This window comes from Oncorhynchus keta, chromosome 8, assembly GCF_023373465.1.
Source record: "Oncorhynchus keta strain PuntledgeMale-10-30-2019 chromosome 8, Oket_V2, whole genome shotgun sequence".
Taxonomy (NCBI): Eukaryota; Metazoa; Chordata; class Actinopteri; order Salmoniformes; family Salmonidae; genus Oncorhynchus; species Oncorhynchus keta.
In genome coordinates, this window is record NC_068428.1 from 7,550,784 (window position 1) to 7,694,962 (window position 144,179).

Consider the following 144,179-nt stretch of genomic DNA (forward strand, 5'->3'; position numbering starts at 1 on the left):
TGTGGGCACAATCAGAAAGTGGACAACAAGACAAAGGATGCATGATTGAGTAGCCTAAAGCTTAACAATTATTATAGTCATCATTCACCAACAAGATAGCACAAATAAAAAAGTTATTTTGAGCCGCAAATACTGTATCTCATCAGCTTTTTATAGCCTTTTACAGGCTAAAGAAGACTCACAGGCAACCAAGTAAGCAAAATTACATTGAAAATACATATTTTCCAGACGTTGAAGTTAGGTTCATTTTAGGTTCTGCATGAAAGGGGAAAATACGACTTTTCCGGATGTTTAAAATGTGTATTTTCTGTCTGTTAAAAATATATATTTTTTTCCGGACGTTGAAAATAAGTATTTTCCGGCTACTGAAATCAACGTAATTTCCTATTCTGAATGAAAGTTGAAATTATGTATTTTTCAGACTTTGAAAATATGAATTTCTGGACGGTGAAAATATGTATTTCCCGATGTTCAAATAAGTAATTTTTCAGTTCTGAATGAAAGTTTTTTTTACAGACGTTGAAAATACACTGGGGAGAACAAGTATTTGATACACTGCCGATTCTGCAGGTTTTCCTACTTACAAAGCATGTGGAGGTCTGTCATTTTTATCATAGGTACACTTCAACTGTGAGAGGTGGAATCTAAAACAAAAATCCAGAAAATCACATTGTATGATTTTTAAGTAATTCATTTGTGTAACGGCGTTCGTCTGTTGAAAGACATTCGGACCAAAATGCAGCATGGTGGTTACTCATGTTCTTTAATAAAATAGAACGATACATGAAATAACTAAGTAACAAAACAACAAACGGAACGCGAAAACCTATACAGCCTATCTAGTGAAAATAAACACAGAGACAGGAACAATCACCCACAAAATACACAGTGAAACCCAGGCTACCTAAATATGGTTCCCAATCAGAGACAACGAGAATCACCTGACTCTGATTGAGAACCGCCTCAGGCAGCCAAGCCTATGCGACACCCCTACTCAGCCGCAATCCCAATACCTACTAAACCCCAATACAAAAACACACCACAAAATAAACCCATGTCACACCCTGGCCTGACCAAATAAATAACCAAAACACAAAATACTAAGACCAAGGCGTGACCATTTGCATTTTATTGCATGACATAAGTATTTGATCACCTACCAACCAGTAAGAATTCCGGCTCTCACAGACCTGTTAGTTTTTCTTTAAGAAGCCCTCCTGTTCTCCACTCATTACCTGTATTAACTGCACCTGTTTGAACTCATTACCTGTATAAAAGACACCTGTCCACACACTCAATCAAACAGACTCCAACCTCTCCACAATGGCCAAGACCAGAGAGCTGTGTAAGGACATCAGGGATGAAATTGTAGACCTGCACAAGGCTGGGATGGGCTACAGGACAATAGGCAAGCAGCTTGGTGAGAAGGCAACAACTGTTGGCGCAATTATTAGAAAATGCAAGAAGTTCAAAATGACGGCCAATCACCCTCGGTCTGGGGCTCCATGCAATATCTCACCTCGTCAATGATCATGAGGAAGGTAAGGGATCAGCCCAGAACTACATGGCAGGACCTGGTCAATGACCTGAAGAGAGCTGGGACCACAGTCTCAAAGAAAACCATTAGTAACACACTACGCCGTCATGGATTAAAATCCTGCAGCGCAAGCAAGGTCCCCCTGCTCAAGCCAGCGCATGTCCAGGCCCGTCTGAAGTTTGCCAATGACCATCTGGATGATCCAGAGGAGGAATGGGAGGTCATGTGATCTGATGAGACAAAAATAGAGCTTTTTGGTCTAAACTCCACTCGCCGTGTTTGGAGGAAGAAGAAGGATGAGTAAAACCCCAAGAGCACCATCCCAACCGTGAAGCATGGAGGTGGAAACATCATTCTTTGGGGATGCTTTTCTGCAAAGGGGACAGGACGACTGCACCGTATTGAGGGGAGGATGGATGGGGCCATGTATCGTGAGATCGTGGCCAACAACCTCCTTCTCTCAGTAAGAGCATTGAAGATGGGTCGTGGCTAGGTCTTCCAGCATGACAATGACCCAAAACACACAGCCAGGGCAACTAAGGATTGGCTCCGTGAGAAGCATCTCAAGGTCCTGGAGTGGCCTAGCCAGTCTCCAGACCTGAACCCAATAGAAAATCTTTGGAGGGAGCTGAAAGTCCGTATTGCCCAGCGACAGCCCTGAAATCTGAAGGATCTGGAGAAGGTCTGTATGGAGGAGTGGGCAAAAATCCCTGCAGCAGTGTATGCAAACCTGGTCAAGAACTACAGGAAACGTATGATCTCTGTAATTGCAAACAAAGGTTTCTGTACCAAATATTAAATTCTGCTTTTCTGATGTATTAAATGCTTATGTCATGCAATAAAAGGCTAATTCATTACTTAAAAATCATACAATGTGATTTTCTGGATTACCGACCTCTACATGCTTTGTAAGTAGGAAAACCTACAAAATCAGCAGCGTTTGAAATACTTGTTCTCCCCACTGTACATATTTTTTGGTTATTGATTCTACACATGCATTCTCAATGAAGTAATATCAGTCCATGTACCACAGGTATGACAAAACATGTATTTGTACTGCTCTAATTATATTGGTAACCAGTTTATAACAACAATAAGGCACCTTGGGGGTTTGTGATATATGGCAAATATAGGCTGGTGTGGACCATACCAAATCTGAACCAAACATAGACGTCTATGATTGGTTCAGACGTCGAAATCAGGACTCCCAAAAAATACATCCAAAAGACATTGGGATTTGTCCGTGCTTTATGGTAGTCGACAGAGCTACACATGAGCGTTCCAAAACTATTGAAAGTTATAGCTGTGACGGTAAAATCAATCAATGAGATAAGAGGGGAGGAATTCCTGTCAATGAAAAAACTTTGCATTTACACCAAGATAATACTTGAGTCATGCTGAGCGGAGTTCAGGAGTTCAATAAGGTTACAGCGGTCGACACTTTAATATGATAGGCCACCAAATGAATGAGTGAATTCTACGCGGGGAGATTCTGTCAGGATTTGAAAAACAACTTTAATGTCGAATAATACGTTGAGTGACCACTGAAAATAAATTATTAACCCGTTTATACCGTCAAAACAGCGCATGTTCAGTGGAGCTGTCAGTTTTTATTGCTCATTCAACCAACCGGCAGCAAAATATTGAATTGTCTCGAGCGCTGGCCGCCCGTGTTTTAAAGGGCCACGTATTGACAAGTGTGTTGTCCGAACATTTCAGCTTGCCATCACATACCATTGACGAACCTGGATTCACTAAACAGTTATCATGTCGTCGGGAGCGGAGAAAAGGCTAGACAGCCGATGGAAAAAGTTGGAATTCATGATCAGAGACCCGAAGTCAGCGTTAAACTTGGATAGTTTACTGGTAAGGTTGTAACAATACGTATGTCAAAGAGAGTAGCTTGGCTTTTTGTGTGTACATTTAGCAGACGATCTTATCCTGAGCATTTTACAGTATCATACATTTGAGTATTGGTCCGCCATGGGAATCGAACCCCCAACCCTGGTGATTCAAGCTCATTGATCTACAAATTTAGCCACACGGGACCCTGATCAGAGTAATCATATTGCTAACTAGCTATAGAATGGACGTTTGATCAGATAACCTATGAGATGGTGATATTCACTTGTCAATTTTATTTAGGATATTCAGGGATTTAGAGATTAGGGGAGACTCGGGCTATACCGGAGATATAGGCTACTCAATATAGCCTATTCACGTCGCAGTTAGAGTGACTATTGCGCTGTTTGCTCCGGCTTGTTGGGAGACCAATGCGAATGTAAAATGAATATTGGGACACAGAGGTGACGCTTCATGATAATCATACATTGATTTAACGTGAGCATTTTTGTTCAATGAACAAATTACTTGCATGGACACGTGGTTTTGTTTCGGATTTTTTTTTGTTATTTTGACATTTCGCGATGTTAAACCAACCGAACCAAATGAAAAAAATACATTGCAAAAAATAGTCGAACTCAGATTCAAACTATAGCTAAAACTGTGTGTGAAAACGTCCAAAGAAAGGGAAGCGCTGCATTTTATCACGAGTAGGCTACCTCTATCGGCCACATCTGAGACACAGGTAAAGACAACTCAAAGAGTATTTGCTAAGTCACCATGTAGTAGGCTCAGGTGTTAGATAAGAGCACGAGCTGAGTAAACACCCATATTGGTCTCCCTGACAGTTAGCTACCATGGTCATGGCTAGAAGATATCCCAGCTTTTGTCAAATTAAGTCAAAAGTTTTTTTGTTTGTTGTCGCATTTGAGCTAATCCTAGCCTCAACCCTTTTCCTAACCATAACCGAATTATCCTAACCTGCTACATTAATTATCATAACCTGCTGCGTAAATTCTCCTAACCTGCTACAAAATGTAAAATCAGACTTTAATTTGACCAAAACTGGATCTGTGTAGCCATGACCAGCTACCTCTCCTCTGCTTGGACAAGCCCTGTGTGACCTGGCTGGCAGCCATCCAGGAATGCACTGCGGTATTATCTGAAAGCCACCTTGTGGGTGGAGCTCATTGAAACTACAGTATGTTACTAACAACTAACATGGCAGCACGTTGCTAGCTGATAAGTCAGGCGATAGGGGAGTCACTTGGTTTTTGTTCTAGCCTGTTATCAGTGCATTTCTTTGACTAAATCTCAGCACACACCCCTTAGCCCAGGGATCATCACCTAGATTTAGCCGGGACGATTTCGAGGGTCGGAACATAAATGCAAATTATTTATATATCATTTATATACACACATACATTACCAGTAAAACATTTGGACAGACCTACTCATTCAAGGGTTTTCTTTATTTTTACTATTTTCTAAACTCAGCAAAAAATGAGCCTTCCCTTTTTAAACCCTTTTCTTCATTGTAAAGGGTTTAAACACTGTTTCCCATGCGTGTTCAATGAACCATAAACAATTAATGAACATGAACCTGTGGAACGGTCATTAAGACACTAACAGCTTACAGACGGTAGACAATTAAGCTCACAGTTATGAAAACTTAGGTCACTAAAGAGGCCTTTCTACTGACTCTGAAATACACCAAAAGAAAGATGCCCAGGGCCCTGGTCATCTGCGTGAAGGTGCCTTAGGGATGCTGCAAGGAGGTATGAGGACTGCAGATGTGGCCAGGGCAATAAATTGCAATGTCCATACTGTGAGATGCCTAAGACAGCGCTACAAGGAGACTGGATGGACAGCTGATCGTCCTCGCAGTGGTAGACCACCTGTGACAACACCTGCACAGGATCGGTACATCCGAACATCACACCTGTGGGACAGGTACAGGTTGGCAACAACTACCGAGTTGCACCAGGAATGCGCAATCCCTCCATCAGTGCTCAGACTGTCCGCAATAGGCTGAGAGAGGCTGGACAGAGCTTGTAGGCCTGTTGTAAAGCAGGTCCTCACCAGACATCACTGACAACAACGTCGCCTATGGGCACAAACCCACCGTCTTTGGACTAGACAGGGCTGGCAAAAAGTGCTCTTCACTGACAAGTCGCAGTTTTGTCTCACCAGGGGCGATGGTCGTATTCACATTTATCGTCGTAGGAATGAGCGTTACACCGAGGCCTGTACTCTGGAGCGGGATCGATTTGGAGGTGGAGGGTCCATCATGGTCTGGGGCGGTGTGTCACAGCATCATCGGACTGAGCTTGTTGTCATTGCAGGCAATCTCAACGCTGTGCGTTACAGGGAAGACATCCTCCTCCCTCATGTAGTGCCCTTCCTGCGGGCTCATCCTGACATGACAATGCCACCAGCCATACTGCTCATTCTGTGCATGATTTTCCCGCAAGACAGAAATGTCAGTGTCAGCCATGGCCAGCGGAGTGCCCGCATCTTAATCCCATTGAGAACAGTCTGGGACCTGTTGGATCGGAGGATGATGGCCATTCCCCCCCAGAAATGTCCAGGAACTTGTAGGTGCCTTGGTGGAAGAGTGGGGCAACATCTCACAGCAAGAACAGGCAAATATGGTGCAGTCCATGAGGAGGAGATGCACTGCAGTACTTAATACATCTAGTGTACTTTTGTTTTTGCCCCCTTGTTCAGGGACACATTATTCCATTTCTGTTAGTCACATGTCTGTGAACCTTGTTCAGTTTATGTCTCAGTTGTTGACTCTCGTTATGTTCATACAAATATTTACACATGTTAAGTTTGCTGAAAATAAACGCAGTTGACAGTGAGAGGAAGTTTCTTTTTTTGCTGAGTTTACATTGTGGATTAATAGTGAATACATCAAAACTATGAAATAACACATGGAATCCTGTAGTAACCAAAAAAGTGTTGAACAACTATTTGAGATTCTTCAAAGTAGCCACCATTTGCCTTTGACGGCTTTGCACACTCTTGGCATTCTCTCAACCAGCTTCATGAGGTAGTCAACTGGAATATATTTCAATTAACAGGTGTGCCTTGTTAAAAGTTCATTTGTGGAATTTCTTTCCTTCAGTTGTGTTGTGACAAGGTAGGGGTGGTATAAAGAAAATAGCCCTATTTGGTAAAACTCCAAGTCCACCAAGATTGAACTCTTTGGCCTGAATGCCAAGTGTCACATCTGGAGGAAAACTGGCACAATCCCTACGGTGAAACATGGTGGTGGCAGCATCAGTGGCGGGGACCAGGAGACTAGTCAGTACCGAGGGAAAGATGAACGGAACAATGTACAGAGAGATCCTTGATGAAAACCTGCTCCTGAGCACTCAGGACCTCAGTTTGGGGCAAAGGCTCACTTTCCAACAAGACAACAACCCTAAGCCGACAGAAGAGAGGCTTCGGGACAAGTTTCTGAATTTCCTTGAGTGGTCCGGTCAGAGCCTGGACTTGAACCTGATTTCTATACTTTGCTCCAGTCATCTTACCCTGGATCCTGATTAGTAGGGATGGTGCCAGGTTTCCTCCAGATGTGACTCTTGGCATTCAGTCTCAAAAAGTCAAATTTTTGTTTCATCAGACCAGAAAATCTTTTTTCTCATGGTTTTTGAGTCTTTAGGTGCCTTTTGGCAATCTTCAAGGATGCTATCATGTGCCTGTTACAGAGGAGTGGCTTCCGTCTGTTCACTACCATAAAGGCCTGATTGGTGGAGGGATGCCGAGATGGTTGTCCTTCTGAAAAGTTCTCTCATCTCCACAGAGGAACTCTGGAGCTTTGTCAGTGACCATTGAGTTCTTGGTCACTTCCCTGACCAAGGCCCTTCTCTTTCGATTGCTCAGTTTGGCCGGGCGGCCAGCTCGAGGAAGACTCTTGGTGGTTCCAAACGTCTTCCATTTAAGAATGATGGGGGCCAATGTTTTTTTGGAGATCTTCAATGATGCAGACATTTTTTGGTACCCTTCCCCAGATCTGTACCTTGACACTGTCTAGTCTCTTTGGTCTACGGACGATTCCTTCGACCTCATGGCTTGTTTTGTGGTCTGATATGCACTGTCAACTGTGGGACCTTATATAGACAGGCGTATGCCTTTCCAAATCATGTCCAATCAATTGAATTTACCACAGGTGGAGTCTAATCAAGTCGAAGAAACATCTGAAGGATGATCAATAGAAACAGGATGCGCCTGTTTCCAGTGGACAGCTCAATATCGAGTCAGTGGACAGCTCAATATCGAGTCTCATAGCAAAGGGTCAGAATACTTACAGTTTAAGTCGGAAGTTTACATACACTTAGCCTGGAGTCATTAAAACTTGTTTTTCAACCACTCCACACATTTCTTGTTAACAAACTATAGTTTTGGCAGGTCAGTTAGTCTACTTTGTGCATGACACAAGTCATTTTTCCAACAATTGTTTACAGACAGATTATTTCACTTATAATTCACTGTATCCCAATTCCAATGGGTCAGAAGTTTACACTAAGTTGATTGTGCCTTTAAACAGCTTGGAAAATTCCAGAAAATTATGTCATGGCTTTAGAAGTTTCTGATAGGCTAATTGACATAAATATCCTAACCGACTTGCCAAAACTATAGTTTGTTTTACAATACATTTGTGGAGTGGTTGAAAAACGATTTTTAATGACTTCAACCTAAGTGTATGTAAACTTCCGACTTCAAATGTACATAAACAGTCAACATATTAATGATAACCTGGTATCATATCATCATTCTGAACAGTCGTAACCTCCTTGTATCTGCAAACACCCACGTCTTACTTATGATTTAGTACTACACAAATTGGTTTAATTATTTACTAGTTAATTAAATGGCAACATAGGATAAACATAAAGAGTGCTGCACCGGTTATTGACTGGAGACGTAATTTGCTGATGCTTGTGAAAGAAGAGATGGAGAGAGAGGGACAGAGACACTTAACATTGACACATTCAAAAACTACTCTCACCTACAGTAACCGTATACTTTGCACACAAACCACCGCCTGCTTTAAGAAATCATTAATGTATTTACGTGAAATACCTTGGTTCGCCGGGGGTCTCTTGGTGAACAGGGCAGCCTTGGAAAGGGGGTTGGGCCTTTTCGCAGCAAGCTTGTAAGACTCTGATTGTTCAAAAGGGTTCCAACAAGTCTTCTATTGTTGTCCTTCTTTGCAGTTGTCCGGTATCCAGTGACTTGTTGTCCTGAACAGAACTACAGAGTTGACTTCTCTTCCATTCGCTCTTGAAGAGGCTTCTTTGAAGATAGGCCAGACGGTCGTATCGATAGTTTGAGCAGAGTAACAGGATGGTCAAACTTAAAAACGCTTTCGAAGATACTTTACTTTCAGCCGTACCAGTGATTGTCCTTGGGGTGAGTTTATCGTCTCCACCTCATTTTGAGGTTCAAACCACCTGCAGCTTTATGCGTTTCTGGTCAATGTGTTTTTTTTTTTTAAACCCATCATTTATACCGTTTGCTCGAAAGGGGCAGTTCCGGTAGGCTGGCATGCTTCCTGACTTCACTCCAGGCAGTAACTACTCACTGTGCAATGTTAGGTAAACTACTTATCTCTTAATGCTTCTCAAATCACATCCCTCTCTTAACAAAAACACTTCAATAATTTTTCATATTATATGCACAATGCAGAGTATGGAAACTTCATATATGTTGTGGGTATACTTTCCAAGTTATAGTATTTCCTTCATAACATTTTTAAGGACATCACAATGACCATACCTCACATTCTAAGTTAGAAATATTGTTCCAGAATTGGATTGTGAATGTGTTAGTTTCAGCAAGAAAAAGTCTGTTGAAACAAAGCACATTCCTTTGGGTGAATCTTGAGTGCAGACCTGAAACTTTTCCCTTGATTTACAACAGGGCATGAGTTGTTAAAACCCCCCTAGTTCTTTCATTCCCCCTCTAAGATGAGAGGGGGTCTGATTGAAGTTATTAATTGCATATCTGATCTGACCTATTTGCATTATCGTGGACAATCATGACACAGCTGCCCGGGGCAGCTCTAGCAGGGAAGAAATTTAACAAACTGACTTGTTGGAAAGGTGGCATCCTATGACGGTGCCACTTTGAAAGTCACTGAGGTCTTCAGAAAGGCCATTCTACTGCCAATATTTGTCTCTGGAGATTGCATGGTTGTGTGCTCGATTCTATACACCTGTCAGCAATGAGTGTGGCTGAAATAGCCAAATCCACTCATTTGAAGTGGTGTCCACATACGTTTGTATATATAGTGTATCTCATAAGTATTCACACCCGTGAGAATACGTTGTAGAAGCAGTGATTACAGCCGCGAGTCTTTCTGGGTAGGTCTCTAAGTGCTTTTCACATCTGGATTGTGCAACACTTGCCCATTATTCTTTTCAAAATTCTTCAAGCTTTGTGAAGTTGGTTGTTGATCATTGCTAGACAAACATTTTCAGGTCTTGCCATAGATTCTCAAGAAGATTTAAGTCAAAACTATAACTCGGCCACCCAGGAACTTTTACTTGGTAAGCAACTGTATATTTGTGTATATTTGGCCTTGTGTTTTAGGTTATTGTTTTGCTGAAAGATGAATTAATCTCCCTGTGTCTGGTGGAAAGCAGACTGAACCAGGTTTTCCTCTGGGATTTTGCCTGTTCTTACATCCATTCCATTTCCCTCCAGTCCTTAACGATAGCAGGCATACCCAAACCATGATGCAGCCACCACTATTCTTGAAAATATGGAGAGTGGTACTCAGTAATGTGTTGTATTGGATTTGCCCCAAACATAACACTTTGTATTGAGGACAAAAAGTTAATTGTTCTGCAATGTTGGCAGTATTACTTTAGTGCCTTCTTGCAAACAGGATGCATGTTTTGGAATATTTTTTTTTATTGTGTAAAGGCTTCCTTCTATTCACTCTATTCAATCAATTAGGTTACTATTGTGGAGTAAGTACAATTTTGATCCATCCTCAGTTTTCTCATATCACAGCCATTAAACTGTGTAAGTGTTTTAAAGTCACCATTGGCCTCATTGTGAAATCCACGAGCGGTTTCCTTCCTCTCCGGCAATGGAGTTAGGAAGGACGCCTGTATCTTCTTTTTAGTGACAGAATGTGTATTATTATTTTCTTTAAACAATTCTGTGAGGGGTTCAGATCACAGACAGGCAATAATAAGACAAATAATGCTAATTGTTTTTATGTCTGTCCCAGCTCCCCTCTCCCTCCCCCTTCTCAGTAGATGTGACCCATTCCTATTCCCGAGATGTGAGGTGTGAATACTGTCTGAAGGCTTATTTGTTTTTTATACTTGTTTTATTTTTCTCAGAGAACTTGGGGGGGCCAAATAAAACCACTTGGCAAGCGGACCACCAGTTGGGGAAACATGCCTTAGCCTCAGGCAGTGGTCGTATGCCTGAATCTCTATGACGTTATCTGGATTTGGGGCACACCTAATGTGCTAAATGAAGCCCTTTAAAGAATACACATACAAATGTCTAGGTTGGATTGACAATCTTTTCTAGATGAGGTTGTACTTACTGTATGTACCCACTCTGCTCATTTAATCTCTTTCAATCCCTCCCCCATAACGCCCATGAGCGTATTTAACTGGTTTAGAATAAACAGATGATCTATGTATTTAGATTGTTGTAAGGCAGATTAGATCATTATGGGATTATAAAAGAAAGATTAGCTAGCAAACTCCATAGACATATTCTGAATCATATACTGTATTATGGGCGTGTATTTATCAAGCAGCTCAAAGTAGGATGGCTGATTTAGGATCAGTTTTGCCTTTTAGATCAAAATGATCAAGAATATATGGATGGGGGGACCTGATCCTAGATCAGCACTCTTACTCTGATACGCTTGATATATATGGCCCCTGACCTTACAGAGGGTCTACTCTTGGAGTGGTTGGTTGACGTTGGTTGAAAAAAGATTCAAGTTTCATTAGTCATATGTACAGGATACACATAGTATACACCGTTCAACGAAATGCTTAATTGCAGGTTCCTTCTCGCCAATGCAACAACAATAAGAAATTATAAACGATAAGAATAAAAACATAAAGTAAATGGCTCAGTAGAATAGAATAAACATTTTTGCATAATAAAATATTTACATGTGTTTTGGGGAAGGGGGGGATTTGTGCAAGTGTTTAAATTGTTCAGTATTGAGCAATCATAATAAGAGTCTGGTAGCAGCAGTTTAGGTATGTGTAGCATGAATGTATATGTGTATGTTTGTAGGTGTGTATGTCTTTGTGTGTGTACGTGAGTGAGTGCATGTGTGCTAAGGTGCAGAGAATCAGAGCAGGTAGTCAGTCCAGTTCAACTGTCTCTGAGCCTGTTGGTATCAGACCTCATGCTCCGATTTGGGTGGGATGCACAGTCCCAGTGATGTACTGGTCTGTGGTCATGGACAGAGCAATTCCTGTACCAGATCGTGATGCGACTGATCAGCACACTCTCGATCGTGCAGTGGTAGTATTTGGAGAAGACCCGGGGTGGCTTGTCAAATTTCTTCATCCACCTTAAGAAGTAGAGATGCTGTTGCGCCCTCTTGACAAGAGTGGTGGTGTTGAATTTTTTTATTTTATTTCACCTTTATTTAACCAGGTAGGCTACTTGAGAAAAAGTTCTCATTTGCAACTGCGACCTGGCCAAGATAAAGCATAACAGTTCGACCCATACAACAACACAGTTACAAATGGAATAAACAAACATCCAGTCAATAATACAGTAAAAAAAAGGAAAACAAAAACTCTATATACAGTGAGTGCAAATGAGGTAGGATACGGGAGTTAAGGCAATAAATAGGCCATGGTGGCGAAGTAATTACAATATAGCAATTAACCTGTCCAGGACTGGGGAACCCCGTTCCGCTAGCGGAACTCCTCTCCAACAGCCAATGAAATTGCAGGGCGCCAAATACAAATCAACAGAAATCTCATAAATCAAATTTCTCAAACATACAAGTATTAGGCACCATTTTAAAGATAAAATTCACCTTAATCCAGTCACAGTGTCTGATTTAAAAAATGCTTTACAGCGAAAGCTCCACAAACAATTATGTTAGGTCACCACCAACTCACAGAAAAACCAAGCCATTTTTCCAGCCATAGAGAGGAGTCGCAAAAAGAACAAATAGAGATAAAATGAATCACTAACCTTTGATGATCTTCATCAGATGACACTCATAGGACTTCATATTACACAATACATGTATGTTTTGTTCGGTAAAGTTCATATTTATTTCCAAAAATCTTATTTTACATTGGCGTGTTATGTTCAGTAGTTCCAAAACTTGCAGTGATATTGCAGAGCCACATGAATTCACAAAAATACTCATTATAAATGTTGATGAAAATTCAAGTGTTTTGCATGGAACTTTAGATACACTTCTCCTTAATGCAACCGCTGTGTCAGATTTTAAAAAAAACGTACGGAAAATGCATAATCTGAGTACGGCGCTCAGAGCCCAATCCAGCCAAAATAAATATCCGCCAATATACGCCAACAAATCCAAAATCGCATTCAGGTCCAGTTGGACGAAAAGTTCAAAAAGTTATATTACAGGTCGAAGAAACTTGTCAAACTAAGTATAGAATTAATCTTTAGGATGTTTCTATCATTAATGTTCCAACCAGAGAATTCCATTGTCTGTAGAATGGAACGAGAGATACCTCTCATGTGAAATGCGCATGACTGAGAACGAGGCTGCTGGCAGACCCCTTAGTCAAACAGCTGCCATCCGGCCCCCCTTCACAGGAGAAGCCTGAAACAACGTTCTAAAGATGGTTGATATCTAGTGGAAGCCTTAGGAAGTGCAACATTACCCATTTCCCACTGTGAATTCGATAGGGGCTGAGTTAAAAACTACAAACCTCAGATTTCCCACTCCCTGTTTGGATTTTTTTTCTCTGGTTTTTGCCTGCCATATGAGTTCTGTTATACTCACAGACATCATTCAAACAGTTTGAGCAACTTCCGATTGTTTTCTATCCAACACAACTAATAATATGCATATATTAGCATCTGGGACTGAGTAGGAGGCAGTTTACTCTGGGCACGCTATTCATCCAAAAGTGAAAATGCTGCCCCCTATCCCAAAGAAGTTATTAAACACTGGTTATGATATCATTTAGGACCTTGAGCGTGGCTGAGGTGCACCCATGACCAGCTCTGAAACCAGATTGCATAGCGGAGAAGATAAGGTGAGATTCTAAATGGTCGGTAATCTGTTTACTTGGCTTTCGAAGACCTTAGAAAGGCAGGGTAGGATAGATTTCGGTCTGTAGCAGTTTGGGTCTAGAGTGTCTCCCCTTTGAAGAAGGGGATGACTGCTGCAGCTTTCCAATCTTTTGGAATCTCAGACGATACGAAAGAGAGGTGGAACAGGCTAGTGATAGGGGTTGCAAATTAGATAATAGATAATTTTAGAAAGAGATTGTCTAGCTGATTTGTAGGGGTCCAGATTTTGCAGCTCTTTCAGAACATCAGCTATCTGGATTTGGGTGAAGGAGAAATCGGGGAGGCTTGGGCAAGTTGCTGTGTTGGAGTGCAAGGCTGTTTACCGGGGTAGGGGTAGCCAGGTGGACATCATGGCCAGCCGTAGAAAAATGCTTATTGAAATTCTCAATTACAGTGGATTTATCAGTGGTGACAGTGTTTCCTAGCCTCAGTGCAGTGGGCAGCTGGGAGGAGGTGCTCTTATTCTCCATGGAATTTACAGTGTCCCGGAACTTTTTTGAGTTTGCGCTACAGGATGCAATTTTCCTACCTGCCTGTGTATATTGGTTCCTAACTTCCCTGAATAGTTGCATATCACGGGGGCTATTCAATGCTAATTCAGAACGCCACAGAACGCCACAGGATGCATCCTGTTTGCAAGAAGGCACGAAAGTAATTCTGCAGAAAATGTGGCAAAGCAATTAACCTTTTGTCCTGAATACAGAAAGTTATATTTGGGGCAAATCCAATACAACACATTACCGAGTACCACTCCATATTTTCAAGCATAGTGGTGGGTGCATCATGTTATGGGTATGCTTGTAACGGTCAAAGACTGGGGAGTTTTTCAGGGTAAGAAATAAACTTAAAGCTTTCCACCAAACACTGGGAGATGAATTCACATTTCAGCAGGACAATAACCTAAAGCACGAGGTCAGATCTACACTGGAGTTGCTTACCAAGAAGACAGTGAATGTTCCTGAGTGGCTGAGTTAGAGATTTGACATAGATCTTCACGTAGATGTATGGCAAGACCTGAAAAATGGTTGTCTAGCTTTGATCAACAACCAATTTGACAGAGCTTGAAATATTTTGAAAATAATAACGAGTGAAAGTTGTCCAATCCAGGTGTGTAAATCTCTTAGACTTACCCGGGAAGACTCACAGCTTTAATTGCTGCCAAAAGAGTTCTACAAAGTACTTACTCAGGGTTGTGAATACCTATATAAATGAGATATTTCTGTATATATATACTTTGTCATTATGGGGTTTTGTGTGTAGATGGGTGAGAATGTCTTATTTTTAAATCCGGTTTGAATTCATGCTGTAACAACAAAATGTGTAAAAAGTCAAGGGGTATGAATACTTTCTGAAAACACTGTATGATATGAATACCATATATAATCTACACAATAATGGAAAGTTAACAGACAGTATATCAAAGGAAACTATTGAATGGATATGTCTACAAATCCTACATTTCACGGATTAAAATCGAGTTAAATCTCAATGGTCGAAAGTTGTGTCCTCCCCTCTCATCATCTCCTCCCCTGCGTTGATGTGAATCAAACTGGATTAGTAAAAGCAAATTCCAAGTAGGAATCTACTATTGCTTTCACCCATGCTGTAGGTTGCAATCAAACGACCAATGGCACAAGGGAGATAAGGAGAAGAATAACACATTAGGCTATTGAGACGCAGCCCATGGTACTCCGCGAAAATTGCAACTTGTCCAAAAGTACCTGCACAAGGGAATTATTAGGCAGGTTTCCATTGACACAGGTTTATTGCCCAAAAAATAATTTTGAAGGTACGCGAGAAACGTGATGTCAACACGTAACTATGAACCTCCACTCCACATTTAATTCTAAATACCAACTGCCTGCTATATAAAATGTTTCACTTAAAAAATAATATTTGCAGGATTCTTATCCTTTCAAGAATAACTAAATTGCCTCACCTTGCTTTCCTGGTTGGCTGGATGCAAGTTACACCGTCCAATTATTATCTATAGAAGTGCAAGTTTCACCATGGCACAGACTTTGCAGCGACATGTTGGCACATGAGAATGAATAGAATATGGCAAATATGAGTCAATTCTTGCATTCTATCCATGCTAGTTTTTGTGGGCAACCTGAGACGTAAAACAGGTAGGTGTCGCCAATGTATTAATGAGCAAATTTACTAAATGGGTAATGAAAACACTTCATTAGAGGAAGGCCCACAGAAACCCTCAGACTAAACCACTAGTGTGAGATTACTAGAGCTTGATCTGTCATTGATTCAACTATAAGCATTTTACTTTACACTATAGGCTAGTTGCTATCCCAGCTATGCTAAGCCACACCTATTCAACCATACCTAAATTAATAGACAGTTGTTATTTTACAATGATAATCTATTGTTATTCAGATACAGTGCCTTCAGAAAGGATTCATACACCTTGAATTATTTCACATTTTGTTGTGTTACAGCCGCTATTCAAAATGGAATCAATAAATGTCTTTCTCTCAGCCATCTACACAATACCCCATAATGACACAGTCAAATCATGTATTTAGAAAAGGTACAATTTATTGAAAATGAAATGCAGAAATATAGTATCTAATTTACATAAGTATTCACACCCCTGAGTCAATCACAGGAGGTTGGCGACACCTTAATTGGGAAGAATGGGCTCGTGGAGCGGAATCAGGGAAATGTTATCAAATACACCAAACACATGGCTTTCAAATGTTTGATGTCATTCCATTTGTGCGGTTCCAGTCATTATTATGAGCGGCCCTACCCACAACAGCCTCCACTGGTCAGTCAATACATGTTAGAATCAACTTTTGCAGCGATTACAATTGTTAATCTTTCTGGATAACTCTCTAAGAGCTTTGCACACCTGGATTGTACAATATTTGCACATTATTCTTTTAAAAATTCTTAAAGCTTTGTCATATTGGTTGTTATCATTGCAAGACAGCCATTTTCAAGTTTTGCCATCGGTTTTTAAGCCGATTTTAAGTCAAAACTGCAACTAGACCACTCAGGAACATTCAATGTAATTTTGGTAAGCAACTCCATTGTACATGTGGTTATTGTCCTGGTGAAAGGTGAATTTGTCTCCCAGTTTCTGTTGGAAAGCAGACTGAACCAGGTTTTCCTCTAGGATTTAGCCTGTGCTTAGATCCATTGCTATTATTTTTATCCAAAGAAATCCCTAGTCCTTGCCGATGACAGGCATACCCATAACATGATGCAGCCACCACAATGCTTTAAAATATTAGTAGTACTCCGTGATGTGTTGCGTTAGATTTGCCCCAAACATAAAGCCCAAAAATGTGTACTGTTAGGTTCTAAATTAACCAAGTAAAACTCACGGCTCAAACCAAGTTTATTCCCCCAAGGGTCGAACAGCTGCACAGAAAAAGACATGTTTCCACCAGTGGTACTGTAGTACATATATATATCCCAATTTGGGTGAAGTATCCTCCTTCCCTCTAAACATTACATCTTTATTGCTTGGAAATGAAGTGATGCGGGCAGTAAACTGTTCCTTTTCCCTCAATGTAAACTGACCTCCATTCCTCACTAATCCACATCTCTTCACCCTTATCAGTGACTGCAAACATGTCATGGCCTTTCCTTTCCTTTGGCCTTGTGCTTTAGGTTATTGTCCTGCTGAAAGGTGAATTCATCTCCCAGTGTCTGGTGGAAAGCTTTCAGTTTATTTTTTATCCTGAAAAACTCCCCAGTCTTTGACCGTTACAAGCATACCCATAACATGATGCACCCACCACTATGCTTGAAAATACGGAGTGGTACTCGGTAATGTGTTGTATTGGATTAACTTTTTGTATTCAGGACAAAAGGTTAATTGCTTTGCCACATTTTTTACAGTATTACTTTCGTGCATTCTTGTAAACAGGATGCATGTTTGGGAATATTTTTCTATTTTGTACAGGCATACTTCTTTTCACTCTGTCATTTAGGTTCGTATTGTGAAGTAACTGAAATGTTGTTGATCCATCCTCAGTTTTCTCCTATGACAGCATTCAACTTTGTAACTGTTTTAAAGTCACCATTTTCCTCATGGTGAAATCCTTGAGCAGTTTCCTTCCTCTCCGGCAACTGAGTTAGGAAGGACGTCTGTATCTTTGTGGTGAATGGGTGTATTGATGCACCATTCAAAGTGTAATTAATAACTTGTCTGCTTTTTTATTCTTTTTTCTCTCCCATCTACCAATAGGTTCCGTTCTTTGCGAGGCATTGGAAAATCTCCCTCGCCTCTATGGTTGAATCTGTGTTTGACATTCATTGCTCAACTGAGGGACCTTACATATACAGTGGGGCAAAAAAAGTATTTAGTCAGCCAGCAATTGTGCAAGTTCTCCCACTTAAAAAGATGAGAGAGGCCTGTAATTCTCATCATAGGTACACTTCAACTATGAGAGACAAAATTAGGGGAACAATCCAGAAAATCACATTGTAGGATTTTTTATTAATTTATTTGCAAATTATGGTGGAAAATAAGTATTGTTTTTAGTAGCCTAAAGTAAAATTAAAATGACGACTGTTTGAATGAATTAGGCCTTCTCAAAATAGCCTCCTTTCAGCACCCATGCACACTATCTCCGCAGCTGTGCTTCATAGTAATGTAAGTTATGTAAATTGCTCGAATGTGGCTTAATGTGAGGTTAATAACTCTGATAAATAGCTTCATTACTTTTTATTCAAATCAATTCTAGCAGTAGCAAGCTTACCTCCGGTCCTGCTTCTCATCTTCGTGCTCTCCCTCTCAAACTGAATAGGACATCAGTAGGCCACTTGCACAGTTCAGGGTTTCCGTTGGCAATTGCCTGCTGTCTTGTAGCTAATTTTGCCGTCTTTTGGCCAAAATCCATAAATAAAACTGTTGCCGGCCAAAATGACCTGGAGAAAAAAAAATCCATTGCAAAATAATGCTTTTTATTCATTGATGGAAATACCACTCGATGTAAACACATTTGACCATCATGTTGATTCGTCGATAGGTTAAATTGCATAATTTAAATTGGCCCGTGTATTTTTGTTAGTCATCATGTACAGTTGAAGTTGGAAGTTTACATACACTTAGGTTGAATTAATAAAACTCGTTTTTCAACCACCCCACACATTTCTCGTTAACAAACTATAGTTTTGTGCATGACTGTCACGGTCGTCCTCCTCTTCATCTGAAGAGGAGAGGCGAGATGGATCGGAGGACCAAAATGCGGCGTGGTATGTGTTCATCATTCATTTTAATAAAGAAAACACTGAACACTGAAACCCTATACAAAAACAGTAAACAAAATAACAACCGTGAAGCCAATGCGAGCTGCGCTGAAACAAGTCATCAACATAGACAATCACCCACAAACAAACAGTGCAACCCAGGCTACCTAAGTATGATTCTCAATCAGAGACAACTAATGACACCTGCCTCTGATTGAGAACCATACTAGGCCGAAACATACCAGCATCATGTTGTGGGGTGCTTTGCTGCAGGAGGGACTGGTGCACTTCACAAAATAGAAGGCATCATGAGGCAGGGAAATTATGTGGATATATTGAAGCAACATCTCAATACATCAGTCAGGAAGTTAAAGCTTGGTCGCAAATGGGTCTTCCAAATGGACAATGAACCCAAGCATACTTCCAAAATTGTGGCAAAATGACTTAAGAACAACAAAGTCAAGATATTGGAGTGGCCAGCACAAAACCCTGACCTCAGCCCTATAGAAGATTTGTGGGAAGAACTGAAAAAGTGTCTGTGAGCAAGGAGGCCTCCAAACCTGAATCAGTTACACCAGCTCTGTCAGGAGGAATGGGCCAAAATGCACTTATTGTGGGAAGCTTGTGGAAGGCTACCCCAAAACGTTTGACTCAAGTTAAACATTTTGAAGGCAATGCTACCAAATACTAATTGAGTGTATGTAAACTTCTGACCCACTGGGAATGTGATGAAAGAAATAAAAGCTCAAATTAATAATTCTCTCTACTATTATTCTGACATTTCACATTATTAAAATAAAGTGGTGATCCTAACTGACCTAAGACAGGGAATTTTTACTAGGAATAAATGTCAGGAATTGTAAAACTATGTTTAAATGTATTTGGCTTCTGACATCAACTGTATCTTATTTATAATAATAATAATAATAATATATGCCATTTAGCAGACGCTTTTATCCAAAGCGACTTACAGTCATGTGTGCATACATTCTACGTATGGGTGGTCCCGGGAATCGAACCCACTACCCTGGCGTTACAAGCGCCATGCTCTACCAACTGAGCTACAGAAGGACCACATGATTTACTTCAACAACAACCAGATAAAGAGGTACAGGAAAACTCCCTCTAAATAGTCTCTCCATGCTGTGAACGTGTGATAGTTGTGTTGTATAATACATTCTGTAGCTCAGTTGGTAGAGCATGGCGCTTGTAACGCCAGGGTAGTGGGTTCGATCCCCGGGACCACCCATACGTAGAATGTATGCACACATGACTGTAAGTCGCTTTGGATAAAAGCGTCTGCTAAATGGCATATATTTATTTATTTATTTATATTTATATGTGCTTTTATAAGCCCATTCATTGTGCAACACTTCTGAACTCAATTGCGTGTTAAAAATAGTTTTGGATCAAATCAAATTTTATTTGTCACATACACATGGTTAGCAGATGTTAATGTGAGTGTAGCGAAATGCTTGTGCTTCTAGTTCCGACAATGCAGTAATAACCAACAAGTAATCTAACTAACAATTCCAAAACTACTGTCTTATACACAGTGTAAGGGGATAAAGAATATGTACATAAGGATATATGAATGAGTGATGGTACAGGGCAGCATACAGTAGATGGTATCGAGTACAGTATATACATATGAGATGAGTATGTAGACAAAGTAAACAAAGTGGCATAGTTAAAGTGGCTAGTGATACATGTATTACATAAGGATGCAGTCGATGATATAGAGTACAGTATATACGTATGCATATGAGATGAATAATGTAGGGTAAGTAACATTATATAAGGTAGCATTGTTTAAAGTGGCTAGTGATATATTTACATAATTTCCCATCAATTCCCATTATTAAAGTGGCTGGAGTTGGGTCAGTGTCAATGTCAGTGTGTTGGCAGCAGCCACTCAATGTTAGTGGTGGCTGTTTAACAGTCTGATGGCCTTGGGATAGAAGCTGTTTTTCAGTCTCTCGGTCCCAGCTTTGATGCACCTGTACTGACCTCGCCTTCTGGATGATAGCGGGGTGAACAGGCAGTGGCTCGGGTGGTTGATGTCCTTGATGATCTTTATGGCCTTCCTGTAACATCGGGTGGTGTAGGTGTCCTGGAGGGCAGGTAGTTTGCCCCCGGGGATGCGTTGTGCAGACCTCACTACCCTCTGGAGAGCCTTACGGTTGAGGGCGGAGCAGTTGCCGTACCAGGCGGTGATACAGCCCGCCAGGATGCTCTCGATTGTGCATCTGTAGAAGTTTGTGAGTGCTTTTGGTGACAAGCCGAATTTCTTCAGCCTCCTGAGGTTGAAGAGGCGCTGCTGACGCTGTCTGTGTAAGTGGACCAATTCAGTTTGTCTGTGATGTGTATGCCGAGGAACTTAAAACTTGCTACCCTCTCCACTACTGTTCCATCAATGTGGATAGGGGGGTGTTCCCTCTGTTGTTTCCTGAAGTCCACAATTATCTCCTTAGTTTTGTTGACGTTGAGTGTGAGGTTATTTTCCTGACACCACACTCTGAGAGCCCTCACCTCCTCCCTGTAGGCCGTCTCATCGTTGTTGGTAATCAAGCCTACCACTGTTGTGTCGTCCGCAAACTTGATGATTGATTTGGAGGCGTGCGTGGCCACGCAGTCGTGGGTGAACAGGGAGTACAGGAGAGGGCTCAGAACGCACCCTTGTGGGGCCCCCGTGTTGAGGATCAGCGGGGAGGAGATGTTGTTGCCTACCCTCACCACCTGGGGGCGGCCCATCAGGAAGTCCAGTACCCAGTTGCACAGGGCGGGGTCGAGACCCAGGGTCTCGAGCTTGATTGAGCTTGGAGGGTACTATGGTGTTGAATGCCGAGCTGTAGTCGATGAACAGCATTCTCACATAGGTATTCCTCTTGTCCAGATGGGTTAGGGCAGTGTGCAGTGTGGTTGAGATTGCATCATCTGTGGACCTATTTGGGCGGTAAGCAAATTGGAGTGGGTCTAGGGTGTCAGGTAGGGTGGAGGTGATATGGTCCTTGACTCTAGTCTCTCAAAGCACTTCATGATGACGGAAGTGAGTGCTACGGGGCGGTAGTCGTTTAGCTCAGTTACCTTAGCTTTCTTGGGAACAGGAACAATGGTGGCCCTCTTGAAGCATGATTGAATATGTCCGTAAACACACCGGCCAGCTGGTCTGCGCATGCTCTGAGGGCGCGGCTGGGGATGCCGTCTGGGCCTGCAGCCTTGCGAGGGTTAACACGTTTAAATGTCTTACTCACCTTGGCTGCAGTGAAGGAGAGACCGCATGTTTTCGTTGCAGGCCGTGTCAGTGGCACTGTATTGTCCTCAAAGCGGGCAAAACAGTTATTTAGTCTGCCTGGGAGCAAGACATCCTGGTCCGTGACTGGGCTGGGTTTCTTCTTGTAGTCCGTGATTGACTGTAGACCCTGCCACATGCCTCTTGTGTCTGAGCCGCTGAATTGAGATTCTACTTTGTCTCTGTACTGACGCTTAGCTTGTTTAATAGCCTTGCGGAGGGAATATCTGCACTGTTTGTATTCGGTCATGTTACCAGACACCTTGCCCTGATTAAAAGCAGTGGTTCGCGCTTTCAGTTTCACGCGAATGCTGCCATCAATCCACGGTTTCTGGTTAGGGAATGTTTTTATCGTTGCTATGGGAACGGCATCTTCAACACACGTTCTAATGAACGGATCAACAAAATGGAGTCGTGGTCAGCTTTTCCGAAAGGGGGGCGGGGCAGGGCCTTATATGCGTCGCGGAAGTTAGAGTAACAATGATCCAAGGTTTTACCACCCCTGGTTGCGCAATCGATATGCTGATAAAATTTAGGGAGTCTTGTTTTCAGATTAGCTTTGTTAAAATCCCCAGCTACAATGAATGCAGCCTCCGGATAAATGGTTTCCAGTTTGCAAAGAGTTAAATAAAGTTCGTTCAGAGCCGTCGATGTGTCTGCTTGGGGGGGGGGGATATATACAGCTGTGATTATAATCGAAGAGAATTCTCTTGGTAGATAATGCGGTCTACATTTGATTTTGAGGAATTCTAAATCAGGTGAACAGAAGGATTTGAGTTCCTGTATGTTTCTTTCATCACACCATGTCTCGTTAGTCATGAGGCATACGCCCCCGCCACTCTTCTTACCAGAAAGATGTTTGTTTCTGTCGGCGCGATGCGTGGAGAAACCCGTTGGCTGCACCGCCCCGGATAGCGTCTCTCCAGTGAGCCATGTTTCCGTGAAGCAGAGAACGTTACAGTCTCTGATGTCCCTCTGGAATGCTACCCTTGCTCGGATTTCATCAACCTTGTTGTCAAGAGACTGGACATTGGCAAGAAGAATGCTAGGGAGTGGTGCACGATGTGCCCGTGTCCGGAGTCTGACCAGAAGACCGCTACGTTTCCCTCTTTTACGAAGTCGTTTTTGGGGTCGCTGCATGGAATCAATTCCGTTGACCTGTTTGTAAGGCAGAACACAGGATCCGCGTCGCGGAAAACATATTCTTGGTCGTACTGATGGTGAGTTGACGCTGATCTTATATTCAGTAGTTCTTCTCGACTGTATGTAATGAAACCTAAGATGACCTGGGGTACTAATGTAAGAAATAACACGTAAAAAAACAAAAAACTGCATAGTTTCCTAGGAATGCGAAGCGAGGCGGCCATCTCTGTCGGCGCCGGAAGTTACAAGAGTAAATAGAGCTACTATTGTTATTTCTCAACTTGTAACTGAAGTGTGCCTCCCATTCACAATTCAAATGCAGGCAACAGGCAAAATGATGGTCAAGAAATAAACCAAAACTTATTCCTCACAAGTGTAGCAGGTTGTGAACAACGTTTCCACTCCGAGAATGAGAACGGTGAATGACTGACTGTAATTAATAAATGCATTAACAGAAATTAATGTAACCAAATGATGGGGATTAACTGTACATTTACTACTGGTGACATATGTAACGGGGAATTGATCCCAAAAATAATCAAAGTGCAAACAATTCAAACAATGAAAGCTCAACAATTGGCAGGAGACAGCTTAGCCTTTCTGGAGAGAGACACATCTATATATTTTGCCACACACCCCTCCCCTTCTTGTCTCAACATTTTAAATGATACTCAAGACACATAATATTTTAGATGCTCTTCACTGACAGCCACAACTCAATAATCAGCTAGACCTATTGCCACGTGCGCTGCCCAAATTGTGGGCTTCCCAAGTATGCATAGGCCTACGAGCTTGTGACAACAATCTACATTTTTGTATTTTTTTTTATAAGCTAATGATCCTCGATTCTTCTGTGGCGAAGTCATGTTTTCTGGTGACTTGATTTTTTTCTGTTTAGACAGGAATATTTTTATAATTTTGGCAAATGTATTTCCATTTACCTCTCTATTGGCCATTTCTCTCTATTGTTTTTCATATAAACTTTCTTTCCTTGTCCAGAAGCCAAAGGCACAATCCTAGTCGTATTAGCAACCTATCCTAGTTGTTCCATCTGTAGATTCCCTCTCTTTCTAAATTTCTATCAGAGATTTGTATCTCTGTCACATATGGAACCGCTAACAGGTGCGCTGGTTAGAATGTTATTACACATTCCAAGCTTAATTGCCAATAAGGTTTTCCGCTAATTGCATTTTGTTGAATTTTTAAAAATGGCTTTTTATTGACTGCTTCATTACATGAGTTGCATTTTCCTTTAAGAATTAATTACCATAATCTAAATGTGAGTTCTGTCATTCAGGGCAACACGGTTGGAATCCCAATGGGTGCATAACCCATTTGGGCTTCCATCCACAGTGCCCAGAATGACCCAATGCATATGGGTTCGGTACATTTCTCAAATGTCATGTACATGTAAATCTTGCTGGTCACGTTGTCGTCGCCACATTTTCCCAATGGAAACCCGGGCACAGATATTGCATATTTTGGACAAACAAAAACATATTTTGGGAAAAAGACAGCAGTCATTAGTTAGGCAGCACAAAAGGGTTTACATCAGCAAGAGCAGGGTGGCCCGGGGCTCATGATTGGGAATGCCTATCTATTGCAGTGTGCAATGCAGTGTAGCCTAGTTTCATATAAACCATCCCAGCAGTGCAAAAACTTGGGAAGGAAGTACATTTAACCTTGCCCTGTGCTTCTCCAAGCATGCTCTTAGTTTAGCCTAGGCCTATAGCCTTTAGTATAGGCTTTGGATCATTTTATTGAGACCACACGAGGCACACTTGATATTGTGGACTCAGCAGAGAATCAGGGATGAGGGGCATCATCGGGAACACATCAAGGAGTTGTTCCACATGCCAAGGACACCTCCCTCCCCCTAGTTAGCACCAGTTGACCCCTAGATTGGGGGGGGAACACCCCTCCCCCTCCCCACATTCCTGGTTTGGCACTGACTACAGTGACATTTTTAGTTCCCCTGTCAAACCCCTCAGTCCTGATACCATGTACTGTGCTGAGGACACCAGGGTTGTTGTGTTCAATAATGCACACCGTAGTAAAATGTTTTACATCCGGTAGCGCTCGTGGGTGCCAGGCTGCCCATCATTATGCACACCTGTCACCATCGTTAAGTGCATCAGCGCCTCATTGGACTCACCTGGACTACATATCTGTCTGTTCCTCAGTTTCATCCCCGTGTCAGCATTAATGTCGTCATGTTTCCTTTGTCGAGACGCTGTCCGTGTTTTGTTTCATTTCTGTTATTTGTTAAATATTCACTCCCTGTACTTGCTTCTCATCTCTGAGCATCTGTCCTCACAGTGTGTGTTTGTGTGTGGTAGAGGTAAAGTATTTATAGATTACCCTCTCTCCATATACTATAAGCTTGGTGTGGTGGAGTGTAGACCATTTCTAGACAGCAGAGGTCTGCCTTATATCACTGTGACTTGTTTTAGAAGGATGATGTTGAGTGACCTTGACCAGGAGGCCATCCTTCTGGGAGGCCATCCCAGTCCCTGTACATCAGAGGCAGAGCTCTACAGTCGTAGCCAAAAGTTTTGAGAATGACACAAACATTGATTTTCACAAAGTCTACTGCCTCAGTTTGTATGATGGCAATTTGCGTATACTCCAGAATGTTATGAAGAGTGATCAGATGAATTGCAATTAATTGCAAAGTCCCTCTTTGCCATTCAAATGAACTGAATCCCCCCAAAACATTTCCACTACATTTCAGCCCTGCCACAAAAGGACCAACTGACATCATGTCAGTGATTCTCTCATTAACACAGGTGTGAGTGAGGAAGACAAGGCTGGAGATCACTCTGTCAAGCTGATTGAGTTCAAATAACAAACTGGAAGCTTCAAAAGGAGGGTGGTGCTTGGAATAATTTTTCTTCCTCTGTCAATCATGGTTACCTAAAAGGAAACACGTGCCGTCATCATTGCTTTGCACAAAAAGGGCTTCACAGGCAAGGATATTGCTGCCAGTAAGATTGCACCTAAATCAACCATTTATCGGATCATCAAGAACTTCAAGGAGAGCGGTTCAATTGTTGTGAAGAACGCTTCAGGGCGCCCAAAATTCCAGCAGACGCCAGGACTGTCTTCTAAAGTTGATTCAGCTTCAGGATCGGGACACCAGTACAGTGCTTGCTCAGGAAGGGCAGCAGGCAGGTGTGAGTGCATCTGCATGCACAGTGAGGCAAAGACTTTTGGAGGATGGCCTGGTGTCAAGAAGGGCAGCAAAGAAGCCACTTCTCTCCAGGAAAAACATCGGGAACAGACTGATATTCTGCAAAAGGTACAGGGATTGGACTGCTGAGGACTAGGGTAAAGTCATTTTCTCTGATGAGTCCCCTTTTGCGATTGTTTGGGGCACCCGGACAAAAGCTTGTCCGGAGAAGACAAGGTGAGCTCTAGCATCAGTCCTGTGTCATGCCAACAGTAAAGCATCCTGAGACCATTCGTGTGTAAGGTTGCTTCTCAGCCAAGGGAGTGGGCTCACTCACAATTTTGCCTAAGAACACAGTCATAAATAAAGAATGGTACCAACACATCCTCCGAGAGCAACTTCTCCCAACCATCCAGGAGCACCTTGCCATAAGGCAAAAGTGATAACTAAGTGGCTCGAGGAACAAAACATCGATAGTTTGGGTCCATGGCCAGGAAACTCCCCAGACCTTAATCCCATTGAGATCTTGTGGTCAATCTTCAAGAGGCGAGTGGACAAACAAAAACCTGCAAATTCTGACAAACTCCAAGCATTCATTATGCAAGAATGGGCTGCCATCAGTCAGGATGTGGCCCAGAAGTTAATTGCCAGCGTGCCAGGGCAGATTGCAGAGGTCTTAAAAATGAAGGATCAACACTGCAAATATTGACTCTTTGCATCAACTTCATGAACTTGTCAATAAAAGCCTTTGACACTTATGAAATGCTTGTAATTATACTTCAGTATTGTATAGTAACATCTGACCAAAATATCTAAAGACACTCTAGCAGCAAACTGTGTGAAAATTAATATTTGTGTCATTCTCAAAAATGTTGGCCACGACTGTACTAGTCATTGTGTCATATCCTTGTTATGCTGTCTATTAGCAGACTCATCTTCTCTCCCAGCTGTGTTGCATTTGGGAGAACACTGCTATGGAGGACAATAAGGGATGATGGAGGGTAAAGATATTGAGTTCATTAGCCTAGTAGTTTTGATTTTTAACCATTAATATTGGTACATTTTATTGTATAGTTTTATTGTTGGGTTGTTTGATGGAGATGAGACAGTAGAATACTACTTAGAATGCATGCCCAGTCCAATACAGTACATTGCTTAATTCTTAGTGCCTGTGTGGTTAAGTTAGTGGAACATAATCAGTTTTAGTTAAAAAGACTTCAAACTTAAAGGGATAGTTTAGCGATTTTACATTGTTGTCTTTACTATGGATTAAATTATATGACATGCTATTTTATCAAATCAACTCTCTGTAATTAATATTACCTGATTAAACTAATCATGTAAATGTAATTAACTAGGAGGTCGGGGCACCACGGAATAATGTTTATAGAGCTGTTGTCTTCCGAATAAACTCTTAAAGATCTGGTAATCTTTTATATCAATAGCAGTCAATTATTAATCGTCACTTTATTCAGTCTCATCTGAATGTCATAAAATTATTGGTTATCTTCACGAACCCTGGCTGACAAGTTAAATCAGCAATACAAAATTTGGTTTAATTATTTATTTTCTAAATACCTAAATATTCACACAGAATTACATATACACAGGATGGATCATACATTGATTACTAATTATGTCATAAAAGAAAACGTCCCTAGTGGATGGAACCGATATGACGGCTGGTTACACAAAGAAAGAGGGTTGTGTTTGAATGAAAGAGCGGGAAGACTGAGGAACAAAAGGTTTGGGTCTCTATTGGACCAAATGAAGCTATGTTATCGTGAATACAGAATCTTATGTATTCTTAATAACCACCCATTCAGAAAAGGAAAATGCAAGAAATATATTTACTCTGAGCTGCATTTCGATAGATTGGTGGAAGATGGAAGGCTGGGTTGCACAGCCTTGTCCTTTGAAGAATATTTTTGAGGGGATACGTTGTACTCTGCCGTCGTGTGGTAGAACAGACACGTTGTAGTACCCTGTCGTTCTGAAGAGATTGTCTGTCCTTTCCTAGGCCACGCACGTTTGCAGCTGTTGCTGATAACTCAACGTCTAGGATGTATCACTTCTTTAGTGAATAAGAGTTCAAAGTTCATACCAAATTGCCATACTCAGCTCGTGCAATATTCTGGCTGGTGAAGTCGAAATTCATCCTTCCAGCGTGGCGATCGTCACTTTCATGTTGAAATTAGCCTTTTTATACGTATGGACATCAGTCCTCACGTCATCGGGAACACAAGTGTAAATTATGTTAGGTTGTAGTCGTTCAACCATTCGCAACCAGAGCTCACGCTGGGGTTAGCTTAGTCTGCCGTGAATTGTGTCACTGGGGCTCTTATAGAAATGTAGAAAAGGGGTTGGTTCATAATTTCCATCCAATGCCTATTCACTTGGGCGTGGCCACTGAGTGAGCATATTTTACTTATGAAAACAATTCTCTAATTTAAAAAAACTAAAATGACATTTCATCGTTTCATAAATAATTTCATATTTAAACGTTTAAATTGCACAACAATCCAATGTGAATCCGATAACTAGAATGTGTAGACTTTCCAAGATACAGTTTATGTCGTCCTATCATCAGTAATAATGTCTCAGACGACAACTGATCTGATATCATATTCTTTAAGTACCAACGGATGATTTCAACTGGTTGGATTACCAAAATATTGTTCCGTTCCCAACGTTTTGATGTTACCATACTCTCTCTATGTTAACAAAGGGCTTTCCAAGAGTCCGTCCCTGTAGAGTATAGAGAGAAAAGGGGGAAAGGTATTTATGGGGGGTCATAAACCTCACCAACAGGGCAACGTCATGACAACATTTAGATCATCAGCTTTCAAGGTAAGTGAACTAATATCTAAATATGTAACATCGCCGAACTATCCGTATTCTTTTTTTTTTTTAGCAGGGGAACTGAATTCTTAGATTAATTGTATATAAGACATAAAACAATTTCAAACACAGTAAATGTATTACATGTATTTTTCTTCTTTTCCCAGGAGTCCATGAATGCCTTGGCCCTGGATCTGGACTACCCGGCACTACGAAAAAACAAAAATATAGACGCCTTCTTAAACCGATGTAAGAGCTTTCCTAATAGAATTGCTGTTGATAATAAGATTATCATGCATTGGATTATCTAGACTTCTTCCATATCAGACATAATGGAAGACAGGTTCCTGGTTGTTTTACTATAGACTTCTGATATTTGCACATTTGACACTGTTGTGAGTGTGTTTGTGCTTAACTGAAGCATGGACATTAAAAAAATGTTTTTTTTTTTTCAAATTAGGACAGGTAGATTGCATTGTTACAAAGTTAGTGCTCACTGTATTGCAGTGGAGGCTGGTGACTTTAACAATTGAGGAGGATGGGAGAACCACAGTATAGACATGAAACGCACATAGATGACAAAGAGTGTTAATAAAATTGTCAAAGAATGACAGGGGTTGAGGTGTTCATAGGCTTCAGTGCAGGACAGGCTCATCGTGGATGAATGGTGTAGGAGAAGAGCTCAACTCTTCCACTGAGGGCAGGACAGGATTTAACTGAGAAGACAAAAACAACAACAAAACAATACACTACACAGTTAGACAAAAGAGCTAAGAATGAGTTAGTCCAAGCAAGGAGTAAAATCATTGATGTGTAATAATGTGATTGTGTTTGTATGTGTGATTGACTCTACGTACAGTAATGAGAGAAAATGTATAGGGGTACTCACAGTGCTTGGAGAGGAAACATTCAACGTGCCAGTAGATGAGCGGGCACATGAGATGTGGCTTCAGTTCATGTCAGGAGAGAGATTACACAATGGTAGTGGAGTGGTCATCACCTCTTAATCAGGGAACAGGAGAGGACTTAGCTGTGAATACAAATAGCAGATACATTCCATTACAGCTGCGCCATCGTGCCATCGTAAGTTTGGGCAACAAGTTTCTCCATAAAGATGAACTCAGACATCTCAGAAATCAAAGTCAAACACCGACTGCACATTTCGTCCATTTGACACATCAAAGTAGCCCAAAAAACGTTCCTGAATGAATCCCTGAACAACCACATACCTGACGATAACTGACAACTGCAAGCAGACTGGTGGCACCATAATGTTTACCCCCACGGGGCCTGGAGTTTTTCCTTATATGATAACCTAACTAGGAAAACTCTGGAACCTATACAGTATGACAGCGATTAATCAGTTATGAAAATGATTTCTATGGGCTATGATGTGACCAGTTTTTCGTAATCAGGTCACATGGTTTAAAAAAAAATCCTGGTCCTGAGGGGGATGAAAACCCTGTCAATCTGCAACAACCTTATACAGTGCTTTGGAAAGTATTCAGACCCTTGAATATTTCCATATTTTGTGACTCTAAAATTGATTAAATAAAACAAATCCTCAGCAATCTACACACAATACCCCATAATGACAAAGTGAAAACAGGTTTTGGAATGTTTTACAAATGTATTAAAAATAATAAACAGAATACCTTATTCACATACATTACCCTTTGCTATGAAACTCGAAATTGAGCTCAGGTGCATCCTGTTTCCATTGATCATCCTTGAGATGTTTCTACAACTTGATTGGAGTCCACCTGTGGTAAATTCAATTGATAGGACATGATTTGGAAAGGCACCCACCTGTCTATATAAGGTCTCACAGTTGACAATGCATGTCAGACCAAAAATCAAGACATGAGTTCGAATGAATTGTTTGAAGAGTTCTGAGACAGGATTGTGTCGAGGCACAGATCTTGGGAAGGTTACCAAAAACTGTCTGCATCATTGAAGGTCCCCAAAAACACAATGGGCTCCATCATTCTTTAATGGAAGAATTTTGGAACCATCAATACTCTTCCTAGAGCTGGCCGCCCGGCTAAACTGAGCAATCGGGGGAGAAGGGCCTTGTTCAGGGAGGTGACCAAGAACCCGATGGACACTCTTGACAGAGCACTAGAGTTCCTCTGTGGAGATGGGAGAACCTTCCAGAAGGACAACCATCTCTGCAGCACTCCACCAATCAGGCCTTTATGTTAGAACGGCCAGAGAACCAGACGGAAGCCACTCCTCAGTAAAAGGCACATGACAGTGTCACACCCTGACCATAGTTTGCTTTGTATGTTTCTATGTTTTGGTTGGTAAAGGTGTGATCTGAGTGGGCATTCTATGTTGGATGTCTTGTTTGTCTATTTCTATGTCTGGCCTGATATGGTTCTCAATCAGAGGCAGGTGTTAGTCATTGTCTCTGATTGGGAACCATATTTAGGTAGCCTGGGTTTCACTGTGTGTTTGTGAGTGATTGTTTCCTGTCTCTGTGTTTTGCACTGTTTTAGGTTTTCTCACGTTTATTGTTTTTGTAGTGTTCGTGTTTATCTTTTGTTATTAAACATGAATCAAAGAAACCATGCTGCATTTTGGTCCGCCTCTACTTCACCTAAAGAAAACTGTTACAGACAGCCCGCTTTGAGTTTTCCAAAATGCACCTTAAGACTCTTAGACCACAAGAAGCAAGATTCTCTGGTCTGATGAAACTAAGATTAAACTATTTGGCCTGAATGCCAAGTGTAATTTCTTGTGGAAATCTGGCATCATCCTTATGGTGAAGCATGGTGGAAGCAGCATCATGCTGTGGGCATGTTTTTCAGCGGCAGGGACTGGGAAACTACTCAGAATTGAGGCAAAGAGCAAAGTACAGAGAGATCCTGAGAGATCAGACTGAGATGAAAATTCATTTTCCACCAGGACAATGAACCTAAACACACAGGCAAGACAAAGCAGGAGTGGCTTCGGGACAAGTCTCTGAATGTCCTTGAGTCGCCCAGCCAGAACTCGATGGAGCATCTCTACAGTAACCTGAAAATAGCTGTGCAGCAATGCTCCCAATCAAACCTGACAGCTTGAGAGGATCTGCAGAGAAGAATGGGAGAAACTCCCCAAATTAAGGTGTGCCAAGCTTGTGACTTCATACCCAATAAAACCCGATGCTGTAATCGCTGCCAAAGGTGCTTCAAAAATGTAGAGTAAAGGGTCTGAATACCTATGTAAATGTCATATTTCAGTTTCTTTTTAAATAAATTAGCAAACTTTTCTAAAATCCTGTTTTCGATTTCTCATTGTGGCGTATTGTGTGTAGATTGATGAGGGGTAAAAAAAACTATTTTAAAACATTTTAGAATAAGGCTGTAACTTAACAAAATGTGCAAAAAGTCAAGGGGTCTGAATACTTTCTGAAGGTACTGTACTTGTTAATATTCATTATATTTAGACTAGATTAAGAGGGGGGATTTCCTGTACTCCGACACAGAGACCACAACTGACAGTAGAACTCACAGGGCTGAGCTTCATGCATGTTTGCATCATGCAGGCCTATGCACCACTATTATGTTGATTTGATTCATTTCAGTTAATTACATTTACATTACATTTAAGTAATTTAGCAGACGCTCTTATCCAGAGCGACTTACAAATTGGTGCATTCACCTTATGACATCCAGTGGAACAGCCACTTTACAATAGTGCATCTAAATCTTTTAAGGGGGGTGAGAAGGATTACTTTATCCTATCCTAGTTATTCCTTAAAGAGGTGGGGTTTCAGGTGTCTCCGGAAGGTGGTGATTGACTCCGCTGTCCTGGCGTCGTGAGGGAGTTTGTTCCACCATTGGGGAGCCAGAGCAGCGAACAGTTTTGACTGGGCTGAGCGGGAACTGTACTTCCTCAGTGGTAGGGAGGCGAGCAGGCCAGAGGTGGATGAACGCAGTGCCCTTGTTTGGGTGTGTTAATCATTTTGGATTGAAAACGTGTAGGCAGCCTAGCTAGCCCAAGTTTGAATATAAGTCAAATTTGATCACATGGACTATAAATACTTAACGTTACCAATTTGTTTACCCTGACCAGATTGGCAGGGTGCATAGGCTGTTTGCAGCTGCTCCTATTAGTAGCCTACAGTTGATCAGACTGAAAAATCATCTCGTTTTCATCCCATAGAGCATGTCAGATCTCTGTTTAGGTGTAGCCTCGGAAAATGCAACATTTATGTAATTAGTTTTTACTTGTGTCTGTTGGGAGTGATTATGAGTTTTCACCTTTGCTAAATAAATACAGAAGGAAAGTGGAAAGCCTACTTGAGAGCGAAAAAATGTGCCAACCTCGTTTTAACCTCACTTGTAATGGATGATGAGATGGAAGCTATCAAATCATTCTTTGCTGATTTCGACATCCCAGAAAAGACAGTCAAAAGTTCCATGTTCAGCAAGAAAGCATCGTAACGTGCTATTACCTCTACAAGCTCCTTGTAGTTGCTCTTGTTAGTGGAACTTTCCCTCTCGTCGTGTCCTCTAAAAGACAATTCTTGTATGCCCAAAAATGCAGTGGTGTCCATGATTCACTTGACAACATCCCTGTTACTTCTTACTTGTTCGTTGTGTTGCACAGTTTGAATACGCAGAAGTTCGTCCACATGATCGTTGCGGCTTTTTCCCGGAAGCTTGTATCTGATATAGGCATTTATATGCTCCTTGCTTTTGTTATGCCATTTAACTGAATGATCAATGTTCTTCAGATCACTGTACCCCCTTTTGCCCATATCTTTCCAAAAATCAGGCAAGGCCACCAATACAGGGTGCTTGATGAAAGGCTCCCTGTTGATGAAAGGCTCCCAGCTAACTTTTGATACCAATCAATACGAACGCCCTCACCTTTTCATCCTTCTACATGAAACTGATCTCAGGCAGAGGTCAACCCTCGGTTTTAATTCACACATTTTCCATTTACTGAAAGGGGTTATTCAACAGAAAGTTCACAACATTTTCTGTAGCGTTGGCCATTCTGTCGGCGAAAACTGCATGCTTGCGCTGGTACTGACGACACCAAGGTAAATTGAAATAAATTGCATTAACTAGACACAAGAATGAAGTTCTTAAACCAAGAAAACTATTTATAATCTACCACCTCTGTCTCCTGTAATTTGAAAAAACTAATTTGAATGGAATAATATCCTTAAAATGCTCAACTATCACTTTCCACTCTTCATTTCTATCCAATAAGGTCACCAATTCACCAAGCTTCTCAACGCATAGAACTCCCCCCCCCCCTTTAATGCTCTGCGGTACAACCCCGATATAACACACTAGGTTGATTCTCTAATTCTATGATTGGATGGACAACATGTCACTTTATACTACAACTATTTTGATTGGTTGGAGGTCGTCCTCCGGGAGTGGTCATAATTACCATGTAGGTCTATGGAAGGGGGTGAGGCCAAGAGCCTCCTAGGTTTTGTATTGAAGTAAATGTAGCCAGAGGAAAACGGAAGCTAGCTGTCCTCCAGCTACACCATGGTGCTAGACCAGAGAGTGTTGCTGAAGTTACCATAGACCATTGCAAAACAGTGTATTTTAATCAATTATTTGGTGACATGAATATATTTAGTATAGTTGTATCTGAAAAGGATAACCTTTTCAATATTTTTATGAAATTTCATTGAGGATGGTCCTCCTCTGAGGAGCCTCCACTCCTATATACCATCTCAATCCCTTTATACCATTCCAATTCTAGGCTACGTTCAAAATCGCAGTCCATTGTCATCCTTAGTTACAGGTTTCTGTATTGACCCCTGCCTTGCAATATTTCACATTAGACCACTATATAATGTGGAAGGACCACCAGAGGGCAGGCTGGGCTCATGGATAGTAGCCCAACAAGGCATGGGAGACAAGGTAACCAGAGGCAATTAAGCACAGCTGACGGTACTAATGACATATTCTCCTTCCCCTATACGAGAGAGTATGGAACCAGCAGAGAGGGGGGAGGGAACTATCTCTGGGAGATGGCCACCGAGAGAGAGGAGCTGTCCATGGAGAACCACTAAGACGGTGACAATTTTTGTTGTAGTTTAAAGATAATCGTATTGTGTTCCTGTTTCATCTGGAGAATAAGATGTATGTTTTTCCTTAGGAGATTTTCTTTGATTATGTTGGAGTGTTTGTGTTGACCAAATGCCCTCAATAGAGAACTGTGTTCAATCAAGAAAACCTACTCCTGACTTGTTTATTCCACCTTCCCGCTTTAGAGTGATGCCCAATTACTTGGTCTGTTCTCAATAATAAGCATTATGAAACCAGTACCATATAATATCACCCTTACATGCTGACCAGACCTGTTGATAATGTCCACTCACACCAGACGCGATCAAGACACGCGGGTTGAAATATCAGGTTGAAAACCATGAAACATTTATGACAATTTAGCTAGCTAGTTTGCTGTTGCTAGCTAATTTGTCCTGGGATATGAACATTGGGTTGTTATTTTACCTGAAATGCACAAGGTCCTCTACTCTGACAATTCATCCACAGATAAAAGGGTAAACCAAGTTTGTTTCTAGTGATCTCTCGTCCTTCAGGCTTCTTCTTCTTTGCACTTTATATGGCGGTTGACAACCAACGTTAAGGTGCATTATCACTACAAACTGGACTGGAGTGTGGACCTCAGTTTCTTTCAATAACCCACGTGGGTATACACTCTTAAAAACCAATGAGGAGATGGCCCGTGGGTATATGCTCCTAAAAACCAATCTGGAGATGGCCCGTGGGTATATGCTCCTAAAAACCAATGAGGAGGTGGCCCATGGGTATATGCTCCTAAAAACCAATGAGGAGGTGGCCCGTGGGTATACGCTCATAAAAACCAATAAAAACCAAAACGCGACTCGAGAATTGTGGTCTGCATATTACTGTAGTAATACAACTCTGTTATTAGAGCAAGTTAATTTAAAGTGTTACTGACCTTATCTGTATCTTACCTATGGAGATGTACAGTATAGAGATCATTACTTTTAAATAACCTGTTTTTGCATGGACATTGCCATTAAGGGCTTCCTCCATTTCAAAGTAGTCAACTGGGTTAGGATTACAATGGGTTGGGAGCAATCAGATAGCATTGTCTTCTTCAAATTGGTTTGCCTAGTGTGGCTTAAAGCTAATGGCTTTAGTATGGTCGCAATAAATTAATGACACAAGATTTTGTTCACGCGTCTGGGACTGCAGGTGGCGGGCGGTAAGTCACCAATATTAGGCTTGACAATTTTTTTTTCAATGTACAACTTAAAATGCAGATAGCCTCAATGGTGCTGACCATGTTGTAACAGACAACATAATGGCACAGATGCAAAGTTGCGATCTCTGTACATCTCTATGATCTTACCTCGACATGTACAGTGCCTTCAGAAAGTATTCAGACCCCTTTACTTTTTTCACATTTTGTTACATTAGAACTTTATTCTAAAAATGATTTAAAAATCAGGGGAGAAGGCCCTTGGTCAGGGAGGTAACCAAGAACCCAATGGTCACTCTGACATAGCTCCAGAGTTCCTCTGTGGAGATGGGAGATTCTTCCACAAACATCTCTGCAGCACTCCACCAATCAGGCCATTATGGTAGAGTGGCCAGATGGAAGCTACTCTTCAGTAAAAGGCACTTGACAGCTTGCTTGGAGTTTTCCAAAAGGCACCTAAATACTCTCAGACCATGAAAAACAAGATTCTCTGGTCTGATGAAACCAAGATTGAACTCTCTGACCTGAATGCCAAGCGTCAAGTATGGAGGAAACATTGCATCAACCCTACGGTGAATCGTGGTGGTGGCAGCATCATTGCTTTGAGGATGTTTTTCAGGGAGACTAGTCGGGATCGAGGGAAAGATGGCCGGGGCTAAGTACAGAGAGATCCTTAATGAAAACCTGCTCCAGAGTGCTCAGGACCTCAGACTAGGGCGAAGTTTCACCTTCCAATGACAGGTGTAGACCTTACAGTGAAATGCTTACTTACGAGCCCTTAACCGACAGTGCAGTTTTAAAAAATATGGATAAGAATAAAAGATAAAAGTAACATGTAATTAAAGAGCAGCAGTAAAAAAATAACAATATATACAAGGGGTGCCGGTACAGAGTCAGTGTGCTGGGGCACCGGTTAGTTGAGGTAGTATGTACATGTAGGTAGAGTTAATTAAAGTGACTATGCATAGATGTCAACAGAGAGTGGCAGTGGTGTGGAGAGGGAGGGGGCGGGGTGCAATGCGAGTAGTCTGCGTAACCATTTGACTAGATGTTCAGGAGTCTTATGGCTTGGAGGTAGAAGTCTATTGGACCTAGTCTGGGCGATCCGGTAGCGCTTGCCGTGTGGTAACAGAGAGAACAGTCTATGACTAGGGTGGCTGGAGTATGACAATTTTTATGGCCTTCCGCTGAAACCACCTGGTATAGAGCTCCTGGATGGCAGGAAGCTTTGCAGGAAGCTTTACTGGGCCGTTCACACTTCCCTCTCTAGTACCTTGTGGTCGGAGGCCGAGCAGTTGCCATACCAGGCAGTGATGCAACCAGTCAGGATGCTCTCGATGGTGCAGCTATAGAACCTTTTGAGGATCTGAGGACCCATGCCAAATCTTTTCAGTCTCCTGAAGAGAAATAGGTTTTGTTGTGCCCACTTCACGACTGTCATGGTATGCTTGGACCATGTTAGTTTGTTGGTGGACACCAAGGAACTTGAAACTCTCAACCTGCTCCACTGCAGCCCTGTGGATGAGAATGGGGACGTGCTCAGTCCTCTTTTTCCTGTAGTCTACAATCATCTCCATTGACCTGCCTTTGCCTTAGAACACAACCTTATGCAATTGACCTCTGTTTTTGCTATAGTATCCCGTGTGACCTCTGACGTCTGTGTCTGTCCTGCAGATGAGAAGTCCATGGTTAAGATGCGTGACCTGCAGGTAAAGCTGGAGGACTTTGACAGGGTGAAGATGATCGGCAGAGGAGCCTATGGAGAGGTGCAACTGGTGAGGAACTCCCTCAGTGTGTGCACGCGGCAAAGATACATTGACATACAGTACATATTCTAAAATGGATTTTAATCTGTTTGTTTTTTTTCTCCCTCATCGATCTACACACAATACCTCCTAATGGCAAAGCAAAACCGGTTTTCAGAAATGTTTGCTAATTTATTAAAAATGACAAAATGAAATATCACATTTCCGTAAGTATTCAGACCCTTTACTCAGTACTTTTAAAGCACCTTTGGCAGCGATTGCAGCCTTGTGTCTTCTTGGGTATGACGCTACAAGCTTGGCACAACTCTACTTGGGGAGTTTTTCCCATTCTTCTCTGCATATGCACTCGAGCTCTGTCAAGATGGCTGGGGAGCGTTGCTGCACAGCTATTTTCAGGTCTCTCTAGAGACGTTCGATCAGGTTCAAGTGCAGGGTCTGGCTGGGCCACTCAAGGACATTCAGAGATTTGTCCCGAAGCCACCCCTGCGATGTCTTGGCTGTGTTCTTAGGGTCGTTGTCCTGTTGGAAGGTGAACCTTCGCCCCAGTCTTAGAACCTACACCAGAGTGGTCAGGATTTCACCTGTACTTTGTGCTGTTTATCTTGGCCTCGATCCTGACTAGTCTCCCATTACCTGCCGCTGAAAAACATCCCCACAGCATGATGCTGCCACCACCATGCTTCACCGTAGGGATGATGCCAGGTTTCCTCCAGATATGACACTTGGCATTCAGGCTAAAGAGTTCAATCTTAGTTTCATCAGACCAGAGAATCTTGTTTCTCATGGTATATGTGTTCTTAAGGCTTCCACCTGGCCACTCTACCATAACGGCCTGATTGGTGGAGTGCTGCAGAGATGGTTGTTCTTCTGGATGGTTCTCCCATCTCCACATAGGAACTCTGGAGCTCTGTCAGAGTGACCATCAGGTTCTTGGTCACCTCCCTGACCAATGCCCTTCTCCTCCAATTGCTCAGTGTGGCTGGGCGGCCAGCTCGAGGAAGAGTCTTGGTGGTTCCAAACTTCTTCCATTAAAGGTTGATGGAGGCCACTGTGTTCTTTGGGGACCTTCTATGATGCAGAAATGTTTTGGTATCCTTCCCCAGATCTGTGCACTGACACAATCCTGACTCCGAGCTCTATAGACAATTCCTTCAACCTCATGACTTGGTTTTTGCTCTGACATACACTGTCAATTGTGGGACCTTTATATAGACAGGTGTGTGCCTTTCCAAATCATGTCCAATCAATTGCATTTACCAGAGGTGGACTCCAATCAAGTTGTAGAAACATCTCAAGGATGGTCAATGGAAACAGGATGCACCTGAGGTCATTTTCGAGTCTCATAGCAAAGGGTCTGAATACTTATGTAAATAAGCAGTGGTGGAAAGAGTACTCAATTGTCATACTTGAGTAAAAGTAAAGATACCTTAATAGAAAATTACTCAAGTAAAAGTTAGTCACCCAGTAAAATACTCCTTGAGTAAAAGTCTAAAAGTATTTGTTTTTAAATATACTTAAGTATCAAAAGGAAATGGAATTGCTAAAATGTACTTAAGTATCAAAAGTAAAAGTATAAATAATTTCAAATTCCTTATATTATGCAAACCAGACTGCACCATTTACTTGTTATTTTTAATGCTGGATAGCCAGGGGAACTATCCAACACTCAGACATCATTTACAAATGAAGCATCAGAGGTTGTAGGGATGGCCAGGGATGTTCTCTTAATAAGTGCGTGAATTGGACCCTTTTCCTGTCAAAATGTAACTACTTTTGGTTGTCAAGGAAAATGTATGGAGAAAAAATACATTATTTTCTTTAGGAATGGAGTAGTAAAAGTTGGCAAAAATATAAATTGTAAAGTACATATACGTAAACAAAAACTACTTAAGTAGTACTTTAAAGTATTTTTACTTAGGTACTTTACACCACTGTCAATACGGTATTTCTGTTTCTTATTTTAAATACATTTGCAAATATTTCTAAAAACCTGTTTCCTCTTTGTCATTATGGGGTATTGTATGTAGATTGCTGAGGATGATTTTAAAAATTATATATATTTTAGAATAAGGCTGTAACGTATCAAAATGTGGAAAATGTCAAGGGGTCTGAATACTGTACAAACAGATTAAAATCATTTACATTTCTGCTTCTATGTAAGTGCTTGCGTGTGTCTACCTCTGCCTGTCTATAATGTACCTCTAGCTGTGTGCATCTGGCTTTCCTCTGTGTGTTTTGCTTCTTCTGTGTGCCTTGTAATCGAGACAGGTCCCGAGAGTGTGTGTGTGTGTGTATGTCTGAGAGATATTCATTCTGTGTTTGTGTTTTGAAGTGTTGTGTGAAGAGGAGGGGGCTTGGTGGTCTGTATGTGGTACACCACATTCATGTGCACCAGTGGCGTGCCGTGGGCCTGGGCCTTCAGTGAAGTCCTACACAGTCCCACCCGAATTAATCCACCTCTTATTACCATCATTATGATGCCATGGCTCTAGACACTATACATTTAGACAGAAACGCAGTATAACCAGGCATTGCGTCACCTTGAAATTGACATTTTTATTCAGAGAATTGCAGGGGAAGAGTACAATACCTTTTCATTGTGCAGATTCGTTGCCCTGCGCGCTTGTTCGTTGAGCTGTAGATCCACTCGGGTGTCCCCAAAAGTTTTCAAAAGCACCATTGCTTGTAAGTGCCCAGCCGTACTTTGGTGTCTCGTTGCTGCCTTGGTTAGACAACTCAGGTTTGCAAAGCCAGTGTGGCTCCAAACACCAAATCGATCACTTGCAAATAATAGGCATTCCCAGCAGTACAGTTTGCAGTGCTTCTCGGAGCCTGTGAGCCATTGATAGCACTCGTAGTTGGAACTTTGAAAGTGGCAAACGAACCCCTTGTGGCCTTGTGTTTTAGGTTATTGTCCTGCTGAAAGATGAATTCATCTTCCAGTGTCTGGTGGAAAGCAGACAACCAGATTTTCCTCTAGGAGTTTGCCTGTGTTTTGCGGGTTCTATTTAATGAAGCTGCCAATTGAGGACTTGTGAGGCATCTGTTTTTCAAACTAGACAAACCTCCCACTCCTCTTTCTATTCTGGTTAGAGACAGTTTGCGCTGTTCTGTGAAGGTAGTAGTACACAGCATTGTACGGAATCTCCAGTTTCTTGGCAATTTCTCACATGGAATAGACTTCATTTCTCAGAACAAGAATAGGCTGACGAGTTTCAGATGAAAAGTATTTGTTTCTGGCCATTTTGAGCCTGTAATCGAACCAACAAATGCTGATGCTCCAGATATTCAACTAGTCTAAAGAATGCCAGTTTTAATGCTTCTTTAATCAGTACAGCACTTTTCAGCTGTGCTAACATAATTGCAAAAGGGTTTTCTAATGATCAATTAGCCTTTTAAAATGATAAACTTGGATTAGCTAACACAATGTGCAATTGGAACATAGGCGTGATGGTTGCTAATATGGTTGCCTATGTAGATATTACATTAAACAAATCAGCCGTTTCCAGCTACAATAGCCGTTTACAACATTAACAATGTCTACACTGTATTTCTGCTCAATTTGATGATATTTTAATGGACAAAAAAAATACTTTTTCTTTAAAAAAACAAGGACATTTCTAAGTGACTCCAAACTATATCACAGTTAAATGTTATTTTGTTCACTTGTCACATCTGTGTTACGGAGTCTAGTTGATAGGCAACTGGATTCTGGTGCAACATGCAACGTAATGAGCTACTAAGACAAAATCAATCTGGCACCTGACACACATCTATTGCCCAGCGATACTAGATTAAAGCTCTACTCAGGAGGGCTAATGAGCTCTATGGGCACCTTTGAGACCGAATGTGTTATTCGGGGACGCAAACAAAAGCTGGAGTTTGAGATTGTAAAAACCAGTCAACATCCTCTCCTCTCAGGCTCTACATGCGAACGCCTGGGACTGATGCAGTTCATTGTACCAAATGACCTGCACATTGTGGATCATGTCCAGCATGGACCCCTGTCCAAAGAACAACTACTTAGCAGATATGACGATGTATTCAACATGCCCGTTGAATCTGTGCCTGGGAGGTACACTTTGAAGTGGATGAGAGCATCACTCCAGTCCAGTGTGCTCCTCGCAATGTGCCCATTGCAATGAAAGTGGCTGTGAAGGCCCAGCTGGACAAGTATGAGGCCGATGGCCACATGACATCTGTGACTGAACCAACTGACTGGATAAGCAATATGAAGCTCCTGGCACTGATGGAGCGCTGCCGATCAGTTAAGCTTCGCCTTGGCCTGAAGAAGCTGCAGTTCAAGGTGAAAGACGTCCACTTCCATGGCCACATTCTCTCAGCAAAGGCCTGAAGCCACCAAGGTGAATATCCTGGCCTTGGGAAGCTTATAGAGGACATCCTCTAGTGTCGGCATGATGTAGTGGGATCGTTTCAGTGCTTGGTTCAGATGCTTTGGGTCGATGCAGACCCTCAGCTTCTCTGTTTTTTTCACTATGACCATATTGCTTGTCCTCTATAAGCTTCTCAAGGCCAGGATATTCACCTTGGTGGATGCCCGAGATGCATTCCTTCAATGCAAAAGCAGCCTCATGACTACCTTCTGGACCCCCTGGGGTCGGAAACACTGGCTCAAGCTACCGTTTGGTGTCTCAGTGGCGCCTGAGATATACCAACGTAAGCAGCACGAGTTACTGGCTGGGCTCAAGGGCATTGAACCCATCGCAGATGATGTCCTGATCATAGGCTGTGGTGACACAGACGAAGAAGCAGTACGCGACCACGATGTGAAGCTCCTGGCACTGATGGAGCGCTGCCGATCAGTTAAGCTTCGCCTTGGCCTGAAGAAGCTGCAGTTCAAGGTGAAAGACGTCCACTTCCATGGCCACATTCTCTCGGCAAAAGGCCTGAAGCCGGACCCAGACAAGGTCAGAGCGATCCTCAACATGCCAAACCCGTCTGATGCAAAAGGAGTACAGCGTCTCATCGGCTTTGCAAACTATCTTGCAAAGTTCATGCCACACCTATCAGCAGTCTGTGAGCCTCTGCGCCGGTTGCTGGACAAAGACACACCATGGGACTGGCTACCCAAGCACGAGGCCGCAGTGCAGGAGATTAAATCTCTGGCTTCATCCATGCCAGTGTTGCGCTACTACGACGTCATGAAGCCTGTCACAATCCAGAGCGACTCCAGCCAAAGGGGACTTGGATGCTGCCTTATGCAGGAAGGCCAGCCCGTTGCGTTTGCCTCGAGAGCACTCACCCCATCGGACAAAACTATGCACAAATTGAGAAAGAGTGCCTCAGCATCGTCTTCTCCTGCCAGCGATTCCATCACTACTTATATGGGCGAGACCTGGTCATCGCTGCAACTGACCACAAACCACTCATTGCCATATTCAGTAAACCTCTCCTCAATGCGCCCAAGAGGCTTCAAAGCATGCTCCTGACTCTGCAAAACTACAGCCTGAAGGTCATTTACAAGCCAGGACCAGAGATGTACATCAGCGACACACTGAGCAGGGCAACAACACAATGTACAGGCAGAGGCACTGTCTATCAGTGGCAGGCCATCTGTTCGCTACAGCAGGAACAACAAGATGTTCAACAGATCAATCAGGCAGACTACTTAAACGTCACAGATCACCGCCTAGCCCAGATAAGGCAACACATTGACAAGGACGAATGCCTAAGTCCATGGCTCTCGCAGGTTGGCCATACCTGAAAGAGGAGACACCTTTCACATTGAGAGAATACTGGACCTTTCGAGATGAGATCAGCGTGCAAAATGGCATCTTGTTCAGAGGTCAGAAGGTCATTATTCCCAAATCACTACGTCCAGAGATGCTTACCCGCATACACTCCAGTCACGTTGGAGGTGATGCATGCTACCGCCAGGCTCGTGAAACATTATACTGGCCAAACATGCAAGCAGAAATTAAAGACTTTGTCAGCAACTGTACCACATGCAACGAGTACGCTCATGAACAGCAAAAGGAAATGATGTCACATGAACTGCCCACAAGGGCCTGGCAAATCGTCAGCATGGACTTATTCAGCCACAGACAAAAGGACTATCTTCTCATCGTTGATCACTACTCTGACTTTTGGGAAATTGAACTGCTCCCTGACTTGTCTGCAGAGACGGTCATAAAGAGCTGCAAGACGCAGTTTGCAAGGCAAGGTCAGCCTGACAAGTTAATCACGGACAATGGCCAACAATTCACTGCACAGTTCAAGCGTTTCGCCTCAGAATGGGAGTTTGACCACGTGACCTCCTCTCCAAGACACCCAAAAGCAAATGGCAAGGCAGAATCAACTGTCAAGATTGCAAAAAAAAGTTAAGCGGGGCCTTGCGCAACAGCAACGACCCATGGAAAGCGATCTTACAGTGGAGGAAGACACCCACTGAAAACATGGACAGCAGCCCAGCACAACGCGTTCTGTCTGAAGACTACCATCCCCGTAGCGAACAAGCTACTTGAGTCCTGCGTCATGGTTGGCGTCACGGACAAACTGCGTCACAGAAAGCAGCTCGCTAAGTGCTTCTACGACCGGACTGCTCGGGACCTACCAGAGCTGGAGGTGGGTGAAACGATAAGGATGAAACCGCTGCCGGGAGACCACACAGGACTTTGGAGGCTGGGCACATGCCTGCAGAGAGTTGCACCACGTTCTTACCTGGTGGATGTTGGTGGCTCCCTCTATCGTCGCAATGGGGATCTGCGCGTAGCAGAGCAGACAAACCAGAACACGCCATACACTCACCTAGATGAGCTGGATCACAGTCCAGGCCTAAGGGTAAGGGGTGCAGAATTGAGACATGGGCCAACTGAAGGTGAGGCTTCTACCCCACCAAGCTCTTCAGCTCGTGCCCCTAATCCTACCCCTGTCAGAGCCAATACTTACTCACGGGTGGGTCGGCTGTGCAAGCCACCGGACAGGCTTACTCTGTAAGCAAGGGACTGTTAACTTGCACTCGGTTAATTAAAATCTCTATTTGTTCTTAAATAATTAAATTGAAATTAAAAAAGGAAGATGACAACTGAAGTAAAAAAGATAATGTAATGCTTTTTCTATTGTTATGACCTGACTGTTAAGAATTTAATGTTATGCCTTTATGTTTGCACTTTCTATTGAAAAGGATGATGTTACGGAGTCTAGTTGATAGGTATACTAGCCAGACTGTTCCCCGGACTCCAGTTGTAGGGATTCGTACAATGCACAAACAAGGCTATTGAACCTGACATTGGTGTCTGTCGTTATTCCTTTATCTAACATATCATACTGAAACAATCTGTGCCTGTTGCATTTTCCCTGTTCTTGTGTCACTGATGCACTCGTGAGCTGGCTGCACACTGCTCGTTCTAAAAATATAACTTTTGGAAAATCAAAACAGTGGCAGCATGTGCAGCAATGGTGATTCTGTTTTTACATGCAAAAGTGAAATAGGTGTTTATGCTGTTCTTCAAAATGCACAGATCACGTTATCTATATTCCTAAACAAACAAATAATTCTGTCATGCTGTTTTTGTTGACAATATGTCAGACATAAATAAATCCCTAATCGCATGAAATAAATGATGATCTTCAGAAAGCAACAAAATAGCTAGGGCTTTACAGTGATGGTGAAATTTGGGTTAAAATCGTCCTATAGCTGACACAGGGTTGATGGAGTGACGTGTTTGTGTGTGTCATAACTCATGATGTAACTCGCCCCTCCAGGTCCGTCACAAGGCGTCTCAGAAGGTGTACGCCATGAAAAAGCTGAGCAAGTTTGAGATGATCAAGCGCTCGGACTCTGCCTTCTTCTGGGAGGAGAGAGACATCATGGCTTTCTCCAACAGCCCCTGGGTCATACAGGTGAAAGGGAGACAGAGTCACACATACACGCACACATAGGCCAACATGTGCACACCTTCACGCATCTACAGTTCACACACAGACCTACAGTCATCTCCAAAATGATTGGCACACTTGATACATAATACACTTGATACATAATGAGGTCCTTCTGTGGCTCAGTTGGTAGAGCATGGCGCTTGTAACGCCAGGGTAGTGGGTTCGATTCCCGGGACCACCCATACGTAGAATGTATGCACACATGACTGTAAGTCGCTTTGGATAAAAGCGTCAGCTAAATGGCATATATTATACAAATACCGAGCTATCCCCATAATCTCCAAAGTGTTCTCTTTCAATTGCTACCATAGTCATGCATATGTGTTTTTATATTTATTCTGTTATAAACGTTTCAATTTGTCTGTATCCATACAGGCCTTTTTCCACAAGTATAAAGGGTTAAGGAACTATTGTGGCCTTCCATGTAGGGCTGCATGATATGAGCCAAAAAAAGAATTGTGATTTTCATACCAAATATCGCGATTGTGATTTGACTTGAGATATAGATCCACACGCTTGGGTGAACTGTCGGAATCATAGAAATACAATTCTGTATATTAAGAAGCTAAGTGTAAATCGGCATCGTTCTTGTTTGTAACAATCTGTTTACTGCATTTGACCTAACATTACAGCATGAAAACTTCCAGTGAATCTAGCTGAGGAGGAACTGCACTGCTTAGTTGACAGGGGTGGGGCTTGGTGTGTGTTGGAAGCAGCCACAAGAGGAGAGAAGAAGAGAGACTATAAACAGAGTAAACTTTAATAACGGGCATTACACGTAGCTGAGTGGCTTTTCAAAATATTGCATGCGATATGGGTATTACACACGTCAATATTGGGATTTCGGTGTGAATTCAATTACTTGTGCAGCCCTACTTCCATGGCTTCCTGTTGCACTGGGGTATAAGAATGACTTTAACAAGCATGTAAAGTCATTTTGTTATCCATCACCAGGCAAAGAAATCACAAATGAAAAGCGACAAATGTTTGTTGACTTTCATAAATCGGGCAATGGGTAGAAAAATCTACCCATGGATCTAGTCACCGTATCTGCCGTCTGTAGTGTATACAGGCCTGTTTTTAACCTCCATTCCGGGGCCAGGTCTTTAATAACATGCACGATTTCTTCCGGCGTACGACCTCCAGATGGCAGAGACGGGTATTTTAGATCCGGCTTCGAATGACCAAACGTTGAAGGAATTTAATTCCTCTGTTTTAATTCCCATTCAAAATTAAACACTCTCTCAATTCATAAGGATTTGTATGACCCTTATTTTATAAGAATGGACAGAGCCCCGGTCTTAAAAGTCAAGGAACAGCCTTTAATTCAAGAGAGTACTGAGTTTATACACATTTTACCACAGGTTATAAACTGAAAATTACGTCAGCGTTTTCTAAATCTTCTTGACACTGGTAGAAAAGCCCTATAGTTCTCAAGCCTTCCCTCCTCGCCTAGAGCCAAGGTCAGTCAGTGTAGATAAGCATTCTAGACAGTCTGGAGATAGTCCGTCCCTGCCATCTGGAGATAGTTCATTAATTTTTACAAAAGAACAGACCGTCATTGTACTAAACTCCCGACTACATTCACTACATTATATTCAATAATGGGAGCAAGAGAGAAAATTCATACATGTACAGTACCATAATTGTATTCTGATTAGTACATCCTGATTGAAATGTATACATAATTAGTCATAGATAAAAATTCCCTTAACAACCATTTACCAATATTACGGCAACAGTTAAGAGGTTTAAAACCACTGCAACAGTGGTAAACTTGCCTGGTAGAGGACCCAGGTGAGCACGGCTGAGCACGGCTACACGAACACAATAATGCTTTGCAAGAAGAACGATTTCCCTAATCATCCTGTTGACATGGACACACACAACTTGGATAAATACTGAAAATCGTCAAAATAAATGTTCCACCACAATAACCATGTTGTTTTTGCTAAGACTTATTTGATTCTGAGATTGGACATAGAAGGTTTGTATGTGAAAACTATTTATAAAAGATGCGTACTTTACTTGCACATAATAGGAGGAGGCTTGCGATAACCGGTGTTGGCACGTGTACAGGTAAAATACACAGCTGGAATGCTGATTTAAGCTGTTTACATGTCCTAATCATTTGAAAGATTACTCAGAAATTCAGGTGTTTTATTCGGCGTATGCTTACTTCGATTATGATCAACATTTTGCACTGGTCTCCGGACAGATCCACATTGAAAACCAATACAATTTTTGTTTTTTTTAAGAGGGCAGTCCGTAAGTGCAGATCGAAGGATACCAGGGATATGTACAAATGTTGTATGGAGTAATGGTCTAAGATCCATCCCCATGTCTTCTTCAATCTCATAAAACATTATAGAAAAAGGCTAAGTGATGTTATCCTCATAAGGAGAGGTGCACAAAATATTTAAAAGTTATTTTTTAGTAATTTTTTTTCTCTCTGAACAATGGTATTAGTATAAAGTAATATAATTTCCCAATAAATGTTGCTCAGTATTTCTATTCATTTTATACAGGATACACACACACACACACACACTCCTCTCACTTTCTCTTAATGTGAATCGATCATTGTTGTGATATAAACTCAGGACCCAAAGATAATTCGTAAAAATCCAAATAACTTCACAGATCTTCATTGTAAAGGGTTTAAACATTGTTTCCCATGCTTGTTCAATGAACCATAAACAATTAATGAACATGCACCTGTTATGAAAACTTAGGACACTAAAGAGGCCTTTCTACTGACTCTGAAAACACCAAAAGAAAAATGCCCAGGGTCCCTGCTAATCTGCGTGAAGGTGCCTTAGGGATGCTGCAAGTAGGCATGAGGACTGCAGATGTGGCCAGGGCAATAAATTGCAATGCCCGTACTGTGAGACGCCTAAGACAGCGCTACAGGGAGACAGGACAGACAGCCGATTGTCCTCACAGTGGCAGACCACATGTAACAACACCTGCACAGGATCGGTACATCCGAACATCACACCTGTGGGACAGGTACAGGATGGCAACAGCAACTACCCGAGTTACACCAGGAACGCACAATCCCTCCATCAGTGCTCAGACTGTCCGCAAGAGGCTGGACTGAGGGCTTGTAGGCCTGTTGTTAGGCAGGTCCTCAACAACGTCGCCTATGGGCACAAACCACCGTCGCTGGTCCAGACAGGACTGGCAAAAGAAAAGTGCTCTTCACTTTTGTCTCACCAGGGATGATGGTCGGATTCGCGTTTATCGGAGGGTGAGGGCTAGGGCCATTCCCCCCCAGAGATGTCCGGGAACTTGCAGGTGCCTTGGTGGAAGAGTGGGGTAACATCTGACAACAAGAACTGGCAAATCTGGTGCAGGCCATGAGGAGGCGATGCACTGCAGTACTTAATGCAGCTGGTGGCCACACCAGATACTGACTGTTACTTTTGATTTTAACCACCCCCTCCTTTGTTCATTATTACATTTCTGTTCGTCACATGTCTGTGGAACTTGTTCAGTTTGTATCAGTTGTTGAATCTTATGTTCATAGAAATATTTACACATATTAAGTTTGCTGAAAATGAACACAGTTGACAGTAAGAAGACGTTTCTTTATTCCTGAGTTTACTATCCTATCCGCATGTTTTTCAGCTATGCTGTGCTTTCCAAGATGAACGCCACCTTTACATGGTTATGGAGTATATGCCCGGTGGAGACCTGGTCACCTTGACCATGAACTATGACATGCCAGAGAATTGGGCCCGATTCTACACTGCCGAGGTGGTGCTGGCTCTAGATACCATACACTCTATGGGTTTCATCCACCGTGACGTGAAACCAGACAACATACTGCTGGACCAAAATGGCCACCTCAAGCTGGCTGACTTCGGCACCTGCATGAAGATGGACTCGGTGAGTTTTGGTGGTGGAGATTGGAGAATAAATAAAAAATGTGCACCCCTTTTGGCTCCCCAGGACCAGGATTGAGAAGCACTGGGGAAGTGCTAGGGAAGTGCTTCCCAATCCTGGTCCTGGGGAGCAAAACGGGTGCACACTTTTGTTTTTGCCCTAGCACTTACACACTTGACTCAACAAATCAAGTCATCATCAAACTTTAATTTGAATCAGGTGTGTTAGTGCTAGTGCAAAAACAAAAATGTCCACCCCTTTGGGTCCCCAGGACCAGGATTGGGAAACACTAGTCTACGGCCTAGACTGGGCATTAAGGGTTTGCTGAGGGAGACTCCGTCCTCTCCCGTAAATTTGTCTTGTTATGGTCATTTTCTCTGAAATGGCAAACTCAAGCCCTAGACCAGAATTTTTTCTGCTTTTCTCTCTTGAGCTAAAATTCAGCAAATATTTTGGCAGCGAACTGTGTCTGGCTGAAATCTGCATTTGAGAGAACACCCTGTGGTCAGATTTTGAATACAATGTCAATTTCCCCAGACAAATTGCATCAGATTTAGTTACTGAATCATGTCTTACAAGCACAGGTGCAGTGTGGCAGAAAGCCGTTGGACAAAATGTTTGGGCTAGTTTCTCAGACGCTGATTAGGCCTAGTCCTGGACTAAATTCTCAATGGAGAATCACCAAAGGTGCTTTTTAGTTCAGGACTAGGCTTAACACTAGAACCGCTGGCCCTCGAGGACCCCCCTTTCAAACTAATGAGCAGTCTGACTGCAACATTCTATCAGTGTAATTAATACATTTAATGTATGCTATTGCAAAAGTAAATATTTGGTTGTATTTATGAAGTTCTTAGGTAACATAAAAAATATATATTTTTAAATAACACAATAGCATTTTCATTAGTTTATTTTACTGTAGGCTATATGTAAACACAAAACAATCAAGTGTTCAATCAATTTTATTCCTGGAGTGCCTTTGTTACAACTATGAAACAGAAAGCATATGTTGTAATGCGGTTAAAAGAAATCCCGCTATGCCCTCCGACGAACCATCAAACCGTGCTTCTACACCTGCATTGCTTGCTGTTTGGGGTTTTAGGCTGGGTTTCTGTACAGCACTTTGAGATATCAGCTGATGTACGAAGGGCTATATAAATAAATTTGATTTGATTTGATCAAACAGGCAAAGCGTCAATACATTACTAAGATCGAACTACAGGATTAATACACCGGCTCTGACGCTCGTCGGATGTGGCAGGGTTTGCAAACAATTACAGACTACAAAGGGAAGCACAGCCGAGAGCTGCCCAGTGACACGAGCCTACCAGACGAGCTAAACTATTCCCCCTCAGGAGACTGGAAAGATTTGGCATGGGTCTTCAGATCCTCAAAAGGTGCTACAGCTGCACTATCGAGAGCATCCTGACTGGTTGCATCACTGCCTGGTATGGCAACTGCTCGGTGCATTCGGCTCAGTGCATCACTGGGGCAAAGCTTCCTGTCATCCAGGACCTCTATACCAGGCGATGTCAGAGGAAGGCCCTAAAAATTGTCAGAGACTCCAGCAGCTCTCGGCTGTGCTTCCCTTTGTAGTCTGTAATGGTTTGCAAGCCCTGCCACATCCGAGGAGCGTCAGAGCCTGTGTATTAATCCTGTAGTTCGATCTTAGTCATGTATTGACCCTTTGCCGCAAGGCGGTGGCCCGTTCCTGTAGGTTCATGCTCTACAACATCCGCAGAGTACGACCCTGCCTCACACAGGAAGCGGCGCAGGTCCTAATCCAGGCACTTGTCATCTCCCGTCTGGATTACTGCAACTCGCTGTTGGCTGGGCTCCCTGCCTGTGCCATTAAACCCCTACAACTCATCCAGAACGCTGCAGCCCGTCTGGTGTTCAACCTTCCCAAGTTCTCTCACGTCACCCTGCTCCTCCGCTCTCTCCACTGGCTTCCAGTTGAAGCTCGCATCCGCTACAAGACCATGGTGCTTGCCTACGGAGCTGTGAGGGGAACGGCACCTCAGTACCTCCAGGCTCTGATCAGGCCCTACACCCAAACAAGGGCACTGCGTTCATCCACCTCTGGCCTGCTCGCCTCCCTACCACTGAGGAAGTACAGTTCCCGCTCAGCCCAGTCAAAACTGTTCGCTGCTCTGGCCCCCCAATGGTGGAACAAACTTCCCCACGACGCCAGGACAGCGGAGTCAATCACCACCTTCCAGAGACACCTGAAACCCCACCTCTTTAAGGAATACCTAGGATAGGATAAAGTAATCCTTCTCACCCCCCTAAAAGATTTAGATGCACTATTGTAAAGTGGCTGTTCCACTGGATGTCATAAGGTGAATGCACCAATTTGTAAGTCGCTCTGGATAAGAGCGTCTGCTAAATGACTTAAATGTAAATGTAATGTAAATGTAAATTACAACATATGCTTTCTGTTTCATAGTTGTAACAAAGGCACTCCAGGAATAAAATTGATTGAACACTTGATTTTTTTGTTTTTACGTAGTCATAGGCTGTTTTTTCTGCTACCCCAACGGCATGCAGTACCGGAGCGCCACGTCTATGTCCAAGATGCTTCTAAACAGCTTCTACCTCCACGCCATAAGACTCCTGAACATCTAATCAAATGGCTACCCAGACTATTTACATTCCCCCCTTTTACACCGTTGCTACTCTCTGTTGTTATCATCTATGCATATTCGCTTTAATAACTCCATGTACATATTACCTCAATTACCTCGACTAACTGGTGCCCCCACAACATTGACTCTGTACCGCTACCCCCCCCCCTGTATATAGTCTCGCTATTGTTATTTTACTGCTGCTCTTTAATTTTTGAAATTTTACATTTTTATTTAAACTGCATTGTTGTTTAGGGGCTTGTAAATAAGCATTTCACTGTAAGGTCTACAGCTGTTGAATTCGGCGCTTGTGACTAATAAAGTTTGATTTGGTAACGGCGTCTTTTTATGACATAAAATGTATATATAATACTCAACCACCAAAATGCACGGTCAGCAAGTTGCGCAGTCAAATTATGAAAAAAAAACATGCGCAAAGTGTGCCTGATGAATAATGAAAATCTGCACAAAAGTAATAATGTCATTATGAATGTCACGGTCTGACCATCGTTCGTATGCGTTTTCCTTGTTTTATTGTTGGTCAGGACGTGAGCTGGGTGGGCATTCTATGTTGTGTGTCTGGTTTATCTATTTCTATGTTTGGCCTGATATGGTTCTCAATCAGAGGCAGGTGTTAGTCATTGTCTCTGATTGGGAACCATATTTAGGTAGCCTGTTTTGCGTTGGGTTTTGTGGGTGATTGTCCTTAGTGTCCTTGTTCCTGTCTCTGTGTTAGTTTACACAAGTATAGGCTGTTTCGGTTTTTGTTACGTTTATTGTTTTGTAGTTTTGTATTTAGATTCGTGTTACGTTTGTTCATTAAACATGGATCGCAATCTACACGCTGCATTTTGGTCCGACTCTCCTTCACCACATGAGAACCGTTACAATGAATTTGTGTTGATATGACAGCAGTCAAAAATAGTCAATTGTCAGGCCGTCCATGTCACATGTCACATTAACAATGAAACAGCGAAAAACGAAAGTGCGTTGCTGATGTTGTTTTTTACTTGAGATGTAGTCTGCTCTCTCAGTGATGACATTTTGTGCTGATAATCGGCCCATAGCATTGTAACTGGCTTGTTTTCTCCTGCCTCACTGTTTAATTTGTTGGTGTCTCGGGCAACTGCTCAGTGCGCACCGTTCTGGCTTTTCTGCACTTAGGCCTCGGAGGGGTAGGTTTCAGGCAGAGGCTCAGAATCAGAAGAATAATCATCAGAAATGTCAATTCAATTCTTCCCCAACATCTGAATCATTTTCATTCAGATTTTTTAAATTATGTACGCTCTCAATTTGTACTCCAAGTAGGCCAGAGAAAACAGATAAGACTGCTTGGACTCCTGTTCTTTAACAGGTGATTACATAATTATCTACCATCTAGAATCCTTAGTTGCTAAATCCATTTTTGGAGTTATAAATTAGAGATATACAGTACCAGTCAAGAGATTGGACACACCTACTCATTCAAGGGTTTTTCTTAATTTTTTTACTATTTTCTACATTGTAGAATACTAGTGAAGACATGAACACTATGAAATAACATATGGAATCATGTACTTAAACAAAGGAAAATACATTTTAGATTCTTCAAAGTAGCTACTCTTTGCCTTGATGACAGCTTTTCACACTCTTGGCATTCCCTCAACCAGCTTCATGAGGTAGACACATGGAATGCATTTCAATTAACAGGTGTGCCTTATAAAAGTTAATTTGTGGAATTTCTTTCCCTCTTAATGCGTTCGAGCCAATCAGTTGTGTTGTGACAAGGTAGCGGTGGCATACAGAAGACAGCCCTATTTGGTAAAAGACGAAGTCCATATTATGGCAAGAACAGCTCAAACAAGCAAAGAGAAATGACAGTGCATTATTACTTTAAGACATGAAGGTTAGGTCAATACGGAACACTTCAAGAACTTTGGAAGTTTCTTCAAACCATCAAGCGCTATGATGAAACTGGCTCTCATAAGGATCACCACAGGAAAGGAAGACCCACAGTTACCTCTGCTGCAGAGGATAAGTTCATTTGAGAGTTACCATCCTCAGATTGCAGCCCAAATAAATGAGTTCAAGTAACAGGCACATCTCAACATCAACTGTTCAGAGGAGACTGAATCAGGCCGTCGTGGTCAAATTTCTGCAAAGATACCACTACTAAAGGAAACCAATAAGAAGAAGTGACTTGCTTGGGCCAAGAAACACGGGTAATGGACATTAGACCAGTGGAAATCTGTCCTTTGGCCATGAGTCCAAATTTGAGATGTTTGGTTCCAAACGCCGTGTCTTTGTGAAAAGCAGAATAGGATGATCTCTGCATGTGTGGGTCCCACCGTGAAGCATGGAGGAGGTGTGATGGTGCTTTGCTGGTGACACTGTCTGTGATTTATTTAGAATTCAAGGCACACTTAACCGGAATGGCTAACACAGCATTTTGCAGTGATACGCCATCCCATCTGGTTTACGCTTAGTGGGACTCTGATTTGTTTTTCAACAAGAGAATGACCTAAAACACGCTGTGTAAGGGCTATTTGACCAAGGATGGTGATGGAGTGCTTCATCAGATGACCTGGCATCCACAATCACCTGAACTCATCCCAATTGATATGGTTTGGGATGAGTTCAAAAGCAGCCAACAAGTGCTCAGCATATGTGGAAACACCTTCAAGTTCAAGTTGGAAAATCATTCCTCATGAAGCTGGTTGAGAGAATGCCAAGAATATGCAAAGTTGTCATCATGGCTATTATGAAGAATCAAAAATACATTTGTATTTGTTTAACGCTTTTTTGCTTGCTACATGATTCCATATGTGTTATTTCATAGTTTTGATGTCTTCACTATTATTCTACAATGTAGAGAATAGTAAAAATAAAGAAAAACCCTTGAATGAGTAGGTGTGTCCAAACTTTTGACTGGTACTGTATACCCATTGATTCTTGAAGAATATAACGTATAAATGCCTCGTGAGCTTAGTTCAACTTTTGTTATAAGGGCACAGGGTGAGACCCAGATGCAGACACAGGAGGCAGATGGTTCGAGTCTCTGATATGTATTATAATCCAAGGGGCAGGCAAGAGAATGGTTATGGACATGCAAAAACAACATAAACAAGGTCAGATTCCGGGAGGTACAGAGGGGCAGGCAGGCTCGAGGTCAGGGCAGGCAGTATGGTCAGGCAGGCTCGAGGTCAGGGCAGGCAGTATGGTCAGGCAGGCTCGAGGTCAGGGCAGGCAGTATGGTCAGGCAGGCTCGAGGTCAGGGCAGGCAGTATGGTCAGGCAGGCAGGTTCAGAGTCAAGGCAGGCAAGGGTCAAAACCAGGAGAACTAGCAAAAGAAATATAAGAAAAGCAGGAGATTTGTTTTTCAAGACGAACTGGCAACAGACAAACAGGGAACACCGGAATAAATACCCAGGGACTAATTGGGGGAAAGGGGTGACACCTGGAGGTGGGTGGAGACAATCACAAAGACAGGTGAAAGAGATCAGGGCGTAACAATTGTACCTCATCAGAACCCCAAATATAAGCTTGTTTGTAGACAGTATGAATGTAAACAAATACTGTATATCCTCAAAACATGGATGGTCAGTCCTTGCATCTATAGCTCTTTCTATGAACTTGAGAGTGGTTACATTTCTCCAGGCCCATCCCTCAAAGTTCTACCTAAAGTATAAAGAATTCTAACTCCAATTTGTGTTAGGCACACTGTCTCAATATCTTTCACTTAAGGTTACCTACTTTAACTAGGTCTCCGTCTCTGTCTGTCTGCCTGGCTCCCCACCTGCCTGTCTGCCTCCCCGCCTGCATCTTTGTCCATCTGTCTATCTGATTCCAGATGGGTATGGTCCACTGTGACACGGCGGTGGGGACTCCGGACTACATCTCCCCCGAGGTGCTCAATTCTCAGGGGGGCGACGGCTACTATGGCCGCGAGTGTGACTGGTGGTCTGTGGGGGTCTTCATCTTTGAGATGCTGGTCGGTGAGTGAGTTTTTCTCTGCCCCCATTCACTGATCCTGAATCAGAAAGGGGTTGAGGGTCTGAATCATGCAGACCATTTGCTTTAAAAATGTAATAAGCTTAGTTTTGTAATTTGATTTGGATTGACGTTAAGATACAATATCGAACATGATTTGGTTAACCATGCTTGGGTGATAAGTAACCTTTCCAGAGACCTCAAGACTTGGCTTTAGCTCAGTGGGCTAGACACAGGTTTGAACCCAGTTAGTCACACTACTAAGCTATTAGTGTGTATAGAAACCATCTTAACCTCCCCCTGTAAAGCGTAAATTAAAACCCAATCATTGTTACTTACATTTCACCTCTCTTTTTAGGTGACACCCCATTTTATGCCGAGTCACTAGTAGGAACGTACGGGAAGATCATGGATCACAAGAATAACCTTAACTTCCCAGACAATGTGCAGATGTCCAACGATGCCAAGGACCTCATCTGTGCCTTCCTGTCTGACAGGTATATGTGTGACCTCTGACCTACGAAACACAACCAATGACCTCTGTGATCCCTCGGCTCCTTCAAAGTGTGACCCCTCACTTTTCACACTTTCCCGTGGAGGCTATGTTACTGCCCTTTAAAAGCAGAGTGTAAACAAAAGCTAGATTTTCCTGTGTTTTATATACTGAACAAAAATATAAACGCAATATGTAAAGTGTTGGTCCCGTGTTTCATGACCTAAAATAAAAGTGCCCATAAATGTTCTATATGCACACAAAGCTTATTTATCTCAAATTTTGTGCACAAATTTGATTACATCCCTGTTACTGAGCATTTCTCCATTTTCAAGATAATCCATCCACCTGAAAGATGTAGCATATCAAAAAGTGTATTAATCAGCATGACCATTACAGTTGCACCTTGTGCTGGGGACAATAAAAGGCCACTAAAATGTAGTTTGTAGTTTTGTCACAACACAATGCCACGGATATCTCTGGGTTTGAGGGAGCGTGCAATTGGCATGCTGACTGTAGGAATGTCCTCCAGAGTTGTTGCCAGAGAATTTAATGTTGCTTTCTCTACCATAAGCCACCTCCAACGTCGTTTTAGAGAATTTGCCAGTACGTCTAACCAGCCACACAACCACGGATAACCATGACAGCCCAGGACCTCCACATCCGGCTTCTTCACATATCTGAGACCAGCTATCTGGACAGTTAATGAAACTGTTTGTTTGCAGAACCAAATAATTTTTGCACAAACCTGTCAGAAACCGTCATAGGGAAGCTCACTGCGTGCTCGTCATCCTCACCAGGGTCTTGACTTGACTGCAGTTCGACGGACAACAAACACAATTATGTTTTATCGATGGCAATTTGAATGCACAGAGATACCGTGACAAGATCCTGAGGCCCATTGTCATGCCATTCATCCGCCGCCATCACCTCATGTTTCAACATGATAATGCACAGCCCCATGTCGCAATGATCTGTACACAATTCCTGAAAACTGAAAATATGCCAGTACATCCATGGCCTGCATACTCACCAGACATGTCACCCATTGAACATGTTTGGGATGCTCTGAATCGATGTGTACGACAGCGTGTTCCAGTTCCCGCCAGCAACTTGAAGAGTGAGACAACATTCCACAGGCCGCAATCAACAGCCTGATCAACTCTATGCGGAGGTGATGTGTTGCGCTGCATGAGGCCAATGGTGGTCACACCAAATACTGACTAGTTTTCTGATGCATGCCCCTACCTTTCTTTTAAGGTATCTGTGACCAACAGAAGCATATCTGTATTCCCAGTCATGTGAAATCCATAGGTTAGGGCCTAATTTATTTATTTCAATTGACTGATTTCCTTACATGAACTGTAACTGTAAAATAAAAATAAATTGTTTCATGTTGCATTTATATTTCTGTTCAGTGTATATATTTACACACTATGAGGTTCATTTGATGATGATAATGCCTTTTAGTGTAAGAGCTGTTTGAAAAGACCACCCGTTTTGGTGAGAGGGAGTTTTGCTCTGCCTGGTGACATCACGCCTGCCTGGTGACAAATTAGCTGAAGGTAGACAGCATAGTGGGTCAATTTCCGCAAACAACTAAGAGCATTGAAGCGTAATGACCCAGGCCAGTCCCACCAGTCAGCCCCCAGGTGAAGCCCACTTCCTGTTGACATTAGCAGCCCTGCCCCCCCGGGGGCCACGTCAACAACTGGCCCTTTCTGCTGCCGTGCAACATCTGCTTTCTACTCCCCTTCCCCTCTGTTGATTTTCTTCTCTCACTTACTCCACTGTCATTCACACACACTCCCTACACAATGTCTCATGCACTCATTTATTCACGCTCAGCATGTTGTGTACTGACTCACTCACCAACTCACTCACTCTCGCCCTCTCATTCATCCATGACTTAATCCAGTCCCTCCCCATCTCCCTGTTTTGTCTCTCTCTCTGAGGGACAAGCTGTGTTTTTTTCCATGGTCTCTCATGCTTTCTAGTGGGACAGAAACACACCCCTCCCTTCTTCCCTTGCTCCCTCCCTTCCTCATGGCTGAGGCTGGAATGTCCCACACGTGGCAGCCCAAACTGCCGCACCCCTCCGGCCCTGCACCCTGTGGCAGGGAGAGAGGGAGGGAGGGTGAGAGAGGCAGTAATGTTGTTGACTTGTCTGGCCCAATTGCCTCACTACCCTATTGCCTCATTACCTGATTGTGCTCCTGTGTGGCTTTATCTATCTCCATATCAGCAACTTTCTGGACCTATCTTCTCTCAGTAGCACTACTCCTAATGGCTGCAGTTAGATTCTGGTTCTACTGAGTGCTGCAGTGGTCAGGAGGCAGTCTAGCCTGGTCAGTCAGTGGACTTCGGTCAGTGCCTTGAAGGCTAGCAGTCATTCCAGCTGTGTGGAGGAAAGTGGTGCTTTGCATTGTGTTCAGGTTGCGGTTGAGTTGCACGTTTGAGTGACTGACAACTCTTTGACCGCGCCGTCCCATTGGCTATGTACAGGGAGGTGCGTCTGGGGAGGAACGGCGTGGAGGAGATCAAGAGACACCCCTTCTTCAGGAATGACCAGTGGACCTTCCACACCATCCGACAGAGTAAGTGCGTGTGTGTGTGTGTGTTCAGTCATACATTTTGTGTGTGGGCATGCGTTCCAGTGCGCACCCTTGCGTGTATCCCTGTCTGTGTGTGCCTTTGTATCTGCCTATGTAACCCAACTTCCCATTTTCCTGATTATACACGACATACTACAGTTAATTCCCATGTATGGGGCCATGAAGCATAAGCCTCCTCTTTGCTCTTTTTGGTCTATCAGCAAAAATGTAGTGCTGATCTAGGATCAGGTATTTCCTGCTCTCCATGTCATCTTATTTATTGTGATCTAAAAGGTAAAACTGATCCTAAATCAGCACTCCTGCTCTTGATACATACAGTTATCAGAAGGCATAGCGTCATCTGTGTATCTGTTGGGGGGGGTATGCGAATTGGAGTGGGTCTAGGGTATCCGGGAGGATGCTGTTGATGTGAGCTATGACCAGCCTTCCAAAGCACTTCATGGCTACCGACGTGAGTGCCACGTCGGCATGTTACCTTCGCTTGATTGGGCACAGGGAATATGGTGGTCTGCTTGAAACAGGTATTACAGAATCGGTCAGGTAAAAAATGTCAGTAAAGACACTTGACAGTTGGTCCTTGTATGCTTTGAGTACATGTCCTGGTAATGTCCTGGTCTGGCCCAGCGGCTTTGTGAATGTTGACAGTTTAAAGGTCTCGTTCACATCGGCTACAGAGAGCATTATCACAGTCATCCAGAACAGCTGGTTCTGTCGTGCATGCTTCAGTGTTGCTTGCCTCAAAACGAGCACAAAAGGCATTTAGCTCGTCTGGTAGGCTCACGTCACTGGGCAGCTCGCGTCTGGATTTCCAATCTTAATACTGTATTCATGCTTTGCTTGTTTGATGGTTCGTCAGAGAGCATAGCGGGATTTGTTATAAGCGTCCTGATTAGTCACATGCTCCTTAAAAGCGGCAGCTCTAGCCTTTAGCTCGATGCGGATGTTGCCTGTAATCCACGGCTTCTGGTTGGGATATGTATGTACAGTCACTGTGGGGACAACGCCGTGGATACACTTATTGATGAAGCCAATGACTGAGGTGGTGTACTCCTCAATGCCTTCGGAATAATCCTGGAACATACTCCAGTCTGTGCTAGCAAAACAGTCCTGCAGTGTAGCATCCACGTGTAGTATCCACCTGACCACTTCCGTATTGAGCGAGTCACTGGTACTTCCTGATTTAGTTTTTGCTTGTAAGCAGGAATCAGGAGGATATAATTATGGTCAGATTTGCCAAATGGAGGGCGAGGGAGAGCTTTGTATGTATCTCTGTGTGTGGCGTCATGATGGTCTAGGATTTTTTTTCTCTGGTTGCACATGTGACAAATCTGGTAAAACTGATTTAAGTTTGCCTGCATTAAAGTCCTCGGCCACTAGGAGCGCTGATTTTGGATGAGCATTTTCTTGTTTGCTTATGGACTTATAGAGTTGGTTGAGTGTGGTCTTAGTGCCAGCATCGGTCTGTGGTGGTAAATAGACAGCTACAAATAATATATATGAGAAATCTCTTGGTAAATATTGTGGTCTACAGCTTATCATAAGGTACTCTACCTCAGGCGAGCAATACCTCGAGACTTCTTTAATATTAGACATCATGCACCAGCTGTTATTGACAAATAGACACACACCCCCACCCCTCGTTTTACCAGAGGTTGCATCTCTGTTCTGCCGGTGCATGGAAAATCCCGCGAGCTCTATTCTGTCCGTATCGTCGTTCAGCCACGTTTCGGAGAAATATAAGATATACAGTTTTTGATGTTCCGTTGCTAGGATAATCTTAATCATAGGTCATCAATTTAAATTTTCCAATGATTGTACATTAGCAAGAAGAACGGATAGCAGGGGGAGTTTACTCGCTCGCCTACGGATTATAGAAGGCTGCCCGATCCTGCGTCTTTTCTTCACTCAAAAGACGTGGATCTGGGCCTGTTCCAGTGAAAGGAGGATATCCTTCTCGTCAGACTCGTTAAAGGAAAAAGTTTCTTCCAGTCCGCGGTGAGTGATCCCTGTTCTCATGTCCAGAAGTTATTTTTGGTCATCAGAGACAGTAGCAGCAACATTATGTACACAATACGTTTTTTTAAAGTTATGCAAAAAAAACTAACAAAATGGCAGAATTGGTTGGGAGAATGGAAACTTCAGCCATGTTCTTCGGCTGATGCACCCTGTCCTATGATTGTATGATTGAGGGGAGGTGGAGTGAGGGAAAGGGTGGAGAGGGTGTCGGTAGCCACTCTGGGGGCGGGCTGGGTTGGATTGGGGTAATGAGAGGGGATGCCCCAGAACCGCTGCACCAGGCCCCAGATCAGATTTGAGGTACGGTCGCTCCCTCCTCTCTGCACTCTCACTGTGGCCACAGCTGCCTGTCATTAGCCTACCCGCTATCAGAGAGCATGCTGGGTAAGCAGCGCCGTAATTGGCCTCCGCAGAGCTAGAGCGGCATCTCTTTCTCCAGTCTCACCGCACAACTATTTTTTTTCTCTTTCTTTCGTTCCGTCTTTTATCACTCACTCTCTGTATCCATATATCTTTCTCCCCTGTCTTTCATCCATCTCATCTCTCCCTACTGAGGGTCTGTCTTAAACTTGGCTATCTTCGCCTGGAGCAAGAACCGATCCTGTTAAAGAAAGAGGATTCAACAAGGCGGCTTAGTTTCCTGCAGAGCAGGCTTACTTTTTCAGCTTTCGCCTCCTGGCCCTTATAATTTATTTCTGTCCGGCTCTGCAGCCGGGGGCCTTTAAAGGAGCAGCAAAAGAAGGAGTGTTAGTTATATCTCTCCTGGAGTGTGTTTAGGCTGCATGTGTGAAAGGCAACAGTGTGTGTTGGGACACAAAGCCGGTACTGTAGGGGGAGAGAGGAGTGGCGGGACTGGCGTCCGCACCACGCCAGCTCGGTCTCTTCTACCTCCTATGCCCAGTTTCATTTGGTGTGCTACACACACACACACACACACACACACACACACACACACACACACACATTCTATACACACTTAGAAAATAACAAACTATACTATGAAAATAACCACACACTGATTGAGAATCGGAGGAGCTGACAGTTAGCTCTGTGTTAGTATATCTTGATTGACACCAATTTTAGCACGGAGCTGAGTTGGTTGATTTTAGACATATTTGAATCAGCTATGTCTCCCTCTCTCTTCTCTACCCAAACCCACACTAATTCCACCCCTTTTATGTCCTCTCTCTCTCGCTCACACACACACTCTGCTTCTTTATGACTCTGTATCTCTCTCTCTCTCTCTCTCTCTCTCTCTCTCTCTCTCTCTCTCACTCTGCCTCTCTCCCTCTCTGCCCCCATCTCCCCCTCTCTGCTTCTCCCACTTCCTCTCTGCCTCCCTCTCGCTCTCCCTTCTTCAGCCGTGGCCCCAGTTGTACCAGAGCTGAGCAGTGACATAGACACCAGTAACTTTGACGAGATTAAGGATGACAAAGGCGACGTGGAGACCTTTCCCACACCAAGGGCCTTTGTGGGCAACCAGCTGCCATTCGTGGGCTTCACCTACTTCAAGGAAGACCAGTAAGACTAATTGGTTTCTATCTATTCTAAGACTTAAGATTAGTGTCTATACAGTGTCTGTGTACATTAATGTTAGTGTTATATTTAGCTTCAGCAAGCGTGCCAATTATCTAGGAATCTGTTTTGGTTTTCTAAATTTACATTGGAATGAGTCTCGCTGTATGTTTTTAAGGGTGTTTTTGTAAGACTCTGTACTGTGCAGAAAATGTGCTTAAGGTCATGTCTGTGCCTGCGGCTATAGAGAGAGGAAATGAAATAGGGAGAGAGTGAAAGAAAAAAGGTAGAGTTGTATGTTGAAATGTAACACTATTTTAAGCCAGTCGTACACGCTGCGTCTGCACTTTACACTGCCTCCTTGTTCCAATAGCCCTTTTAATGAAGCCACTAGGCTCATGATAAAAGTCTGTTCTTATGCTCACGATCATGATCATTGAATGTGAATTGTAGAGCTGGAGTCTGAGCTGGGTCTGTTCGGGATACGGGCTTGGGTACTCAGAGGGCGAGGAAGGTTGGCATGGCTGGCAGGGCACCTCAGGTAAAGCCAGTTTAAAGACCTATCTCCTCCCTCTCTCTTGCTTCTCCTTCTCTAATAGGCTGCTGAGAGGTGGGAATACAGGGATATCTGTGGAGGACTCTAAAGACTGTAAGGATAGCTCTGAGGAAAAAGAGGACAGCATCAAAGGAGAGGTAGGTTGTTGCATTGTTGCGTACAAACATGCATGCATTTGTGGGTTTGTTTGTTTTTTAAACAAAAAGGGAAAATGTGTGCTCAGAAGGGTTTGAGTACAAATTCAATATTGAAATGTTCGGTGCAACGTAGTAGCTCTCAAGACAGACCAATGGAATACAACACTCAGATAGACAGACATAAATCTCAGACAGACAGATTGAAAAGAACACTGAGACATACTGACTTCTCGGATGACTCAAATACAACCAAGTTCACTCTAGCCTTTTGGGGGCCCTAAGCGAGATTTGGTTGCCCCTCCCTACACTTTTTGCCATGGGGCAGAGAGACAATGTTGCAATTTTCCAACACATTTCATGCAATTCTACTCATTTGGCAATGGGGCAGAGATTTTTAAAAACAACAACATTTTTTACAGCTAATTCCCTGTAATTCTACTCATTTTGCCATGAGGTGGAGAGACATTTTTGCAGTTTTAAAGCTAATTACCTGCAATTCTACACATTTTGCTATGACTTATGCCATGTTAATAATATCTGAGTGAAAGTGTCTAACAAATCAATGGGGGACCCCTGGAGGTCAGGGCCGCTGGGCACGTGCCCTAAGTGACTTGTTGGTATTCGCCCATGCTTACTATAAGCTTAAATAGCTCGCGAGACTAACTTACCAATCAAAAAATAATTTGCTGACATGGCTAATTGAGTGACTGTCAGTGACTGACAAAAAAATAAAAATTCCTGAGGCACAACTAACTTCCACCTTGTGGGTCAAGCTTATCCCTGGAGCCGTTTCTGAGTTCACTAAACAGGTGCCTCACAAACCCAACAAAAATACAAGGCCTACTCTGATTAGATGATACTTTATGGCAAGTTATGAAGAAGAGATGCTGTTCTATAACAGTCTCTAAAATGTGCCCTAGATGTTATGTTTTGTCATTTAGAAGATGCTCTTATCCAGAGCGACTTAAAGTAGTAAGTGCATACATTTCATTCTTTTTTTTTTTCTTCTGGTCCCCCATGGGAATCGAATCCACAACCCTGGCGTTGCAAGCACCATGTTCTACCGACTGAGCCACACAGGACCATGTTGACAAACTAATCTATAAAGGACTGAGAAACAAAGTGACAATGAGTCTCAGGAAAGCCAAAGCCAATTTCTTTCTCAATATCATCAATGAAGCAAAAGGGAACAGCAACAAACTCACTGGGAAAGATCATGCTGAGTCTACAATTGAAAGTCAACGGCTTCAGGACAACCGCTCAGTCATCGCACCCACCTTTAATGACTAGTTCATTGACTCAGTCCTAGAGCTGGGCCAAAAGTTCACCCCAAGAGACCTGTCCATGATCCCCAGCAATGAAAGCCATACCGTTTTTTGTTGTTGTTGTCCACCAGTGAGGTAAAGGTCAAGAAAATCCTTTCCTTCTTCAAACTCTAAAGCAAAAGATGTGTTTCGTCTTGGAACTGTATTTCTAAAAAGTACAGTGACAGCCTAACCACCCTAAATACCCAGATAGTCAAGTTATCAATGCAAGAAAGTTAATTCCCAAAAGTATGGAAGACAGCCATCTTGAACCCCTGTACATACAGTGGAAGTCGAGAAGTTTACATACACCTTAGCCAAACACATTTAAACTCAGTTTTTCACAATTCCTGACATTTAATTATAGTACAATTCCCTGTCTTAGGTCAGTTAGGATAACCACTTTATTTTAAGAATGTGAAATGTCAGAATAATAGTAGAGAGAATGATTTATTTCAGCTTTTACTTCTTTCATCAGATTCCCAGTGGGTCAGAAGTTTACATACACTCCATTAGTATTTTTTGCATTGCCTTTAAATTCGTTAACTTGGGTCAAACATGTGGGTAGCCTTCCACAAGCTTCCCACAATAATTTGGGTGAATTTTTGCCCATTCCGCCTGGTGTAACTGAGTCAGATTTGTAGGCCTCCTTGCTTGCACACGCTTTTTCAGTTCTGCCCACAGATTGTCTATAGGATTGAGGTCAAGGCTTTGTGATGGCCACTCCAATACCTTGACTTTGTTGTCCTTAAGCCATTTTGCAACAACTTTGGAAGTATGCTTGGGGTCGTACATTTGGAAGACCCATTTGCGACCAAGCTTTAACTTCCTGAATGATGTCTTGAGATGTTGCTTCAATGCATCCACATATTTTTCCATTCCTCATGATGCCATCTATTTTGTTAAGTGCACCAGTCCCTCCTGTATCAAAGCACCCCCACAACATGATGCTGCCACCCCCGTGTTTCACGGTTGTGGTGGTGTTCTTCAGCTCGCAAGCCTCCCCTTTTTTCCTCCAAACATAACGATGGTCATTATGTTCAAACAGTTCTATTTTTTTCAGCATCTCCACAAGGTCCTTTGCTGTTCTTCTGGAATTGATTTGGACCTTTTGCATCAAAGTACGTTCTTCTCTAGGAGACAGAATGCGTCTCTTTCCTGAGCGGTATGACGGCTGCGTCATGTTGTTTATACTTGCATACTATTGTTTGTAGAGATGAACGTGGTACGTTCAGGCATTTGGAAATTGCTCCCAAGGATGAACCAGACTTGTGGAGGTCTACACTTTTTTTGATGAGGTCTTGGCTGATTTCTCTTGATTTTTCCATGATGTCAAGCAAAGAGGCACTGAGTTTCAATGTAGGCCTTGAAATACATCCACAGGTACACCTCCAATTGACTCAAAAGTTGTCAATTATCCTATCAGAATCTTCTAAAGCCATGACATAATTTCCTGGAATTTTCCAAGCTGTTTAAAGGCACAGTCAACTTCGTGTATGTAATCTTCTGACCCACTGGAATTGTGACACAGTGAATTATAAATGAAATAATCTGTCCGTAAACACTTTTTGGAAAAAATCCTTTGGCATGTGTAGCCGATGTGAAATGACTAGCTTGTTAGCGGTGGTGCGCACTAGTGAGGTTTCAATCGGTGACGTCACTTACTCTGAGACCTTGAAGTAGTGGTTCCCCTTGCTCAGCAAGGGCCGCGGCTTTTGTGGAGCGATGGGTGACGATGCTTCGTGGGTGACTGTTGTCTGTGTGCAGAGGGTCCCTGGTTCGCGCCCGGGTAGGGGCGAGGGGACGGATTAAAGTTATACTGTTACATTGATGCTGTTGACCCGGATCACTATTTGCTGCGGAAAGAGGAGGAGGTCAGAAGGGGGGTGAGTGTAGCCGATGTGAAATTGCTAGCTAGTTAGCGGTGGTGCACGCTAGTGGCGTTTCAATCGGTGACGTCACTTGCTCTGAGACCTTGAAGAAGTTGTTCCCCTCGCTCTGCAAGGGCCGCGGTTTTTGTGGAGCGATGGGTAACGATGCTTCGAGGGTGACTGTTTCGCACCCAGGTCGGGGTGAGGGGATGGACGTAAAGTCTATACTGTGCACACAGTAGATGTCTTAACCGACTTGCCAAAACTATAGTTTGTTAAAAATACAATTGTGGAGTGGTTGAAAAATGAGTTTTAATGACTCCAACCGAAGTGTATGTAAACTTCTGACTTCCGACTGTAAATCTGGAGACCAGCAGGAAGTGCGCAACAACCGGCCTATCAGTATAATCCCGTCATATCTAAGGTTGCTTAAAAAGTTGTAGGAACAGCTCACAGCACCACTGAATACAGGGCCGGTCCCTCTTGCAGTTTTGGTTTAAGGTGAACCACTCAGCATGTTGTTAACGTCAACCAAAACTCTCCAGTTTCAACCTCTCCCAAAATGCTATTGACTGTGGTTCAGCCTACATATCAATGATCTTCCTTCTGTATGCCAGGGAGTGGAGATCCAAATGTACATTGACAACACGGTCATCTACATCCATGGAAAGTGTGCTGAACAAGTGGCTGCCAAGTTAGCATCAGTTATGGAGAATGTTTCACAATGGTTCAATGACTCCTGTCTCACCCTAAATGTGGGGAAAACAGTGTCCATGTATTTATGTCAATCAAAAGCAGCAGGTCTACCCCGACATCCTCATACATGTCCAAAAAATCTAAACTGTTTCAGAATTCAATACCTTGGTATAATCCTAGAGCCCTCCCCCACCTTAAAAAAAACCACATAAAATAAATTACCCGCACAATCCAATATAGCCAAGCCAATTTCCTGTTCATCAGAAATGCTTTCTCCCATCGAGGCTTCCAGAATATTCTTGTATGCTTTGGTTTTCTCCCCATCTCTCCTACTGCATCACCAGCTGGTTACAAGCATGTGACACATCCCTGAAACCAGTGGTGTAAAGTACTTAAGTAAAAGTACATTTACATTTTTGAACTTTTAAAAGTATTTTTGAAGATTTTACTTCATTACATTCCTAAAAAAAAACATTGTACTTTTTACTCCATACATTTTGCCGGACACCCAAAAGTACTTATTACATTTTGAATCCTTAACAGGATGGGAAAATGGTCCAATGCACACACTTATCAAGATAATTCCCTACTGCCTCTGATCTGGCGGACTCCCTAAACACAAATGTTTCATTTGTAAATTATGTCTGAGTGTTGGAGATAGCCCCTGCCTATCCATACATCTAAAAAACAAGAAAATGGTGCCATCTGGTTTGCTTAATATAAGACATTTGAAATGATTTATACTTTTACTTTTGATACAGAAGTGTATTTTGACAATTACATGTACTTTTGATACTTAAGTGCATTTCACAAACTAAATCATTTTTTACTTTTACTCAAGTAATATTTTACTGGGTGACTTCACATACTTGAGTCTTGAGTTTTCTGTTAAGGTATCTTTACTTTTACTCAAGTATGACAATTGGCTACTTTTTACACCACTGCGTGAAACCTCTCAAATCACTCTACAAAGGAGTACTGAAAATATTGGACAAAAAAACACGTCACTACTACCACTGCAATATAATCACCAAGTTCAACTTGTTTTGTTTTTACAACGTAATTCTGTTCTCAGATATCAGCCTGGTTTACAAGATAACAATCTAACACTTCCACCCCCGAGGGTCTTTGTAAACCTCTGCTCCGATCAAAATAGCAGGGTAACAATAACCTCCACCATGGGGGACTGTAGCCTCCCCAAACGGTCCACCACCTTTCCACAATCAACCTTCTCATTCAAAGCAGCTAAGAAATGGAATGGTCTCCCCTCTGCTTTGAAAACATGTAATAATAATTGGGCAATGTACAATACTTCCTTTTTATTAATAGATATATTACCATTTATATCCAATAGCAATGTGTTTCTCTGTGCAATATTTTGACTTCTGTGTTGAAGCACCTCTATGTCCTGATTTCTGTGGGTTTTGTTTACTGTATGATGTAGAATTCACCTATGTCTAGATGTTTTAGGGACTACAGATAGAAATGAGCTATTAGCAAAATCTGGAGTCTTATTTTTTTGGTGTGCATTGTCCCTGCCAAATAAAAACATTATACCTTTTTTTAATTAAAATAATAAATATAACTCTCAGATAAACAAAATAGAACTTTCAGACAGAAGAAATAGAACTGTCATACAAAATACAACTATCAGAAGTAACAAATGGAACTCTCAGACAAAATTAAACTCCTACAGATAGACAAAATAGAACTCTCAGGCAGACAGACAAACTAGAACTCTCAGGGTACTCTCAGGGCTCACACACAACCCTCACGCAATGGTAAATAATAGTATGGTGGCACTATAGGTCCAGGGGTGTGTCAGAAATATTTTCACTGTGGGAATTATGGGCGCGAAAGGGCTGGTGGTGGCGCGAAAGGGCTGGGCTTTGATGAATAAATCAATTGGAGCCTTGACCCCTCACAGGCCCATCAGAACGTGTCCCATGGCTAAATATGTGGTTGGCTAAATAACATTGATGTGGTTGGGGGCCACAAACAAGCCTTAATTTTTAAACCAGCCTTAGTTATAACCTATAGTCCTAGAGTATGGGGAGACTATGGAGGGCTTGGTTTTTAGTCGTATGAAACAGAAAAGCAATTGTTACAGGAAAATAAGTTCTAAATACAAGGGTCACCAGCATCATCTCATCTCTCGTTTCACGATGGGCATATGGACATGGGTAGCCTACATGGAAGGGTTTTTACACACGTCCACAACAGGAGCTGGCTAAAATAATGTAGGCCTTCACAATGCAAAGAAAAAAAGGGGATGTCTGGCTCACTGTTTTGCTGCTCCCAAACTTGATCTTTTAATAAAGCTTTGGTGATTTAAGATGTATTTCAAAGCAGTCTCACAGGTCAAATCCTTTAGTGATAGACTTGGCTACTTGGTGAACGCATTGGGCAGGACAAAAGGGAGGCTATTTGCTTGGTTTTGACACCAAATTAAACCAAATGGGGAAAAAAAAAAACGTTTTTTTAAAATGTTTATTAATGCGAGTGTTACCAGCACAAAAATCACATCTCCTCTCTTGTTCCATGGGCATTAGGGCATTGTGCATCACAGGATAGGCTGCGCTTCGTCTCACAAAATCCATGCCGTTACCAACCTCGTTACCGCCAAGACCTTCTTTTCATTGTTCAGAAATGGTCCGTTTTTTCTTTCTTCAGAATAGAGACTATCTGACAGACAGACCTGAACTCTAATACAGACTAAATATAATTATATCTGACAGACATATTGACACTTGAGTGTGCATCTGGTGAGCTCCATGTTAGTGTGTACTTGTTAACTCTCCTCCACTACTCTTTTATTCCTGATCAGCTACAAAATAAACTCCATTGTCTGGAGGAGCAGCTCAACCATGAGATGCAGGCCAAAGACGACCTCGAGCACAAGTGCAAGTATGGCTCACCTCAGAACACACACACAAGCACACACGCCACACACACACACACTCACACATGCTCTTCTCTCCCCAGGACTACCACTAGCCGTCTAGAGAAGCTGGTCAAAGAGATCGACGAGGAGGTGAGACTAGCGATGTTCAATAGAGTTATTAATGGTCAGTAATGTTTTGACTATGCACATCACGCATGAACCCTTCGCTGTCCCTGTAGATGAACAGCAGGCAGAGAGTGGAGTCATCGCTGAGGCAGCTGGAGAGAGAGAGGGCCCTGCTGCAGCACCAGAGTGCTGAGAACCTCCGCAAGGTGGAGATGGAGGCAGGCAGGAAACGCAGCCTCGAGAATGAGCGTAAGCTAAGCCCAGTATACTGATTATAATTTGTAATTAGCTTATAATGCATTGAAAGACTTGTCATAAGCATTGGCTCTTGTTTTATTATCACAGTGATCCTGACTGTTACTTGCATTTGTGTAATTTTAACATTGCTTATAACAAATCAATACATTTTATCTGTTGGCTTTAATGCCAGGCACCACAACCTAATATTGTTTTTCTTTTTAAAATCATATCACAATACATTTTTACCAGTTAAATGTAGACACAAATATAATACTTTTTATGTACAATATGCAAATTATGTGATATCTTATTAAATATGCACATATTTACATATCACACATACATTTTTCTGGACACTGGATGAAGTCAGCCAAAATATTTTGGTTTCATTTTGTTTAGACACTCCAGGACTAGATTCATTCAGAAGAGATTATGGATAAATACTTTTATCCATCTTTCCATCTGTAAAATTCTAAAGCCATTTTTGGCAAATTGTTCCAAGGAAATGTGGCAACATATCAACAATTCCCTCTGAGTAAATCTGGAGAATATATCTAAGGATAACTAGACAAACTGTGGTGACTGTAGATTATTCTGAAACGGAGAAAAATGTGTTGGCATGTGGGAAGTCTGATTTGCGAGAAATCGAATTTAGCCTATCAATCGCCAAATGCCTATTCACCATCTCTTCAAAGTAAGTTACTTCATAGTCCAGTTTCTAACATTCTCTATGAAATGGGCTTGACAATAGTGTGTGATTAAATGTAGTGAGCTTTTAAATGATAGATGTATGTCCAGGTAAAAGTTGTTACAATTCATGAAATGTTGATTACGGTGGTTTGATAAACTAATATGCATTTATATTATGTTTGTTTACTTTTTGAAGGTACTCATTAAAGGACCAAAATACCCAAAACATCTCAAAATTCATTAGTAACATTAGATGCAAAACTTACATTTTAGCCTGTGGTGCCTAGCCATTAAAGATATTTTTTGTTTTGTTTCGTTCCGCAGTTCTGACCAGCAAAATAAAGTTCTGGACCGATTCGAACCCTAAAAAAGTACCGGTTTATATTGTTCTTTTCTCTTAGGTTTTTAAACTGTGTAATCAACCTCTCTTTTTTTTTACATTTAGCTAATGAAATTACTTCACCAATCAGTGCAGATAGAGCAGGCAAGCTAGTTGTTTACATGTGTGACGGACAGACGAGTGGAGCCTATGGCGCAAGATGTGACTGAAATGTAACTATGCTTAAAGTAACCTTAACTAGCATTAAAAAGTGAATCCCCCCCGGTGCACATTTAGTTTTTTGCCCTGGCACTACACAGCTGATTCAAATAACCAACTCATCACCAAGCTTTGATTATTTTAATCCCATTCCATCACCATGTCTAGTAAACGGACTGCGGGACCAGCTTGAAGAGCTGAAGAGGAGGAACCAGAACTCTCAGCTCTCCAACGAGAAGAACATCCAGCTGCAGAGACAGGTGAGGGAGAGCAAGCTTGTATGCATGTGTTCCTTTGAATAAGTATGCTTCACTATCTTGTGATTTTTCAGATCACAGAAATGTGTTTTTTGCTTTCTTAACCCAACCTCTAGAGACACACACACACACAAACTCCATGAGGCTTGGGTGCCTTACTCAAGGGCACAACTGACAAGAGATGGCTTCTAAAATACCAAGAATATATGATAGCTGACCAGGAATGGACTGACTACTTTCACTTAATTGAATAAAAAAATGAAGAAATTAACATCATACAAATTGCATTGAAAATAGCATAAGAAAACACTTCAGCTTTTTTAAATTTATTTCGCGATTGGGAAACTATTGATAAAAATGTATCGTTATAAATGATACTTTAAAAACATTTAAGAACTACAGAGTTATTGTACAGTCGGACAGCAGCGGTAGAGTGGCATTTCTCAGGCGGTTCCTTCTCTCCCTCTATATCTCTCAGCTGGAGGAGGCGACAGCGGAGCTGGCTGAGGAGCAGGAGGCGGCGGGGCGGCTGCGGAGGAGCCAGTCAGAGGCCCAGAAGCAGGCCCAGGCCCTGGAGTTCAACCTCAGGGAGCTGGTGGACAACTGCACCCAGCTGGAAAACGCCAAGATGGGCCTGGAGCAGCAGCTTATGGGTCTGCAGGCCGACCTGGAGGCCGAGAGGCGGGACCGCAGCCTAGGGACAGAGATTATACTGGACCTGCAGGGTGAGACTGGGGATGAGGTTACATTACTTTAAAGTAAAGTAAAGTAAAAGTGCAAACTCTTTACTGACTCTATTGTCCCCATGGGGAATTTTGTTTCAGTGTCATGTACACGTTTAAATAGAAAACAAATTGACAATACAACTTTCATAACAGTTACATACCAATAAAAAGAGACTAGCCTGCTGGCCTTACTGGGTCGATAGGAACATTAGCCTGAGCTATTTAGGTAGGATATCACACCTGGCACAAATGATTGTCTCGTTCTGTTTTTCCTGCTGAGGGGTGCCCTATACCTGTGCGCAGAGGGGAGTAGTTCAAGTCCGGGTACAAGGGGTGACTTATTTTGTGAGCCTTGCGGTGGGCCCTGACCTTAAAGATCTCATCCAGGCCTGTCTGTTTGACTCTAAGTACCTTGCTTGCTGTGGTGATGCTCCTTCTCAGCATATTTCTCTGGCTGACAGTGGCATTACCAAACCAACAAACAATACAACAAGTTAAAATGCTCTCAATGAAAGGTTTGTAAAAGATTGGCTCTTTTTGTAGATCAGGTCTGTACATTTACTCCACTGAAGCGTATTGTCCAAGAGGACACCCATATATGTGTATTCCTCTACAATTTATATGTTCTGACCTCTGATAGATGTTGCAGAGGTACAGTTGAAGTCGGAAGTTTACATACACTTAGGTTGTAGTCATTAAAACTTGTTTTTCAACAACTCCACAAATTTCTTGTTAAACAAACTGTAGTTTTGGCAAGTTGGTTAGGACATCCATTTTGTGCATGACACAAGTCATCCAACAATTGTTTACACATAGATTATTTCATTTATAATTCACTGTATCAAAATTCCAATGGGTCAGAACTTTACATACACTAAGTTGACTGTGCCTTTAAACAGCTTGGAAAATTCCAGAAAATGATGTCATGGCTTTAGAAGCGTCTGATAGGCGAATTGATATCCTTTGAGTCACTTCGAGGTGTACCTGTGGATGTATTTCAAGGCCTACTTTCAAACTCGGTGGCTCTTTGCTTGGCATCATGGGAAAATCAAAAGAAATCAGCTAAGATCTCAGAAAATAAATTGTAGACCTCCACAAGTCTGCTTCATCCTTGGGAGCAATTTTCAAATGCCTGAAGGTACCACGTTCATCTGTACAAACAATAATACGCAAGTATAAACACCATGGGACCATGTAGCCGCCATTCCGCTCAGGAAGGAGACACGCTCTGTCTCCTAGAGATGAAAGTACTTTGGTGCGAAAGGTGCAAATCTATCTAAGAACAACAGCAAAGGACCTTGTGAAGATGCTGGAGGAAACAGGTACAAAAGTATCTATATCCACAGTAAAACGAGTCCTATATCGACATAACCTGAAAGGCCGCTCAGCAAGAAAGAAGACACTGCTCCAAAACCGCCATAAAAATGCCAGACTACGGTTTGCAACTGCACATGGTGTCCTCTGGTCTGATGGAGAAAAAAATAGAACTGTTTGGTAATAATGACCATCATTATGTTTGGAGGAAAAGGGGGATGCTTGCAAGCCGAAGAAACCCATCCCAACCGTGAAGCACGGGGGTGGCAGCATCAAGTTGTGGAGGTGCTTTGCTGCAGGAGGGACTGATGCACTTCACAAAATGGATGGCATAATGAGGAAGGGGAATTATGTGGATATATTGAAGCAACATCTCAAGACATCAGTCAGGAAGTTAAAGCTTGGTCGCAAATGGGTCTTCCAAATGGACATTGAACCCAAACATACTTCCAAAGTTGGGGCAAAATGGCTTAAGGACAACAAAGTCACTGTATTGAAATGGCCATCACAAGCCCCGACCTCAATCCTATAGAAAAGTGTGTGTGACTCAGTTATACCAGCTCTGTCAGGAGGAATGGGCCAAAATGTACAAACTTATTGTGGGAAGCTTGTGGAAAGCTACCCCTAAACAATTGACCCAAGTTAAACAATTTAAAGGCAACGTTACCAAATACTAATTGAGTGTATGTAAACGTCTGACCCACTGGGAATGTGATGGAAGAAATAAAAGCTGAAATAAATCATTCTCTCTATTATTCTGACATTTTATATTCTTAAAATAAAGTGGTGATCTACCTGACCAAAGATAGGGAATTTTTATTCGGATTAAATGTCAGGAATTGTGAAAAACTGATTTTAAATGTATTTGGCTAAGGTGTATGTAAACTTCCGACTTCAACTGTGGGTGTTGTATACTTCCTGAAGTATATGCACCTTCTCTTTAGTCTTGTTGGTATTGAAGACCAAGTGTGATTTGTCACACCACTCTACAAAGTCATTTAGGACCCGGCCATGGTGTTCCTTGTCATCATACAAGAGGGTGATCAAGGCAGTGTCATCAGAGAACTTAATGAGGTGCCTGTCAGGATGGGAACTATTACAACTATTAGTGTACATGATATACAGGAGTGGGGACGAAGCACATCCCTGGTGAGAGCCTGTGTTGGCGGTGTGTATGTCTGACACGTGGGGGCCTATTTTGACTCACTGTGACCTCTGGCTCAGGAAGTCCAACAGCCGCAAAACCATAACCCCATCTCAGGAGAAGTCCCGAATGAGTCTCTCTGGCAGAATGTAAGGCTGGATTGTGTTGAAGGCAGAAGAAAAGTCAACAAACAAAATCCTGACATGGGATTTAGCTCACTCTAGATGTCTATAGAATCAAATGTATTTCAAATCAAATTGATTTAAATAGCCCTTCTTACATCAGCTGATATATCAAAGTACTGTACAGAAACCCAGCCTAAAACCCCAAACAACAGGCAATGCAAGTGTAGAAGCACGGTGGCTAGGAACAACTCCCTAGAAAGGCCAAAACCTAGGACCATGTTGAGAAGAGTAAGAATGGCATCATCCACTCCTCTGCTTGGCTGATAGGCAAACTGAAACGGGTCAAGGAGCTTCTGGGTGGCGCTGAGAACATGACTTCTCAAGGCATTTCATTACTAAGGATGTCAAGGCGACAGGGCGGTAGTCATTCAGTACAGAGGGATTTGATGCTTTAGGAATGGGTATAATTATTGAGTTTTTCCACAATACTGGTACAATACTGGTACAATACTGGTACAATACTGGTACAATACTGGTACGTGTTGCTGGTCGAGCGAAGATTGGAACATGTCTGTAAAAACACCAATTGTTCAGCACAGTGCTTTAACACATGTCCACATATTTTGTCTGGGCCTGGGCTTTTGTGTACGTTACATCCCCTGAACAACTTCAAAACGTCAGCCTGTTTAACAACCCTCATGTCTCCCAAGGTCAGCACTGGGTTTTTCCCCTGTCTTTGTGGGGGGTGTTAGCCATGGATTTAATCCCTTGCCAGGCCACCCTTGAGTTTGCTTAGGAGAAGGTCCTCTGCACCCTTTGCTTGCATGCCTCCTTGTCCACTGGTATCTTTCTTTTGATCTCACGTTGCACATCTCTTAAAGCATGTCTATCACCCTCAGCATAAACCACCTTCTTCCTATTAAGTAGTGATTTTATATATTTTTTTGATACCCAAGGCTTATTGTTAGGGAGGATTTTACAGGTTTTAGTAGGCACAACTGACTCGACACAGAAGTTTACAACTCAAATACCTCCCACATAGGACAGTCAAAACACCCCTGGAGACAAGTGATACGGTTGTCGTTTCAGATTTGGACAGGTTGAACTGTGGGTTTAACTGTGGGCACTTTGGAACCATTCCGTTGGTTCCATTGTGACATGAGGGGCAGAGTTTTGCACTTTTGGAACCATTCCATTGGTTATATTACAGTAGGCATGTTTAACCAAGCATAAATAGGACCCAGGTCTGCCTGGGAGCATGTCACCCTTATAGATGGACTCTGTTTTGGAAAATTTGGTAACATTGGTCTTTGCGTTCATTCAGGGGAGGCCGCTACATGATTTCCGAAAGGACCATTTGAAACAGGCCTATGTCGGCCTTCCTCATCTGCGATTAGATTACAAGATCAGAAAAAAAACTACGTGCCCCAGAATTGTTTTTCCGCCACACCATTCTGGGACCTGTGGTGCCACCTCTGCCTCACAGATACCTCAAAACGATACCAATCTCTGTCTCTCTCACTTCCTTTCTCCCTATTTCTGTACCTGAGTTTCTCCATGTCATTTTCTCTCTCGCTTTCTCCACCTTTACTCTCGTCCCTACTTTCCTCACTCTCTCTCTCTTGCTGTTCTTTATCTTCCCTCTCTCTCAGGGCATATCCAGGGTCTGGAGGCGGAGGTGAAGCATGTGAAGGGTTCTCTCTCCAATTCACAGATGGAGAAGAGGCAGCTACAGCATAGGCTCACTGACATGGAAAAGGTAAGAGGGCTGGGTCGTGAAACATTAGGCACCAAGACAATTGACTGAAACAGCGAAGGCCTACCTGGACCTGTCCAATAGTAAACTTTTATTGTTTTCTGTTGCAAAATATGCCAAGATGGACACATCCCTGCACTTCACTGGGAAGACTTACTCTACATAACACTCAATATGTTCCTATCAAAGGGCAAGATACAGTGCATTCAGAAAGTTATTTTTTCCACATTTAGTTTTGTTACAAAGTGGGGTTAAAATGTTTTTAATTCATTTTTGGTGCGGAAATTATCTCAGGAACATCCAATGTCGTATTGGTCAGCAACTCCCGTGTATATTTGGCCTTGGGTTTTAGTTTATTGTCCTGCTGAAAGGTGAATTTGTCTCCCAGTGTCTGTCGGAAACCAGACTGATCTAGGTTTTCCTCTATGATTTTTCCTGTGCTTAGCTCTATTCCGTTTCTTTTTATCCTTAAAAAAAAACTCCCTAGTCCTTGTCGATGACAAGCATATACATAACATGATGCAGCCACCACCATGCTTGAAAACATGAAGAGTGGTACTCAGTGATGTTGTGTTGGATTTTCCCCAAACAACCCGTTGTATTCAGGACAAAAAGTGTATTTCTTTGCCACATATTTTGCAGTATTACTTTATTGCCTTATTACAAACAGAATGCATGCTTTGGATTTTTTTTAAATTCTGTACAGGCTTGCTTATTGTCACTCTGTCAATTAGGTTAGTATTGTGGAGTAACTGCAATGTTGTTGATACATCCTCATTTTTCTCATATCAAAGCCATTAAACTTACTTTTTTTTAAATCACCATTGGCCTGAGTGGTTTCCTTCCCCTCCGGCAACTGTTAGGAAGGACGCCTGTACCTATGGACATTCCCTCGGGGACATTCTACCCCCCCCCCCTCATTTATGATTGTTACAGTTGTAAATATGTATTTATTATTATTGGTATTATTGTCACTTCTCTTTTTGACCTGCTCTGTTGGAGTTTGGAGCTTAAGCATTTCACTGTACCCTTACATCTTCGACCCTGTGCATGTGACTAATAAAGTCATCTAGTCTAATCTCACTGGGTGCATTGATACACCATCCAAAGTGTAATTAATAACTTCACCATGCTCAAAGGGATATTAAATGTCTGCTTTTTTTTTACCCATCTACCAATTGGTGCCCTTCTTTGCAAGGTATTGGAAAACCTCCCTGGTCTTTGTGGTTGAATCTGTGCTTGAAATTCACTGTTTGACTGAGGGACCTTACAGATAATTGTATGTGTGGGTGGGGTGCAGAGATGAAAATCATGTTAAACACTATTATTTCATAGAGTGTCAATTCATCTTATAATGTGACTTGTTAAGCCAAATTTTACTCCCGAACTTATTTAGGCTTGTATAACAAAGGGGTTGAATAATTAGAGACTCAAGACATTTCAGTTTTTAAAATTCTTAAAACATAATTACACTTTCACATTGTGGGGTATTGCAGGGTCCCCCAACTGGTAGCCCGTGGGACGAATTTGGTCCGCAGGTTGTTTTTTTTGGCACCCCAAGTTTTCTGAGCAAAATTTAAAAAAATATGTAAGTGTTTTTAGGGGGGATTTTGATTGCTGGACATAAAAGACTGTAAAAACTCCAGGAAATCAGCTCCAAGTGATTTAAAGAAATCTGTTCCCAGGCATTACCACGCATAATAGAGAGACACGTGATTGTATACAAATGTGCGCAAGGTTTGAAATGATTATGTTTTAGTCAAACATTCTATCTGTTTGGGCTTCTTGTGGTCAATTTGCAGTCAACAAATGATTTGTAAATATGTTCCGGCCCCCCGACCATCTGCTCCAGAAAAATATTGACCCACGGCTGAATCTAGTTGATGATCCCTGGGGTATTGGGTGTAGATCAGTGACACAATTTCATATTTAAAAAATTCAAGCTGTAACACAACAAAATGTGGAAAAGTCAAGGGATGTAAATACTTTCTGAAGGCACTGTAGATCTTCTATTGATATATTAGATCTAATTATCTCAAGTCCTCTTAGATCTCTCACAGTGGCAATCAATTTGGTATTGGGCAGCTGTCCCCTCTTTATCCTGAGACACACATACACAGCTGACCTTTGACCTCTGGTTGGGTCCATTAGGAGAAGAGCAACCAGGAGATTGACCTGGCGTTCAAGCTCAAGTCAATGCAGCAGAGCTTTGACGCGGAGCGGGCAGAGCACAAGGTCACCAAGACACGCCTGGCTGACAAGAACCAGATCTACGAGTCCATCGAAGAAGCCAAGTCTGAGGCCCTGAAAGGTGAGGGGGGAGAAAGGGTAGAGGTGTTTGGGAATTGATAGATTAGTGAAATGGAGCATAAGAGAAACATATATGTTACAACAAGAAGCAGGGGGAAAATGTGCCCCACCTAGTGAGTATGTGTCACTGCCAATAATGACAATCTGGATAAACGTGTTGGCTCAACCAGGACTTTTCAAACCTCTCCTCTGGGACCCCCAGCTGTTCCATCTATTCTAGCACTTCTGAATCAACTTGTCAACTAATCACCAAGTCCTTGAATAGGTGAATAAGATCAGCTAGTTCAGGTCTGCAACAAAATTGGGAAACATCTGGCGTCCATATTATACAGTTGTCTATTATTATCATAACATTGTCTACTTCTTACGTTTGTGAGGGATGGAGCGGACGCTGCAGGAGGAGCGGAGCCACAAGCTGCAGTTGGAGTCCAGGCTGCTGCACCTGGAGAAGGAGCACTCCATGCTGGACTGTGACTACAAGCAGGCTGAGCACAAGCTGGACGAGCTGCGCACGCACAAGGACAAACTCGCTGAGGAGGTGTGTGTGTGGGGGGGTTCAGGGTTGTATGTGTGTGTGTGGGGGGAGGGGGACAAGTCTCTGATTGTCTCTACATTCATTATTTGTGTGAGAGAGTGTGTAAAGGTGTGTGCGTGTGTGTCTTTATTTGTGTGTTTCGGGAAGATTTCTCTCTGTCTGTTCTATTAGCTGCAAGAACAGGTCTTGGTGCTGTCTTTACCCGAAACTAACCTCACTATCTCTCACTCTCTCACACTCATTCACTCTCACACTGTCTCATTTCTCCTCACTCAAGGTGAAGAACCTGAGCCTGTGTATGGAGCAGGAGGAGAAAAAGCGCATGCTGAGCCAGAACGACCTGAATGTCCAGACCCAGCAGGTGACTGCTCTGTGCTCCTCGGAGAAGCAGCTGAAGCAGGAACTCAACCACCTGCTAGACATGAAGCACAGCCTGGAGAAACAGAACCAGGAGCTACGCAGGTAGAGGGGATAACGCGAGCACACACACATGCTTTATAAACACATATGCACAGTCGAGCTGGCTTTGGAAAGGATTCAGATCCCTTGACTTTTTCCACATTTTGTTAGGTTACAGCCTTAGTCAAACGTTTATTAAATTGTTTTGTTCTTCATCAATCTACACACAATAACTTATTTACATAATGTTCAGACCCTTTGCTATGAGACTTGACATTGAGCTCAGGTGATCATCCTTGAGATGTTTCTACAACTTGAGTGGAGTCCACCTGTGGAAAATTCAATGGATTGGACATGATTTGGAAAGGCACCCACCGGTCTATATAAGATCCCACAGTTGATAGTGCATGTCAGAGGAAAAACCAAGCCATTAAGTTGAAGGAATTTTCCGTAGAGCTCCAAGACAGGATTGACAGGAGGCACAGATCTGGGGAAGGTTACCAAACATTTCTGCAGCATTGAACGTCCCAAAAACAACACAGTGGCCTCCATAATTCTTAAATAGAAGAAGTTTGGAACCACCAAGACAGGGAGATGACAAAGAACTCGATGGTCACTCTGACAGAGCTCTAGAGTTCCACTGTGGAGATGGGAGAACCTTCCAGAAGGACAACCATCTCTGCAGCACCCTACTAATCAGGCCTTTATGGTAGAGTTGCTAGACAGAAGCCACTCCTCAGTAAAAGGCACATGACAGCCCGCTTGGAGTTTGCCAAAAGGCACCTAAAGACTCTGACCATGAGAAACAAGATTCTCTGGTCTGATGTAACCAAGATTTAACTCTTCGGCCTGAATGCCAAGCATCACGTCTGGAGGAAACCTGGTGGCCTCCCAACGGTGAAGCATGATGGTGGCAGCATCATGCTGTGGGGTGTTTTTCAGCGGCAGGGACTGGGAGACTAGTCAGGATTCAGGAAAAGATGAACGGAGCAAAGTACGGAGAGATCCTTAATGAAAACCTGCTCCAGAGTGCTCAGGACCTCAGACTGGGGCGAAGGTTCACCTTCCATCAGGACAACAACCCTAAGCACACATGCAAGACAAAGCAGGAGTGGCTTCAGGACAAGTCTCTGAATGTCTTTGAGTGGCCCAGCCAGAGCCCGGACTTGAACTTGATCGAACATCTCCGGAGAAAACTGAAAATAGCTGTGCAGCAACACTCCCCATCCAACCTGACAGAGCTTGAGAGGATCTGCAGAGAAGAATAGGAGAAACTCCCTAAATACAGGTGTGCCAATCTTGTGGTGTCATACCCAAGAAAACTTGAGGCTGTAATTGCTGAAAAAGGTGCTTCAACAAAATATTGATTAAAGTGTTTGAATAATTATGGAAATGTCATATCTCCTTTTTTTCAAATAAATTTGCAAACAATTACAAAAAACATTTTTTGATTTGTCATTATGGGCTATTGTGTGTAGGTTGCTGAGGAGTTTTATATATTTAATCCATTTTAGAATAAGGCTGTAACGTAACTAAATGTGGGAAAAGTCCAGGAGTCTGAATACTTTCCAAAGGCACTGTATGTGTGTGTGAGAGAGAGGATGTGATGGCCAATCGATGTGACTCATCATTAGGTATCATTTCTGCCTTCCCCAGGCACTACATGTTGGGAGTTGTGTGTTGTTTGTTTTAGATTGATTTGACATGGCAGTGATTGACAGTCCTTTTCCCCAATCACAGGGAGAGACAGGAGACTGACGGACAGCTGAAGGAGATGAAGGACCAGCTGGAGGCTGAACAGTATTTCACGGTACTGTTGACTTCTAGTCAGTCTCCCAATGTGTGGAAAGATTTTCCCAAAAATCCCAGGTTTACCAGAAATCCTGGTTAGAATACTGCTGGGAATTTTTGTAAAGTTACCAGAGTTTTTGCAACCCTAAGAAAGACTATATTTAGTAGTTTCTCGGTCTAGTAATTCTGCTTTACAGTGTTTGCTATGTCCCAAATGGCACCCTATCCCTATTGACCCTGGTCAAAAGTAGTGCACTACATAGGGAATAGCGTGCCATTTGGGACATACAATGGGGCAAAAAAGTATTTAGTCAGCCACCAATTGTGCAAGTTCTACCACTTAAAAAGATGAGAGAGGCCTGTAATTGTCATCATAGGAACACTTCAACTATGACAGACAAAATGAGAAAAGAAATCCAGAAAATCACATTGTAGGATTTTTTTATAAATGTATTTGCAAATTATGGTGGAAAATAAGTATTTGGTCAATCAAATCAAATCAAATTTATTTATATAGCCCTTCGTACATCAGCTGATATCTCAAAGTGTTGTACAGAAACCCAGCCTAAAACCCCAAAGAGCAAGCAATGCAGGTGTAGAAGCATGGTGGCTAGGAAAAACTCCCGAGAAAGGCCAAAACCTAGGAAGAAACCTAGAGAGGAACCGGGCTATGTGGGGTGGCCAGTCCTCTTCTGGCTGTGCCGGGTGGAGATTATAACAGAACATGGCCAAGATGTTCAAATGTTCATAAATGATCAGCATGGTCGAATAATAACAAGGCAGAACAGTTGAAACTGGAGCAGCAGCACAGTCAGGTGGACCGGGGACAGCAAGGAGTCATCATGTCAGGTAGTCATGGGGCACGGTCCTAGGGCTCAGGTCCTCCGAGAGAGAGAAAGAAAGAGAGAATTAGAGAGAGCATATGTGGGGTGGCCCGTCCTCTTCTGGCTGTGCCGGGTGGAGATTATAACAGAACATGGCCAAGATGTTCAAATGTTCATAAATGACCAGCATGGTCGAATAATAGTAAGGCAGAACAGTTGAAACTGGAGCAGCAGCATGGCCAGGTGGACTGGGGACAGCAAGGAGTCATCATGTCAGGTAGTCCTGGGGCATGGTCCTAGGGCTCAGGTCAGTTGAAACTGGAGCAGCAGCATGGCCAGGTGGACTGGGGACAGCAAGGAGTCATCATGTCAGGTAGTCCTGGGGCATGGTCCTAGGGCTCAGGTCCTCCGAGAGAGAGAAAGAAAGAAGGAGATAATTAGAGAACGCACACTTAGATTCACACAGGACACCAAATAGGACAGGAGAAGTACTCCAGATATAACAAACTGACCCTAGCCCCCCGACACAAACTACTGCAGCATAAATACTGGAGGCTGAGACAGGAGGGGACAGGAGACACTGTGGTCCCATCCGAGGACACCCCCGGATAGGGCCTAACAGGACGGATATAACCCCACCCACTTTGCCAAAGCACAGCCCCCACACCACTAGAGGGATATCTTCAACCACCAACTTACCATCCTGAGACAAGGCTGAGTATAGCCCACAAAGATCTCCGCCACGGCACAGCCCAAGTGTGGGGGGGGGGGGGCGCCAACCCAGACAGGATGACCACAACAGTGAATCAACCCACTCAGGTGACGCACCCACTCAATAACAAAAGTTTATCTCAATACTTTGTTATATAGCCTTTGTTGGCAATGATAGAGGTCAAACGTTTTCTGTAAGTCTTCACAAGGTTTTCACACACTGTTGCTGGTATTTTGGCCCATTCCTCCATGCAGATCTCCTCTAGAGCAGTGATCTTTTGTGGCTGTTGCTGGGCAACACGAACTTTCAACTCCCTCCAAAGATTTTCTATGGGGTTGAGATCTGGAGACTGGCTAGGCCACTCCAGGACCTTGAAATGCTTCTTACGAAGCCACTCTTTCGTTGCCCGAGCGGTGTGTTTGGGATCATTGTCATGCTGAAAGACCCAGCCACGTTTCATCTTCAACGCCCTTGCTGATGGAAGGAGGTTTTCACTCAAAATCTCACGATACATGGCCCCATTCACTGTTTCCTTTACATGGATCAGTCGTCCTGGTTCCTTTGCAGAAAAACAGCCCCAAAGCATGATGTTTCCACCCCCATGCTTCACAGTAGGTATGGTGTTCTTTGGATGCAACTCAGTATTCTTTGTCCTCCAAACAAGACGAGTTGAGTTTTTACCAAAAAGTTATATTTTGGTTTCATCTGACCATATGGCATTCTCCCAATCTTCTTCTGGATCATCCAAATGCTCTCTAGCAAACTTCAGACGGGCCTAGACATGTACTGACTTAAGCAGGGGGACACGTCTGACACTGCAGGATTTGAGTCCCTGGCAGCGTAGTGTGTTACTTATGGTAGGCTTTGTTACTTTGGTCCCAGCTCTCTGCAGGTCATTCACTAGGCCCCCCGTGTGGTTCTGGGATTTTTACTCACCGTCCTTGTGATCATTTTGACCCCACGGGGTGAGATCTTGCGTGGAGCCCCAGATCGAGGGAGATTGTCAGTGGTCTTGTATGTCTTCCATTTCCTAACAATTGCTCCCACAGTTGATTTCTTAAACCAAGCTGCTTACCTATTGCAGATTCAGTCTTCCCAGCCTGGTGCAGGTCTACAATTTTGTTTCTGGTGTCCTTTGACAGCTCTTTGGTCTTGGCCATAGTGGAGTGTGACTGTTTGAGGTTATGGACAGGTGTATTTTATACTGATAACAAGTTCAAACAGGTGCCATTAATACAGGTAACGAGTGGAGGACAGAGGAGCCTCTTAAAGAAGAAATTACAGGTCTGTGAAAGCCAGAAATCTTGCTTGTTTGTAGGTGACCAAATACTTATTTTCCACCATAATTTGCAAATAAATTCATTAAAAATCCTACAATGTGATTTTCTGGATTTTTTTTTCTCATTTTGTCTGTCATAGTTGAAGTGTACCTTTGATAAAAATGACAGGCCTCTCTCATCTTTTTCAGTGGGAGGACTTGCACAATTGGTGGCTGACTAAAACTTTTTTGCCCCACTGTATGATAGTCGTTGTGTGTTGACGTGGATGTCCTCTGTGCCAGACCCTGTACAAGACCCAGATCCGGGAGCTGAAGGAGGAGTGTGATGAGAGGAACAAGCTGTATAAGGACATTCTGCAGAGACTGGAGGAGTACCAGGAGGAAAGGTACCTGAAACTCAATTATATCTTTGTTCACACCACTGAGCCCAGCTGTACTGCACTGGCCTGGTTACACATCCATTGTAGTTGCTGGACCCATTCTGGAAAGAAGCACTTCTAACAAGCTCTTGGAGATTAGTGGCATTAGCACAAAGTTAATCTCTCATGGACAGACTACGTAAACATACATGGTACCACTTGTGTTTAAGTAGTCTGTCCACAGGTGATTAGCTGTAGCCTCATGTAATAATGTGTTTCATCCTTATCATGGCGAAATGATAGCCTGACAATAATGCAGGTCATGTGATCAGAGCGTAACCTAACCTCTTGTGATGCCTAGTCTACAGGTGATGTGCCATCAATCACCATATCACAAACACAATGATCTTCGAGAATCTGACCAAATTACACAAGATGTTTGATTATTAGCACACACTGTAAAGTCACACAGACAGAGTTTAAGCTCTGAACTCCTGTTACAGCCAGCCCGGAGATCTCATTTAATCTCAATATCAAATCATTTCTGGGTAATAATTAAGGGGCAGCAGCGTAGCCTAGTGGTTAGAGCGTTGGACTAGTAACCGAAAGGGTGCAAGATCAAAGCCCCACTCTGTCATTCTGCCCCTGAACAAGGCAGTTAACCCACTGTTCCGAGGCTGTCATTGAAAATAAGAATTTGTTCTTAAAACTGATATGCCTATTTAAATAAAGGTGCGTATATATATATATATATATATATTTTTAGTACCTTACTGTCATTGTTTTCAATTAAAATGGTGGGAGGGGAAAACTGAAAACTAGCTGTTATTGGCAGAGAACTCTCTTATTCGTCTATTAACTAATTAATTAATTAAATATAGTGTAGACACTGTTTAGAAATATAGTGTAGACTATAGTGTAGACATTGTTATTGTTGTAAATTACTATTGTAGCTGGAAACAGCAGATTTTTTTTTTTATGGAATATCTACATAGGCCCATTATCAGCAACCATCACTCCTGTGTTCCAATGGCATTTTGTGTTTGCAATTATGTTAGCACAGCTGAAAACTGTTGTACTGAAATAAAATATGCAATTGAACTGGACTTCTTTCGACTAGTTGAGTGTCTGGAGCATCAGCATTTGTGGGTTTGGTTACAGGCTCAAAATGGCCAGAAACAAAGACACTTTCTTCTGAAACTCGTCAGTCTATTCTTGTTCTGAGAAATTAAGGCTATTCCATGCAATAAATTGCCAAGGAACTGTTCTTCACAGCACAAACTGGCCCTAACCAGAATAGAAAGAGGAGAAGAAAATTAAATAAAGAATTAAAAAATATATATTAAAAAATCTGCCATTTCCAGCTACAATAGTCATTTACAACATTTACAGTGTCTACACTGTATTTCTGATCAATTTTATGTTATTTTAATGGACAAAAAAAATAGCTTTCTTTTCAAAAACAAGGACATTTCTAAGTGACAGCAAACTTTTGACCTGTAGTGTACTAAGGCCTAACCTTCTCCTAGGCCAGCCTTCTCCTATTACAACATTTGGCAATGCAAGATTAATGTATTCCTAGGTCAAGTGACCGTCCCGACATACAGTACAGGACACTGATGTCATTAGCTTAATTTTCCCATATATACTGCACAGATTGCACCAAAGCAGGATTTTCCTGTTATTCCGGGATTTCCTTTTTGGCCTTCCAGCGACTGCTCTGACATAAACGACTGGACTAGATTGTCATTTTCCCATACAGTAGTGTCAGTATTTTTCCAAATCCCCACATTCTCTGGTATTCCGGGTCTTCCTTCCCACAGGGATTCCCTGGCAGCACAGCTGGGGGCGAGCCTAACCAAGGTGGACTCTGAACAGCTGGCGCGCTCCATTGCCGAGGACCAGTACTCCGATCTGGAGAAGGAGAAGATCATGAAGGAGCTGGAGATCAAGGACATGATGGCCCGACACAGGCAGGAGCTAGGGGACAAGGAGGCCACCATCGGCTCGGTGAGGGGGAGATGGGTTGGAGCGAGAGACAGAGCGGGGAGGAAGAGAGAGGGAGAGAGACTGAGGCTTGAGTTTAGTCAGTCAAATAAGAATGTTGTCAAATAGAGGGTGTCACTGAATACTTTTGAGACCTGTACTTGGTGTCTGTAATGCTCACCTATCATCTGTGGCCCCCTACAGTTGGAAGAGTCCAACCGCACCCTGACCGTGGACGTGGCCAACCTGGCCAATGAGAAAGAGGAGCTCAATAACCAACTGAAGGAGATGCAGCAACGTGAGTATCCCCCCCTCCTCCCCCCACTCGCCCTTCCTACTTTGAGCCCAGGTCCACAGTGTCCAGAATGTTCCAGAAATGTTGTGGGAATGCTCGTTCTTGGTTTGGTGATGGAGGAGTCCATGTGCTCTCAAGGTCCTCACAGTATCCAGAATGTTACCGGATGTGGTGATGGGAAAGTTTGTCCAGAATGTTCCAGGGATGTTATCAGAAGGTTTGGTATTGGTTTTGTTCACAGAGCTCCAGAAGGCCAGGGAGGAGGAGAGACATATGAACAGTGTGAAGATGTCCTTCGAGAAGAATCTGCAGACTGAGAGAACACTTAAGATACAGGTGAGGGACTGTTTGGATGTGTATCACATATGAGCTATCTGGCTAGAAAGCACTGGTTAGCTACAAATAGTGTCGCTGTAAAAGTCATGTCGCCCTTTCCCAACCAAGACCACGTTATTGATATGGGTAATGGTTAGCATAACACGTTAGCTCCTAGAGTACAAAGTATCGGGGGTTCATGTTCCTGAGTTCACCAGAACAGATACAAAACTCAAATGTTACATATTATGCAATATATAGAGTCAGTTTCCAAGAATCTCCATCAAAAGCGCCTTTTGTTCCAGGACTTGCCTGAATCGTGTGTCCGGGAAACCAGCCCATAAAGTATTCTTCATTGAGAATATACACTGAGTGTACAAAACACTGCTCTTTCCATGAATCCAGGTGAAAGCTATGATCCCTTATTGATGTAGATGAAGGGGAGGAGGCAGGTTTAAGAAGGATTTTTAAAACAATTGAGACATGGATTGTGTGTGTGCCATTTCAGAGGGTGATGGGCAAGACAAAAGATTTAAGTGCCTTTGAACGGGTTATGGTAGAAGGTGCCAGGTGTACCGGTTTGAGTGTGTCAGGAACTGCAACGCTGCTGGGTGTATCACGCTCTAATGTTTTCCCGTGTATCAAGAACTGTCCACCACCCAAAGAACTTCCAGACAACTTGACACAACTGTGGGACGTATAGTGTGGGACGCATCCCTGTGGAACGATTTTGACACCTTGTGGAGTCCGTGTCCCAACAAATTGAGGCTGTTCTAAGTGCAAATATTAGGAAGGTGTTCCTAATGTTTTGTACACTCAGTGTATATTGCGGTGTGCTGTCCATTCCATCCCCATAACATATTGTATGGCTGTATCCACCAGGCGGTCAACAAGCTGTCTGAAATCATGAACCAGAGGGAGACGATGCGTGCGGGTCACCGCCACGATGACACCCTGGACATGCGCAGGAAGGAGAAGGAGAACAGGAAGCTACAGCTGGAGCTGAGATCGGAGAAGGAGAAACTCAACAGCACCATCATAAAGTACCAAAGAGAGATAAACGATATGCAGGCGGTCAGTCTATAACATAACCACAACCTTACACTAACCATCACGCAACCACTTAAACAGGTAGTCAGTCCAACCAAAGCAAAACAGCAACCTTATTAAACTAACCATCACACAACCACAACCTTGTACTAGGTTGGGCTCCCGAGTGGCGCAGTGGTCTAAGGCACTGCATCTCAGTGCTAGAGGCGTCACAACAGACCCTGGTTAGATTCCAGGCTGTATCACAACCGGCCGTGATTGAGAGTCCCATAGGGCGGCGCACAATCGGCCCAGCGTCGTAAGGGTTTGGCCGGGGTAGGCCGTCATTGAAATTGTTCTTAACTGACTTGCCTAGTTAAATAAAGGTTAAATAAATAAAATACTAACCATCACACAACCACTCGTTGCTGTGAACATTTTACTATGAGAGCATTTCATTTTCTTATTACTAGGCAGTGCTGTGGGAAAAAAGTGAGGCCAGTTGGCTGGAATGGCCTCCCAAAGTCACATCGATATAAAGACACCAGTAAATACTACCGACTTGATGCTTCAGCTAAAAGTGTGTGCATGTGTGTTTCCATCAGTGGAGGCTGCTGAGGGGAGGGCAGACTCGTGGTAATGGAATGGCATCAAACACATGGAAACCACTTATCCACTTATTCCGCTCCAGCCGTTACCGTGAGCCTGTCCTCCCCATTTAAGGTGCCAGCAACCTCCTCTGATTTCCATCTGTACTGTAGGTGTTATCAGACGAGAGCCAGGTGCGCATGGAGCTCCAGATGGCCTTGGACAGTAAGGACAGTGACATTGAGCAGCTGCGCTGTCAGCTGACCTCTCTTAGCATCCACTCTATGGACTCCACCAGCATCAGCAGCAGTAACGACATGGACGACAGCGGTTACCCAGGTAAGACCGGCCTCTCACCCCTTACTTTACCACTGGCCACTTAACTCTTCAAATGGAAACCCTTAATAGGCAGGTGTTACCTTCATGTACTCAAATGTTCAGTGTTTTAACTTGAGCTTTAAATCATTCATATTTAACATTCAAGTCAAAGCACTGAACACTCCTCTCTATCCTTCCCTATCTCTCTGTCGCAACACAGTTTTCCTTTTCTTTTCCCACCTGTCACTCCCTTATTGACTTTCCAACCCCTTCTTTCACTATGCCTAAACATCTGCCTTGAATACACCTTTAACTCCTTATTCCTTTCTTTCCCTTTCGATATCCACTCCCACGCTCCCTCTCTCTGTCTGTTGTGATGGTGTAGTGTTCATCGGTCACTCCCAGACCTCCGAATATATGCCTTCCACTACCAGCGCAGGCAGAAATCTGTCAGCATTGCCACCCAGCCCTCCTTTAGAGTGGCTCACCTTCTCTTTGGCTCCGACTCTGAGAATGAGGAGTAGGAGGAAGAGAAAGAGGATGACGTAAATGACGGGCGGTTAGAACATGGCCGCAGACCGTCACCTATGAGCAGCCGTCCCCAGAGCCTGACCGCAGCGGTGCAGGCGACCCCTCGTGGTCTACAAAATACGTTCCCTCTCTATCCCGCCTCGGCAGTTTGTCAGTCTATAACACTCCCGGCAGTGACTCTGCAGTGCAACTACAGTAATAGTGGTTGGTGTTTCACAGCTGTGTGCGGAAAGTCACAGCCTAACTTTGTGTGGCCCAGGTTAACCTTGTGTTGAGTCAACTCAAACTATGTGGACTTTCAAAACGTTTTCCCGATTTGGAATAGCTCCAGTGTAGGGATCCTGAGCTGCATCTAAAATGGCCCCCTATTCCTTATATAGTGCACTACTTTAACCAGAAATGGTACCATTTTGGATAAGAAATAGGGTGCCATTTTTCTTTCAAGCACCATTAGTATGTTAATTTAGCAAAATAAAAACCTTTGTTGGGAAGGCATGTAAATAACGTATAGAGACAATAATTAGCTACAGAGCATTACATGATGCACGCAACACGTTTCGACAGCAATGGTTTAACTGGTTGAAACAATGAAGTGGGCCGTGTGGATTGGCTCCTGACCTCAGCTCTCTACAGTATTTAACAGAGCTGTCATGAAGCCCCTATGAAGCAAAATGTATGTACTTCCTGTTTCCTGTATGCAAAACAGATACCAGGCTGGAGGGCTGGCTATCACTTCCTGTGAAGAACACCAAGAGATTTGGATGGGATAGAAGGGTATGGTGCCCCTTCTGCCTCTCTGACTATTCTGTACCTGATTATTGGTCTTTATTGATTATTCCACTGACACGTGAGTCCAACTGTGTGATTTTGTCTTTTTCCCTGCTCTCTCTCTCTCTCTCTCTCTCTCTCTCTCTCTCTCTCTCTCTCTCTCTCTCTCTCTCGCTCTCTCGCTCTCTCGCTCTCTCTCTCAGTATGTGGTGGTAAGCAGTAAGAAGATCTTGTTCTACAATAGCGATATGGACCGAGAGCAGTCCAACCCCTACATGATCCTAGACATTGAGTGAGTCACAAAGCTTGTTTGTCCTCATTTGACTGTTTTTCCCTCACTGCTTCTATTGAGATGCCTATCATTGTTCCATTCTTTCCTCCATGCAGTAAGCTGTTCCACGTCCGACCAGTCACTCAAACAGACGTGTACCGTGCTGACACCAAAGAAATCCCCAGGATATTCCAGGTGACAACTCACATTGACATCAATATCTTGTCTTCACGACTTTCAACCGAATCCTCATTTACAGAAACGTAACATATCATCTGCTCCTTATTCCTCTTCCATCTCTCCACCTCACAGATCCTTTACGCCAATGAGGGCGAGAGCAAGCGGGAGCAGGAGTTTGCGGTGGAGCCGCCGGCGCTGGCGGGCGAGCGCTCGTCCTACGTTAAGCACAAGGGTCACGAGTTTATCCCCACTCTCTACCACCTGCCGTCGAGCTGTGAGGCATGCACGCGGCCCCTGTGGAACGTGTTCAAGCCGCCGCCCGCGCTGGAGTGCCGCCGCTGCCACACCAAGTGCCACAGGGACCACTTAGACCTGAATGAGGAGGCCATTGCCCCCTGCAGGGGTCAGTAAGAGGGGAATGGTCACAATATTTAACCCTCCCTTGCCTCCCACATTCCATAAAACTCTATAAACCCAGTAGAGTTCTAAAACCCAGAGGGCTCACTTGCCACAAAATATGCCACTTTCCCCGTCTAGGTTTTATATTTCTGTGGGTGAATGCCACTGGGTTCATAGGGTTTTATGGGCATGTGGGCAAGCGAGGGTTAAATAGTTTTCGAACAATGGGAATTACTGTTTAGAATGTTATTCCCCCTTGAACATTGCTACTTTAGCGACTGTATTATTAGGACAGTGAAGTTAAAGCACATTTTGGTAGGCATACATATTAGTCAGTTTTCTTTAAATGAATTGTTTTCCTGTATAAGTGTATTCACTAACTTCAAACCTCCTCCCTTAGTGAACTACGACATATCCACGGCCAAAGACCTACTCCTATTGGCCGGCTCTCAGGAGGAGCAGCAGCGATGGGTCAGCCGGCTAATCAGACGCATCCCGAGGAAACATCCTGGACCCGCCTCCATGGCCCAAGCCCCCGAGCCGCCCTCCCACTCCTCCCCCGACTCTCCCCTGGCACCTCCCCCCGCAACTCTCCAAGCATGTCCCCCCACCGTGGAGCCATCAAGGTCCAGCCCAGTCGCCAGCAGACTCAGCCTGCAGGGAAGCCCAGGTAAGACTATTGATGGGTGAAGAGGGTGGCTTTCAGACCTGGGTTCAAATTGTTTTGGAAATCTTTCAAATACTTTCAGCATTTGCTTGAGCCTGCCTGGAATGCCAGATCGGCGGTGTTTGCGCTTTTGGGGCTATGAATATACAAGTGTCTTACATCATTCTTTAGCTTAGAACCTTGGTAATCGAACCACTTTGTCCGATTCACAATAGGCTTTACAGCGAAAGTATAGCATTTGATTGTCTGAGGACAGTGCCCCGTATACACCACCATTAAAAACATTTTTCAAACCAGCAGAGGCGTCACAAAAATCAGAAATAGCGCTAAAATAAATCACTTACCTTTAAAGATCTTCCTCTGATTGCAATCCCAAGGGTCCCATCTACACAACAAATAGTCATTTTGTTCGATGAAGTCCTTCTTTATATTCCCAAAAAAGTATGTTTTGTTGGTGCGTTTGATTCAGTAATCCACCCATTCCACTCGTTCAACATGCAGACAAAGGAATTGCAAAAGTTATCGGTAAACTTCGTCCAAACAAGTCAAACAACGTTTCTAATCTATCCTCAGGTACCCTAATATGTAAATAAATGATAAAATTGAAGACGGAATGTAGTATGTTCAATACTGGAGATAAATAACGAAGTACGTGCCCTCATTCATGCGCTCCACAAGACTAGAGTCCTAATGAGGGACACCTTGAAAAACTACAACTACAACAACTTCAAAAAACAAGTATGGAACCTTTTCTAAAGACTGTTGACATAGGGCATAGGTACTGCAATCTGGGCACTTTTTGATTGGAAATCCAATATGCCAACATAGGAATGGCCTGGGAGCTCAAACACATTTTCCAGGATGGATTTTCCTCAGGTGTTTGCCTGCCATATCAGTTCTGTTATACTCACATACATTATTTTAACAGTTGTAGAAACTTCAGAGTGTTTTCTATCCAATGCATATCCTAGCTTCTGGGCCTGAGTAACAGGCAGTTTACTTTGGGCATGTCAGTAATCCAAACTTCCAAATACCTCCCATAGCCTTAAGAAGTTAAGGTTTCCCATCTCTAGAACTAAGTGGCCTAGCCCGAACCATGAAACACAGCCCCAGACCATTATTCCTCCTCTACCAAACTTTACAGTTGGCACTATGCATTGGGGCAGGTAGCGTTCTCCTGGCATCCGCCAAATCCAGATTCGTCCTTCGGACTGCCAGATGGTGAAGTGTGATTCATCACTCCAGAGAACGCATTTCTACTGCTCCAGAGTCCATTGGCGGCAAGCATTACACCACTCCAGCTGATGCTTGGCATTGCTCATGGTGATCTTAGTCTTGTGTGCGGCTGCTCGGCCATGGAAACCCATTTCATGAAGCTCCCGACTAACAGTTCTTATGCTGACATTGCTTCCAGAGACAGTTTGGAACTCGTAGTGAGTGTTGCATCTGTGGACAGATTATTTTCACAGGCTACACGCTTGAGCACTCAGCGGTCCCATGCTGTGAGCTTGTGTGGCCTACTACTTCATGGCTGAGCCGCTGTTGCTTCCAGACCTTTCCACTTCACAATAACAGCACTTACAGTTGACCGGGGCCACTCTAAAAGGGCAGAAATGTATTGACTTGGCCAATGCTTTGATACGGTAGACCATTCCATTCTTGTGGGCTGGCTAAGGAGTATTGGTGTCTCTGAGGGGGCTTTGGCCTGGTTTGCTAACTACCTCTCTCAAAGAGTGCAGTGTATAAAGTCAGAACATCTTCTGTCTCAGCCACTGCCTGTCACCAAGGGAGTACCCACGCTCTTCTCAATTTACATCAACAGCATAGCTCAAGCAGTAGGAAGCTCTCTCTCATCCATTTATATGCAGATGATACAGTCTTATACTCAGCTGGCCCCTCCTCAGATTTTGTGTTAAACGCTCTACAACAAATATTTCTTATTGACCAACAAGCTTTCTCTGCCCTTAACCGTGTTCTGGACACCTCCAAAACAAAGATCATGTGGTTTGGTAAGAAGAATGCCCCTCTCCCCACTGCTGTGATTACTACCTCTGAGGGTTTAGAGCTTGAGGTAGTCACCCCATACAAGTACTTGGGAGTATGGACCTTCCTTCTGTCTGCACATATCAAAGCTGCAGGCCAAAGTGAAATCTAGACTTGGTTTCCTCTATTGTAATCGCTCCTCTTTCACCCCTGCTGCCAAACTAACCCTGATTCAGATGACCATCCTACCCATGCGAGATTACGGAGACAAATTTATAGATTGGCAGGCAAGGGTGCTCTCCAGCGGCTAGAAGTTTTTTACCATTCGGCAATCAGATTTGCCACAAATGCTCCTTTATAGGACACATCACTGCACTCTATACTCCTCTGGAAACTGGTCATCTCTATATACCCGTCGCAATGCTTATTTGTAAAACCCTCTAAGGCCTCACTCCCCATTATCTGACATAACTACTGCAGCCCTCCTCCTCCACATACAACACCCATTTTGCCAGTCACATTCTGTTAATGGACCCCAAAGCACACACATCCCAGGGTTGCTCCTCATTTCAGTTCGCTGCAGCTAGCGACTAGAACAAGCTGGCAGTTGTGGCTGCTTCGCATGATATATTGTTGTCTCTACCTTCTTGCCTTTTGTGCTGTTGTCTGTAATGTTTGTACCATGTTTTGTGCTTCTACCATGTTGTGTTGCTACAATGTTGTTGTCATGTTGTGTTGCTGCCATGCTATGTTGTTGTCTTTAGGTCTCTCTTTATGTAGTGTTGTGGTGTCTCTCGTTGTAGATGTGTGTTTTTTTGTCATATATATATATATATATATATACCTGTATATATGGTGTGCCTAGAGTGTCAAGAGTATTTGATACATTTTCATTACTATTTGAACCCTTGATTTGCTAGGTTTGTGTTCAATAATCCACTAAACGTTTTGCAGCGCGAAGGCAAAAACCAGTGTTGTTTTTGGATATGTTCAGGTTGTACCTTCCCATTTTAAAATGTTTTCTTCCTACTGAACATGGCCCTGGTTAAAATAAACAAGATGGATATACAGCTAATGTATTCATAAATCAGATGTGTGTTACTGATATTGGATTTGCTTTTCATTGCAAATATAATATCTGTCCGTTTGGTCAACACAGCATACTCTTACTTACTTACTTATTTACTGACTGACTTTATTGTCCCTTGGGGAAATTTTGTTGCAGTGTCATGTACACATTTAAAGTGGCGTTTAAATACAAAACTAAATTGACAATACAACTTTCATAACAGTTACATAGCAATAAAAAATAATAATAGTAAGAAATAAAACATTAAATTAAAAAGAAGAAAAGACTAGCCTGCTGGCCTTACGGACTCAATGGGAACATTCGCCCGAGCTATTTAGGAGGGATATCACACCTGGCACAAATGATTGTCTCGTTCTGTTTTTCCTGCTGAGGGGTGCCCTATACCTGCGCCCAGAGGGGAGTAGTTCAAAGTCCAGGTACAGGGGGTGACTTGGGTCTAAAATGATTTTGTGAGCCTTACGGAGGGCCCTGACCTTAAAGATCTCATCCAGGCCTGTCTGTTTGACCCCAAGTCTCTCTTTATCTCACCTAGGGATGGGTAGCATTAAGATTTGAACGGTATTTCTACTCTTATCGATACTGCTTATCGATCTGGTACTTTAACGGTATTCTTATTGGTTCTTTTTGTAATTTTTTACGAAAAAAAACGAACCCAATTAAGAACTCAATTAACATTGCTTTATTTTCTGAAATGTAAAATAAACAATTATTTACAGCAAAATAAACAGCTTTGTTTTGAACAAATCACTATTAAAGACTAATGTTGTGATGATAGAAATGTAAAACAAATTAAATAAACAATATTTTCCTGCAAAAGATAATACAGTGGTATAGAAAAACACGGATGGGGCCTGCAGGTAGGCTGCAAAAGGACTAACAGTTCTTCTGGAGAAAAATCTACATTTTTGTTTTACGCTGTCCTGGTGTGGAGGGCCTTCTGTTTCACACTGTCCTGGTGTGGAGGACCTTCTCTTTCACACTGTCCTGGTGTGGAGGACCTTCTGTTTCACACTGTCCTGGTGTGGAGGACCTTCTGTTTCACACTGTCCTGGTGTGGAGGACCTTCTGTTTCACACTGTCCTGGTGTGGAGGACCTTCTGTTTCACACTGTCCTGGTGTGGAGGACCTTCTGTTTCACACTGTCCTGGTGTGGAGGGCCTTCTGTTTCACACTGTCCTGGTGTGGAGGGCCTTCTGTTTCACACTGTCCTGGTGTGGAGGGCCTTCTGTTTCACACTGTCCTGGTGTGGAGGGCCTTCTGTTTCACACTGTCCTGGTGTGGAGGACCTTCTGTTTTACACTGTCCTGGTGTGGAGGACCTTCTGTTTTACACTGTCCTGGTGTGGAGGACCTTCTAGTTCACACTGTCCTGGTGTGGAGGACCTTCTGTTTCACACTGTCCTGGTGTGGAGGACCTTCTGTTTCACACTGTCCTGGTGTGGAGGACCTTCTGTTTCACACTGTCCTGGTGTGGAGGACCTTCTGTTTCACACTGTCCTGGTGTGGAGGGCCTTCTGTTTCACACTGTCCTGGTGTGGAGGGCCTTCTGTTTCACACTGTCCTGGTGTGGAGGGCCTTCTGTTTCACACTGTCCTGGTGTGGAGGACCTTCTGTTTCACACTGTCCTGGTGTGGAGGGCCTTCTGTTTCACACTGTCCTGGTGTGGATGACCATCTGTTTTACACTGTCTTGGTGTGGAGGACCTTCTGTTTTACACTGTCCTGGTGTGGAGGACCTTCTGTTTTACACTGTCCTGGTGTGGAGGACCTTCTAGTTCACACTGTCCTGGTGTGGAGGACTTTCTGTTTTACACTGTCCTGGTGTGGAGGACTTTCTGTTTTACACTGTCCTGGTGTGGAGGACCATCTGTTTTACACTGTCCTGGTGTGGAGGACCTTCTGTTTTACACTGTCCTGGTGTGGAGGACCATCTGTTTTACACTGTCCTGGTGTGGAGGACCTTCTGTTTTACACTGTCCTGGTGTGGAGGACCTTCTGTTTTACACTGTCCTGGTGTGGAGGACCTTCTGTTTTACACTGTCCTGGTGTGGAGGACCTTCTGTTTCACACTGTTCTGGTGTGGAGGGCCATCTGTTTTACACAGTCCTGGTGTGGAGGACCGTCTGTTTTACACTGTCCTGGTGTGGAGGAGCTTCTGTTTTACACTGTCCTGGTGTGGAGGACCTTCTGTTTCACACTGTCCTGGTGTTGAGGACCTTCTGTTTCACACTGTCCTGGTGTGGAGGGCCATCTGTTTTACACTGTCCTGGTGTGGAGGACCGTCTGTTTTACACTGTCCTGGTGTGGAGGACCGTCTGTTTTACACTGCCCTGGTGTATAGGACCTTCTGTTTTACACTGCCCTGGTGTAGTGGATCATCTGATTTACACTGCCCTGGTGTGGAGGACCTTCTGTTTTACACTGTCCTGGTGTGGAGGACCTTCTGTTTTACACTGTCCTGGTGTAGTGGATCATCTGATTTACACTGCCCTGGTGTGGAGGACCTTCTGTTTTACACTGCCCTGGTGTGGAGGACCTTCTGTTTTACACTGTCCTGGTGTGGAGGACTTTCTGTTTAACACTGTCCTGGTGTGGAGGACCTTCTGTTTTACACTGTCCTGGTGTGGAGGACCATCTGTTTTACACTGTCCTGGTGTGGAGGACCTTCTGTTTTACACTGTCCTGGTGTGGAGGACCTTCTGTTTTACACTGTCCTGGTGTGGAGGACCTTCTGTTTTACACTGTCCTGGTGTGGAGGACCTTCTGTTTTACACTGTCCTGGTGTGGAGGACCTTCTGTTTTACACTGTCCTGGTGTGGAGGACCTTCTGTTTCACACTGTCCTGGTGTGGAGGACCTTCTGTTTTACACTGTCCAGGTGTGGAGGACCTTCTGTTTCACACTGCCCTGGTGTGGAGGACCTTCTGTTTTAAACTGTCCTGGTGTGTAGTATGACCTTCTGTTTTACACTGTCTTGGTGTGGAGGACCTTCTGTTTTACACTGTCCTGGTGTGGATGACCTTCTGTTTCACACTGTCCTGGTGTGGAGGACCTTCTGTTTTACACTGTCCTGGTGTGGAGGACCTTCTGTTTTACACTGTCCTGGTGTGGAGGACCTTCTGTTTTACACTGTCCTGGTGTGGAGGACCTTCTGTTTCACACTGTCCTGGTGTGGAGGACCTTCTGTTTCACACTGTCCTGGTGTGGAGGACCTTCTGTTTTACACTGTCCTGGTGTGGAGGACCTTCTGTTTTACACTGTCCTGGTGTATAGGACCTTCTGTTTTACACTGCCCTGGTGTAGAGGATCGTCTGTTCTACACTGCCCTGGTGTGGAGGACCTTCTGTTTTACACTGTCCTGGTGTGGAGGACCTTCTGTTTTACACTGTCCTGGTGTGGAGGACCTTCTGTTTTACACTGTCCTGGTGTGGAGGACCTTCTGTTTTACACTGTCCTGGTGTGGAGGACCTTCTGTTTCACACTGTCCTGGTGTGGAGGACCTTCTGTTTCACACTGTCCTGGTGTGGAGGACCTTCTGTTTCACACTGCCCTGGTGTGGAGGACCACCTGTTTTACACTGCCCTTGTGTATTGCACAGTAACAGAGAGATAGTGGTCCTGACAGAGGCTGGTCCAGCCGTCTGATGTGATGGCCAGCTTTCGCACGTTCTTCTGCTCAGTGATCACATTGGCCTTTTCTAAACCATACCAGGTCGGAATTAATGTTTCACTGAGGTATCTCCTGGAGGGAGGGGTATATTTGGGGTTGAGTGCCTTACTCATCTCCCTACAGTAAAAAAAGAGAGTTTTCATGTGTTGAATTATCATTATAGAAATATTGTGTTGTGTATTGTGGAGTGATGGGACTAACGTACAACCCTTTTATACTACTATATCCTAAAAATGAATACAACTCAATACAGACTGACAGACTGTTCCCTAAAGCCCTTGGACTCCACTGTTGCAAAGGGGTGTAGGCCTTTCACTATGAACTTGGTCACGACTAGGTGGCACTCATTCACCCTCTCCTCAGTCATCCTCCCACTTGCTGCCAGCGTGAAGGGGCTTTGGGCTTGTCTTTGGCTTGGACCAGCGGTATTAGAGGGAGGAGTGGGTTGGTTCATAGTAGCTGCAACTTTAACAAGAAAGTTGCAGAATCTTTAAATGGGTTATTGAATTTATGAACAATCAGCTGGCTAATGATCATGAACCCATGTTCGGATAATTTAGTTAATTCCGTGTGTGGGCTCCAGGCTGCTAGCAAACATACCTAACGTAGATCGGACAACGAGAGATTAACTACGAGCTAGGCAGTCGAAAACTGCATTTCTCTGCCTGTACATGATGCACTTCCGATAGATGTTTGGACAGATTGCTCGTGTTTCCGCCCTTACAAGCAAAAGTCTTGTTGCACTTGCGGCAACGAGCACCGTCAACATTGACTCTGGTGAAGTTTAACCACACTGTTGAACGTTTAGTTCTCTCAGCCATGGTCACTAATTAAGAGCAGGGTGCTGTGTGTGCTGTAGCGCCAGAGACATCTCTTCTGGATTGGGAATAGCCGAAATGCATCATAGATAAATGTCTTCATTTTATTGCAAATTGGAAACGGTTGGTGAGATCAAATGTGCAAGATAACGTTTATGTAGCAATAATAAACAGGAAATGTATTTTCTTAATTTCTCCAGTACCGAAAGCAGAAGCGTTTAATATCGAGTTTTGGTACCCATCCCTAATCTCACCCATGTTCATTGTTCATCTATCTCATCTTTATCTTGTTTATTTTTTATGTGTAGTGTAGGAGTGCACTTGTCAGCATATTCATGCTGGGAACTCTCCGCAGTAATCACATGATGATTATACTTTTCTTTCAGACCAGAGCTATCTCGCTCAGCTCCATATCAGTTCATGAGTTAATAAGTAACTTCACTAACTTATTTTAGGAACTAATCTGCAATATGGGCATAATGTTCTTGGTGCTACTTAAGTTTAATATGGACAATACTTATCCCAAACTAGGTCACATAACCCTATGGGGTGGTTTCGCGGAAACAGGTTAAGCCTAGTCCTGGATTTAAACATACTTTCATTGGAGATTCTCCATTGAGTTTACTTAGTTGGCAGATATTTTCTCAGTTCTGCTTTCAGCTCAACACTATTCAGGGCTTGACATTAACTTTTTTAGCCACTGCCCCTTTAAGGCTCTCCTGGAGGAAGGTTGGCCACTCTTAGTAGCCTGTAAAACATGGCAATATTAGAATTACAACAAAATACTTTTCATGTCTTTAATAAAATAATTCCCTCCAGGGCTCGACATAAAGGGCATCCCGTCATCCAAAGGGATAATAGAAACATAGGTTTACTGTTCAAAACAGACTCTGGGACAGTTCTGGGTTGACATATCCACAATTCATACAATCACTGCACATACAAAAATTATATATTTTTTTAAATGGAACAAATTAGACCGATTGGCATAAATTGTTGATAAAGTTTTATTTATATTATAAGCTCAACAAAGTGTACATGGCTGTAGGCTACGCATGAATGTTCCAAAATACAATTTGCGGAAAACACAATTTTCAAAAGCACACGGCTTGCAGGAGAAGTTTCATGAGACAGATGAAAATATCCTTTAGAAACCTCTTAAGGATCTGACCCTTTTTTCCATTTTTGCCTAAAATGACATACCCTATCTAAGTGCCTGTAGCAAGGATATGCATATTTTTGATACCATTTGAAAGGAAACACTGAAGTTTGTGGAAATGTGAAATTCATGTAGGAGAATGACACATTAATCTGTAAAAGATAATAAAAAATAAAAATAAACATTTTTTCCCCTTCATATTTGTAATGCAAGATTGTAATGCCTAATGTATTATTCCAGTTTAGGCGCAATTTAGATGTTGGCCACTAGATGGCAGCAGTATATGTGTGAAGGTTTAGACTGGTCCAATGAATCATTGCATTTCTGTTCAAGTCTGCCCAAATGTACTTAATTGGTTTATTGTTACATTTTCAAGTTCATAACTGAACTCTCCTCAAATAATAGCATGGTATTCTTTCACTGTAATAGCTGCTGTAAATTGGACAGTGCAGTTAGATTATGAAGAATTTAAGCTTTCTGCCAATATCAGATGTGTCTAGCATGGGTACTATCATGACTCGGACTATGCCTTTGGCTGCTGGACAATAAAATAACTGAAAACCAATAGAACATGCGAGAAATTCTGATTTCAATTGCATATTAAGTGTTTATAAAATAATTCCCTCAGCATTTCTGTCATCATATTTTGGCTAGGTTAGGCTACTTTGAAACAAGGTAAGACAGTCTTCATAAAATGACAATGTCCAGGTTTTAAACAATTAAATTCATGGTTAAATAGTTTCAAAATACACAGGGACACTCAAAGTCAATCTGAAATAAATCATTGTTTATTATCAGCACGCTGGAGAGGTTCCAACCAACTCAATGCACCAAGTACACGTGTCGATCAGGAGCTCCGCCCAGGGCAGTCCCGTTAGTTCTCTTATAGACATTGCATGATTTAGCTTATTGATCATTGATGTTTTGCTTCATTCATGTGACCGACCAATACTGGGTCATGCATGTGACAGACCAATACCTCACGAGGCTTCTTCTCTCTAAGCTGAGACCTTAAAACTGAGATATCGTTCTCAAAACAAGGTTCTGGGCGTACTGCCAAATTGCAGATACTGATTGTGAGGATTCGTTCAATCAATCACTTGTATGAACACAAATTGGTTATTAGAAAGCACAAACTTAGTAATTTCCATCCCACATCCGGGCTGTTCTTGTGTGTGTTTGTGCGCGTGCACAATCAATTATCTGAATAAATTGACTTAATAATCTAGCAAAATGCCATTATTCATTTGTACTTATTTTTCTCCTCTCTCTTCACAGCTTACCTCTATAATACAATGGTTTGGTGTATACTCTTACATCATGTGGACTTTGACTGGAGCCTGGACACACAGTGGAACACACATTTACTTGCCTTGTTCACAAATGGCACCCTATGGCTCTGGTCAAAAGTTGTGAACTCTATAGGGAATGGGGTGCCATTTGAGACACACCCAAAGACTACAAAACGCCAAGCATTTACAAATCTTTTATGGGAAGATGGTAAAGGTTAATGTTGCATTTACAGTGCCTTCGGAAAGTAGTCAGACCCTTGACTTTTTCCACATTTACGTTACAGCCTTATTCTAAAATTGATTAAATAAATAAAAAATCCTCAGCAATTTACACACAATACCCCAGAATGATGAATCAAAAACAGGTTTTTATACATTTCTGCAAAAGATAAAAAACAGAAACCTTCATTACATAAATATTTAGACCCTTTGCAATGAGATTTGAAATTGAACTCAGGTGCATCCTGTTTCCATTAATCATCCTTGATGTTTCTACAACTTGATTGGAGTCCACCTGTGGTAAATTCAATTGATTGGACATGATTTGGTAAGGCACACACCTGTCCATATAAGGTCCCACAGTTGACAGTGCATGTCCGAGTAAAATTCAAGCCGTGAGGTCAAAGGAATTGTCTGTAGATCTCTGAGACAGGATTGAGTCAAGGCATAGATGTGGGGAAGGGTACGAAAACATTTCTGCAGCATTGAAGGTCCCCAAGAACACAGTGGCCTCCCTTCTTAAATGGAAGAAGTTTGGAACCAGCAAGACTCTTCCTAGACCTAGCAGCCCAGCCAAACTGAACAATCGGGGGAGAAGGGCCTTGGTCAGGTAGGTGAAACCGATGGACTTAATCTACTTGGACCAAGAAACCGATGGTCACTCTGACAGAGCTCCAGAGTTCCTCTGTGGAGATGGGAGAAACTTCCAGAAGGACAACCATCTCTGCAGCACTCCACCAATTAGTCCTTCATGGTAGAGTGGCCAGATGGAAGCCACTCCTCAGTAAAAAGCTCATGATAGCCTGCTAGGAGTTTGCCAAAAAACACAAAGAACTCTCAGACCATGAGAAACAAGATTTTCTTGTCTGAAGAAACCGAGATTTAACTTTTTGGCCTGAATGCCAAGCGTCATGTCTGGAGGAAACCTGGTACCATCCCTACGATGAAGCATGGTGGTGGCAGCATCATGCTGTGGGGATGTTTTTCAGCGACAGGGAATTAGAGACCAGTCAGGATCGTGGAAAAGATTAACAGATCAAAGTACAGAGATCCTTGATGAAAACCTGTTCCAGATTGCTTAGGACCTCAGACTGGGGCGAAGGTTCACTTTCCAACAGGACAATGACCCTAAGCACACAGCCAAGACAATGCAGGAGTGGTTTCGAGGCAAGTTTATGAATATCCTTGAGTGGCCCAGCCAGAGCCTGGACTTGAACACGATAGAACATCTCTGGAGAGACTTGAAAATACCTGACAGAGTTTGAGAGGATCTGCAGAGAAGAATGGGAGAAACTCCCCAAATACAGGTGTGCCAAGCTTGTAGCGTCATACACAAGATGACTCAATGCTGTAATCCCTGCCAAAGGTGCTTCAACAAAGTACTGACTAAAGGGTCTGAATTCTTATGTAAATGTGATTTATTTTTTTACAAATTAGCAAACATTTCTATACTTGTTTTTGCTTTGTCATTATGGGGTATTGTGTGTTGATGTGGGAAAAAACTATTTAGTCCATTTTAGAATAAGGCTGTATCGTAACAAAATGTGGAAAAAGTCAAGGGGTCTGAATACTTTCCGAAAGCACTGTATGTAAGCACTGCAGTCTGACTCACATCTGTCTCAGTAAACCAAATGGTTTCACATTTTGCCTTATACAGTGTTCTGGCCCCAGATCTCTTTGTGCTGTCCATTGCTGTGTCATTGTTACACCAATGGCACAAACAGATCTGTGACCAGGCTTTATACAGTATTCATGTCACAGCAAATGTCTATTTCATGACTTCATGGAATCAAATACTTTGCAGGTCGCTCTACAACTGCCTTATTTTATAAATGATTCCTGCCATGATGAAATACATAGACATACACTGAGTGTACAAAACATTAAAGACACCTTCCTAATATTGAGTTGCGCCCCCTTTTGCCATCAGAACAGCTTCAATTCGATGAGGCATGCTCTCTACAAAGTGTCAAGCGTTCCACAGGGATGCTGTCCATGTTGACTCCAATGCTTCCCACAGTTGTGTCAAGTTGGCTGGTAGTGGATCTCTACTCTGAATAGCTTGTTTCATCTCATTCCACAGATGCTCAGTTGGATTGAGATCTGGTGACTGGGCAGGCCACTGCAGTAAGCTGAATTCGTGTATGCCTATTTTGTCCTCTTTCAGTTCTTGACACACTCAAACCGGTGCACCTAGCACCTACTACCATACCCTGTCCAAAGGCACTGAAATCTTTTGTCTTTCTCATTCACCTTCTGAATAGCACACATCTCAATTGTCTCAATGCTCAGAAATCCTTCTTTAACCTGTCTCTTCCCTTTCATCTACACTGATTGAAGTGGATTTAACAGGTGACATCAATAAGGGATCATAGATTTCACCTGGTCAGTCTATGTCATGGAAAGAGGTGGTCCTTATGTTTTGTACATTCAGTGTATATCTACCCGTCTTTAACATAGAAATAGAATGAATGGCCGCCAAACATTATTGCTTAATAGACCTGGATGGGGGAATCCGTTCTATTCATTCTAATTCTATGGTCTTTACATGCCTGGGTGATCCTCAGAAACTATATTATTGTAGATGGTGTTGTATTAAGTATGTTTGTGAGAGTGTATTGCCACATAAAGATATGTGACAATTGTATTTCCCTGTAATGTTACAAGATGGACTATGTATGAAGAAAAAAATGGGCGAGATTGAAATCTGGGGTCAGTCCACAATTGATATTCAGATGGGTGCATTGCTTCATTCAAATCAGTATGTGTGTTGTAGCCTGATCCCAGGTCTGTTTGTGCTGTCTTGCCAACAACAACGACAATAGGAGCAAGACCGCACAAACATCTGGGTCCAGGCTAAAGTGTTTGTCTTAATGACAAAATAAGGTAAACCATGATGTACAATATGGGAATATTATTTCGCAGTCGCCCCAATCATGTAGAGTAAAGTTGTCCCTAGATGCATTTCCCCCAATAAAGGATTATATGGGAGGGAGGGAAAGCTGATCCTAGATCTGTCACTAGCAGAAACTTCACCCCGGAGCTTCTCGCTCCTCAGTTCACAGGCTTCTGTAAACTATGGTGACCCTCAGACAGAACTGTATCATGTTCTGGGACCAAAATGTGTTATTAAGACAAAAGACCAGTGGATAAGACTCTGTTTGTGGTTTCACAAGTCAGGGACTCATCAGGGCAGGCCACAAAAAAAAAAAACAACATTTTTTTAACATTTTCCAAATTAAGATGAGCGTTTCTTATTGGACAAGTACAGTTAGTCCCTCTATGTTTCAGTCCGTTTTCTGTCATTTGGTGCCTAAATAACATGACCCAGGTGACTGACTCTCCTCTCCAAAGCTCATTCCACTTTTTTGACACCTCTTCTGTAGTGGAATATCATGGCCAGCACAAATCCATTGAGCGATGACAATCCAGCAAACCGAGTAAGAACTGAACGAATTAAAGAACCAAGCGTTACAAACTGATCACAGTATGAGCTCATTTCCTAATGTTTATAACCGCTGAAACTTATCTTCTATGTCTATTGCATAGATCAGACAAAGACATAGAGTTGGTTAGAGGATGCACTTGGTCCAAAGCATGCTTGAACAAAGGTATAATTAATAGTCCAGCACATCTTTATGAACTAAGATCACGTTTCTACAAAGCAGGCAGTAGATACTGACCTTATGTCTGTCGTCATGATTGTATTGAACATCTTCTCTGAAACATGATTTGAGTGTGAAAACGAACCTTCCAAACAGTCAGTCATCACGTTTCCATAACTGCCAATCTCCTGATGTAGACTAGCCTAACAGCACAGCCTAACCCCACTGTATCTGCCAGCTGTTGGCTAGAGAGCACGTACCAAGACCAGAGTAGGCACATTTACTATTTAGCACAACAGTCTTTGTGACAAAATTATCAGTAGAGTTGAAAATGCGATGGAAACACATTGAACTTTAGATTTACATTCGGTACATGTAAACAAAAAAGTCAATTTTATGTGCACTATGTCATCATGCACTGATTTGCATCTGCAATTTGTTGGTGGGAAAATGTGCATATTTTCTTTATGAGAATTCTAGAATATTTGCATGAAAATCTGTCACCAATTGGATGGAAACCTAGCTAGTGTAATGGTTTTCCTGCTCTTCGTCTGAAGAGGAGAGGCGAGAAGGATCGGAGGACCAATATGCGGCGTGGTAAGTGTCTATGGTTGTTTATTTAAACACATAAACTGAACACTCCATACAAAAACAATAAACGTAACGTGAATAACCGAAACCAAAAACAGTACCGTGTGGTGTAAAACACAGACACGGAAACAAACAGTGAAACCCAGGCTACCTAAATACGATTCTCAATCAGAGACAACTAACGACACCTGCCTCTGATTGAGAACCATACTAGGCCGAACACAGAAAACCAACCTAGAAACACAAAACATAGAATGCTCACCAAACTCACATCCTGACCAATACAAACAAACAAATAACACAAATACTAGGGTCAGAACGTGACAGCTAGTCATACCTCCATTACTGTAATAAATTACGAAAGGGTGAACTATCCCTTTAAAGATGAAATCCGTAGCAGTGAAACTCCCACTTCTGTTTGTGATATATTACAAAGCATAACTTAAAGCAGCAAACACATTTTTTCCCCTCTGACATCATTGCATACGCGATGGTACATACTATGCTGTTCTATGATTTTTTTTTTATTACCACAATACAGGATACTCCTCTGCCCCGTTTCAAAAACAATAACAAATGTACCTGGGGCGACCAGTGTCGCTGTTTCACCTTATGCGAATCTCTGCTTTAAGTATTCAGACCCTACAATACCGAAGAACCAATGGAAGAGGCACACTGTTCTAGTGCCAGACATGTAGTCAGATTCCCTACCCTTAATCCTGAAGTGTACACCTGTTCACTCCCCCCTGTGGATTTAAAAGCAGTGGAAAGGTAGTACCGTGCAGTAATGAAGAGCCCACACTGCTGCTCAATCATCCTAGTTTTCAACCTAATTGAGGAGAATAAGAACAACCCCCCCCAAAAAAAAATTATACTGTCACAAAGCTAATTAAAAATCAGCATTCCCCAAGAGAGGCTGCTGAAGAATTCATGAACTTCTTCTTTGGCGAAAAGATTGATCATTAGAAAGCAAATTACGGACTCCTCTTTGTATCTGCTTATTTCTCCAAAGCTCAGTTGTCCTGAGTCTGCACAGAACTGCCAGGACCTAGGATCACACTCAAGTTTTTTAACCGTGTCTCTCGACACATTCATGAAAATAGCCATGGTCTCTAAAACTTCAAGATGCATACTGGACCATAGTCCAACTAAACTACTGAAATAGCTCATTCCTGTGCTTGGCCCTCCTATGTTCAACATATTAAATATCTCCCTATCCTCAGGATGTGTACCAAACTCACTAAAAGTGACAGTAATAAAGCCTCTCTTGAAAAAGGTCAAACCTTGACCCGGGAAAAATAAAATAATAATATTTGCCTATATCGCATCTCCCATTCCTCTCATACATTTTAGAAGAATCTGCTGCACAGCAACTCACTGCCTTCCTGAAGACAAATAATGTATACAAAATACTATAGCACATCATTGCACTGAGTCTGCACTCGTGAAGGTGGTAAATTATATTTGAATAGCGTCAGACGAAGGCTCTGCATCTGTCCTCCTGCTCATAGACCTTAGCACTGCTTTTGACACCATCAATCCCCATATTCTTTTGGAGAGATTCAAAACCCTAATTGGTCTACACGTACAAGTTCTTGCTTGGTTTATATGTTATCTGTCTGAAAGTTATCAGTTTGTCTCTGTGGATGGTTTGTCCACTGACAAATCAATTGTAAGTTTCGGTGTTCCTCAAGGTTCTGTTTTAGAACCACTATTGTTTTCACTATATATTCTACCTCTTGGTGATGTCTTTCGGAAACATAATGTCAACTTTCACTGCTATGCGGACAACACACTGCTGTACATTTCGATAAAACATGGTGAAGCCTGTGTTTCAGACATAAGGAAAAGGATGTTGGCAAATGTTTTACTTTATTTATTACTTTGTTTTTTTTTACCCTTTTTTTCTCCCCAATTTCATGGTATCCAATTGGTAGTAGTTACAGTCTTGTCTCATCGCTGCAACTCCCACACGGACTCAGGAGAGGCAAAGGTCAAGATCCATGCGTCCTCCGAAACACAACCCACGACCTGGTCAGCGTGCACTGTGCCCAGCCCACCACAGGAGTCACTAGTGCACGATGAGACAAGGATATCCCTGCCTGCCATCATACATTGATTACTAATTACAGTATGTCATACAAGAACCAATATGACGTCTGGTTACACAAAGAAAGGGGGTTGGGTTTGAATGAAAGCGCGGGAAGACTGAGGAACAAAAGGATTGGGTCTCTATCGGACCTTATGAAGCCATGTTATCGTAAATACAGAATCTTATGCATTCTAAATAACCACCCATTTGGAAATGGAAAATGCTAAAAATATTTACTCTGAGCTGCACTTCGATAGATTTGTCGTAGATGGAAGGCTGGGTTGCCCAGCAGAGATCTCCCTTGTCCTTAGAATAATATGTCTTGTGGTAAAACAGGTACATTGTAGTACCGTCGTCGTGTGGTAGAACGAATACGTTGTAGTACCCTGTCTTTCTGAAGAGATTGTCCGTCCTTTCCTAGCCCACGTTTACAGCTCCTGCTGCTAACTTGACGTCTAAGATTCTTTAGTGAATAAGAGTTCAAAGTTCATACCAGGTTGCCATACTATAAACTCATGCTATATTCTGGCTGGTATAGTCGAAATTCATCCTTCCAGTGTGTCGATCGTCACCTCCACGTTGAAATTCGCCCTTCTAAATGAATGGACATCAGTCCTCACGTCACCGGGAACACAATGTTAATTTCGTTAGGTTGTTGTCATTCAACCATTCGCAACCAGAGCTCACGCTGAGGTTGGCTTAGTTCTGTAGTTGATATTATCCCTTCTAAACGTATGAACAGCAGTCCTCATGTCATCGGGAACACAAGGTTGACTTTCGTCAATGGGCTTTTGTAGTGGTGGAGAGAAGGGCGTGTTTCATAGTTCACAACCAATGTCTGTTCACTTGGGCGGGACCACTGAGTGAGCATAGTTCACTTATGAAAACAATTCTCTAATTTAGAAGCTAAAATTACATTTAATCTTTTCACAAATAGTTTCATATTTAAACATTTAAATTGCACAACAATTCCATGTGAATCTGATAACTAGGATGTGTAGACTTTCCAAGATACAGTTTGTCATCCTATCATCAGTAATAATGTCTCAGACGACAACTGACGTGACTTCATATTCTTTAAGTTCCAACAGATAATTTCAACTGGTTGGATTACCGAAATATGGTTCCCTTTCCCAACCTTTTGATGTTACCAGACTCTCTCTGTGTTAATAACAAAGGGCTTTCTAAGAGTCCAATCTGCAGAGTAGAGAGAGAAAAGGGGGAAGGGTATTTATGGGGGTCATAAACTTCACCAACAGGGCAACATCATGACAGCAGGACAGGAACATTTTACACAGCAGTGTATGGCCTCCGTTCGATCAATAGTGGTTCAGAGACAACTTTTTAATAGATGCCTGTGATCAAATATTGCAGATTCCTAATGATGATAAATTGGCTAAAATTTGACACAGGAAAATGTATTTTGGGTTTAAGAATCTAGGTAAAATGCCAGGGGAATGGATTCTAAAGAGGTAACATTAAAAATGATCTGACCAAACACTCTGGTAACTCAGAAAACCTTGGGGGGTAATCTCATGGGACATTTTATTATGAAATAGATTTACATTTTATTTTGTCTTATTCTGAAATGGATTTCTAGAATGAATGAAAGGGTGGAGGGGTCAGGATTAGCATAGGGGTTACCAAACTTAAAATTAACTTTTAAAAAATGTTTAGTTCATGGGATTTATTTTGTGGGGGGTCATTTTAATTTTGTTTTAAATTGGGTATGGAGAAGGATGGAAATGTTTGAAATGTTCTAATATGTTTCTGAAGAACAGGGAAAGAAAAGGGGGAGAAAATATTTAAAGGTGTCGAATGCCATGTATCCTGACTTTCTTTTGAGGCCTGATCAATTTCACTAGAAATGCTCGAAACAGGTGGGATTTAATTTGAAAATGAATGAGTTCACTATGAGAAACACTAGTTTCTATTCTTTTTTTTACCATTACTTTATGAGATACTGTTATTTCCTTTTGGAGTTAAAGAGTTGTAATTCTAAGTTGATTGATTATTCGAATTTGTTTATTTTTAATTAAACATGTTATTTTTTAATCACAGTGTGAATCATGTGTTCAAAGAGGAAATGACAAGTTCCCTGGGGTCCTTGTCATTGGGTAAATATACAAATGTATGTTGTTCAGTCTGCATATAGAAGGAAAATATATGTTAATAAGGGATGACAGTTACTCCAAATGGAGTGTGATATGTGAATTTCTTATTTAATTTTTTGTTTTTGTTTCGATACAAATTTCACCGGATTCAGACTGCTGGTGTGATTCTCCAATGGGTTAACTCCCTGATCTGGTAACTCTTCCGAAAGGTCGCCAGTAAAATAAGAGATTATGAACTCATTTTGAAAATGGTTTCAACAGTAACAGAATGTTGTTATGCTCTTTGACATTTTTTGTAGAGATAATGTTATTAAGAAAATTGGGAATGAAATAATTTGTCATATAGTCAATGCTTGTCTGGATTTCCTGAAACAGAAATGTATTGAACTAAACTGTTCTTCTGATCTGTCCTCTTTTAAGGTTACCATGGAAGGTGACATCAGACTGTGTCTTAATGCATGGGATGAATATTTATTTTATTTCACCTTTATTTAACCAGGTAGGCCAGTTGAGAACAAGTATCATTTACAACTGCAACCTGGCCAAGATAGAGCAAACCAGTGTGACAAACAACAACACAGAGTTACACATGGAATAAACAACACAATATAAAATTCTATATACAGTGTGTGCAAATGTAGTAAGATTAGGGAGGTAAGGCAATAAATAGACCATAGCGTCGAAATAATACACATTTAGCAATTAAACACTGGAGAGACAGTATACACAGTGTGTGCAAATGAGGTAGGAGAAGAGGTAGGAGAAGGGAGGTAAAGGCAATAAATAGGCCATGGTGGCGACGTAATTACAATATAGCAATTAAACACTGGAGTGATAGATGTGCAGAAGATGAATGTGCAAGTAGAGATACTAGGGTGCAAAGGAGCAAAAAAATAATAACAATATGGGGATGAGGTAGTTGGATGGGCTATTTACAGATGGGCTATGTACAGTTGCAATGATCTGTGAGCTGCTCTGACAGCTGATGCTTAAAGTTAGTGAGGGAGATATGAGTCTCCAGCTTCAGTGATTTTTTTCAATTCGTTCCAGTCATTGGCAGCAGAGAACTGGAAGGAAAGGTGGCCAAAGTAGGAATTGGCTTTGGGGATGACCAGTGAAATATACCTGCTGGAGTGCGTGCTACGGGTGGGTGCTGCTATGGTGACTTTACCTAGCAAAGACTTATGGATGACCTGGAGCCAGTGGGTTCGGCGACGAATATGAAGTGAGGTCCAGCCAACGAGAGCATACAGGTTGCAGTGGTGGGTAGTATATGGGGCTTGGGTGACAAAACGGATGTCACTGTGATAGACTGCTTCCAATTTGCTGAGTAGAGTGTTGAGGCTATTTTGTAAATGACATCGCCAAGGTCAAAGATTGGTGGGATAGTCAGTTTTACGAGGGTATGTTTTGCAGCACGAGTGAAGGATGCTTTGTTGCGAAATAGGAAGCCGATACTAGAGTTAATTTAGGATTGGAGATGCTTAATGTGAGTCTGGAAGGAGAGTTTACAGTCTAACCAGACACCTAGGTGTTTGTAGATGTCCACAAATTCTTAGTCAGAACCTTCCAGAGTAGTGATGATAGACGGCCGGGCAGGTGCGGGCAGTGATCGGTTGAAGAGCATGCATTTAGTTTTACTTGCATTTAAGAGCAGTTGGAGGCCACGGAAGGAATGTCATATGGCATTGAAGCTCATCTAGAGGTCAGTTAGCACAGTGTCCAAAGAAGGGCCAGAGGTATACAAAATGGTGTCGTCTGCGTAGAGGTGGATCAGAGAATCACCAGCAGCAAGAGCGACATCATTGATGTATAAAGAGAAAAGAGTCGGCCCGAGAATTGAACCCTATGGCACCCCCACAGAGGCTGCCAGAGGTCTGGACAACAGGCCCTCCGATTTGACACACTGAACTCTGTCTGGGAAGTAGTTGGTGAACCAGGCGAGGCAGTCATTTGAGAAACCAAGGCTATTGAGTCTACCGATCGGTGGTGACAGTGTTTCCTAGCCTCGGTGCAGTGGGCAGCTGGGAGGAGGTGCTCTTCATGGACTTTACAGTGTCCCAGAACTGTTTGGAGTTTGTGCAACAGGATGCACATTTCTATTTGAAAAAACAGATGTCATCAGAATGTTAATGTTAAATTGCATCAATACATAGAGATGGCTGGATGATACAGTACAATTAGTTGCATACAAGGCTCATAGTCTGTGTCTTACGATAACACTCAAGGATGAAAATGAAGGAGACGGCATGGAGACCAGTATCACATGGGCATAGAACGTAACGGATGGACGGTTCTGTCCCCAGTCTTAGTCACATCAAGAGTGGTGTGAAATTATTAAACATACTTATTCTCCTTCCTTTTTAAGTCAATATGTTTTTAGGTGTCGTGGAACATAAGAGTGATCATTGTTCCAGATGAGGGACTGATGTATATTGACTAATTGATTTGAAAATGTTTTGTATGTTGATAACTGTAGAAGTGCATTAGCAGTAGTGACTATTGTGTTACGGGTTAGATGGAATGATATATATGCACATTTTTCTGTAGCAAGAGGCGAGGTACACATGAGGCCTGTGTTTGAGACAGAATGTTTACATACTGTAGGGCTGTTAAGTGGGATGGAATGTGACTGCGGTGGAGATCTGTGGGGGCTCTTAAAATAAGGTTGTGGTGATAGAGGGGTATCATTCCCAGAGTGCGAGGACAGATAACTGTGCACAATATAGGGACTATTACACATACCCAGATCATGGTGAAAGTAGCAGAGATAGTGTTGGCATTTAAGACACTATTGTCAACATTCAAGAAACCTGTGACTCTGAGTTTTGTTAGGTGGATATTGTTCCAACTTCCTTAATCTCTGTCCCAATTTCTAACAACCGGTGAACATTTGACAGATTACATGCAGTAGTTATTCTGAGGCTATAGTCATAGTGGAAGCGGCACATGAGGAGCAGGAGATAAACGAGGGCATGGGCTGAATTCTGGAGATTGAGTGTACATCAAGATACACCGGGCGGGGGGTGTGGGGACAGCATTGGTCTGGTCCACACACATTACTCCTTACAGCACCTGCATAGTTCTCACCTGAAGTGAGGTCCAGCTGCATAATGGGTGAGCTTGACACACTTGCCTATCAGGTGACGTGCCTATCAGGTGGCAATGGAGGAGATGGGGAACAAAGTGAAAATGACATGGCTTGACCTATCTGAACCTGTGTCTTGTTCAGGTCTGAAGATTGGGCTGGCCATGACAAGGTCTTGATCTGGTGGTCCTCCATCCACACCTTGATTGACCTGGCTGTGTGGCATGGAGCATTGTCCCGCTGGAAAAAACAATCCTCAGAGTTGGGGAACATTGTCAGAGCAGAACGAAGCAAGTTTTCTTCCAGGACAACCTTTGTACATGGCTCGATTCATGCGTCCTTCACAAAGACAAATCTGCCCGATTCCAGATTTGCTGAAGCACCCCCAGATCATCACCGATCCTCCACCAAATTTCACAGTGGGTGTGAGACCTGGAGAGGCCTACAAGCCACAGTGTCTTTTCACTTAAATGATCCCTCCAGAGGACGTTGCCACCACTATTTCAACGTAATTCCTGTCCAGTGCGGAAATGCTAGTTTAGTTCCACCCTCCAAACACCAATGTATGGCTCCTTCAAAAGCTACGACAAGGTGGAGGACCATCCACTCTCCTCCCTCTTCTGCAATAGAATTGAATGATCAAGGATGAATACAAGAGTTTAGTGGTAAATACTGGAGTTTTACCGGTGAAGCTAGAGGCTAGCTAACCTACTCCTTGGCACAATAAAGCTAGCTAGATATCTAGCCAGGAAGCTACCGATAACTATTAGCAACTGTGGATAATTGGTTCCAAAGTTCTTTTAAGCATAAAAGTACTTGTAACTATGCTAGCTACCATTCAGCGGTTTCTTTGAAAACCTCATTATTTGAAGAGTAAAGGTTAGGTAAATTAGTTGCTAGGTAGCTAGCTACTGTACTCGAAATGTAGCTAGCTAGCTTTCTAGCTACCTGGTAAGCTCACTAAACAACAGCTGGAATGACCTAGCTGTAAAGTTTACAAGTATCCTCACTAGATGACCAATATAACAGTTGACGCCAAGGCTTTTTGTAGCAAGCCAATGAAATCAACTCTTGCCTGTATCAGTGAAGGACAAAACATAGATGATTCTTAAAGATATTAAATCCATGTTTTTTTGTAGAACCCCCTGCAACTGGAATGACATTTCTAAGTTATTTTTTCACCGAATCAAAAACTAAGAAAGTATCGCCAAGAACAGGTTAGTTGAAAAATCTATGGTGGAGGTTTCATTGGGGCTTTCCTGTAATGCCCAGTAATGGACATCAAAAATCTGGCGTACAATCTGTAGCTAGACACGAGCTAGAATGCAGACCAGTACATTTGGACGAATACAATAGCCCAACCTCTTGCACATTGTTTTGATAAGCCGGTTAGAATAATGAATCATACTTTGTACCATTTCCTATCAATAAACATTTTACAATGTATACATATCATGTCATTTTACTTTATGTTCCTTATTATTTACTTTATATTATCAAACTTCATCCAGCTATCACACCTTTGATTTGTATGAGATACATTACTAGTTAGCTTTGTTCTCTGAACAACAACACCAGTGTTCCTGTACCAGAATGTGTATACTGTAATATAGGTTATAGCCAAGAGTGGAAGAAGTGAAGGCTTGCTAGAGCACAGGCATGGTTCTTAATTCCGTGGTGCTCATGAGGACCTCCATAACAATTGAAATGTAAATGTGGCCCTAGTCAAACATATTGTAACCCCGGGAACCCCCAGTAGGACATGTGTGATAGGACCCTGAGCGCAGGAGTAGACTATAATGAATATGTGGGCTTTCTGTACATTGTAATAATGTATTTTCCATTCCATTGATTGCTCAGCTTGTAATTGTAGTTGGTTAAGTAAACCTTTTTAGAACAGGCATGGAATGATAAACAGAACAAAGCTGATAAACAGAACAACAGAACCTATTCTGTGATTATAATTGTTTTACAATTTTATCCATATCCTCACTTTATGTCAATATTACAATATTGCTGCTTGCTCAGTCTTTGTCTTGGTCAGCATCACTTAGCCCCGGAGTCATCAGTCCTGTAAGACAAATTAAACACATGCTGTAGGTAGGTTGTTGAGTTGTCATTATGTCAGTCATGAATTGTGTCCATACAATGACCATTTCCTGTTCTCAGCAAAAAAAACAATGTAAAAAATTATTTCACCAGGTAAGTTGACTGAGAACACATTCTCATTTACAGCAATGACCTGGGGAATAGTTACAGAGGACAGAAGGGGGGATGAATAAGCCAATTGTAGGCTGGGGATGTTTAGGTGTCCATGATGGTATGAGGGCCAGATTGGGAATTTAGCCAGGACACCGGGGTTAACACCCCTACTCTTATGATAAGTGCCATGGGATCTTTAGTGACCACAGAGAGTCAGGACACCCGTTTAGCGTCCCATCCAAAAGACAGCAAACCCCAATCACTGGGGCATTGGGATATGTTTCAGACCAGAGGAAAGAATGCCTCCTACTGGCCCTCCAACACCAGTTCCAGCAGCATCTGGTCTCCCATTCAGGGACCACCCTGCTTAGCTTCAGAAGCAAGCCAGCAGTGGGATGCAGGGTGGTATGCTGCTGACAGGGGCAGTCTCTGACAAGAATTTGGCCCTGGCATTTTATCCACACCAGACCACATGTGTGCACATGCTACATAGCGAGCTACCCAGGCCGTTGAGCTTTGCGCAACTGCCGATACGGTACATTGTTAACTCAGTTACATTTGCCTCCCTGTTCTGCACCATCCCTATGGTGAAGTATTCAGACCTCTTAACTTTTTCCACATTGTTACGTTAGAGCCATATTCTAAAATTGATTAAATTGTATTTTTATTAATAAATACTCCACACACAATAATAACAAAACAAAAACAGATTTTTTGAAAATGTGCAAATGTATTACAAATAAAAAACGTAAATATCACATTTACATAAGTATTCAGACCCTGTACTCAGTACTTTGTTGAATCACTTTTGGCAGCGATTACAGCAGAGTCTTCTTGGGTATGACGCTACACGCTTGGCACACCTGTATTTGGTGGAGTTTCTCGTATGCTTCTCTGCAGATCCTCTCAAGCTCTGTCAGGTTGCATGGGAAGCGTCGCTGAACAGCTATTTTCCGTTCATCTCAAGGATGATCAATGGAAACAGGATGCACCTGAGCTCAATTTTGAGTCACAGTAGTAAAATGGCGCCGACAGGGAGGGCTGCTGTGCTTCTAGCTCTTAGGAAACTTTGCGGTATTTTGTTTTTTAATGTATTATTTCTTACATTAGTAGTGCAGAAATGTTTTGTGCTTTTACATACGGGAAGAACTATTGGATATCAGAGCGGCGGTAACTCACAAGCACTACCAGCATTACGACCAGGAATACGACTTTCCTCTCGCACCCCCAAAGGCAATTGAACTGATTTCAGAGGCCGACCCAAAACACAGCTGGCAGAGTAGAGGTACTCTGAGTGGTCTTCTAGTCCGACTTAGGAGGCACGCACACCACCCACAGCTTCTGAGTATATTACTTGCTAATGTACAGTCTCTGAATAATACAGTTGACGAACTCAGGGCGAGGATTTCTTTCCAGAGAGACATCAGGGATTGTAACATACTCTGTTTCATGGAAACATGGCTCTCTCGGGATAAACTGTCTGAGTCCGTCCAGCCAGTTGGGTTCTCAGTTCATTGCGCAGATAGGAATAAATATCTCTCCGATTATCGACTCATGATGTGATAACATACAGGAACTCAAATCCTTTTGTTCACCCAAACTAGAATACCTCACAATCAAAATACAATCTACAATCAAATGCCAACCTTAATATCTCCCAAGAGAATTCTCTTCAGTTATAGTCACAGCCATGTTGTCACACCCTGACCATAGTTTGCTTTGTATGTTCTGTTTTCTTTTTTATTAGGTCAGGGTGTGATCTGAGTGGGCATTCTATGTTGGATGTCTTGTTTGTCTGTTTCTGTGTTTGGGCCTGATATGGTTCTCAATCAGGTGTTAGTCATTGTCTCTGATTGGGAGCCATATTTAGGTAGCCTGTTTTGTGGGTGATTGTTCCTGTCTTTGTGTTTGTTACACCAGATAGGGCTGTTTTCATTTTTTTTCACGGTTTCTTGTTTTTTGTATATTGTTCTATTTTAATCTTTATTAAAGATGTATCACAATAACCACGCTGCGTTTGGTCCGCCTCTCCTTCAACAGAAGAATCCCATTACACATGTATAGTCACAGCCGTGTATATCCCCCCTCAAGCCGATACCACGACGGCCCCCAAAGAACATCACTGGACTTTATGCAAACTGTAAACTGCATTTATTGTAGCTGGGGTTTTTAACAAGCCAAATTTGAGAAAAAGGCTGCCGAAGTTCTATCAACACATTGACTGTAGTACTCACACTGCTAAAACACATGTTCTGATAATAACAAATATACTGATACGGTGACTAAGTGTATCAGGAAGTGTACAGGAGACGTTGTACCCACTGTGACTATTAAAACCTACCCTAACCAGAAACCGAGGATAGATGTTGGTATTTGTGCAAAACTAAAATCGCTAATCACCGCATTTAACCAATGCAAGGTGACTGGGAATATGGCAGAATACAAAGAGTGTAGTTATTCCCTCCACGAGGCAATCAAACAGGCAAAGCGCATCAGTATTGAGACAGAGTGGAGTCGCAATTCAACGGCTCAGACACGAGACGTATGTGGCAGGGTCTACAGACAATCACAGACTACAAAAGGAAAACCAGCCACGTCGCAGACACCGAAGACTTGCTTCCGGACAAGCTAAACACCTTTGCATGCTTTGAGGATAACACAGTGCCACCGGCGTGGCCCGCTACCAAGGAATGTGGGCTCTCCTTCTCCGTGGCCGACGTGAGTAAGCTTTTTAAGTGTGGTCTGGCATGATCTGAGGACTCGGCTAGGGATGCCGTCTGGGCCGGCAGGCTTGCGAGGGTTAAGTGTGTTAACCCTCGCAAGGCTGCTGGCCCAGACGCGATCCCTAGCCGAGTCCTCAGATCATGCCAGACCAGCTGGCTGGTGTGTTTACAGGCATATTCAATCTCTCCCTATCCCAGTCTACTTTACCCACATACTTCAAGATAGCCACCATTGTTCCTGTATCTAAGAAAGCAAAGGTAATTGAACTAAATGACTATCATCACGTAACACTCACTTCTGTCATCATGAAGTGCATTGATAGACAAGTCAAGGATCATATCACCTCTGCATTACCGGTCACCCACGAGCCATTTCAATTTGCTTACCGCTCCGATAGATCCACCGACCATCGCACTGCACACTGCCCTTTCCCATCTGGACAACAGGAATACCTATGTAAGAATGCTGTTCTTTGACTATAGCTCAGCATTCAACACCATAGTACCCTCCAAGCTCATCATTAAGCTCGGGGCCCTGGGTCTGAACTCTGCCCTGTGCAACTTGGTCCTGGACTTTGACCGGCCGCCCCCTGGTGGTGAAGGTAGGAAACAACACCTCCACTTCGCTGATCCTCAACACTGGGGCCCCACAAGGGTGCATGCTCAGCCCCCTCCTGTACTCCCTGTTCACCCATGTCTGCGTGTCCACTCCCTGTTCACCCATGTCCACAAACCCAGGGTGGTGCGGTCTGCCCAACGCATCACTGGGGGCAAACTACCTGCCCTCCAGGACAGCTACAGCACCCAATGTCACAGGAAGGCCAAAACGTTAATCAAGGACAACAACCACCCGAGCCACTGCCTGTTCACCACTTTGTCATCCAGAAGGCGAGGTCAAGACAGGTGCATCAAAGCTGTGACCAAGAGACTGAAAAACAGCTTCTATCTCAAGGCCATCAGACTGTTAAATAGCCATCACTAGCACATTAGAGGCCTATATACATAGACTTGAAATCACTGGCCACGTTAATAAAAATGTAACACTAATCACATGAATAATGTTTACATAACTCATCTCATTTGTATATACTGTATCTTAGTCTATGCCGCTCTGACATTGCTCATCCATATATTTATATATTCTTAATTCCATTATTTTACTTAGATTTGTGTGTTTTGGGTATATGTTGTGAAATTGTTAGATATTACTTGTTAGACACTGTCAGAGCTAGAAACACAAGCACCTGCTAAACACATGTATGTGTAACAGTTTTGCTTCTGTCCCTCTCCTCGCCCCTACATGGGCTTGAACCAGGGACCCTCTGCACACATAGACAACAGGCACCCTTGAAGCATTGTTACCCATCACTCCACAACTACTTCAAGGTCTCAAAGCGAGTGACGTCACCGATTAAAACGCTATTAGCGCACACCCCGCTAACTGGATAGCCATTTCACACCGGTTACATATGTGACCAAAACAATTTGATTTGAGTCCCATAGCAAAGGTTCTGAATACTTATGTAAATAATGCATTTGTGTTTTTTTTTATTTATTTTTTATAAATTTGGAAACATTTCTAAAACCCTGTTTTTGCTCTGTCATTATGGGGTACTGTGTGTAGATTGATGAGGATTTGTTTTATTTAATCCATTTTAGAGGCTGTAATGTAACAAAATGTGGAAAAAGTCAAGGGGTCAGAATACATTCTGAATGCTCTATATAAAAGTGTGGTAATGTATTCTCCCAAACTTTATTTCCGAATGTAATCTGACATGGAAAAACGAAGGGCCTCAACCATGATATGTGAGAGGACTACATTGGATGGGCACAGGCTTTCTGTGCACGTACACATGCGCCACAAGCACATGCACACAACATGCAGTCCTCACAAATATATTGTCCTGAAAATATCTCAATTTCTGCCTGACTGACATGCCCAAAGTAAACTGCCTGTTGCTCAGGCCCTGAAGCCAGGATATGCATATAATTGGTATCATTGGAATGAAAACACTCTGATGTTTGTAGAAATGTTAAAATAATGTAGGATACCCTAACACAATAGATATGGTAGGAGAAAATCCAAAGACAAACCAACCGTAATGTTTTGTTTCTTTGAGAGCCTGTGCTCTTCCAATGGAACGTATCAGTAAAAAAATGAAATCTAGCTCCCAGTATGCAATTCCAATGGCTTCCACTGGGTGTCAGTAGTCTTTGTTCAAGGTTTCAGGCTTGTTTCTTCCAAAACGAGGAATAATATGAGTTTTAGTACAGGGACACAGACTTGGAAATTCGTGTATGTAGGCGCGTCAAAGAGGACACGCACTTTCTAATATCATTCTCCGATTGAACATATTTCTTTCCTTATGAAATATTATAGTTGAATTACATTTTAGGGTATAGAAATGTATTTTGACTTGTTTTAACAAAGTTTAGCTGTAGCCTTTTGGATTCCTTTCTCTGTAGGTTGAATGAGTGGATTACTCAAATTGATGGAGCCAACTACACTGACCTTTTGGGATATAAAGAAGGATTTTATCTAACCAAACGAAACTACATGTTGTAGCTGGGACCCTTTGGATTGCAAATCAGAGGAAGATTTTCAAAAAGTAAGTGAATATCTAATCACTATTTGTGAATTTATGAAACCTGTGCCAGTGGAAAAATATTTTGATGTGGGGCACCATCCTCAAACAATCACATGGCATGCTTTTGCTGTAAAGCCTACTGTAAATCTGACAGTGCAGTTACATTAACAAGAATCTAAGCTTTTAACTAATATAAGACACTTGTATGTACATAAATGTTTAATATCCAAAAATTGTGTGATTATTCATTTGAATTGCCCCCCCTCCAGTTTCACCGGAAGTTGTCCCACTAGTGGGATGCCTAGCCTTAAGAAGATTTATTTTAAATAACATCTCTTATAAATACACAGAGAATGTGCAAAGGCTATACTCAAACATCTTTTCTGTCTGAAAGGACACTAGACACAGAGTAAACAACATCTGAAAAGAGCGAAAACAGGAAAGGGGATGGAGGGGGTGAGAGCTAAAAAGGGACAGAGTAAGCTCTGGTCTCTCTAAGCAATGGGAAACATTCAAGAAAATATGACCCCACACACAAACATCACCAGTAAGGACTAACAGTCTCTTTGGATCTAATAAGTGTGGGCTTTGGTTAGAATCTTTGCCACTAGTCCACTGACTTGAGCTGACCAACATTGGATACAAATGTAAGTATCAAGATTTAGGAAAACACCATGATCACGTAGCAAAGAGGACTTGGTCTCAAATATCGGTAGCACCCAGATGCCAGCCCTCCTAAATCCAGGGATCTGTCCAGGAAGCAGCATCGCGTGGACATCGGCGAATTTGTTGACATAGTGGACGATTCGCTAAATGTCCTCAGAGGAGAGTATCCATTTGCTGGCAAGACAACCACCACACCTCTTCTTCCTTGGAGCCATACCATGTACCTTGTATAACTGCAGTCAACTTATAGTATCTGTAAAAATTCGGAAACAAGAACATTTATTTAAAACATGCCTTTAATATGTGCTGAAAGGCACAATTTATCCTCAGCTGTTTTATTGCAGCTTGATTCAAAATATATAGCTAGATAGTTTGTAATTCATTCATGATTTCGGAATATGGGAGAGTTTTGATAGCACAGATAAAATAGTGCCGCAAAAGTGATATGTTACAAGCTAGCATCTTTTATTTTTTTCCATCTATACCAAACCGATGTGAAAGTGCTCTATTGCTTTGTTTTATCGTACGGTTAAGATTGCTAGCCAGCTGAGAATCAATTAAACAAATAGACGATTTATACACATTCATCATTGTTCCCAAATCACAGAGAATGAGGTAGCTATATTATATTGAACATTCTATTTTTAGTAACCTGTGTTTTCTAGTCAAAGTTTGAATAGTTGGCTACCATATTGCGTTACTCCTATTTGGTAACGTTAGCTAGCAGTGGCTACCATGGCATAGGTGAAATTGATTGTCAGTTTGTAGCCAAAAGATGGCTAACTAGTTGTATAATTTAGCTGATGTATTTTAGAGTTCAATACAGGACTGTAATGTTAGTTAGCTAGCTAATTTACCTAGTTCAGCTAGGCTAGCAAGCTAGCTAACATTACGTTACCTCTAATCGAGAATCTTCCGTTTTGTTGAGAAATAAAAAAACGATGGTATAACATAACTTCTCAGCTGTCGTCGAAATGGATTCCCCATCCATTCAGCCTGAAAATCCCTCCGATCTTTGGTCACAGTAAACATCATTCTTGATAAGTCACTAGCAGCCTTGGGGCAAATCTCTGGTTGGTAGAACGGTGAAAGAGAACACGTTTTTGCGATTGGTTGTAATTAGCACAGCCTGACACAGAGCGCCACACATGCATGATGATAAACGTGAGTGAAAAATACATGTTTCAAAAATATGTGTGCCTAGAGAAGTTCTAAGATTACTGTGTGTTGATTGTTCGAAGTAAACAACGGCATCAACCAATTCCTCTTCTGTGGATTTTATATGGCGGTTGGCAAGCAACTTTTTAAGGTGCATTACCTCCACCAACTGGACTGGACCAGAGAAGGTCTCAGAATTTAAGGTGGCAGTGACGAAAAGAGCAACAGATTATTTATCCGTTTACACAATGGAGTTGTTGGCCATACTATTGGCTGCCGAGTGGGTGGAGGAGGTGAGGCCAGACAGGGTAGTCATCTGCTCTGACTCCTGTGAAGCACCGATGAGCTTAAATTCACGTGTGTCTAAGAGCAGACAGGATGTATTGTGTGAGGTTTTGCAGTGCTTGTATAGGGTGAAACTGACGCAGTATTTGTTATGTTCCTCTGGGTACCAGCTCATGTGGGAGTAGAGGAGTATGAGGAAGTGGATATTATCACCAAGCAGGCTTTTACATATCCTAATGTTGAGATGTAATTGTCAATCAGTAATGCAGAAGCCAAGGAATTAACAATAACAGTGGTTAAAAATAAGTTGCAATAGTTGTGGAATAGGGAGAGAAAGGGAAGACCCCTGTATAAGATCCAGGAAAAGCTGGGGGCAGGGAGGTCCTCAGGCTGAGAGAGAAGGGAGGAAGGAGTAGTCACAAGGCTGAAACTGGGACACACAAGGCTGAGGCTGGGCCACACAAGGTTGAGACTGGGACACACAAGGCTGAGGCTGGGCCACACAAGGCTGAGACTGGGACACACAAGGTTGAGACTGGGACACACAAGGCTAAATAGTACATTGAAATTGGTGGGGACACATCCGACTGGGAGGTGTGATCATTGTCAGGAGGAGATGGAGACAGTGGATGTTCTATTTCAGTGCCAGAAATATGTGAGAGAAAGGGAGTGATTGTTATTAGATCAATAATGGGGTTGAAGAGCCAGGATTAAGTGAACTACTGGGGAAATCTTCAGGGGATGTAGAATTTAAATATGTATTTTGTTTCCTTAGGGAGACGAGATTATTGGGTAAGATTTAGACCTTAAAAGCTGTTCCTGTCCTCTCTGTTTTAGGGTCCTTGGATCCATCTGTGAATATATTCAAGAAATTGTATTGTGTTCTTAACTGTTCACTTACTGAATCTACTCCTTCCTCAACATATCTTACCCTCTTAAGCAACCTTAGATTTATCACTGGCTGAGGGAGAAAACCACAGAGGGGCTTAAACTCCCTCCCAAACAACCCCATCTCTCTCGCCATGCAATTGCCTATCCACCCAAAGCTTGTATTCTATGGAACGCCGTTTGGGTCTTTGCGTGTCAAAAACATACACGTCAATTAACACTATTTGACGTGTCAAATAACAATATGTAAACTATATGCAAATGTTGACCAATTACTATATGAAAAACTTCTCACTCATCATCACCAGCAAACGACTAAGTCATGTCGAACCTTGAAAACACAAGAGACCGCTTTTTCAGTTTTGCCAGCCAAGTGCAACCACCTTTACAACCACCCCAGGAGGATCGGGTGGTTCAAAGGTAGGATTAAATCTGGTAGGTTATGTCCTTGTAGATTTACCCAATATGTCATGGCTAGCTGTTGTCTTCTTAACTTTAATGGCATCTCTCCCAACTCTACCTGCATCGCTGCCTGATTGCTTCACAACATATTCTTAGGGCTTGGGCCTGGATAACATCTAGCTTTTTTAAAGATGTCTGAGCTGCTGATCCATATGCTATACTTCCATAATCCTTTGATTCCCTTAACAGTGCTATATATATCATTTTCAACAACATTATATCTGCCCCCCACTCCATTCCGGACAAGCAAAGCATCACATTCAATATTTTCTTTCCTTTGATAACTACTCTGTTAATATACTCCGCCCATGTCATTCGAGTGTCAAACCCTCCCACCTTCTCCAGATTCCTTCCATAACAACTTCAAGTATAATTCCTCCCCAACCTTCCTTCTAGAAAAAAATCTAAGGGACCACTGCTCTACTTCACTAATCGCTTCTTGAACTCTTCTGGATGTATGGGTAATATTTCTCCCTCTCTTCCACATCGCTCCATCATCCGCAAACATTGACCTCCCAATATCAGGTCTAACCTGAGAGAATACATTGTCAATCATAATGGAGAAAAAAATGACTAATGACACTTCCCTGGGGGGGTATAATTATATACCTCAATGCTTTCTGACGTAGAGCTCCCCACCCTCACTTGTATTGATCGGTCTACCAAAAGTCAAAAGGCCTCCTGAGGGGACGGGGGCTGGGATTAAAAATAAAATAAAAATATAGGGCAAACACACATCACGACAAGAGAGACACTACAACATGACATAAAGAGAGACCTTAGACAGCAATATAGCATGGCAGCCACACATGACAACACAGCATGGTAGCAACACAACATGACAACAACATGGTAGCAGCACAACATGGTAGCAGCACAAAACATGGTACAAACATTATTTGGCAAGATTAACCGCATGAAGGGCAAGAAGGTAGAGACAACAATACATCATGCGAAGCAGTCACAACTGTCAGTAAGAGTGTCCATGATTGAGTCTTTGAATGAAGAGATGGAGATACAACTGTCCAGTTTTAGTTTTTGTTGCAGCTCGTTCCAGTCGCTAGCTGCAGCGAACTGAAAAGAGGACTGATTCAGGTATGTGTGTGCTTTGGGGACCTTTAACAGAATGTGACTGGCAGAACGGGTGTTGTATGTGGAGGATGAGGGCTGGCCTAAGAGGGCTTTATAAAAAAGCAACCAGTGGGTCTTGCGACGTGTATACAGAGATGACCAGTTTACAGAGGAGTATAGAGTGCAGTGATGTGTCCTATAAGGAGCATTGGTGGCAAATCTGATGGCCAAATGGTAAAGAACATCTAGCCGCTCAAAAGCACCCTTGTCACGTTCTGACCTTAGTTCCTTTGTTTTGTCTTTGTTTTAGTATGGTTGGGGTGTGAGTTGGGTGGGCAGTCTGTTTGTTTTTCTATGTTGGTTTTTGTGTTCGGCCTGGTATGGTTCTCAATCAGAGGCAGGTGTCGTTAGTTATCTCTGATTGAGAATCATACTTAGGTAGCCTTTTTCCACCTGTGTTTCGTGGGTGTTTATTTTCTGTTTAGTGTTGTACCTTACAGGACTGTTCGTTGGTTTTTTATTGTTTTGTTTTCAGTGTTCATTAAGATATTTAAAATATGAACACTTACCACGCTGCACCTTGGTCCTCCTCTCCTTCCCCAGACGACAAGCGTTACAACCCTTACCTGATTATCTATAAATGATGTCTCCATAATCTAGCATAGTGTCACGACTTCTGCCGAAGTCGTTGCCTCTCCTTGTTCGGGCGGTGCTCGGCGTTCGACGTCACCGGTCTTCTAGCCATCATTGATCCTTTTTTCATTTTCCATTGGTTTTGTCTTGTCTTCCCACACACCTGTTTTCTATTCCATTCATTACCTGTTGTGTATTTAACCCTCTGTTTCCCCTCATGTCTTTGTCAGAGATTGTTTTATTGTCAGTGTAGTGTGTTTGTTGTATTAGGTGAGCGTCGGGTCCTCGTACCCATGTTTGTTTGTTTATGTACGTTTAGTGTTATGGAGCATACTCCGTGGACTTTATTAAAAGACTCCATTTTACACTCCATTTGACTCTCCTGCGCCTGACTTCCCTGCCAACTATTACACCTATGCATGACAGAATCTCTGACCCTATATATGAAGTCAGCAGGAGAGGACACTATGCCCATGGAGCTGGAGGAACGCGTTCAGGAACAAGCGAGGGTGCTTGACGTTATCAGCTCCGTCATGGATCAAATTATCATGAAAATGGATCGCTGGGGGAGACAGGGAGTTTCTCCAGCGCCACCACCACCACAACCGGAATCTCCCGTGAACGTTTTTTCCTCTCCGGAATCGAGGATCCATTTATCCCTACCCACGGGATACAGCGGAGATACTGCCGGCTGCCAGGGTTTCCTCCTTAAACTGAACTTATATCTAGCCACGGCCTCTCCAGTACCATCTGACCGTGAGAAGAGTTACGCCCTCGTCTCATGCCTCACCGGGAGAGCACTGGAATGGGCCAGCGCTGTGTGTAGTAGGGAGGATGCGGCGCTGGACCATTTTGAGGAGTTCACCCGCCAATTCCGGATAGTATTCGATCACCCACCTGAAGGCAAAGCAGCGGGTGAGCTTCTCTATCATCTGAGGCAGGAGACTAGGAGTGCACATTCTCATCCAGAGCCCTCTGCTGCACTAATGTTTGTCTCTGTCTCTGCATTCCCAGTATAAGGCACTAGTAGATTCAGGTGCGGCTGGGAATTTCATTAATAAAAGTCTAGTTCATAGTTTAGGGATCCCTATTGTTCCTGTGGATATGCCTTTCCCTATTCATGCCTTAGATAGTCGACCATTAGGGTCAGGGTTTATCAGGGAGGTAACCGCACCGTTGTGTATGATAACGCAGGAGGGTCACAAGGAGAAGATTAGTCTTTCCTTATTGATTATCCTGCGTATTCTGTGGTGCTAGGCCTACCCTGGTTAGTTTGTCATAACCCCACTGTTTCTTGGCCACAGAGGGCTCTCACGGGTTGGTCGCGAGAATGCTCAGGTAGGTGTTTAGGGGTTTCCGTTGGTGCTACTACGGTGGAAAGTCCAGACCAGGCCTCCACCGTGCGCATTCCCCCCGAATATGCCGATTTGGCTCTCGCCTCTGTAAAAAGAAGGCGACTCAATTACCACCCCATCGACGGGGGGATTGTGCGATAGATCTCCTGGTAGACGCTGCATATCCCAAGAGTCACGTGTATCCCCTGTCGCAATCGGAGACGGAGGCTATGGAGATATATGTCTCTGAATCCCTGCATCAGGGGTTCATTCAGCCATCCATTTCACCCGTCTCTTCGAGTTTCTTTTTTGTGAAAAAAAAGGATGGCGGTTTACACATGTGCGTTGATTATCGAGGTCTTAATAAAATCACAGTGAAATATAGTTACCCGCTACCTCTGATCAATACGATTATTGAGTTAATGCACGGGGCACGTTTTTTCACAAAATTGGATCTCAGGAGTGCGTACAATCTGGTGCGTATTAAGAAGGGTGATGAGTGGAAGATGGCATTTAGCACCACCTCAGGTCATTATGAGTACCTGGTCATGCCATATGGGTTGATGAATGCTCCATCAGTTTTCCAATCATTTGTAGATGAGATCTTCAGGGACCTGCATGGGCAGGGTGTAGTGGTGTATATCGATGATATTCTGATATACTCTGCTACACGCGCCGAGCATGTGTCCCTGGTGCGCAGGGTGCTTGGTCGCCTGTTGGAGCATGATCTTTATTTCAAGTCTGAGAAATGCTTGTTTTTCCAACAATCCATCTCCTTCCTAGGGCATCGGATTTCCACTTCAGGAGTGGAGATGGAGAGCGACCGCATTACAGCCGTGCGTAATTGGCCGACTCCAACCATGGTAAAGGAGTTGCAGCGTTTTTTGGGGTTTTCCAATTACTACAGGAGGTTTATCCGGGGTTTTGGTCAGGTGGCAGCTCCCATTACCTCACTGCTAAAGGGGGGCCCGGTGCGCCTGCAGTGGTCGGCTGAGGCGAACACGGCTTTTGAGCACCTGAAGACTCTGTTTACCTCAGTGCCTGTGCTGGCTCATCCGGATCCCTCTTTGCCATTCATAGTGGAGGTGGACGCATCCGAAGCTGGGATAGGAGCAGTGCTCTCTCAGCGTTCGGCTTTGCCCCTGTGCTTTCTTTTCAAAGAAGCTCAGCCCGGCGGAGCGAAACTATGATGTGGGGAACTGAGAGCTGTTAGCTGTCGTAGAAGCTTTGAAGGTGTGGAGGCATTGGCTTGAGGGGGCTAAACACCCTTTTCTCATCTGGACTGACCACTGCAATCTGGAGTATATCCGGCAGGCGAAGAGATTGAATCCTCGCCAGGCAAGGTGGGCCATGTTTTTCACTCGCTTTGTGTTTACTCTTTCTTACAGACCAGGCTCCCAGAACGTTAAGGCAGACGCATTGTCTCGGCTGTATGACACAGAGGAGCGGTCCATGGATCCCACTCCCAGCTTCGTGTCTGGTGGCGCCTGTAGTGTGGGAGCTGGACGCGGACATTGAGCGGGCGTCACGTGCAGAGCCTTCTCCCCCTGAGTGTCCAGCTGGTCGTCTGTACGTTCCGTCTGCTGTCCGCGACCGATTGATCTATTGGGCTCACACGTCACCCTCCTCTGGTCATCCTGGGGTAGGTCGAACGATGCGCTGTCTTGACGGGAGATACTGGTGGCCCACTTTAGCTAAGGACGTGAGGATTTATGTTTCTTCCTGCTCGGTGTGCAGAGATGGCTCAGAACTCGCTACGTCACTCCTCCACTAACCTTACTCCCTTTCAATGTGTATTAGGGTATCAGCCGGTTCTGGCTCCTTGGCATCAGAGCCAGACCGAGGCCCCTGCGGTGGACAATTGGTTTCGGCACGCTGAGGAGACCTGGGAGGCAGCCCACGTCCACCTTCAGTGTGCCATAAGGCGCCAGAAAATTGGAGCAGACCGTCGCCGCAGTGAGGCCCCAGTGTTCGCACCAGGGGACAGGGTCTGGCTCTCGACCCGAAACCTGCCCCTTCGCCTGCTCTGCCGGAAGCTGGGTCCGCGGTTTGTGGGGCCGTTTAAAGTCCTGAGGAGAGTGAACGAGGTATGTTATAGGTTACAACTACCCACTCATTACCGTATTAACCCCTCATTCCATGTGTCTCTCCTCAGGCCGATGGTGGCTGGCCCACTCCAGGAGGCTGAAGTGCGTAATGTTCCTCCGCCTCCTCTAGACATCGAGGGGGTTCCGGCGTACTCTGTTCGATCCATTTTGGATTTGAGACGTCGGGCGAGGGGCCTTCAGTACCTCGTGGACTGGGAGGGGTATGGGCCGGAGGAGAGATGCTGGGTTCCGGTGGAGGACGTGTTAGATCCTTCCATGTTATCTGAATTCCACCGTCTCCATCCGGATCGCCCTGCACCTCGCCCTCCGGGTCGTCCCCGAGGCCGGTGTCGACGCGCAGCTGGAGCCGCGCGTCAGGGGGGGTACTGTCGTTGCCTCTCCTTGTTTGGGCGGTGCTCGGCGTTCGACGTCACCGGTCTTCTAGCCATCATTGATCCTTTTTTCATTTTCCATTGGTTTTGTCTTGTCTTCCCACACACCTGTTTTCTATCCCATTCATTACCTGTTGTGTATTTAACCCTCTGTTTCCCCTCATGTCTTTGTCAGAGATTGATTTATTGTCAGTGTAGTGTGTTTGTTGTATTAGGTGAGCGTCGGGTCCTCGTACCCATGTTTGTTTGTTTATGTACGTTTAGTGTTATGGAGCATACTCCGTGGACTCCATTTTACACTCCATTTGACTCTCCTGCGCCTGACTTCCCTGCCACCTATTACACCTATGCATGACACATAGGTAGGATGGTCACCTGAAGCATGGTTAGTTTGGCAGCTGGGGTGAAAGAGGAGTGATTACGATAGAGGAAACTGTCGTGGAAATAGTTCAAATAGACTTTTATTACAGAGTAATATAAGCAGAGCTGGTTCATGAAAACAACTATCTTTCCAGCCTTGGCACACACTCTTATACAGGTTTCATCCTTACATCACACACATAGTAACTCCTCTTTATGATAATGGCTCATCCCCTCTGGCCTTTAGCCACCGTTATCTTTTTGCCTTTTGTGGGACTTCCGGGTTGGAGCGAGAGGTCGCATCGGCACTTCGCTCCGCAGGTAGTATAACTTTTTCATTACATTTCATTACATTTCATTATAGTACAACGGTTTGATTTGTCTAATCTTAGCAATTTCTTCTTAGCTAGCTACATAGCCATCTTTGTATCAAAGATAATTGCATAATTATCGTATTTCGTCGTCCTAACGTAGTCTTCACTGCTATTTGCCCAGCAGCTAGCCAGCTAGCCAGCTAGCAAACACCCACCGATTAGCAGCACTGTAGTAACTATTACACTCAACTGATGACTTGATTAGTGTAGTGTTAGCTAGCTACATAGCTGTCTTTGCTGTCTTCGTATCCAAGATAATTGTGTAGTTTAGAGTGTGTAGTCTTAGAGTGATTATCTTAATTTACCGAGGTTAGCTAGCCAGCTATTTGTCGTCCTTAACGTAGGAGACTCTGCTAGCTAGCCAACAGCTAGCCGACAGCTAGCCAACAGCTAGCCGACAGCTAGCCGACAGCTAGCCAACGTCTACCGAATAGGACTCAACAACCCGGTCGCATTCACAGGTAGTATCACATTTTCATTTCATTTCATTACAGTACAACGGTTTGATTTGTTTGATCGTAGCTAGCTACACAGCTAGCTACATAGCCGTCTTTGTATCAAAGATAATTGTGTAGTCTAGAGCGATTTTCTAGGTTAGCTAGCCAGCTATTGTCGTTCTTTAACGCAACGTAACGTAAACAACACTGCTAGCTAGCCAGCTAGCCCCGAATAGCAGCACTGCAGAAACTATTACACTCAACGGAACGACTTGATTAGTGTAGTGTCAACAACGCAGCCACTGCCAGCTAGCCTACTTCAGCAGTACTGTATCATTTTAATCATTTTAGTCAATAAGATTCTTGCTACGTAAGCTTAACTTTCTGAACATTCGAGACGTGTAGTCCACTTGTCATTCCAATCTCCTTTGCATTAGCGTTGCCTCTTCTGTAGCCTGTCAACTATGTGTCTGTCTATCCCTGTTCTCTCCTCTCTGCACAGACCATACAAACGCTCCACACCGCGTGGCCGCGGCCACCCTAATCTGGTGGTCCCAGCGCGCACGACCCACGTGGAGTTCCAGGTCTCCGGTAGCCTCTGGAACTGCCGATCTGCGGCCAACAAGGCAGAGTTCATCTCAGCCTATGCCTCCCTCCAGTCCCTCGACTTCTTGGCACTGACGGAAACATGGATCACCACAGACAACACTGCTACTCCTACTGCTCTCTCTTCGTCCGCCCACGTGTTCTCGCACACCCCGAGAGCTTCTGGTCAGCGGGGTGGTGGCACCGGGATCCTCATCTCTCCCAAGTGGTCATTCTCTCTTTCTCCCCTTACCCATCTGTCTATCGCCTCCTTTGAATTCCATGCTGTCACAGTTACCAGCCCTTTCAAGCTTAACATCCTTATCATTTATCGCCCTCCAGGTTCCCTCTGAGAGTTCATCAATGAGCTTGATACCTTGATAAGCTCCTTTCCTGAGGACGGCTCACCTCTCACAGTGCTGGGCAACTTTAACCTCCCCACGTCTACCTTTGACTCATTCCTCTCTGCCTCCTTCTTTCCACTCCTCTCCTCTTTTGACCTCACCCTCTCACCTTCCCCCCCTACTCACAAGGCAGGCAATACGCTCGACCTCATCTTTACTAGATAATGTTCTTCCACTAACCTCATTGCAACTCCCCTCCAAGTCTCCGACCACTACCTTGTATCCTTTTCCCTCTCGCTCTCATCCAACACCTCCCACACTGCCCCTACTCGGATGGTATCGCGCCGTCCCAATCTTCGCTCTCTCTCCCCCGCTACTCTCTCCTCTTCCATCCTATCATCTCTTCCCTCTGCTCAAACCTTCTCCAACCTATCTCCTGATTCTGCCTCCTCAACCCTCCTCTCCTCCCTTTCTGCATCCTTTGACTCTCTATGTCCCCTATCCTCCAGGCCGGCTCGGTCCTCCCCTCCCGCCCCGTGGCTCGACGACTCATTGCGAGCTCACAGAACAGGGCTCCGGGCAGCTGAGCGGAAATGGAGGAAAACTCGCCTCCCAACGGACCTGGCATCCTTTCACTCCATCCTCTCTACATTTTCCTCCTCTGTCTCTGCTGCTAAAGCCATTTTCTACCACTCTAAATTCCAAGCATCTGCCTCTAACCCTAGGAAGCTCTTTGCCACCTTCTCCTCCCTCCTGAATCCTCCTCCCCCTCACCCCCCCTCCTCCCTCTCTGCAGATGACTTCGTCAACCATTTTGAAAAGAAGGTCGACGACATCCGATCCTCGTTTGCTAAGTCAAACGGCACCGCTGGTTCTGCTCACACTGCCCTACCCTGTGCTCTGACCTCTTTCTCCCCTCTCTCTCCAGATGAAATCTCGCGTCTTGTGACGGCCGGCCGCCCAACAACCTGCCCGCTTGACCCTATCCCCTCCTCTCTTCTCCAGACCATTTCCGGAGACCTTCTCCCTTACCTCACCTCGCTCATCAACTCATCCCTGACCGCTGGCTGCGTCCCTTCCGTCTTCAAGAGAGCGAGAGTTGCACCCCTTCTGAAAAAACCTACACTCGATCCCTCCGATGTCAACAACTACAGACCAGTATCCCTTCTTTCTTTTCTCTCCAAAACTCTTGAACGTGCCGTCCTTGGCCAGCTCTCCCGCTATCTCTCTCTGAATGACCTTCTTGATCCAAATCAGTCAGGTTTCAAGACTAGTCATTCAACTGAGACTGCTCTTCTCTGTATCACGGAGGCGCTCCGCACTGCTAAAGCTAACTCTCTCTCCTCTGCTCTCATCCTTCTAGACCTATTGGCTGCCTTCGATACTGTGAACCATCAGATCCTCCTCTCCACCCTCTCCGAGTTGGGCATCTCCGGCGCGGCCCACGCTTGGATTGCGTCCTACCTGACAGGTCGCTCCTACCAGGTGGCGTGGCGAGAATCTATCTCCTCACCACGCGCTCTCACCACTGGTGTCCCCCAGGGCTCTGTTCTAGGCCCTCTCCTATTCTCGCTATACACCAAGTCACTTGGCTCTGTCATAACCTCACATGGTCTCTCCTATCATTGCTATGCAGACGACACACAATTAATCTTCTCCTTTCCCCCTTCTGATGACCAGGTGGCGAATCGCATCTCTGCATGTCTGGCAGACATATCAGTGTGGATGACGGATCACCACCTCAAGCTGAACCTCGGCAAGACGGAGCTGCTCTTCCTCCCGGGAAGGACTGCCCGTTCCATGATCTCGCCATCACGGTTGACAACTCCATTGTGTCCTCCTCCCAGAGCGCTAAGAACCTTGGCGTGATCCTGGACAACACCCTGTCGTTCTCAACTAACATCAAGGCGGTGGCCCGTTCCTGTAGGTTCATGCTCTACAACATCCGCAGAGTACGACCCTGCCTCACACAGGAAGCGGCGCAGGTCCTAATCCAGGCACTTGTCATCTCCCGTCTGGATTACTGCAACTCGCTGTTGGCTGGGCTCCCTGCCTGTGCCATTAAACCCCTACAACTCATCCAGAACGCCGCAGCCCGTCTGGTGTTCAACCTTCCCAAGTTCTCTCACGTCACCCCGCTCCTCCGCTCTCTCCACTGGCTTCCAGTTGAAGCTCGCATCCGCTACAAGATCATGGTGCTTGCCTACGGAGCTGTGAGGGGAACGGCACCTCAGTACCTCCAGGCTCTGATCAGGCCCTACACCCAAAAAAGGGCACTGCGTTCATCCACCTCTGGCCTGCTCGCCTCCCTACCACTGAGGAAGTACAGTTCCCGCTCAGCCCAGTCAAAACTGTTCTCTGCTCTGGCCCCCCATTGGTGGAACAAACTCCCTCACGACGCCAGGACAGCGGAGTCAATCACCACCTTCCGGAGACACCTGAAACCCCACCTCTTTAAGGAATACCTAGGATAGGATAAGTAATCCTTCTCACCCCCCCCCTTTAAGATTTAGATGCACTATTGTAAAGTGACTGTTCTACTGGATGTCATAAGGTGAATGCACCAATTTGTAAGTCGCTCTGGATAAGAGCGTCTGCTAAATGACTTAAATGTAAATGTAAATGCCTTGCACTAATTTTAGTTTGGTTTCACATTAGGGCATGGAAACTTTAGAGCCATAGCAATGGTTCAAAAATAAATAGTCATGTCCACTCCCCAGACAGGTGCATGTCTAATGGTGTCTAATGACCCAGACGCACATATAGAGTGCCCTAATCTTGCTGACTCCTCTGACATGAGCACACATGTTCTGGAAAATTCACAATAAGCGTAACCAACCATAGCAACAGTAAATATTAGGCCATAGCACTGGTACAGAAATAAACAGTCATGTCCACTCCCCGTACAGGTGCATGTCTAATGGTGTCTAATGACCCAGACACACATATAGAGTGCACTCACCTTGCTGACTCCTCTGAAATGTATAATGGACACATATGTATTGGAAAATTACCAATAAAACCAAATCTACATTTAACCTTAGGCTGCAGCTTTGATATGTGCTGAGAGAACGACAGTGTATATGATAGCCATACTCCCAAGTACTTGTATGAGGTGGCTACCTCAAGCTCTAAACCCTCAGAGGTAGTAATCACACCGGTGGGAAGAGGGGCATTCTTCTTACCAAACCACATTACCTTTGTTTTGGAGGTGTTCAGAACCAGGTTAAGGGCAGAGAAAGCTTGTTGGACACTAAGAAAGCTTTGTTATAGAGTGTTTAACACAAAATCCGGGGAGGGGCCAGTTGAGTATAAGACTGTATAATTTACATATAAATGGATGAGAGCTTCCTACTGCCTGAGCTATGATGTTGATGTAAATTGAGAAGAGCAAGGGACCAAGGATCGAGCCTTGGGGTACTCCCTTGTTGACAGGCAGTGACTGAGACAGAAGATATTCTGACTTTATACACTGCACTCTTTGAGAGAGGTAGTTATGAAACCAGGCCAAAGACCCCCTCAAAGACAGCAATACTCCTTAGCCTGTCCACAAGAATGGAATGGTCTACCATATCAAAAGCTTTGGCGAAGCCAATAAAAATAGCAGCTCAACATTGTTTAGACTCGAGGGCAATTGTGACATCATTGAGGACCTTTAAGGTTGCAGTGAAACATCCATAACCTGAGCGGAAACCAGATTGCATACCAGAGAGAATACTATAGACATCAAGAAAGCCAGTCAGTTGATTATTGACAAGTTTTTCCAACACTTTTGATAAACATAGTGAAATAGAAATTGACCTATAACTGTTAGATTCAGCTTGATCTCCCCCTTTAAAAAAAGGACGCATTGTGGCTGCCTTCCAAGCAATGGGAACCTCCCCAAGGTGGAGACACATGTTAAAAAGTTCAAAGATAGGCTTGGCGACGCTAGGGGCAGCAACCTTACAGACGAAAGGGTCTAAACCCAGATTGTTTTTGGAGTCAAGTTTAAGGGGCTCATTTAGCAACTCGGACTCAGTGACCGCCTGCATGGAGGGAGGAGCATAGGGGCTAGTCGCATTAGAAGGGGTGGGAGATGAGGAAATGTTGGATGGGCAAGGAGGCATGGCTGAGTCAAATATAAATCCTGACTTAATTAAGTGGTGATTAAAGAGCTCAGCCATGTGCTACCTTACAGTAACAACCGCATCATCAACAGCAGCTGTGAGGAGGAGGGTTTATTCTCCAGGTCTTTAACCGTTTCCCAGAACTTCTTGGGGTTAGACCCACAGAGAGAGAAATGCTCCTTAAAGTAACTAACTCTGGCCGTCCGGATAGCCTGAGTGCACGTATTTCTCATTTGTCTGAATGAGAGCCAGTCAGCCTGAGTATGGGTGTCCCGAGGCTTTTGCCATATTGATTTCTTGAGGTTGAGTAACTCTGCAAGATCACAGTTAAACCAGGGGCTGAACCTGTTTTTAATTCTAATAGTCTTTATGGGGGTGTGTTTGTTAACAATACCACTGAAAATATAATAAAAGAAGGTCCAAGCATCTTCGACGGAGGGGATCAGGCTGATTCTATACCAATTTAAAGAGACCAGGTCATGAAGGAAGGCTTGCTCATTAAAGTTTTTTAGCAAGCGTCTGTGACAAATCAGGACAGGTCGTTTCACTGAGCAGCCATTACGAACACAGGACGATAACACACAGTAACAATCAACAAAGAGCTATTTGAAAGTTTCATGTTTAAAACCAGAAAATCAAATTGTTTGGGAACAGACATATCTTATAACAGAATCTTATTGAGGTCATCCTGTACATTTCCCCATGTCAGTCCTGTAATCCCAATATACCTCACTGCTCCACTATGATCTTTATCTACTTAGTCCTCTATTGTAATTTTTCTGTGCAATTAATTGCACTTTTATCACGGCAACTGGTTTGATACATTCACCTCTGAAAGTAAATCATGTACTTACATTCAGTAATCTTGCTCTGATTTGTCATCCTGGGGGTCCCAGAGATTAAAGGTAGCATAGTTTTGTTTGATAAAATCTATTTTCACTGCCAAGTCTCTGACCACCTCCCTTTCGGCTGTCTCATCGTTGTCTGTGATCAGGCCTAACACTGTTGTGTTGTCAGCAAACTTAATGATGGTGTTGGAGTCGTGCTTGGCCACGAAGGCATGGGTGAACAGGGAGTACAGGAGGGGACTAAGCACGCACCCCTGAGTATTAGCATGGCAGATGTGATGTTGCCTACTCTTACCACCTAGGGGTGGCCTGTCAAGAAGTCCAGGATCCAGTTGTAGAGGGTGGTGTTTAGTCCCAGGGTCCTTAGCTTAGTGATGAGCTTTGTGGGCACTATCGTGTTGAACGCTGAGCGGTAGTCAATGAACAGCATTCTCACATAGGTGTTCATTTTGTCCAGGTGGGAAAGGGCAGTGTGGAGTGTGATTGAAATTGCATCATCTGTGGATCTGTTGGGGCGGTATGCGAATTGAAGTGGGTCTAGGGTTTCTGGCATGATGATGTTGATGGGAGCCATGACCAGCCTTTCAAAGCACTTCTTGGCTACCGACGTGAGTGCTACAGGGCAGTAATCATTTAGGCAGGTTACCTTCGGTATCTTGGGCACAGGGACTATAGTGAACGGTTTGAAACATTGTCAGGGTTTTCCTGTGGTGAAGTAGAGGACCAAAACGCAGCGTGGTTATATTGACTCATGTTTAATAAAAACAGATAAACATGAACACTACAAAACAATAAACGTGGAAAACCAAAAACAGCCCTATCTGGTGCAAAACAAAGAGACAGGAACAATCACCCACAAAATCCAACACAAAACAGGCTACCTAAATATGGTTCCCAATCAGAGACAATGACTAACACCTGCCTCTGATTGAGAACCATATCAGGCCAAACATAGAAATAGACAAACCAGACACTCAACATAGAATGCCCACCCAGCTCACGTCCTGACCAACACTAAAACAAGGAAAACACATACGAACGATGGACAGAACGTGACAAACATGTACAACACTGTGAACCGAACCTCCCTCATCACTACTCTCCTCTGACAAGACCTGCAAAGGCTCCTCAGGCTTCATCTTCTTCTTAACCTTTACCCTTACTATACCTCCACCTTTTTCCACTCCACCAATACGGTCCATTCCATCCTCCTCAACTCCTAACCCCCTTCCATCCATCTCTGCTCCAGTCACAGCCCAGTGTTGCTTAACCACCTCCACCGGATTTCTGTGTCAACCGAGAAAAAATCCTCATCAATCAACACCTCCCATAATAGAGGCTGACCGCCATCAAACCAAGTTGGTGGGCACGCCCCATCTACTTTGCGGGGCAGAGTCTGCCTTCGCTATGAATGCCAGACTTTGTGATTCACTATAAGCAGACGAATACACAGGAAGTCAAAACGTCAGAATTCTACCAGTGAAATTAAAATGCGTTCCTTCTAGCTTGTGGTTTGGATAATGTTGATGTTTATGTCAAAAACGTAGTGTTGTTAATATGACCACGGGCCATGTTTTGGTTGATGCCAAAAGGCTACATTAATTAAGGAACTGGCAGTCTCTCTCCTTCCCTTTCTCTGTTTTCTTCTATTGAGTTCAATATACAACCTTCTGTGGTTGTCAAAGAACGATGCCCGGGACTAGTTTATGTGGATAGATTTCCAGAGTTGTAATTTTTTTGACAGTGCCGTGCTTGTATTCATATCTTTCTGCCAAGAAGTGACAGGTTTTTCAGTGAATTAAATAAACTGGAGATAGGTGGGACACCAGAGTCACTTGTTACTACAGCTCATAAACTCAGTTGCTGGGCTGAAGAGACTGAGATTCAGAAACATTGATAAAGCAATTAAAATACATAGACAGTCCCTGAATTGACATTAATTGTAATAAATTATGACTTGTGTTTCGTAAAAAGCACTGTGTAAATGACTAGTAGATGGCTATTGCCTTACCTATGTGTTATATAAGCTAATTTAACAACGTGTTGGGCTATATTGCAAGTAGACTAGTGTCTAAATGTTTCCCAAAATCCCCCTTCCGTAATTGGCCTACTATTGTAGTTATGAAATAAAAACATTAAGAACACCTTCCTAATATTGGGTTTCTGGTTTCCCTCAGAAGAGCCTCAATTCGTCAGGGTATGGCCTCTACAAGGGGGGGTGGGGGCTTGCTTGTTATTTTGGCATTAATACGTGTCACATCAGTTTGCAAACAATGTAATTGAGTTAAAGACGCATACAAACATGGTCTCTTTTTTGCTTTCTTGAGTAAGGCAGCTCCAAAATGCAAGTGTTTCAGCTTAGCTCTGTGCTTTCTGTGGGGGTGGGGCTAGCGAGCAGAAAATACAGAGCATTGAGCATGATTGGCTCAGTTTTCTGTCACTCATGGAACAGTACATCATCCCCAATTCTGAGGTAAGAGCTCTAAAAGTTTAGCCACCTTGGGTTCCTCCATTGACTTATATTAGAAGTCCCCATCCAAGAAGGCTCAAGGTCATTGGCCACAGATAGAATGACATCAAATCTCGCTATATATCGACAGTAGCTTTGATTGGACTTTCGAACTCTTAGCTAGCAAGCTAGCAGTCATCACCATGAATCAAGTCGAGAATCAAATACTTTTCAATCCTTGTCATATGAAGAGAAATTAGAGATAAAACGTCTCGGTGCTCATCGGCCATTGGACATAAAAATGACACAAGTTGTAAATCTCAAATTCAACAATGAATGATTTGGGAAGGAATCAGTGGCTAACTGTGAGTTCAAGACAACTGGGAACTCAGGGGATAAAACGAGCTACGACTGGGAAAACAAGTTTTGAACGGTCATTCAACTTGGAATTGTAAATTCTCTTTGATGACAAAATTTGCCCACAAAGGACCGTTCAAAAATGGACCGTGAGTCCAAAAATGTTTTATGCTGCTTCATAAATTATATAGGATGCCAGAGAGATACAGTGGCAAGAAAAAAGTATGTGAATCCTTTGTAATTACTGGGATTTCTGCATAAATTGGTCATAAAATTTGATCTGATCTTCACTGAAGTCACAATAGACAGACACACAGTGTGCTTAAACTATATATTGAATATATCATTTAAACATTCACAGTGTAGGTTGGAAAACGTATGTGAACCCCTAGGCTAAGGACTTCTCCAAAAGCCAATTGGAGTCAGGAATCCGCTAACGTGAAGTCCAATCAATAAGACGAGATTGGAGATGTTGGTTGTGGTTCCTTTTGTATCGTTTACTAAAAGGGTCTTCTTTCACCTGACAAATAACTCCAGTACAGGGAACAGCCAATGCTGAAACACCAGCGTAACAAAACTAATAAAACTAAACTAAGCCATTGACATAAAGGCCATGGCCAGAAATGGAGAGCAAAACAACAAAGGCTACTCCTGTCTTAGACAATCATCTACCCATAAGAGTAACAGGAGGAACACTTATCTCTGCCTAAAGCCTGCCTAGGTTAACAGAGATACAAGGTGCCCAGTCACAGACGCTTTCTCAGAGGTAGGAAAAAACCGACGTCCTCACAGGTCCCCGTCTCTACTCCCAATCCTCCCCCAGCTCCTCTCCTGACACACCTGTATAGAGGAAGAGACAAAGCAATTAGTGGTCCCAGCTGTGTACTAATTGGTTTTACACTGAGTACCTTTCCCCCGAGGAGGGTGCTGTTGTGTCGTCATCCTCCGGCTGATAACTGAACTCCCACAATTGCAATAAACGATACATAGTCCACCTTTTTAACATGCATTATATCAGGATCCATTGGTTGCCGATAAACATTCACTGATGCAGGCTCTACTACCCTTGCATCTTCAACACAGCTCAGTCCTTTGACGCTTCTCACCGCCTTCGGATAGGAGACTTCCTGGCCAGCCATTACTCTTGGCACCTCTGTATCCTTCACCAACAGGGCAATCCGGGATTTCGGGTGCATGTTCGCCACCACAATTGCAACATACAGTGGCAAGAATTGAAATTACCTGGATTTCTGCATAAATTGGTCATCAAATTTTATCTCATCTTCATCTAAGTCACAATCATTGCCAAACATAGTGTGCTTCAACTAATAGCACACAAAGTATTGTGTTTTTCTTGTCTATATTGAAAACATAATTTAAACATTCACAGTGTAGGTTGGAAAAATGATGTGAACCCCTAGGCTAATGACTTCTCCAAAAGCTAATTGGAGTTAGGAGTCAGCTAACCTGGAGCCCAATCAATGAGATGAGATTGGAGATGTTGGTTAGAGCTGACTTGCCCTATAAAAAACAATCACAAAATTGAAGTTTTCTATTCACTAGAAGCATTGCCTGATATGAACCACCATGCCTTGAACAAAATACATCTCAGAAGACCTAAGATTAGGAATTGTTGACTTATATAAAGCTGGAAAGGGTTGCAAAAGTATTTCTAAAAGCCTTGATGTTCATCAGTCCACGGTAAGACAAATTGTCTATAAATGGAGAAAGTTTGGCAATGTTGCTACTCTACCTTGGAGTGTCTGTCCTGCAAAGATGACTGCAAGGGCACAGCGCAGAATGCTCAATGAGGTTAATAATAATCCTGTCAGCTAAAGACTTACAGAACTCTCTGGAACATGCTAACATCTCTGTTGACAAGTCTACGATATGTAAAACACTAAACAAGAATGGTGTTCATGGGAGGACACCACGGAAGAAGCCACTGCTGTCCAAAAAAGTTTGCAAAAGTGCACCTTGATGTTCCACAGAGCTACAGGCTAAATATTCTGTGGACAGATGGAACTAAGTGTGGAGAAAAAAGGCACATCACACCAAAAATGAATTCCCAAGTTTATGAAGACATTTCACAGGAGAATGTAAGGCTATCTGTCCGCCAATTGAAGCTCAACAGAAGTTGGGTGATGCAACAGGACAACGACCCAAAACACGAAAGTAAATCAACAACAGAATGGCTTCAACATAAGAAAATATGCCTTCTGGAGTGGCCCAGTCAGTCTTGACCTCAATCCGATTGAGATGCTGTGGCATGACCTCAAGAGAGCGGTTCACACCAGACATCCCAAGAATATTTCTTAACTGAAACAGTTTTGTAAAGAGGAATGGTCCAAAATTCCTCTTGGCTGTTGTGCAGGTCTGATCCGCAACTACAGAAAACATTTGGTTGAGGTTATTGCTGCCAAAGAAAGGTCAACCAGTTATTAAATCCAAGGGTTCACATACTTTTCCCAACCTCCACTGTGAATGTTTACATGGTGTGTTCAACAAAGACATGACAACGTATAATTTTGTGTGTGTTATTAGTTAAAGCAGACTGTAGTTTGTCTATTGTTGTGACTTAGATGAAGATCAGATCAAATGTTATGACCAATTTCTACATAAATCCAGGTAATTCCAAAGGGTTCACACAGGGTTCACAGTTTTTCTTCCCACTGTATGTATACTGTAGCTAAAGTAATACTAAGTGTATGCTGTGTAGTAAGCAGTTAGTAGCCCATGTGCCTCACCCTAATAATTTGGGTCTATTTTCACCAACGTGGTATGGTAAACACATTGTTCGTGGCCAGTGTGTGTTTGCAAATAACTAGTTTTAGAGAAA

General features: G+C 43.1%; 1 protein-coding gene across 1 annotated transcript; it reads left to right on the plus strand.

Annotated features, from left to right (window-relative positions):
* Positions 1-2,949: 2,949 nt before the first annotated feature.
* Positions 2,950-104,307, plus strand: LOC118386763 (rho-associated protein kinase 2-like). Its single transcript, XM_035774551.2, has 32 exons — positions 2,950-3,403; positions 29,514-29,595; positions 38,236-38,336; positions 46,053-46,190; positions 49,863-50,123; positions 56,574-56,718; positions 57,072-57,210; positions 59,712-59,803; positions 63,199-63,358; positions 63,952-64,045; positions 70,744-70,823; positions 70,902-70,950; positions 71,040-71,175; positions 72,563-72,654; positions 73,130-73,376; positions 77,612-77,718; positions 79,867-80,026; positions 80,403-80,563; positions 80,838-81,022; positions 82,700-82,769; positions 85,848-85,951; positions 87,748-87,934; positions 88,115-88,208; positions 88,447-88,541; positions 89,403-89,594; positions 90,311-90,476; positions 91,693-91,760; positions 91,958-92,046; positions 92,142-92,220; positions 92,338-92,608; positions 93,005-93,274; positions 103,266-104,307. The coding sequence occupies exons 1-32, from the start codon at positions 3,305-3,307 to the stop codon at positions 103,496-103,498; spliced, it is 4,446 nt and encodes a 1,481-aa protein (XP_035630444.2). The 5' UTR covers positions 2,950-3,304; the 3' UTR covers positions 103,499-104,307.
* The last annotated feature ends 39,872 nt before the right edge of the window (positions 104,308-144,179 follow it).

Coding starts and splice junctions, on each gene's coding strand:
- LOC118386763 (XM_035774551.2), top strand. CDS start 3,305: ATGTCGTCGGGAGCGGAGAAAAGGCTAGACAGCCGATGGAAAAAGTTG. Junction 70,824..70,901: donor GACCTCGAGCACAAGTGCAA/GTATGGCTCACC, acceptor TTCTCTCCCCAG/GACTACCACTAGCCGTCTAG. Junction 73,377..77,611: donor GATTATACTGGACCTGCAGG/GTGAGACTGGGG, acceptor CCTCTCTCTCAG/GGCATATCCAGGGTCTGGAG.